We start from the raw sequence: 144179 nt of genomic DNA on the forward strand, positions 1-144179 counted from the left end.
TAAGAGCACAAATCTGCAACAAACATATTGAACTTCATTTATCCAATTTGGCAATGTTGTAATGATTTGTTCGTCTTTTCCATGCTCTGTAGCGCTGCTTGAAGCCTTGTGGAAAACAAAGCAGTGCCGGGCAACCCAAAAATCAAGTTGAGACGACAAAATAAAAAAAAAATAGAGGAGCCATTTTCAGTCCTACACTTCTGTTGAAGCCTGCTGTTTTTGCCTGGGGGAACGTAAAAGTGCATGCCTCCATCCCCAATGCATTTTATTACGTAAAGAGAAGGAATACACGAGGACCCGTCATGCAAAAACACACCAGCCCGCTTTTTACCAAAGCACACCAGCCCGAGTCTTGTTAAAAGACAGCAGTCGATATCACACCAGAAAATGGCCGTATACATCCGACCGGCCGTATACGCCAGAAACCGTGTCTGAATTCCCGCTCTGGTGTGAACGGGAAAAACACGCCAAACACAGCCTGGTGGACTTTTCCATGGGACCTTCCTACTACATCACCGAAATAGTGGCGCATATTCTCAATCATCATATCAGCACAGATCTTACTATTTTTCCCGCATGCTTATTCATGAAACGAACGCCGGTATTTAGTACTTTTGGAGGTTTTCTCAGAAAGCTCTACAGGTTTTTCCGCTGAATTTATTCCAAGCGCCAGCCAAGTTATTCTAGGCGCCAGTCAATTTAATCCAACCGCCACTCAACTTAATCCAGGTGCCATTCATTTTAATCCAAATGCCACTAATATAATTCTACTGCCACCTTATTTAATCCAGACGCCAGCGAATTTAATCCTCACGACATTGTGACTTAAAGGCGACCCAGAATTTTCAGGAACGCGTGGAGTGAATAGCGTCGGAAGAAATTTAACAGTAATAATTATCAAAATGTGTAGAATAAACAATGAGTGATCACTAGTGACACCTTGTGACTCGCGCGACTTCATCACGCCCATCACCCGCGTACGCACTATTCACACCTTCAACTTGCATATCAAAGGAAACACCGTTCACACTGTAATAACTTGATACCTATTGCCCAGGCCAATGATGTGATCACTAGTGAATCAGGTGACGTCATCAAGCCTAACACTCACGCAAGCACCCTCGAACGCACCTTCATGCATACCAAACGCAATATCTTTGAGAGGGTAATAACTTAAACGTGGTCACTCGTCCTAGTGACCTAATCATTAGTGACTCACATTACTTCATTACGCCTAACACCCACGTATGCGTTCTCCTACCCTGTCTTCATGCACATAAAACGAGACGTCTTTGAGAGGGTCATAATTTGAACGCTGTCATTCGGCCTAGTGACGTCATCCCTAGTGACTCGCGTGACGTCATCATGCCTAACACTCACGCAATCACTTCTAACGGGCGTTGATGCATATTGAACGAAACGTCTTTGAGAGAGTAAAACTTGAGCGCTATGACTCAGCTAAATACGTTATGACTAGTGTTTCACGTGACGTCATCACGCCTAACATCCACGCACGCGCTGTCTTTACCTGTCTTCATGCATATCAAACGAAATGACTTCGAGAGGGTAATAACTGTAACGCTGTTATTCGGCCTATTGATGTGATCCCTAGTGACTGGCGTGACGTCATCACGCCTAACACCCACGCAAGCATTCTTTAACCTGTCTTCATGCATATCAAACGAAACGACTTCGAAGGGGTAATGACTTTAACGCTGGCACTTGCCCTAGGGACGTAATCACTAGTGACACACGTGGCATCATCACGCCAAACACACACGCAGGAACTCTCTAACCTGCGTTCATGCATATCGAACGAAACGCCTTTAAGAGGGTAATAACTTGAACGCTGTTGCTCGGCCTAGGGACGTGATCGCTATTGACTCACGTGAGGTCACCACGCCTAACACTCACACAAGCACTCTCTAACGTGTCTTCATGCATATCAAACATAACGTCTTTGAGAGGGCCATAACTTGAACGCCGTTACTCAGCCTAGTGACCTGATCACTAGTGACTCACCTGACGTCATCTCGCCTATCACACACGCACGTGCTGTCCTAACCTGCCTTCATGCATATCAAAGGAAACGTTTTTGAGAGAGTAATGACTTGAAAGCCGTCGCAGGCAGTGTCTGCTAGTAAAAAACTGACTGCTCGCGCTGCACAGCTCTCACCGCCCAACCCGTGTATAAAGCAACCGTATCACGCGTTTCGAATTTTTCAAGGGCGTGTTGACATGGCATTCGCTTCTCTTGATACTTTTCGTGACTCGAGTAGATGCAATGGACGCAACTGCACAATTAACCAGTTTTGCGGTACAACCCAACGTCAGTGTCCCACCACCCGTTGAAGGCAACGCTTCGCCGTCGTTCAAAAAATAATTATATAGGAGAAATAACAATAAGCCATACCTAAATACGCCGGGTCCGCCATGGGCATGGCGGATCCTGCGCGATTATGGCCCTTACTTCTATGTTCTGCTTCTTGCAGGGAATTCCTAGATTTTTCATATCTCCGACAGCCAACCGTCTGCGAATCAGCAAACTGCGTATCAGCAATGCGGACCTGCGAATATGCGTCATCGTATGGAGCCATTGTCACTAAATGATATGGCAAGCACAACAGCGCAACTTACTGCGCACAGCACAGGAGGCCGCCTATGGGTAGTTACCTGTGCGCAGCATAGAGCCACATAACGAGTATGTTAACCATGCAAAAGTATAAACTCCAGAATCGTACAAAATACAGAAAATTAGTAAGAAAACATTATACACTTTTAGGCGTGAAATTACCGAGATTAGTTGGGATCCTGTCTATAAATCAGTTAACATTAATGAGACGTATAAAATATTCATGTGCCTGTTAACAAATACTTACCATAAGTGCGTTGAATATAAAACGGTCCTAACCCTCAAGAAATTTCGGAAACAATAGATGACGCGAGAATGGCTAGAAATGATCATGAAGAAAAATCTACTTTACACGAAATTTGTGAAAACAAGACACCATAACGATCTTTCGGAATTCAAGCGGTACAGAAATTTTGTAACGAAGCACCTGAGAAAAATTAAAGATGCGTGCTATGAAGCTCTCTTCAAGAGGGTCAGCACTCGTGGCGACGTTCTTTGGCGAGAAATAAATAAGCTTCTAAATAGTCGTTGCCCTCCAGACAACGCACTTGAGTTAAACATAGATAATAAGATAGTAAAAGGTGAAGAACTTGCTAATAAATTTAACGTGTACTTCACAACGCTGGTGTACTCTGATTTATCAAACCCTTCTCGAGCCTGTAATAGCAATTACAGGGACTTTCTAGGCGTGCCGAACATAAGAACTGCATCTTTTTTAAACACAACTCCCGAAGAATTATTATCTGTATTTATGTCACTAAAAACACTACTGCTCAGGACATAGATGATATACAAATTAAGCCTATTAAAGCAGCACTTGATCGTTTGTTACCTGTTCTTACCCATCTGTTTAATACCTTCTTTTCTACGGGAGTTTTCTCAGAAAGAATGAAGCATGCAAGAGTTAGTGTCTTATACAAATCTGGTGACCGGAATGTGTTTTCTAATTAGCTTACGATCTCCATAGTTCCTGTTATTTCGAAAGGGCTAGAGAAAATTATATATCAACGTGTCATGTCTTTTTGTGAAAAGTACTCTATATTATCACCGCATCAATGCGACTTCCGACGGGGCATGTCCACGGATCTTGCTCTCCTCACACAAAAAGAACTAATACTTAACTCATTTGAAAAGAAACCGATAACACTGGGTGTTTTTATTGGCTCTTCCAAAGCATTCGACAGAATCAACCACGAAATACTCTATGCAAAATTGCGTCAGAATGGTTTTCGCGGAATGCCACTTGACTTTCTGAAATCGTATTTATCACAAAGAAAGCAATCTGTAGTTATAAATGACAGTCAATCTTCCCTAATAATCATAACGTCAGGTGTACCCCAGGGCAGCATATTAGGGCCCCTACTGTTTAACATTTATATAAATGACATAACAAGTGTCAGCAAATATGTGGACTTTATAATTTACGCAGATGGCACTAGTGTATTTTTTCTCGGTAATGATTGGGGTAAGCTTGCAGACACAGCCAACAACATTCTTAACGACATCTTCATATGAAGTACTGCAAATTATTCAATGATCAGCACAAAAAAATCCAAAGCTGTGGTATTCGCACCGGTTCAGAAGGCTGTCTGTCGTGATTTGGATATACACCTACGGCCCGAAAAAATTGAGGTTGTCAAATAAGTTTCATTATTAGGAGTAATTTTTGATGAGAATCTTATTTGAACGAACACGTTAATAAAGTAACTAGAAATATAGCTAGGACGCGTGGTACGCTATCTAAACTTCTACAGATGCTTCCAGCAAACATTACTTTTGCTCTGTAATACGTTATTTTCATCTCACATGAACTATTATAGTCTAGTGTGGGCAGATACATCTAAAGATAATCGGAACAAAATATTTTTACTGCAGAAAAAAGCAATTCGTCACATTACAAAAGTACCATACGACGCACATACAAGTGATTTATTCCGAGAATATAAAATTTTACCGATCGATCACATACACAGTTTCAACCTTATTACGAAATACAAACAAAGCTTGCTATCAAAGATTGCTTGTATTTTTAAACTGTGTAACCCCAGGAAAACTACACAATCCCATTATAACATTCGGAAAAGGCCTTCCTGGTTCCTTCTTTATTCGTGAACTAATCATGGTTTGAGAAGTCTTGAACACTGTATTCCTGCTTGTTTTAACATGTTTGAAAATAAAAACATCACCATTTTAATATACATAAAAACAACTTAAGAAGCTACTCATCCAGAATTGTGGCGTGTAGTTTAGCTTCTTCTAATTGTTCGGCTAAAGCACTATACGTAAAAGAAACACCCTATAATAGTGCTCGTATGTAACATGGCCTCCTGTGATGTTTGCTTTTTTGCCTTTTTTTGTTGCTTTTTTGACAACTAACTTTTTTTAACGAGTAATTGACGAGTAACTGACGAGTAAAGCACAAATTTCGATGTACAAGGGAAACACTGACGAGTGAATTGTTACATGTTGAACATGTAACAATTCACTCGTCAGTGTTTCCCTTGTACACCGAAACTTGTGCTTTTCGCATACCCAGTGTTGTAAACGTTTAATAATCAATGTGTAATTAATGCTTTGTTAGCCATTTAGCAACGTGTGCATTGTGTCATGATTGACCGTTCGCTGTTTTCTAGTTTTATTTGTTGTTTTTCTCTCTTTGTGGTTTGCTTATTTCATGTAAACCTGAAACGGGTGTGATTTTGATGCCTTTTTCTTTTTATTTCCTAATTTCTTGAAGTTTGAAAATCGAGGTAAAATTCTTTTTTCATGTTTGTGCACTGCGGATTTGTAATGCCAAGTGAAAAGGAGTAGGAGCCTCTTCAAGCTGGTAACATAGCAGCTTTTTGCTCTCATCATTGTGTTTTCTTTCTGCAACTCTGTGGAGAAAATGCTCAATAAAACTGAAACTGAAAAATGAAACTCAAACTGAAATTTCATCGCTGGACATCGCTATAAAAGGATTATCACAAGCCTATGACCTTCGTGGGCACGGCGGACCCGGCGCGACCTTGGCACTCACGTCTATGTTCTGCCTCATGCAGGTTAGTTCCGACGCGGGTTGATTTCATAGTGATTGTTGCTGTATCTTGGTTTTGAGGTGTGCTCAGTGTTGTTGGAATATAGAATATGAGTGTTTTCTTGCTTGCCGGTTGATTTTGTGCGTTGATGTGAAAAAAAAATCCTGACCACATCCAGAAAGAACTATAAGCAGAAATACTAAACAGCCAAGCAAAAATTCACGAAGTAGTACTTGACCCAAAAAAAGTTTATTAAATTGAAAATTATGGTACAGAATTCATTACGGCACAAAAACACTTTCTTGAACGCAGCATTCGCGTTAAAAGTGAAAAGATCAAAAATATGTTAGAATACCTGAAAAACAATGTTAACTTTCAAAACAAAAAACTTATCGACCTCGGAGACCGTTCCAGACAGTCAAATTTGAGTAATAACGAGATTCCCGAATGCCTAATGAAACTAATGTAACCCTGAAGGAAAAAGGGGTTAAGGAAAGATTCACAGAAAACCTTCGTGTGAATTGTTATCCCGTCTGACGCATTTATCGACTAGAAAAACAAACTGGTAAAAGACCCATCATCCTCGATGTTCAAAGTTTGAATGAAAAAAAAGTAATATTAGAAAATGCCAAAAATTGAGAGGATCAATACTATACATTCAGAACGATTATTCACAGATGACACCTAAAAAATGCAAATTGTTGTGAGATAGTGCAATGAACGAAAAGCGACAAGGAAACAGAGTATTCTCAGTGCATGACTGGCTTATAGTATAAAGATACATTTCATTGGTATGAATTTCAAAACAGAGGAATAAAAGCAGGAGGCCATCAATCTGCCAAACTAAACTCGTGACCTATGCCAGCACCATGCAACAAACAGTTAAGGCTATAAATATTGACACCCGATGCATTGTGAATAAAACTGAAGCACTCGAAGTGCTTCTGCTGCAACATGATCCACATGTCACAGTTGTTACCGAGACTTGGCTACACGAGAATCTGCCTAGTGATGACGTCTTCCCCCCCCGTCCTACACTCTTTTCTGTAAAGACAGACGCGCTAGGGCAGGAGGAGTGGCTACATAAAAAAATATTGTATCGATGCTGTGTTGTTGAATGATCTTGTTGACATAGAATGCTTATGCACTGGGGCTGCATGCTGGGGTCATAGTCGTATTGTAATTTGGTTGTACAGACCTCTAGACGTTGCTACAAAATACTTTAGCACACTGAAACTTTATATGGCCTATTTGAAAGTAAAAAGGTATTACTGATTGGTGACTTGAATCTACCAGGAGTAGACTGGGAGTGCCATGACGCCGGCATTAACACTTCAAAACATGGTAACAGTGTTTGACATTGTGCCTTATCATGACCTATTGCAGGTAGTTCACGTACCTACGTGCTTACAGGGGGATTCCACCTCAATAATAAATGTTATGTTTCTGAACCGCGATTTCTCTTAGTAGAGGTACGACAAGGTCTTTCTGATCATACCTGTGTCTTCGCTTCCTTTCCTCTGGCTCCAGTAACTGGCCGTAAAACCCAGTATTTAGCTTCTTTAAAGACTTTTCAGGAGCTAATGTTGTAGACATAATCGAACACTTGAAAACATGCCTTTCCAATTTTGATGACGCCGAAGTTAGCATGCTGTGGAGACAATTAAAACAAATGTGTCATTTTGCTTAGATAATTTTGTGCCTTCAAAATTGTACAAAAAAACACCAGAAAAATGAACAAACATTCTGGATAACTCGAAACATCCTTCATATGAAGCGTAAAGTTAGGCGACTGAAAAAAAAAGCGGGCAGCGGCTGATTTGATACACGATGCGGCCAAACCTCGCTCAAGCTGTGAACAACTCTAGAGAGTATTACTTGATTGATTTGTAGTGTTTAACGTCCAAAACCACCATATGATTATGGGAGATGCCGTAGTGAAGGGCTCCGATAGGTTCGACCATCTGGGGTTCTTTAAAGTGCGCCCAAATCTGAGCACACGGGCCTACAACATTTTCACCTCCATTCGAGATGCAGCCGCCATAGCTGGGATTCGATCGCGCGACGTGCGGGTCAGCAACCAAGTACCTTAGCCACTAGACCACCACAGCGGGGCAGTCAGTATTACTTTAAAATCTTATTGCCTAACTTTATCGCAAACAACCCCAGTAAATTCTGGAATTTTATCACTGAGAAGACAAAACCGATATCGCAAATATCCGTTGATGGAACCAACATGACCGATCAGCGAGACATTGCTCGGCCATTTAATCAAGATTTTGAGATTGTTTTCAACACTTCGGATTTCAACTCTATATTTAATGCGACAGCCTTTCTCTATGCGAAAGCACTCTTATTATTTTATCCTGGCGTGGTGTCTATGCTGATAAATTTGGAAACTAAGGCATCTTCTGGCCCTGATAATATACCGAACGTATTCCTACGCTTTATTTCTAGAAAAGTTGTAGGTGACTAGTTGTTTTTTGTTGTCTTCCCAACTGCCCAGTGATTTGAAGACAGCCCCCGTTGTACCCATCTTTAAAAATGGAGGCTGCTTAGCACTAGGAAATTACCGTCCAAACTCACTAACTTCACAATGTTACAAAATTATCGAACATATCATATCTACTATAGTGTGATCAAATTTCTTGAAGAACACTCTACAATAAAAGGATACTGACACGAAAACTTTGGCCTCACGCTTTTCTGCTGCAATGCGTTGCTGCGGACCTGTTATTCATGACACGACACATCGTTTGCTGCAGCACGCAACAGATAATTATATACAGGCCTCTCATTATTAATCGGTGTATGTTTTGGTTTAAGAGAGTTCCAAAAACTGGGTACAACTGTCACCATCTATCGTGTGCAGTTCTTGAACACGTCCGCACACAGGACTGTGACGCACTTTGCATGGTCCGAATCAAGAATTTCTTTTGAATGGGAAACGAGAATAGAATGTCGCCAAACACAAAACTTTCTAAGCGTGCGCCACGGCCACGCACTCGCAACCTGCCGCCGAGAAATACAGACTTCGGGAACTAACGCGGCAAAAGAAAAGTTGATGATATGACCTAATCATAACTTGTTTGTTGACTGCAGCTTGGTGACGGGAAGGAAGTAGGGGGTCACCTCGGGGTCACCTCCGAGGTTGTCTATAGCGCTATGGGGTCAGTCGCTCACGCAAACTTAAAAATTACTTTATATTCCTGCCAAGCTATATTCCCTGTTGATATCTTGCAGATGATATATGCATGCTCCCGATAATCAACCCTGCAGGCTATCTCGGCGCTAAACTTTGTGTCAGTACTCTTTTAACCAAGTACGAACATGATTTTTGGAAAGGACTATCTAACGTTACTCAACTCGTCACACTATTTCACTCTCTTGCATTAGATATCGATAGACACGGTAGGATAGATATGCTCTTCTTAGACTTCTGCAAAGTCTTCAAAAAAGTTCCCCACAATAAACGCATTTCCAAACTTAGAACAATAAGTATCCCAGAAATATTTGTTCGTTAGATTTCTGTGTATTTAAATATTTGCGAACAGTAATTTGATGTAGGGGGCCTATATTCGGACTGTCTTCCAGTCACATCGGGCGTACCTCAGGACAGTGCGTTAGGCCTTTTGCTTTTTCTATTGTATATCAATGATGTCGTTGATGTTATTCACCCTAGTGTAGAAATTAGGATTATTTGCAGATGATTGTGTTTTGTTCAAAGAAATAGTTCCACTAATGATTACAAGGACCTTAAACTATTTTGTTACACTGCCTTTGTGCGACCGAAACTAGAGTACGCGAGCATAGTATGAGACTCTTATGCAAAACGTAATTTACACACTCTTGAGTGTATTCAGAGAAACGACTTTTTGGAAGGCACAGAAATTTGTTTACGTTGAGACACATTCCCTATTTGTTATACTATTCATATATATTGCAAAGACTAGTCCTAAGGTTCTTTTTTTGGAGAATTAGTAAAGCTCTTTATTCACTGTATTTTACTGAATAAAGAGCTTTACTAATTTTCAAAAAAAAAGGACCTTAGCACTAGTCTTTGCAATATATATGAATAGTATAACAAATAGGGAATGTGTCTCAACGTAAGCAAATTTGTGTGCCTTCCAGTGACTGGCAAAAATAATTAGGTCCTTATTAGGGTCCTTATCCCTGCAGCAAATTAACTACTACATATACCTTGGTGTGGCGCGCACTTCTAGCTCATCTTGGATTCTCCATATTGATAATATTCATTCATCTGCCTTTCGCAAACTATGTATTTTTAAACATAAACTTAAAAGTGATCCCACGACTGTTAAACTATTTTGTTACACTGCCTTTGTGCGACCGAAACTAGAGTACGCGAGCATAGTATGAGACTCTTATACAAAACGTAATATATACACTCTTGAGCGTATTCAGAGAAACGCTGTTAGATTTACATAAAAGAAGCACTCCAAGTTGAACTCAGCCTGAGATTTAATGCTAGCAGACAACATTACCTTATTGCATACGTGAAAACAAAAAGTTAGACTAGCATTTATTGATGAACTTTTGAACGAAAACAAGCTGTAGACCCATCCGCGTGTTTGACACCTCTAAGAAGCCGGCCCACCCGACACCACCACCCAAAAGCCTTGATCCCATTTTTTGCTCACATCGACCTACTTAATTTCTCGTATTTCCGAAGAATCAGTTGTGGATGAAACTGCCTTACTTGTGATGAATGAATCGCCTTACCACACGACCTTCTCCGCCTTTTATTGTTTCATTTTTACAATTGCTATTTTGTTCATATCTGTATTAATCACCCTGCTTAGACCTTGAACCCGCAGTATTGAATAAATAAATAAATAAATAAATAAATAAATAAATAGTAAACAAACAAACAAATAAAGAAGTAAAGAAAACATTCACCCGACACCCTCACCACTCTACGACACATTTACTCCAGCTCGTCACGAGTGGGAAGATGTGTGCGGCTTTTTGTTGCTTCTCGTGTTTCGAAGTGTGACCTGGAAACGCGGGCAGCCAGGCCGCACTACAGTGGACAGACAGGCGTTCACCACCAAACAGGCACGCTTATTCCTAGCACACTAACGTGTGTTTTATTGCCGCTACTGGCCGTGACACAGATAAAACACGTAGTGGTTCGTCGAAGAAGTTTGGATTGGACGTGGCGGACGCCCTGCAACAAATCGTACAGAAGAATTCATCCTTTATGCTGGAACAAACAAAGGGGGCTCTCAAGGAAGAGATGCCTAATAATTAAATGAGCACGTCGACGATTGATCGGCTTCTCGATAGACTAAGCTATTCGGTTAAGCTGCTGACCCAGAGGCCAGTAGATCGAAATCGCGCCGACGTGAAATAGCTGCGGTGCCTATATGCCCAGCGGATTCAGAGCTAGGAAACTACACTAACATGAAACTACATTGACGAGACCAACTTCAACGTATGACGGTCGAGCAGTTTCGGAAGGGCGAAACGAGGTGCTCCAGTGTGCCATTTGTCAACTAGCGTGAAATGGGCGAATGCAAATGTTATAGCCTGCATGTTGGTGAACGGCGTTCTCCATTTGACAAATGCGGACAAGGTCCACTGGGCTGTCTTCAACGACTTTCTCGCAGAAGTGTCCAGAAAAGTTTATCAGCAGGAACCGAGAATACAGGCAGTGTTCCTGCTTGACAACGCACCAGCGCACCGCCACGGCGAACAGCCTGTCCTCGCGGCAAGCGACCGCACCGTGAAGTGGCTACCACCATACAGCCCATTCTTCAATACAATTGAAGAGCTTTTCTCAAAGTTCAAGGCAGGTGTGAAAAGCTTTCTAAGCTTTTCACACTGCTCACGACACCGGGAGGGATGATCTGCTCACGACACCGGGAGGGATCTCCAAGAAAAAACATCGCCATGCTCTGCTGGTTGAGGCAGCGAGGCGCTCCATGCAGCCATTCAGCGTGTGTACTGTGCCGCTTATGATAGGCAGAATTACACTTTCGTACAAGCTGCCCTTGACTGCTTTGATATGCAAAACACTGCTCAGCAGCACTAGCAGGACTGCGTGTTTTTGAAAATTGCTTTGCCTATATAATAATAAATTTAGCTTTCCGCGCACTTGTCTTTCATCACCCATTTCATAACCAATTTAACAAGCCCGACGTTATAGGAACGATTGTTTCTTAAGGTCCGGTGGGTATTTTAACCGGGCATCTTCGCTTCGGCATTGCGATTACATGCAAGGTAAGTCATCACACTGTAAATACATACTCAAGCAAAAGACGCACGATCTGCCTGTTTCAAAACATGCTACGAAAATATTTCAACCACTCCTTCGGCTCAAATAATATTTGATCTGGTTATCCTGTGAAACAAATCCGTTGGCAGTCCCCGTAATTGAGATACATACAAATGCTATTTGCAAGTGACCAGTTGCTGATGCGCCGTTGAATGCTGTGCCTGACTCGTGCCTTTATTTTTACCTTCCGCGCCATGCCGTTTCTTATAGACTCGTGGGCTTGGAATAAGCGTGCCTGTTTGGTAGTGAGCGCCTGTCTGTTCTCTGTAGTGCGGCCTGGCTACCTGCGTTTTCAAGGCATACTTCGAAACACGAAAAGCAACAAAAAAAAACAACCACATCTTCCCACACGATGGGCTGCAGTGAATGCGTCGCAGAGTGGTGATGGTATCGGAAAAATGTAGAGTGATTGAGTATGGTTTGGAAATGCTTAATTGTTATTTCACCTTTATTATTCTTATTTATCAAATGAGGGAGAAGCGTTTCCTTCAACGACTGGTGGGACGCTAATGTTGGGTTGTACCACCCTATGGGGTGAAGGTACTGTTGCTTCCATCACGTCTACTCGAGTCAAGAAAAGCGTCAGGTCAAGCGAAAGCCATGTAAAAACGCCCTTGACTAAATTCGAAACGCGCGATTCGGTGCATACATGTACGTGTTCGCCGGTGAATGGCTGTGCAGCTCGAGCAGTCAGTTTTCTACTAGCAGACGCTGTTTGCGACAGCCTATAGGCTTTTACTTTCTCAACAACATTTCGTTTGATATGCATAAAGGCAGGTTAGAGTGTGCTTGCGTCGGTGTCAGGCGTGATGATGTCACGTGAGTCACTTGTGATCAGGTCACTGCGCCGAGTCATCATCATCATCATCATAATCATCATCATCAGCCTGACTACGTCCACTGCAGGACAAAGGCCTCCCATGTTCCGCCAGTTAACCCGGTCCTGTGCTTGCTGCTGTCAATTTATACCCGCAAACTTCTTAATCTCATCTGCCCACCTAATCTTCTGTCTCCCCCTAACCCGCTTCCCTTCTCTGGGAATCCAGTCAGTTACCCTTAATGACCAGCGGTTATCCTGTCTACGCGCTACATGCCCTGCCCATGTCCATTTCTTCTTCTTGATTTCAGCTATGATATCCTTAACCCCCGTTTGTTCCCTAATCCACTACGCCGAGTAACAGCATTCAATTTGCTACCCTCTCGAAGGCGTTTGGTTTAATATGCATGAAGGCACGTTAGACATTGCGTGCGTGGGGGGAAAGATGGGATGACGTCACCTGAGTCACTAGTGATCCAGTCCTAAGGCCGACTAATAAGCATCACGTGATTGCTCTCTGAAAGACGTTTCGTTTGATATATATGAAGGCAGGTTAGAGAGTGCTTGCGTGAGTGTCAGGCGCGATGACGTCACGCGAGTCACTAGTGATCCCGTCACTAGGCCAAGTGACAGCCTTCAAGTCATTACCCTCCTAAGGACATTTCGTTTCATGTGCATGAAGGCAGGTCTGAGAATGCCTGCGTGGGTGTTAGGCGTGAAGACGTCACGTGAATGACGTCTTCACGCCTAACACTGACAGCGTTCAAGTAAGAGTGACAGCGTTCAAGTTATTACCCTCTCAAAGTCACTTGATTTGACATGCATGCAGACAGATTAGGAGAGCGCGTTCGTGGGTGTTAGGCGTGATGATGTCGCGTGAGTCACTATTTATCGCGTCACTAGGCTGAGTGACGGCGTTCAAGTTATTACCCTCTCAAAGTCATTTCTTTTGATATGCATGAAGACAGGTAAGGACAGCGTCTGCGTGGGTGTTAGGCGTGAGGACGTCACGGGAGTCACTAGTGATCATGTAACTAGGCCGAGTGATGGCGTTCAAGATATTACCCTCTCAAAGACGTTTCGCTTGATATGCATGAAGGCAGGTTAGAGAGTGCTTGCGTGGTGGTTAGGCGGGGTGACGTTACGTTAGCCACTAGTGATCACGTCACTTGGCCGAGTGACGGCGTGCCAGTTATTACCCTTTCAAAGTCATTTCGTTTGATATGCATGAAGACAGGTAAGGAGTGCGCGTGCGTGGGTGTTAGGCGTGATGACGTCACGTGAAACACTAGTCATAACGTAATTAGCTGAGTCATAGCGCTCAAGTTTTACTCTCTCGAAGTTTCGTTCAATATGCAACAACGCACGTTAGAAGTGATTGCGTAAGTGTTAGGCATGATGACGTCACGGGAGTCACTAGGAATGACGTCACTAGGCCGAATGACAGAGTTCAAGTTATTACCCTCTCAAAGACATCTGGCTTCGTATGCATGAAGACAGGTTAGGAGAGCACGTGCGTGGGTGTTAGGCGTAATGACGTAATGCGAGTCACTAGTGTTCAGGCCACTTGGCCGAGTAACAGCGTTCAAGTTTTTAACCTCTGAAAGTTGTTTCATTTGATATGCATGAAGGCAGGTTAGAGAGTGCTTGCGTGGGTGTTAGGCGCGATGGTGTCACCTGAGTCGCTAGTGATCAGATCATTGTCCTGGGCAATAGGTATCAAGTTATTATTGTGTGGACAGCGTTTCCTTTGATATGCATGTTGAAGGTGTGAATAGTTCATACGTGGCTGATAGGCATGATAAAGTCGCGCAAGTCACAATGTGTCACTAGTGACTCACTTATTCTTTATTCTACACCTCTTGGTAATATTTCCTCTTAAATTCACTCCGAAGCTATTCACTCCACGCATTCCCGAAAATTCTGGGTCGCTTTGAAGTGAATATGTCGTGAGGAGTAAATTCGCTGGCGTCTGATTAATTCAGCTGGCGGTCTAATTAATTTTAATGACACTTGGATTTAAATGAATAGCACCTGGAATAATTTGAGTAGCGGCTGGATTAAATTGACTGACGCCTAGAATAATTTGGCTGGTGCTTGGAATAAATTGAGCAGGAAAACCTGTAGTTCCACTACATTTCTTTGGTGGTCTCACAGTCTCTGTACGTTTGTTATTATTTAAATAGGCTGCATGACCTGTCGTTGCTGCCCCGCCGCGGTGGTCTCGTGGCTAAGGTACTCGGCTGCTGACCCGAAGGTCGCGGGATCGAATCCCGGCTGCGGCGGCTGCATTTCCGATTGAGGCGGAAATGTTGTAGGCCCGTGTGCTCAGATTTGGTGCACGTTAAAGAACGCTAGGTGGTCGAAATCCCTGGAGCCCTCCACTACGGCGTCTCTCATAAGCATATGGTGGTTTTGGGACGTTAAACCCCACATATCAATCGACATGTCGTTGCTGTCATTCGATAGGATTAGTTATAACGCATACCTTTACCGAAGTTCTTTTTTATTATACAGTGCATCAACGCGAAGGCTCCAAGACCAAGTCCGCGAGCTTTTCCAGCTGGCAATCCCAACTGGCGGATCCCGCCTCAAGATGTTCTTCACGGCTGATTAACGCTCTTTGTAGCACCTGTTGGACAATATCAGCTATTGTAAAATCGCCAGCAAGATTTTTCTCTTGCTCACTTTGCACTTGGTGGCTTGTGAAGCGTAATGCAGTTCGGCTGCGGCGGCAGCATTTTTGATGGTGGTGAAAATGCAGTTAAAGCATTAAATGCACGTTAAAAAACCCAATATGGTGGAAATATCCGGAGCCCTCCACTACGGCATCTCTCATAATCATACACTTTAAGGAGGCAAAATTACCTTAAAAAGAAAATTGGCAGACCCCCCGTACAGCAGGAATAGATGATATGCGATGCATGAATGAGAAATGTTGATATGTCCCTTTAAAATGTGCACAACGTTACGAGGTGCAAGTAAATGATGCCGTACATGTTCCCCGTGTGATGAGCATCATGTTTTCATGTGTCTTTTAGCTTCGTCATCTATTTACGTGACGTGATACAAAATTTAATTTATGTGGAGCTAGCGAAACGGCAGCGAGCACGCTATGAGCGTGGTGTGTTGTCATGTGCTTACGTTACACGCGTGTCATGATTGTAATGTTTGCACCAGTCGTACATTTCGTCATGCATTGACGTCATGCAGCACCAAATTTGTTACATGTGGAACTAGCAAAATGGCCGCGAGCGTATCACGAAGGGCCCAATATACTCCCATGTAGCGTTGACGCACGCGAACGCTGGGCACAGCGGCGCTACGTTTGGGAAACGTGAACACTCTAAAGTCTGATGCCAGGCGCAACCAGCGTCCGTCTGTGGAGCCCAACGGCAACAGGCGCGAAATGCGACATGCTACATTTCGCGGTGATGCCATGATAGGGTTTTCTAAAATTAACTAGATGGGACTCTGGTGCTGCGATCGTTCAGCGACAATGGGAATGATGGGTAGTACACACATTTGCCTAGTCTTCATACCTGCGGGTGGCGAATCGTACTTGCGGCTTCGTTTATTGCTGATTATGGTTTCGTTTTAAAGAAAAGAAGAAACCCTCTTGAACTTCATGACCTGATTTCAAAAGGTAAGGTTTAAAAAAAGTAACGTGGTGAAGCACTACCAATGAACACTTGCTGATTTTTTTTTGTTTCGTGAGAAAACATCTCCAAGCCACACGAACACACACGGATCCAGAAGCAGGCCAGTAGTACGAAGATTAGACAAATGTATGTACTACCCATCATTCCCATGCTCGCTGAAGCGCCGTGCGTTGCAGTTTCCGTACACACTAGCTCTAGATCTCCCTCTAGTGTATATTAGAAAACCCTTTGGATGCCATAGAGTAACATTACTCTATGTCGATGCGTTACCCAGACAACACTGCGTCTCCCTCTTTTCTTGATGGAAGGACGGCGGACGTGTTGAAACGCGCATGCGTCAAAGCAACGCAGCGCGGCACGCGCCTTGGAGTTTATGGCAGGACCGGCGCCTGGCGTGGACACGCCGGCGCGGCACGACGATGTGAACGCCGGCGAACACGTGCACCGCGTCATGTAGAAATGTACTGGCGGTTTCACTGTAGAATGTATTCATGATCTCAGACGACACGCATCTCATGACTAATATGTTTTCACCAGTCATATACCTTCGTTGTGACTGGTGAAACTAGTTGGTTCAAATCAACCGGTTGAGACCTCGTCGCTGTGTTGGGAGTCCTCGAAAACACGTTGCCGGTTCTCGTAAAGAGCTTCGTTGTAGTATGTCGCGCACTGTAAGTGCACCAGCAAGGGTTGGCGGGGCTTTCGCCAGCGTCGGAACTCAGTGAAAATTGGTTGCCATTACAGTTCGCTTCCCCGTCAAGCGGTCACAAGCAGCTCGCCGCTGACCATCGGCGGCACCGGCCGTTGGCATGGTGGTTCGTGGCAGATCGGAGGTATGACTGCGGCCGCCGCACTTAGGCTGTCGCACTAAGGCGATCGAAATGCGTCTTTGACGATGTGTGACATCACAGTGAAAATATTCGCATGTCATATTTTATACGCATAGCTTTATTTCACCTCGCACGTATTTTCCACATGTATACATCATCATTCTCTGTCACGTTTGAATAACTATATACATTTGACATTGTTATTGTTCAGTCAGAGGCACACACCGTTTAGAAGTCTCTGTGCACTGGCCTCTGCAAAGCCTGTCATATATCGCTTTAGACAGAGCAGCTTCAGAAGGACTGTAAAAGATCTGAAGGTAAAGTTATTTGCGTGTCATAGTTTACACGTATGTTTTCATATCACCTTGAATGTACTTGTCACATCCGTGAATATTCATCTTCTGTCACGCGTCCCTATCTGTTTATCAGGTGGTGGTGGTGGATCACGCGTCCCTATCTGTTTATCAATATTATTGTACAGCCGTGGGCACACAATATCCAGAAGGCTGTGTCCGCTGGCGTCTGCAATTCCTTTCATCTATTGCTTTCGTTGGAAGAGCTTCACAAGGACTGTACAAGAGGTGACAACAATGCTGGACTTGTACATTCCACCATGAATTCACTGAAAAAATGAAGAAACGTGATGTCTATATGGAAAAATAAAAGATTTCAATCTCTCACTTTTCTATTTCGTTTTTTCATTGACTGCGAAAAAAGTGACACACAGACGGCTAAATAATTTTTTGCATGTTATTTTCTGTGCCATATGCTGCTCACTGCGCAGAAACACAGACGAAAATGTATTGGGCCTGGCTGCGAGTAAAAGAAAGAATCGATGTTGGAACTAGGCATAAACAGTTCATCCGTTTGGAGTATTTGAGTGGATAAACCGGTCGTCCAGCGAGGTGCAACTGTGAAGACTAATGCTTTCCCAGTAGGGTGTAAATGTTCGAAATAACAATTACCCCATAAGGTGTAAATGTTAGTTGTTTGAGGTGATTCGTGGAAATAACGGTTAACTGCGAAGGTGTATATTTGAAGACTGAATGTTAGTCCTTTGAGCTCGTCTGTGGGGCTAACTGTTAGAACCGGTGCCGTTAGTCCTTAAAGACATTTATGGTTGTGGCAGCCCCAATGGTCCCCAAAAGAAGGAACCACACCCCCTTTTAGCACCCTTACAGTGTACAATTTACTTCGAATACGCCCTCAATGAAAAGTTCCTTGTTTCAAATTATTTGAAAGGGTAATTGTTCTGGGTTCTTTATTTACTGCTGTACTGAACATTTGTACACATCTGAAGATTCCATAATTCTGCAAAAGTAAAGCGAATGCCACAGGTAGCATGCAGATGTCCCCTTGCTGTACTTTTTAAATTATATTGTAACCATTTCGTGAAACTTCCTGTATATGGGGCACAGGCTTAATACGGGCCAGACACAGGCTCGGGCCCTTCCAGAGCCCGAAGCTTATGGACCCGAGCCCGGCCTTAGCCTGATCCAAGAAAAACACACTCGGCCTGACCCAGGCTTTCGGGCTGGCCAAAGCCCGTGCCGTGCTCTAAGCGCCATGACCACCAGAAGCACTGGAGTAAGCCTGTTTGACAGAGACGTGTATATTAAAAAGGCATGTATTTAAGAATACCTGCTCACAATTTCTGCTCACAAAGAAAAATGAGCCCCTAATTTTACCCTTTTTCAAATAATTGTATATAAGGAGAAGTTTTTGCGAAAGCGTGGCGCCGGCTACTCCTCTTCTCTTGAACGAAAATCTACATCGCGTATTTTGTAGCAAAAACAAGGCTATACATTTGCACATAGCACAACGCTTACGCAATGAGTACGTGTTTTTCAATACTGAGTGTCTCCACCACACAGAAATGTGTCCACACTACATAGGTATGCGTCCACAACAGATGGGTTTGGAAAATCAAAGGTATTCACGCGAATGTTAGTGTTCACACAAAATATTAGTGTTCAATAAATGTCTAAAGTGATCTTGGCTCTTAAGCACTGAACTGTTTTTGTAAAGCTTTTACCAAAGATATTTTAGTGAGACACCAAAATATCGCTATGAAACATACCGGTTACCAATGACGATACATATTTTTTTGTTTAGTACTTTTGAGATACTTCTAATTTCTCCAGATAGTGAATGACTGCACGCACTGCAGTGGCTTGTAACTTTCAATTTGGCCATGGACCCAAAATTTTTGCGAAGGATTGAGGTCGCTTATTCAAATAATTTCGTTTTTGTGAAAGTTTCTTTCGAGGTGCGTCATAATTTTTATAATGTAGAAGAATGTGCTCCACGTCTTCTTGAGCTTCTTCAGATGAGCAGGTGGGACTGCTAGCTTTCCTTATACTATACAGGAAGGCCTTCATGTAGGCCTTACCTAGTCGAAACCTATGGATGACTGTTTCTACCGATCGGCTAACCTTTAACGGAATAATAAATTCTGTACCGGCGTAAAGGCTATATAACTGTAACTTTTGCGCACCATTATCGAAACACGTTTTCCGTAGACAGTTGACACCTTAGCTCATTTATCAGACAACGTATATCGCTCTTTGATAAAGGTAGTAGTGATATATTGTTCTCCTGATGCGCCGTTGGTGCCATGTGATCAGCTATGTCGTTTTTTGTGACTTCACAGTGGCTCGGTACCCACTGGCACATCATAGAGTGCTTTATATCTTTTGCTACATCGCACGTCCTCTGTATTTCATGTGACAGCTCAGTAGTTTTGTTGGCCAATCTCAATCTTTTTAAAGGAACTAATAAGAACTGTGAGTTACTGATAACTACCCATTGAAGTGGACCTGGCTGTAAACATATGAAGCCTAAAGCACAAATTATTGCATAAAGCTCTCCCATTGTCGATGTTGTGTAATGGCTGAGCTTAAAAGCTTCTTTCCTCCATTCATAACGATGGTCTCGTTCTGGCTCACCTATTGCGTTGAGCTGGTATGCGAAGGATTATTGGTGAGCTGCCAGCTCGTTTTGGTATCACTGGCTACGTGACATCCACAGGCAAATAATGAATATCTCACAGCAGCTTCAATGACAACAGGTGGCGCTGACTGGCGTTTAAATGCACACACATACCCCATGAAGTGGGAAGGAGGGAAGGGGTGAGCGGACACCTTATTTGAAGGCCGCAGGTCTGGTGCCTGGCCAGGGGAAGTTATGTTTTCGTTCAGCTTCGTTTCTTCACAATTTCAATAAATGACTTCAAATAACATTCCCCATACTTTTTTCGGCAGAACGATCTCTCAGTTCTCGTTTATATTAGCAATGCATACAGACGGTCACGATACGTAGCGGCCGGCGAGAGCAAAATCTCAGATGTGATCCGTTGAGTGGAGCCAGACGGGGTTCTCGTTTCTTACCAACTTTTATGCACGCGATAAAGCAACAGGATGTGATGCATGCCGCAGCGCACGAACAGAGCGGTGAAGGATGAGATAAGCCGTCATTCCCAGGACGGGTGACTCAAGAAGAAGTGGGTGGTGAAGCTCCGTATAGGCAAGCCTGTGACGCCGCCAATGAAGGTTTGCAGCACACATTTTGTCACCGAAGACTTCTTCTAGAGCAGCATTGGTAAGCCAAATACCAATTGTTGACGTTGTTCACGAAATCATAAGGATTACGCTCTAACAATATTGTTGAAATGAACGGCGCCGTCGATGCGGGACGATGAACGTAAACACCGCAACACTTGAGTGTTGCTTTTGGAGAGTTTAGGAAGCTAGTGCATGGGCGTCTGTTGCCAGCATAAAATGAAGGGAGCGTTAATTTTTACATTCTATCAATCTTTTTAACAGATCGTAATGCGCGACTGCATTTTGAAGCCTCTTTCCACGTTGGCTCTTTCATTGCGATACGTGCCGATCTGGATCACATTTCGTGATCAAGAATGATCGCTGTTACACGACGAAAACCTTTCCGGATCATTTTTGGTGCAGACGTCAACGAAACCGCGATCATATCAATCTCAATCACACTTATGGCAAGTAGCATTGTAGGGGCGATTGATCTGAACCGAGCCCGATGCAAATCGACCCTAATCACGAGAAAAATTCTCTTGTGACCACAGATTTGCTTTTCAGTACGATAGCTTTGCGACTGATTTTTTTATTTGTCATTAGTGTGCATTAGCCCTCTGTTTGAACCAACAAAAAAACCCAATTTTTCAATGGCAGCTGCATCGTTATGAATGCAGAATTACGTAAAATGCTTGGCTACCATGCATTCATTGAATGATCGTTTAACAGTAAGGTATTCGAAATGCGCTTTTCTGTAATGCACCATGTATTCTAAAGCTTCTGTAGCACGCATTTTTTTTACTGCATGTAAACTGTTTGGGTGTGCTTCATTTTGTGCATCAGCATGTTCTTGCATCGGAACTAAATGATAATAATCTATCAACTGTTGATATTTATCGCATTTGTTTAGCGAAGCATGTACATTTTGTCGTTACCTCATTATAGTTCGGTAGCTACGTATTGATGTTTGGTTTATTTGAGGAAGAATTGATCTTCTGTCTTAAACGGGAAGTATTCTTTAGCAAACTGCAGGCTATCTGTCTAGCCGCTGTTATGCCAGCGAGTCCTCGTCAAACGTCCGTGCCTCTGAAACAGGCAATCTGGGTCAAGGCCAGCCCGCAGCCCGCCGGGCGCGAACAACTCCACGGCGTGAACACGCGCGGCGCATCTGTGGCCCACGTGCATTGAGTCAGTTGCGCACGTGACAGCGAGCCGGCGTCCTCATGTCTGGTGGCCTGACGCATCGCGCGGCGAACCCCATTGGAGGAGCCTGCTCGGAAGACCAGCGGCGCTTCTGATTGGACATTTTAGTTGGGCCCGGTGTAAATAAAAGAAGCCCTGCGGCGTGTCGCGATCGGCAGTCCTAGAGAGAGGAGACCCCATGTCGGAGGGCGGACATGTATGCGAGTCAGCGGTCTTAGGCGAAAGGCTGAACTATGTGTTAGAGAGAAGAGCTCGGCTCTTCGAGTCTCTGTCGGCCCCAGTGCCGAAATTGTAACGCCTCTGTATATATGCTGTACATAAACCTTGTTTAACTCACCGTCGTCTCGTCCGCTCGTCTTATCAGCTCTGCGCAGAAGCAGTCGCGAGCTGATAAACATACGCTACCAAACGGCTGGTGACCTTCCCGGCGGAGTTGAAAGCAGTGGCGCCTCCGGGGCCGTGTTGGCGTCGCCGTCTTTCGCAACAGTGGTGGCTTCGGCGGGATCGGTCCGGCGCTACGCAACAGTGGTGGCAGCGGTGGGATCGGTCCGGCGCTACGCAACAGTGGTGGCTTCGGCGGGATCGGTCCGCCGTTTCTCAACAGTGGTTGGCAGCTGCGGGATCGGCCGGCGTCAGCGACATCGATGCGGTGAGTGCCTGACGTTTTCCCCTCAGTTCACCAGACTACTCTAGCTCAGGTTGTAGTAGTTTAGAGAAGGGCTGTGTGAAGCATTCGAGTGAGCTTTGATCGTTTCAAGGCAAGTTGAAGTGCTTTGAAACCAAAGTTAATGCGGAGGTGGTAAACACGGCAGTGTTAAAATTGCTTGCGCGTCTTGCTAGTAGGCTTATAGTGGGTACGGCAAGTAGATTCTTAACAGGGGCAAACAGCAAGAGGCTAGTGTGAACGATGGAGAACCTTAAAGTGAAGGAACTCATCGAAATTTGTGAGGAACTCGGCATTACTTTGGGCCGTGCGAAACGAAAGCAAGCGATCCTTGAGATCATGAAGGATGAGGGAGTGTCGGCTGAGGAAGTCGATGAGGCCTGGGTGGATATTAAAGCACGCCGTGAGGAGGCTGAAAGGCGAGAAGTAGAAGCTCGCGAACGTGAGGAGGCTGAAAGGCGAGAAGCTCGTGAAGAGGCTGAAAGGCGCGAAGCTCGCGAACGTGAAGAAAGGCGCGAAGCTCGCGAACGTGAAGAAAGGCGAGAAGCTCGCGAACGTGAAGAGGCTGAAAGGCGAGAAGCTCGCGAACGTGAAGAAGCTGAAAGGCGCGAACGTCGCGAGCGCGAGGAGGCCGAGAGACAGGAGCGCCTCGAGATGAAACGAATAGAATTGGCAATCCTACAGTGTTCGCAGGCGCCTAGCGCAGCTTCTCCGACGATTCAGGTCAGCGGTATTAGAATTCGGGATCAACTGCCACCGTTCGTAGTGGGCGAGGACATGGCGAAGTATCTCGTCAAGTTTGAACACGTCTGTGAGCGAAATGCTTTGGAGCAGTCTCTTTGGGCGCGGAACCTGCTAGCTCTTCTTCCCGGCGAAGTGTCCGACGCGATAACTTGCTTGTCGAGGGAAGCGTTTGAGAGCTATGACGAGGTTAAGGAAGTGCTCTTGAGACGTTATAAGTTGTCACCCGAGGCTTTCAGGCAAAGGTTCCGGTATGCTGAAAAGGGGAATGAGTCACACGTTGACTTCGCGTTTCGTCTTAAAGCCGATTTGATTGAATGGCTCAAGGGCGAAGGTGTTTATGACGACCGCGATAAAGTGGTGGAATGCGTTGCATTGGAGCAATTCTACCGCTGCATCGAGGAGGATGTCAAACTTTGGCTGCAGGACAGACTTGGAGACGTACAGTTAAACAAGGCAGCTGAGTTAGCTGAGGAGTATTATACTCGCCGAAAGTTGCATAGCAGGGCAGCGCGCGTTGAAAAGGATGAAAAGAAAGAGGGCTTTTCAAGGAAACCTGATCAACAGAAACCCGTTCCGCACCGTAATTTCAAAAAGGACCCGTCTTTTACGAAGGACAGTGTAGGGGAAGGGCAAACAGAAGCGGAGAGATCGAGTGAGGTTTCTACCACACAGGCATTAGAACCGGAAAACAAACGGAAGCCGCTAATCTGCTACAACTGTAAAAAGGAAGGGCACATCGCGAGAAACTGTCAGGAAAAGTTTGCCTTCGCAACGATCCGAGAATCAGAAAAAAACATTCGGTTGTTGGAGCCGTATCTCCAAGAAATTAGGGTCAATGAGAAAACGTGCCGAGCACTTAGAGACTCAGCGGCAACCATGGACGTTGTCCATCCTTCATTGGTGTCTCCGGATGACTTCACAGGAGAATGCGCGTGGATTAGGCAAGTCGCCGAGGTGCAGAGTGTTCGCTTACCAATCGCCACGGTTGTCATTGAAGGCCCGTTCGGTAAGCTTTGCACCGAAGCAGCTGTGTCTGCCGCGCTAAATGATCGTTTTCCTTATCTATTCTCCAACAACTCAGAGCAGCTTCTCAAAGATCAGGGCAAATCGTTCTTCCCCAACTTAGCGTGCATGGCTCTCACGCGATCGCAAGCGCGAAAGCTTTCGCGGAAGCTGGACTTGGTTCCATGCGGTGAACTCTCAAGTGACCTTGTCGGCGGGTCGACGGAACCCCAAAAAGGAAATTTTCCGCATGAGTCATGTGAGCAGTCACGCGAGCGGCCCGTCGCGGGAGCGGCCGGCGCGGTATGCGCTGGGGGAGACGACGTGGCGCCATTGAGTCAGAGCGAGAGGGTTGCAACGCTCTCGCCTGTAGCGGAAAGTTGGAGCGAGCTGCCGAGAGTTGATCGAGAGACGCTCATTCGAGGGCAGAGTGAGGATCTCTCGATTGAAGCGCTAGTGGAAAGCCAAATTGAAGCGCTCGTGGAAAGCCAGAAAAACGCGGCAAAAGTGCTGTCGAAGGAGCACTACGAGAAATCGGGGAAGAAGCGCGCTTTTGAAGTTGATAATCAGGTAATGCGGCTGCAGCCACCCAAAAGGAACAAGCTTGAGGTTGATTGGGAAGGGCCCGCCAAAGTATTATCGAAGCCTTGCGATACAAATTATGAGGTGCAAGTAGGAGGGCGGCAGCACAAAATTTACAACTTGATGAAACCCAATGTTCAACATCAAGCGGTCGTAAATCAGCTGTTGAAGGCTTCGGAGGAAGAGGAAGCAGAAAATTTGAGTTCTAGTGAAGTAATCGAAGGGGGATCGAAAGTAATCCGGGAGCAGATAAACCTAGAGCCTAGCTTAAGTGAAGGAGGACCTGAGAAAGAGGACCTGAGAAAGATTGTTTCCGAGTTTGGGTATGTGTTGTCGGACCGCCCCGGAAACACGAGTGTGATCGAACACGATATCGAGCTAAGCGGTGAGGAGTCAATCCGTAGCAAGCCGTATCGTTGTTCCCATGTGCAACGTCGAAAGTGTGAGCCGCTCTTGGTGCCGCATAGGTATCGTCGCCTAAAAGTGGCCGGTTACTGAAGTGGAGCATGTTGCTCCACAGCGCAACTTTGACGTTCGCTATAAAAGAAAAAAAAATAAAGGAAAGGTAAACGCTAATGCAGGTGCATTGAGCAGTGCGTTCTAGCTAGTACTTTCTCAACCTTTCGGTTTCTCGCTGGCGATTCGGGGCAAAATTTTGACCTCATCATGACCTGGGCTGAGCGCTCTCGTTCAGAGTGATCTCAAGGGGCCAACTTTATGTGGTATTCTAATCCGTTACGTTGTTGTACGTGGAAAAAAAAATTGAGTTGTCATTTTAGGGGTCTTTTGTCCCACATGTGCCTCTTGATGTAGAGGGAACAAAATTCCGATAAACACGTAGATAGGTATATGTTGTACTATACTTTGTCTGGTGTTCTGTCGGGTGACCGAGGGCACTTGCTTGTGTCGTGTGTTGTCTGTTGTCGAACCGTTCTTAGCAAGTTGCAGAACCATCGACAAGTGCTGAAACCGAAGATGGTCAGAAGAGACGAGTGAAGCTGGTCAGCAAGTTGTGGCGACAAGCCAGTGGAGCTGGGATCCGTCGTCAAAATGGGATGTGTTCCCGGAACAGTCTGGAGCTGTATTCTCCCCATGGCCCTGGAGGCGAACCTGGAGGGACCTGGCGAACGAGCGCACCTGACATCCGAGCCCCGTGGAAGCAGCTCGTCTTTCCGGTGCATTGTCTGGCGGCGGGGGTGCTGTTATGCCAGCGAGTCCTCGTCAAACGTCCGTGCCTCTGAAACAGGCAATCTGGGTCAAGGCCAGCCCGCAGCCCGCCGGGCGCGAACAACTCCACGGCGTGAACACGCGCGGCGCATCTGTGGCCCACGTGCATTGAGTCAGTTGCGCACGTGACAGCGTCCTCATGTCTGGTGGCCTGACGCATCGCGCGGCGAACCCCATTGGAGGAGCCTGCTCGGAAGACCAGCGGCGCTTCTGATTGGACATTTTAGTTGGGCCCGGTGTAAATAAAAGAAGCCCTGCGGCGTGTCGCGATCGGCAGTCCTAGAGAGAGGAGACCCCATGTCGGAGGGCGGACATGTATGCGAGTCAGCGGTCTTAGGCGAAAGGCTGAACTATGTGTTAGAGAGAGGAGCTCGGCTCTTCGAGTCTCTGTCGGCCCCAGTGCCGAAATTGTAACGCCTCTGTATATATGCTGTACATAAACCTTGTTTAACTCACCGTCGTCTCGTCCGCTCGTCTTATCAGCTCTGCGCAGAAGCAGTCGCGAGCTGATAAACATACGCTACCAAACGGCTGGTGACCTTCCCGGCGGAGTTGAAAGCAGTGGCGCCTCCGGGGCCGTGTTGGCGTCGCCGTCTTTCGCAACAGTGGTGGCTTCGGCGGGATCGGTCCGGCGCTACGCAACAGTGGTGGCAGCGGTGGGATCGGTCCGGCGCTACGCAACACCGCTTAAGCCTGCATGCTATGCCTCATTATGGCCTCCTTGACTTGGGGTAGTCCAAAATTAGTATGGAAGGGTAAGAGGGCTTTGAGAATATATGTGGCTGATCATGATATGAATAATGAGACAATCATGTCACTTACATCGTCTAAACCTTTCTTCAAGACATGTGTGGCCCATACCTGTTATCATGGGTCGCGGTAGGCAGGTAATGCGAGAAAGGTGATTGTCAGTTTTTTTCTGTCTAGGAATGTCGAGAACAAACATTGGTGATTCTGTGGGGCATTCAAACATTCTAATACAGTACAACACCAGGTCTCAAAACAGTTTTGAAGAAAGGCCCTGTGTAGCCATAATGCCAGTACAGTGTTACTTGTGGTGCTTCCTACCTAATTATATAAATCTAAATATTACCCATGTACTCCAAATATGTCGGCGTCATGTCGAGTTAAAATCCGGTGGAGTTAGGCGCCATCCTCTAAAGTTAGTTTAGGTTGCACTAGCCAGGACTACTGTCCTCGAAAGCACAAGGGATACATATCAGTTAACCACTTCTGGTGTTGGTAATATGGAGGTTGCTGTTGGCATTGTTACGGAACTCATAACAACTGGTTATATAAAACACATGTGACTGTGTGTGCGTACAACATTTCTGCATAACTTTAGCATAATGTTTCAAATGTTTTGCTGAATGAATCACTCACAGCACAGTCACTTCCCTTCCGCATGTTTCGGATAACAAAAGATTCTCATGGTATGTCGGATATGCCAAGTTTATTAGGTTGCTCTGATAATTGGTCAAAGGTAACAAAAATTGCTTCGACATATAGATAGCTAAAGTGAAAAAAAAGTTCATTTTATGTTTTGTTCGAATAGATCATCTGCCATGAAATCATGACATGAATCATCATCTCCCTTTCTTCTTTCCTGGTTTGCTTTGGTGTAACCTCCGTCTCTATTGGCCGAATACTGATAATGCTGTCAATCGCACCAAATCATATCACAGCGTTATGCCTAAACTTCCTTGATAGTGTTTACTGCGGCCATGCAGGCCTTTTAAATAGTCAGAACAGTTTCAAAGGTGCCAGTTTTGGGTGCTTTTCATTTAAAAAAACATGATGCATTGTGCTCTCTATTTGATGCATGGTTCCTTTGCATTCTGTGCAGTTACAATTACGCGAAATCATGGTTTCTGGAAGCTCCACATCCATAAAGGAAGAATATCGTTTTCCACCGCAACAAAATCAACAATAGTGCAACTAAACTGAAAATAGATGCACAGAACAGCGCCTACATGCACGTCCTGGACACGCAAGGCAATAGGCATGGGTGAAATGCAACACATGTTAAATGTTAAAAAAAGCAGCATCAAGTACCTTTAAGTAGCCATAATACTTTTCTAAAAACCTGTTACGCTAATAATAACTACTTATTAGAATTTTAAAAACCATTCACTTGATTTTAAGGTATTGCACACCGCTTAGACGACAAAGACTGAACCACACAAACACAAGCGCAAACTTTCGACTGAGTTTTATAGACGGACACATGATGTTTTTGTACAATCGTGTTTAATGGTTAGAAAAAATTGTTGACAAGGATTGATTTACAAAATGTAAACAGTACACTGCTGATAACCACACATGTTGAGAAACCACATACCTATCACACAACCCGGACTGATGATTGATATGTGGGGTCTAACGTCCCAAAACCACCATTTGATTATGAGAGATGCCGTAGTGGAGGGTTCCGGAAATTTTGACCCCCTGGGGTTCTTTAACGTGCACCCAAATCTGAGCACACGGGCCTACAACATTTCGGCCTGCATCGGAAATGCAGCTGCCGCAGCCGGGATTTGATCCCGCGACGTGCGGGTCAGCAGCCGAGTACCTTAACCACTAGACCACCGCGGCGGGGCTATCACACAACCCTACATTACGAATACAGATACATTACATCCTTCTGCGTTAGTCCCACAGATAGCTTACTGACGCGGTCATTCCGCAGTCGAATAATCTCTGACAGCTCAATGATTTCGTGCCTCATCTAATAATTGTGTATAGCGACCACTTTGGTTTCATGGAACTTTGGCTGACATCCGCAATCTTGACAATGCAAGCCTAGGGGTTCTGGCACGGATTTACGCAAATTGTTGTTCTGCTTCAGGAGTCATTCATTAAGGCACTTTCCTTTCTGGCCTACGTAATTATTTCCGCACGAGAGCGGTATCACATCATCACTTTTTTGACACAATCTATAAACTTGTTCGTGTGGTTAGTTGTGGAAGCATTTGTTCCCGTCACATTTTCTTTGTTACCATGAAAAGTGATGAGAACTTATAGGGTGCGATAACAACCGCTTGCTTTCGGACACGGCTCCCAATCTTCTTCAGACTATGGGAAACATCGTGAAAGTATGGTATCACAGGGGTTCTAAAAAAGTCTTCGCCATCTAAGTTGTGCGTGATAACGTAACAATGAATAGATACTAACTTGCTGAAGCAAGTACCCTTATATTCACTTGATCCAGAAAGCCCAGATTTTGCACGCTCTGAGAAAAAAAAGGGACTTGGCTGCTCATCAGTTGGTCTTCAAAAGCCAGGTCGTTCAGCTTAATCAAAACACACCAAATTTGTGTGGAGCATTGAATATTTTCAAGGAAGGCTCTATCATCACAAACAAGCAAAAAATCTAAATCTGATTTTATCAAACTTACCCTACCCTCAGTCCTTAAAAACTTAACATGGCAGAACAGGTAAACGAGGCCAAATGTTACTGAACAGAAATACATAGCCTGCTCATGCTTAAGCAAGCTCAGCAAGTTTTGGCAAAATATGCTTAAAATACACAAATTGCAGTTTGTGGGCAAGTTTGTCGATGTGGTCATCATTACTATGCACAGTTAATATTATTGACTCCAGTTCTGAATGCACTACGAAGTGTGTAACAGTCAAGTTCAAAAGAAACATGCCAAGCTGCACCTGCGAGAAGTATGCATGCCTAGGGTTCACAGTAAAGTTTTCGCCGTTCTTCTTTGTGTAGGCAAGCTTCTTTGACGTAGCAAGTTGGGCAACAGTTGAAGTTTTGCATGTTTGCAAATAGCAGGGTTGGAATTCTCGAAAACAACACCGTATGGGCTGTGTCCAAGCCATGGAACCTTGGGGTGAACAACGAAAGCGATCTTTGAAAGATTGTTTCTGGTTATGCTACTGTATTTCTCAATGAAAAATTGTTCGCAGTGTTTACCATAACGAATAGCGTCATTTCCCCAGAAACTTTCGGAGAGCATTTTGGACCCCTAGCTATCCAAAGATGTTGCATCTTTTGGAATGTACGTGAAATAAGAATGACATATGCTCCCTTTTATCGTCACTTTTCAAGCTCTTCGCCACTCTGTGTTGCTCTGATGCCTGGTCACACTGCACAATATAAGTGCCTCCTCTTCAGTAAGTTGAATGTGTGTTCTGGAATTGAAGCTCGTTTTTCGCAAGGTCATTTTTGGAAAACTTACAAATTCTCATTGATGTTGGATCACTGCATGCCACGTCATGGAACACTAGTTCACTGCATTGTTCCATTCCATTCTTCATGATGTGCTTGATTAAAATTCGCTCCTGAATAGTGACACATTCGCGAACTGGATTGCTTTCAATACGGTGCATTCTGTTACGCTGATGCAGCGCTATTGCACTCTGGTGTGCTGTCGCAATCAGTCGCTGGCGTATTTCCTCTTGTTGTTCCGTGCCCAGAACTGGCAGTGGTTTGGACTGTATATGGCATAGTTCTTTGAGTGTAGAGGCCTCATGTAGTACATTGGTCTCTGACTTGCCCCAGGCTTGTGTAACATCAGTAGACGTCAGCAGGTCCAAGTTCTGGATGCCAGTCCTATGAAAGAAGCCACAAGTAACACTCAAGATAGCTTCTGCTACTTTGCAGTGCTGCGAAAAAAATTACTTGGGGAAAATTTGTCGAGCATGTTTTGCAAAGTCAAACCAAAGGTTTACTGATTAGTAACCTGTGATGTTGGTTCATTCTTTGAGGCATGCCTATTACACAGTTATCTTGAACATTTTGGTGTGCATGTCAATGTTCTCGGTATTGACAAATTATTTTGCTCTGTAGCAATGAGTTTTTAGCAGTGATTCTGGCATAAACCAAACGGCATGAAGAGACCATAGTGAACCATAAAATTACTTTTCCACTCATTTGTAACTATATCAACTTATACAAAATATTCATGTGCAGTCAGTTTTGAGCTGCTTGAGTGAGGAGAGGCATATTGAAAAAAAAATGCCGCAAAAGGCTTTCGCACAAATATTTTTGGTGGTGCAGCTTGTGGTATTACCATCAGAGTTTACGAAGAAATTTTGATGTGACAGCAGCCCCATTGAATTACACTAGAGGCACCAGAAGCATCAGAGCATTTGAATGCTGGCTGCCGCAGGATTAAAAGTCGTAAGTGGCGAAGGAAAAATTAGAACCACCTCTAATGTTTGTTTGTTTCTGAGTTTTGGACACCATAGATTCGAATGGTGTCTATGCTATGCCTGAGAGTGGGAGTAGGCCAGTTGCTGTAAGTGGCAATGCTTGTGATAGCGACAGATCAGTATCATTATTTCATAGTGGGTGCAAATTTTCGCGCGCCTTCTTTGTAACCTAGTTGACTATGACCATGTCACTACGTGCACTTGCAAATGTCTGTATAATGAATATGTATTGTAGGGTGATGATAAATAAAAGCTTAAAGTTGGAGCCTGTTCATGTGTTTTCTTTTTATGTCCCTGCCGAGTTTATAAGCACATACCAGTTTCACCTTCAAGTGTGAACCAAAGCGCCCAGCTACAATTGTTATCTCTGTAGAAAACATTAGTGGAAGTTTAGATTGCTTTGTTTTGCTATCTGTATGCTTGGTTGGTGTTTTATGCAATTGAATAAAATGAGAAAACTGATCCTTGCCTGTTAACATGTAGCAACATGGCAATGATATGTTTGCAACGCTCAGATTTTCCGGCCTTACAGGAGCAGTGGCCCTGCAGAAGAAAGTAGGTTATGCACATAAGCCACCTTTGAGAACTTGGTAACACTTATTCTGAATGACTATTGCACTACTGCGTTAATCACCTAGGCTCAGAAAGGAAAGCTGCTTCCAGACGGCAGCTGGCAACTGCAAAACTTGTTCAACCATATCCACACATGCACCATAACCGCACAAAGTTTAACTGAAAATGATTTATTTGGGTCAGTTAGAAAAGCATAAATAGTGCAAACTGATTTTAGGTATTCCTACTACTGCAGTTTTACACTGCTGGATCACTTGCATGATACACACAGTTCATCGCTGCTGTGCATGAATTTTGAGTATTTGATAGTCTGGCAAAAATACAATAAAATTTTGTAGTACAGAAGTGCAGCAAGCAATGCAAGAAAATTGGCAAGGTACAGCCTGTTTCATACTTAACGGAATACCAGGAGCGCATTGCAATAAGTTTTCACCGTAACGTACACCGATTAATGCTTCGGTTTCAGCTGTTCGCGCCGCTTTTTTTTCTAACCCGCGTAGGTTGTACGATAGTGCTTTCAACCTCACCTCGAGCATCTTGCTTTGTTTTTGTTGCTGAGGCAGGCGAAACGAAATAAGCAAATTTCATGTGCGGCTTGCTGAAGCGCACGTCCTTCATATCGCCAGGCTCATTGCATACGAATGTAACAGGGTCCGCAACTCTGCGCCGTCACTAGCTATCTAATATCTATCTTATATCGTGCAGTAACTATCTTCGATCATAATTCAATTTGCAAAAGAGACCAACGTACTTTTTCTGGCCTGCTCCAAAAACGCCCACAGCCATATTGTCATTCTTGTATACTGTGTGGTAAGGTAAGCGTGTACGCACTTCTTGTTCGTGACGGCACGATGTCGAGCACGTACGCATTACTCATTGAGCACGCTAGTCATCGATATTTACATGGGGTATGTGACGGTTCGGTGTAGACATACACGCAGTCACTGTGACCGCATAAAGCTCACGTAGTACGCACCTTGATGCGACTGTTCACGTCGAAAACGAGCTCCAGCTCATGAGGCTTCCCTCTAACATAGGGCGTATGCAGGCAGAGTCGTTGAATGGTAATGGCGTCAATGATGTATGCTTTGACGCCACAACAAATAAGGTGGCCGCCAATCAAAACCTCTTCTCCCTCGATGAGACACCGAATACTTTTGTCAGAAGCTTCGAGGTGTGCCATAATAATCGCTAGTGCTAGCTGCTTTGTAAAAGGTAGCGGCCTTTTACAGCCGTTCAGAATCAACTCTGACAGAGACTACAAAAGGCCGGCCTGATACGACACGCTACGTGCAGTGAAAAAAATGATCATCTGTCGGTCCTTCATCTGGAATCACCACGCGCTTCACCTATAGTTCATGTGCATTGCGAATTGCGTTGAACATAAAAAAAACTATCCCTTAAGTTTACCATTGTTTCTTTTGCTTTCTTCATTCAATACTATAGGCTTTATACAGGTCCAAGCAGGGTAGATAAAAACTACAACAAAACGAAGCAAACACAAATATAGTCAATACAATTAGCAATGATGCCAATGTGTATAAATGCTACAATGAATCATTCCAGTCTGTTCTGTTGCGTGGCAAAAAGAAAATTTGGATAGGTCTGTTCTCGTAAAATAAGGTGTCAAATAATTAGGATGACGTTGGCAAGTAAGTCTTAATGTAGAAGATGAAAGATAGGGTGAGATGTTGCTTGCTGGTTTACGATTTCAAAGTAGGGAAAGAAAACTAGACGTGCAGCTTTCCATCTCAGTGCAAGGTATGGAATGCTGTTAGCCTGCATTAGTTCAGTGGGTGAGTCACACAGAGAAAACTTGGAATGAATAAACTTGACTGCTTTTCTTTGCGCATTTTCAAGGTGAGTAATGCTGGCTGTAACTGTAAAGAGGTCCCACACTACACATGTATATCATAGTTTCGGCCTAATTAGTGTTTTATGAGCAAGAAATTTTACAGCTGTAGGAGGCTGTTTGTGCTCATGTCATAAAACTATAATTTGCGGTATGCAGAAGAACAAATACTACTTATTTGTCTATTCAACAATGAGGTATTAGTAATAGTTACGCCTAAGTACTTGTATACCGTTTCCTCATGCAATGGTAGTGAGCATAGACTGTATTCAAAGGAAATGGGAGCTTTTCGGCGAGAGAAACGAAGACAGGATGTCTTGTCAATATTAAGTTTCATGACCTATGTTTTACACCATTTGGAGATGTTAGCAAGAGCTGAGTTAAGGTGGTGCTGATCATTAGGTGAAGTGATTTCATGGAACAACACGCAGTCATCTGCAAACAATCTAACTTCAATGCCATGATGAATGACAGTTACAGTATCACTAATGCACATTAGAAACAACAATGACCCGAACACACTTCTTTTAGGAACCCCGGAACCAACCGGAAGGTAGCCAGCCGGAAGGTAACTTCGGCACACTGGGATTGATCAGTCAAATAACTCCTCATTCATGTAAATAACCCTTCTGGAAGTTCAATTTTTCTGAGTTGGAGGATTAGTTTGTCATGCGGAACCCTATCAAAGGCTTTGCTAAAGTCTAGAAATATTGGATCAATGTGACTATTTTTATCGAAACATGAAGCGAGTGAATAGATAACAGTAACTAATAGTGCAACTGTCGAGTATTCTTTTTCCAAATCCATGTTGGTGATTAAAGAGGACTGAATTTTTATCTAAAATTGTTTATTTGATTGGAAATATTGTGCTCTATAAGTTTACAACAGACTGATGTAAGTGATATTGGTCGATCATTTTCTAATAAAGATCGATCACCTTTCTTGTTAATGGGAACGACTGTGGCTGCCCCACAGTTGTCCGGTAGTTTACCATGAAGCAAGAAATTACGGTAAACTTTAACAAGAAACTTTGTAATGGACTCATCATATCGCTTCAAAAACATGTTAGGAAAGTTGTCAGGACCACATGAAGATTCAGTTTTCTAGTTAAATAGCATAGAAACCACGCCCGCGTAAGAAATAAAACTGGCATCGGAGGGATAAAATGTTGTGCCACTGGCTAGACAAATACCAGACTTGGTTAAAACACTCTGAAAGTACTCATTCAGATGGCATGCGATTTCATCAAGATCAGTAACAATTGAACAATAAATAGAAAGTTGAGATACTGGCTTTTTTTCGCTTATACATTTCTCAAACTTTTTAAGATCTTCTGAAACAAAGTTTTGTAGCACAGTCTTAAAATAGTGATCTTTCGAAGAGTGTACCGCGCGTTCAAGGTTTTCTTTTAGTTCTTTTAGAATACGAATAGATATGCACAAGAGATATACGCATAAAAATAAAAACATTCGGTGTCATTTGTTCATGCCCTTTTTGCCCGATTGGCTTCCGAAATTTGAAATTCATGCTCGCTGTGCGAAACCATGGTCTTTTCTAATTGAACAGCTTGGTATGTTTTGATAGATGGCACAATCACCTCGCAACTGTGGATGTCCGTTGCTTTAATTTTTATCGTGGAGTTATGTGCGCCATCGCTGTTATCTATCAAGAGATCGTTGTCACTTCACTTGTCCGCTCACATCAGGCTTCTATGACTAAGAGAAGCTCATGTGGTTTCCTCTCTTTTGACATACCGCTCAAAGATATCAAACAATTGAAGCACAAGACACATGGAGACCAATTAAGTTGCGATCGGCGTCGTGAACTGATATACCCTGCGGCGTCTGTGCATCTTCACTTCAAAGCAGCTCGTTGGGGCCATGACATTTGCCTGATGAAGTGCCTTCTCTTACGACTATTCATAGGTATTTACGCATTTATGTATACCTGCGTCCTGAAGAATACTGCACCTCGCTCTTCATATTGTCTTTGTAAAGCTTTCTTTCACTGGTCCACTAGCAGGTGTTGTAATGCGGATTGTAATGCATTCTAATGGCCATTCATCATCATACACTAACTCCCGAAGTTATACAATGTTCTCGCTAGAGTGCATCTGATGGGATTTTTTTCGAAATACATACTGAGCGCACTGTTTCAATTGGTGTTTTTCAGGCCCTTATTTATTCTGTAAAGAATTTGAACGCCGATATAATAACTTGCTCAAGTGGAAAAATACTCTTGGCACAAAAAAAAAAAAAAAAACATTCTGCAGATCGCACCTACCTGGGAATCGACGTTATGCGAAGCATGCAGAGGGAAGGTGACCGGGTTGCATTTTTAATTGAGTGAGACGTCATGAACTGACGCTAAATATATGTGCAAATGTTGCACACACATGCATATGTTTAAGAGTTGGAGGTGATTTTATAACCAGTTGTTTGCACTTGCGCAATGATGTCAACTGGAACATGCGTATTAACAACACGAGAAGCTAATATGAAGCGCTGATGCTCGGGAAGATGTTGGCCCTGGGCACTGCTACATAAATATGCTTCAGCGCAAGGCACCCTACCAATATTGAAGTTAACTTGACGTGACGGCTGTATCAAAAGGGTAAATATGTAATGCTTATAAAATTGGAAGGGCACTCCAACCACTAACGATGTTTCATGAAGGTTAGCGTCTTTTTGAAAAGTAGTTCTGACCCCTGGCGCAGCTCTGTGGTAGAATTCTTGAAAGCCACGCAGAAGATTGGGTTCGATTCCTGCTGGGACCTTGAAAATTATTGCGTTCGTTGGGAGGTCAACACTGCCCATGTGAGGTTTTTCTTACCGCGAAAATTTATTCTATGCTTTTGTTGGGTTGAGGCTACCGATGTCGTGTATTGCGTAACGATGATGCTTCAAAATCGTCCATGTGTGTTCTTGTTGTTCCTGGGTATATACTAAGTGTCGATCGCCTGTGGCGCATACCCACATACCAGCGGTACAATCCTACCCATTGGTATGAGCCACTGTATGGCAGGAAGTGTTTGACGACGTACGTGACGGGATCGTGACAATGTTCTTGTCTTGACCAGCGCGTCATATTCGTCAAACAATCTTAATCTCCCATGCTAATTTCGATTCACGCCAAGTTAAGGTTGTCACCACAAGAGCACCTAAATGTAAGCGGCTAGATAGATAGATAGATATATAGATATATAGATAGATAGATAGATGGATAGATAGATAGATAGATAGATAAATAGATAGTTATGCTCAAAGCCACCGAAGTTCGCAAAGAAATGCTTCGCATTTAAAAGCCTTTATCATCTACTAATTTTAGATTGGTGGAGCGAGCTTCAAATTTTGAGTTTAAATCTCTTGCCTTAATCATCAGTTCTAACACAAACTATCAGGTACCCGATGCGTAGATGCAGCTTCATCTGTTCAACATTTATTTGCAAAATCGTTCCGGAGTTAACGAAGCTATTGTATGGCATCATCATCATCATCATCATCATCATCATCATCATCATCATCATCATCATCATCATCATCATCATCATCATCATCATCATCATCATCATCAGCCTGACTACGTCCACTGCAGGACAAAGGCCTCTCCCATGTTCCACCAATTAACCCGGTCCTGTGCTTGCTGCTGTCAATTTATACCCGCAAACTTCTTAATCTCATCTGCCCACCTAACCTTCTTTCTCGCCCTAACCCGCTTCCCTCCTCTGGGAATCAAGTTAGCTACCCTTAATGACTAGCGGTTATCCTGTCTACGCGCTACATGCCCGGTCCATGTCCATTTCCGCTTCTTTATTTCAACTACGATATCCTTAACCCCCGTTTGTCGCCTAATCCACTCTGCTCTCTTCTTGTCTCTTAAGCTTACACCTACCATTTTTCTTTCCATTGCTCGCTGCGTCGTCCTCAATTTAAGCTGAACCCTCTTTGTAAGTCTCCAGGTTTCTGCTCCGTAGCTAAGTACCGGCAAGATACAGCTGTTATATACCTTCCTCTTGAGGGATAGTGGCAATCTACCTCTCATAATTTGAGAGTGCTTACCGAATGAGCTCCACCCCATTCTTATTCTTCTAGTTACTTCAATCTTGTGGTTCGGCTCTGCGGTTATTACCTGCCCTAAGTAGACATAGTCTTTTACAACTTCAAGTGCACTATTGCCTATCTCGAAGCGCTGCTCCTTTCTGAGGTTGTTTTACATTACTTTCGTTTTCTGCAGATTAATTTTAAGAACCACCTTTCTCCTCTCCTTGTCTAACTCCGTAATCATGAGTTGCAATTCGTCCCCTGAGTTACTCAGTAATGCAATGTCATTGGCGAAGCGCAGGTTACTAAGGTATTCTCCATTAACTCTTGTCCCTAACTGTTCCCATTCTAGGCTTCTGAAAACCTCCTGTAAGCACGCGGTAAATAGTATTGGGGAGATTGTGTCCTCCTGCCTTACATCCTTCTTGATTGGTATTCTGTTGCTTTCTTTATGAAGCACTATGGTAGCAGTTGATCCCCTGTTGATTTCTTCCAGAGTGTTTATATATATTTCATCTACGCCCTGATTCCGCAGTGTCTGCATAACGGCTGATATTTCTACAGAATCAAACGCCTTCTCGTAATCTATGAAGGCTATGTATAGTAGATGGTTATACTCTGAGCATTTCTCTATTACCTGATTGATAGTATGAATGTGGTCAATTGTTGAGTAGCCTGTTCGAAATCCTGCTTGTTCCTTTGGTTGATTGAATTCTAATGTTTTCTTTACTCTGTTAGCAATTACCTTTGTAAATAGCTTGTATACTACAGAGAGCAAGCTGATTGGCCTGTAATTCTTCAAGTCCTTGTCATCTCCTTTCTTATGTATTAAGATGATGTCAGCGTTCTTCCAAGACTCTGGTACTCTTCCCGTCAGGAGACACCTCGTAAACAGGATGGCTAGTTTTTCTAACACAATCTGTCCTCCATCTTTCAGCATATCTGTTGTTAACTGATCTTCACCAGCAGCTTTGCCTCTTTGCATGTTCTCCAAAGCTTTTCTGACTTCTTCTATCATTACTGGTGGGATGTCATCTGGGTTACTGCTAGTTCTTATAGTATTAAGGTCGTGGTTGTCTTGGCTACTGTAGAGATCTCTGTAAAACTCCTCCGCTATTTGAACTATCCTATCCATATTGGTAGTTATTTTTCCTTCTTTGTCCCTTAGTTCCTTAGAAGGGACATTCGATTTTTGCCTATCCCAAGTTTCCTCTTCACTGCTTTGACGCTTCCTCCGTTTTTCAGAGCGTGTTCTACTCTCTCCATGTTATACTTTCTTACGTCGGATACCTTACGCCTATTAATCAGCTTCGAAAGCTCTGCCAGTTCTATTTTGTCTGTTGTACTTGACACTTTCATGATTTGACGCTTCTTAATTAGGTTCTTCGTTTCCTGGGAAAGCTTGCCAGTGTCCTGTCTAGCTACCCTGCCTCCAACTTCCACTGCACACTCCGTAATAATACTCGTCAGATTATCATTCATTGTACCTACGCTAAGGTTGGTTTCCTCACTAAGAGCCGAGTACCTGTTCTGCAGCGCCACTCTGAATTCCTGTACTTTCCCTCTCAGTGCTAGCTCATTGACTGGCTTCTTGCGTATCAGTTTCTGTCGTTCGTTCTTCAAGTCTGGGCGAATTCGAGACCGTACCCTTCTATGGTCACTGCATCGTACCTTGCCAACCACTTCCACATCCTGCACGATTCTTGGGTGTGCACTTATTATAAGGCCTATTTAATTCTTATTTTCATCATTAGGGCTCCTCTATGTCCACTTGCGGTTTTCTTGTTTTCGTTAGAAGGTATTCAAAATCCGTAAATTATTGCGTTCTGCGATTTCTACTAGTAGCTCTCCTCTGGCGTTTCTAGTGCCGATGCCTTAATCACTACTGCCTGGTCTCTAGCCTGCTTCTTCCCTACCTTTGCATTAAAGTCGCCCATCACTATAGTATACTGTGTTTTTACCTTACTCATTGCCGATTCCACGTCTTTATAGAAGCTTTCAACTGAAGCGTCATCATGGCTGGATGTAGGCGCGTAAACCTGCACTACCTTCATCTTGTATGTTTGATTCAGTATAATTACGATACCTACCACCCTTTCATTAATGCTATAGTATTCCTCTATGTTGCCAGCTATGTTTCTGTGAATTAGGAACCCCACTCCCAGTTCTCTTCTGTTTGCCAAGCCCCGATAGCAAAGGACGTGCCCATTCTGTAGCACCATATAGGCCTCATCATTCCTCCTAACATCACTGAGCCCTATTATATCCCATTTAACACCCTCTATCTCCTCGAAAAGTACAGCTAGATTTTCCTCACTAGATAAGGTTCTAGCGTTAAACGTTGCCAAGTGCAGGTTCCAATGGCGGCATGTCCGGATCCAGAGATTCTTAGCACCCTCTGCTGCGTTGCAGATCTGGCCGCCGCCGTGGTCAGTTGCTTCGCAGCTGCTGGGTACTGAGGACCGTGAGTTATTTGACGTATGCAAGTGGGAGGTAGTGGCCAGATACGGCACCAGTGTGGCCAATCCTTCTCTGGTGGACGAGTGCGTTCCCGGTGGTGGTTTCCGGTGAGGCCGCACCCCAGGCCTCTTAATGCAGTTCCATCAACACGCGGATTTTTTCAATCTGGTTGAGACTGCGCGGCACCGCGATTTGAACCACGGTCCTCTTGCATGCGAGGCGGATGCTCTAACCACTACGCCATCGCCGCACCCATTGTATGGCATTGTATTGCATATATGTTGCTAAATGTCTGGATTTTGTCAGGTTTGTACAAGTGCTGCGTGAGACTGACTTTCCTTATCACTTATTCAAAACCTGTCTAGCATCACTTAATTTCGAGTGCAGGGAACCCCGGTCAACCTCGCGCTTAAAAAAAAAACTTAACAATAGATGCTCTATTAAGCCTGATGACTACCTTCAAGTGTATATAGCAACCACTCCTGCTTACTTGTGTGATGTCTCAGTTATTGCAATTTTATAAAGCACTGTTCTGGAATTACACATGTTTGTTATGACAAACACTACGTTCAGAACCTAAATATGCTTCTCTTTAATTGTCCGATTGAAAACAAGTTGACAATTCAAAGCGAATAGCTTCTGACTTGCGCAAGCAAATTTACATGAGCGAATCCTTCAGTGTCAATCTTTATTTCTTGAAATCAATACTAGCAGACAATCCCGACACTTCTCCCACCATGAAAATATTTTTGAAAACACTGCTATTGTAAAATGTACAAGTTTTTATTACCCCTTTAACACCACTTAAGTTGTACTGTCAAAACATGTGTCATATTCACGCTACATAATTCTACAGCATGTCTTATTACAAATCAAGAAGGTAAATAAGGCAATATAGTGCTGTGTGCAACTTTCCGTTATGTAGGTGAATCAGCGCCGAGCTATACCCAGCTATCAAGCAGTCAGTCAGCTTCAGGGCTGGGTAGTATCGAAGAATAATGTATCTGATATACTATTTTCGATACTCTCTGGGTATCACGTGTCAGTATCGCGATACTGCTCACAAAACGAGTATCTGTTTATTTACTTCCACTACATTCAATAATTTATCGTGTAGCTTAACATACAGGATACCGCGATATCAGCGCTACAATCCGAAACAAATATTGCTGACCAAACTCCGCTTCTCAGACACGTACTGGTGACACTAGGTCACCTCAATGAAACTAACAGCAGTGACCTAATTTCATTCTTCCACCAAATTTCATTAGTGAGTGGCGGCGATGAGGTGTCAATGTTTCTTTTTCGTGGAGCAGGGCGACTTGACAGAGCTCGTACAGTCTCGACAGAAACTACCTTCGCGCACTGGTCCACGTGTGTTTTTTTCTACATTTTTTTTTCGTTTTTTAGTTATGTCAGTGCTATGACACTTGCGCCGCGTACTCAATGCGTGCGACGATGACGGCACAATTTCTGACGTCACTCTCCAGCCAAGACCACTGGTGCTGCTTTTGAATTTAGTAGAACAAGCGCTTATCTATCTACGATGATATCTTGGTGCACAATGCCCCTTTCTTCCTGTCGTTTCTTTCAAAAAGCTCCTGAACGTATATTATGACTTTTTGCACAACTGCTTTCTTAGTTGTCCTCCTGTTACATCCTACTCATCATCTTGCTCTAAGCTTCTTTTTTTTCTCCCTCTCGTGCATGCAGTATGCTTTCTGTAACGTGGAGCCGAATTTGGCTATGTATACCTTTGATTGTTTGCTTTATTTTTGCTACTATATACTTACACAAACAAAATCACTTCGCTTTACTCTTCTGCATCAAGGATGCTTGTAACAGAACGGCTTTTCAATTTAAGTTGTGATTTTTTCCCTTGTTCAGTCTTCCCTAATGTTTAACTATTACTAGTTTTCAGGTAATCGTTGCTATATAACCATCAATGGCGTCAATAGCGACGTTGCCCCACGATAACTTGTGCAAGCATGCTGCAACGCACTCTTATTTTTTTATTTTGGTATGACCGGGTCTATGTCAAAAAATACGTTGACCGCTTGACGTAAGTCACCCGCCATGTTTTGTAAACTCCGAAATTGTCTCAGATTTCGCTACAACAATACGCGCAAATACTGCGGCAGCAGCTTCAAGTCGATGGAGGCAAAATGCTGATGACGCATCTACTTTGATTTATAGACCGTTAAGGAATACCACAAATTGAAAATTACCAGGGCGCTCCACTTCTGCGTTCATGATAATCTGATCGTAGCTTTAGGAGTAAAAAAAGTCCACAAATAATATTTAGCTTACGCAAGCTCTGCGTACTCCTGTTCATTCGCCAGCTTGGGTGGGTAGCAGAAATAACACTAGAAGGTGCGATCAGTGCTGTATAAATAAAAGACATACTTTGCCAATGACCACCTAACCGAAGACAGACTGTACCTGTAGCTGCTCACATAGTAGAGTGTGCTTTGTTTTTACTTTGAATTACTTAGTTTTCTGGGTACAACTTATCTCTCTAGCGAGATTAATTTCTGCTGGAGTGACTGCCGCTTTCTTCATAGTCATCACAAAGTCACGTGCTATAGGTCATAGGTATCTTTGATGTGTACATGTTCTTTCGCTCGAGAAAATTGATTGCAAGTAAATGAGAATATATATAAGGAATGCTCTCCTCCGCCAGATAAGAAGAATAAGAAAAGTGATGGCAGCTTTATGCATTTTACGCATAAGTCTGCCTTTTTATGCACAATGTTGCACAAAAATGCCGATGGCAGCGTTGTAGGTCTTGTACACTGGAGATTTGGTGTAGCAAAATAGACACGCTGAAAGTGCACAGTGGTATTCATGCCATCATGCGAAGGCTTAAGTAGCCACTCGTGATGAGTTCGAAGGCTTTTTATTGAAGCTCGTCTGATCGTATGACAATACGCGAGCTGGTCGGCAAGATAAACAAGGACTCCCACCAATCACAGAGATGACGAGCAACAAGCCCTGTCAGCAAAGTGTCTACAAAGCTGTCATGTTAAGAAGCTATAACGAACCCTTATAAGGTCTACGAAAGCAAACTAATTTACGTTGGGACTAAACTTTTAGATATCAAACACATTTTTTCAAAATGAAACTAGGCATATTCCAGAAATTTTCAAGCCACCGTTCTCGCGCCTACGTTTTCGCTGTAAGAATAATGGGGTTTATAATAACAGTTTTGCGAGTGTATCAAACTATCTTAGGATAAAACTGACAGGTATCGTACCGGATACAATCTTTGCGGCAGTATCTTGTATCTGTATTTCCCATACATTTTGCCTGAGTATCTTGTATTGCGATACAATATCAAAGTATCTTTGTTTAGCCCTGGTCAGCTTGAATTCTTATATGGGAAGAATGAAATATTAGGTCTAGAAGTCAAGGTAATATTTCCTTTTGTTTATTCATTAAGGCAAAAAAATATCTTGCCATTGGTCTTGAAATGTGTCACGTCGACGCGTCTAACATGGTAATGTCTCCTGAAACGTGATGATCAGCAGCAATAAGCAACCTAATAAAAATAAATACGTGTTAGCTCTCCTCTCACGAAGGCTGCATAAATATTATGCGTTTCAAGCCATTTCAAAACACGTGGTGCGTGACACATCTCCGTAGTTCATGTGTACAATTGTATACATCTTCCTTAAAAAAATATATTGCGTCTCCTCATGTGACAGCAACTCAAATTTCATTTATGATGGTGAATATGTTTGATAGCACCAAGCACACTCATTTGTCCACCTCGATGCTGTCGTGCTGTACAAGCAGAGACACTTACACATTGCCACTCACTGAAATCCGCCTTCTCAGGGTAGAGAGAAGTTCTTGCGTGTTCTGCATCATTGGTTATAACGTCACCTCAACCAGTGGACCACCTGGTGGAACGTAGACCGACATGGGCTGGGACAGTGAAAAAGATGGACGCTAAGCTGGAGAGGGCAGATGAATCCCCATTCAACTGCCCATTTCAAAAAAGGCATTTCTTAATGTAATGGTGGTTTTTGGACGTTAGACCTCACATACCAAACAAAAAAGACATTTCTTACGAAAAGTCGTATTTATGTCATTTATAAAGTGTCCTTGGCGTCAGTGTTCAACCAACATGTCTATCGCAATCCACAAAACTTCAAAATGGCTGAAATCTGGACACCCTTTAGTAACTGAAACGCTTTTAAATCCATTTTTATGTTTATAATATTATTCGTCGAAGAGACGCCGTTGTAGAGGGCTCCGGAAGTTTTAGACACGAGGTGTTTTCTAACGTGCTCCTAAGTCTAAGCACACGGGCCTCAAGCAGTCTTGCCTCTATTGAAACTGCAGCCGCCGCTCCTACGATAGGCTTCAACCCATAGTGGCTGCCTAAGGGGTTTTAAAGAAAGAATGCTTCTGACTGTAGTGGCGTCTTGGACTTCCCCAAAGAAAGTATCATGAGTAATTAACAGACAGTATTCCTAATGCAGTTATAGAGAATGCTATTTGCAGCAATGGCGATAAAAATATGAAGAAAATTAAGTGGAAAAAAGTTTAGCATACCACTGTCTAGGATTGAACTTGCTACCTTCAAGCTAGGCGTCCGTTGCTCAAGACGTTGTTCATTGGAGCAACAGAGAAAATAGGGCAAGTGACATTTCTGGTGGCACAAAATATTTCAAGTAGCACGTTCCTTCCTCGCATGAAAGATAGGCTGGTTGTTTCACTTCTGCTTGAGAAGCTATCAACGGCCGGCTTGGCACGTGGGATAATCTTATCGCACGGGCCTTTCGCGCGATAGCGGTGACTGGCTCGTGTTTTGTAAGCTTCAGTCGCATTTCTTTCCATCACTTGTGCGCTTAGATACAGTGCATGTGTCATTCTTTTCTTGTTCCGTCCTCATCGGTACACGCTGTTTTAGCATCAACATAAAAAAGCAACCAGCCCAACATGTGTTATTTCATAATGAAGCAAAACCCTCAGAAAGGATGCCGGACGAGCGCTTCGTATACAGCAACTCACAAGTTTTATTGCAAAACAAAGACCTATATAAGCATGACACACATGTACATCAAATTAAACCACTCCTGTTATCAACAACAGCGTGGTGTAACAAAATGAGCTCTCCCATAATCGATGGCACTTAACCGAAAAAAAAACATGCGTCAAGCCCTCCCCCCTCCCCCAAAAAAGCAAGGAAATAAAACAGAAAAGGCAAGCGCACTGAGTCAGTGCCCACTTAGGTGACCATTTAATAAAGGCAGTTGTTATGAGAAATAATATATCAATTATTTAGTAGTGCACTTGGCATAAGTGTTTAAGGCAACATGTCAATCGCAATCCACAGAATGACTGATATATGAATGCCCGTAATTTAATAAAACGTTTTTTTACTCCACAGTCATACTTGAAATGTTAATCTTTATTTCTGTTTAATAGTGCGTGGAGCATACCACGGGAAAAGGGATGTTATCTATTTGGGCTTTAACAACACATGTTAGGGTAACGGCAACGACACAAACCAGCCAAGAGTGCCTAAATAATTAATACCCATGCCGGACTACGGCAGCCAATTGTAGACCGGGCCACAGTCGAAATGTCTAGCAGCGAAATATTTCAGAACTCTGTTCCAGACAGTTGTCGTGTATAATGAGTGCCTCACAAAGTTATTTTCTCACGAAATTGATGTATCGACGTGAGTGCGAGTCACAATGCCGAAATAGACGACAGGGTAACTTTAATAGGCCTAACGTATCACCAATTTTCACCTCGCCAATTCTCAGCCAAGCTCATTTTCTACTTTGCGTTTCTTCATTTCATTTCGCTCCTATTCCCAATAAACAACTTAGGAAATCTTAGTGCACCAAAATGCTGAGTAGCTAGAATTCCTTCAATTGCGAGCAGCAGCATAAATACAATATTGATATATTAGAAGTATTTCTACTTAAAAGAAGGTGTCTGACTTTCAGCATATTTAGACTTGGCTTAGTGGATGCCTTTTTGTGAGAGAGAATTGATAACTGGTGAGTGCAAGCGTGAGTAACAACCGCAGCCAGTCATCGCCATGTTTATGCATGCCAACAAAGAATCGCTAATAATTCTTATGAGTGCGGTACAAGAAGTTGAGAGCAATTAATGCAGTGTCTTATAATCACGAAACGTGGCTTACCTTACAACGTAAAAAAATTGAGTATTTGGGGAGTGTTTCAGCTGCTCAACAATAGGTTGAGCACCAAAATGCTGTGTATCTACCACGTGCACATATGGCCAGCTACCAACGTTCATTTTTCTTGCATACTGCCGGAGAATGAAATGCCCTACCACCCGATATCACCCTCATCACCGACATTGCTCAATTCAAAGCCGCCATTGAAGACCATCTTTCAAGTCATGAAACCTAACCGGACCCGCCAGTTTTTTCGTTCACCCCCCCCCTCATGTAATGTCCCACCAGGGACCTTTGAGGTATTATGCATAAATTGTTATCTACTTCGAGTACTTTCCTCGCGCTGCCAGCTTGGTTCCGGTACTGCGCGGTCGCAAACTGCGCGCGCGTTATCAGTGTGTCATGGCATTCCTGACAGCAAAGTGGCTAGTTCCGGGTTTGAAGAAAGTAAATGCGAGCAAGTCAATTGACTACTATTGTTGCGTAGCGGAACTACTCATAGAATACTCAAACTTTTCTTAGAGTGTAACACACCAAAGTTTTTATTATTCTTCCGTGTTTGTTTTGATAATTGTACGAGCAATGCACTCAAGCATCTAACAAGATAAGGCTAGATACACAAGGGCAAATGAAATTCAAGGTGATGGTTTTGACAACAACAAAAAAGAAAACGTAAGGTGCTCCTGAAGTTGTGATATTGAACTGCATGTAGACCTTATTTTATGGAGGATCACGTGGCCCAGCAAAGGAGTTGCATGATTTCCCTGAAGAGAAGGGAGTCACACACGTGACTATTTCCGTAACCTTCAGCTGTGCTGATATACTCAAGAGCGTTTCTCGACTGTCTAAAGTCCATATATCGCTGCAGCCGCCAGCGATGGCGTGAAGAGCGCTGTTATCAATGCGCTCCTGCCACTTGTGCTGTGCTTGCTTCCTTCATTTTTGTTCATCTCCTGCGCCATTTTCATCGCCCTTCCATTCAACTGTGGCGGAACGTTTATTCAGCCTGAGTAAGTTAACTCACCTTTCGAGAATGTGGCTTTCTGTTATCTCTCCACAGCAGTGCATGTAACGCGGCTGGTTGCTACATGCTTAGACGGGAAAAATAGTGCTAGACTGGGCACAGTGAAAGAGCGGCACACAGGCGCGTCCCGGCAGTGTTCCTTCTGGCTCAATTTATCTGTCGATTGCACTGAAATCTCTTGTGAGGTTAGTGTCCAGCGCGTGGCATTGCTACTTATCAATAAAATCACCTCAATAACAAGTTCTTCGGGCAATGTTGCAGTTATATTTTGCTGGCGAAGGATTAAGCAATGGGCGGATGATTGCGCCTTGGGTAGAGGGCCAGAAGTTCACACAAACTTTCTCAATCGTAATTGAATATGGCGCTTAGTCAGCTGCGTTTACTTTAGGTAGGTGTTTCAAGGCGGTTACCAAATGAGCTACAGCGGCTGTAATCCCTCCGTCTACTTTGGTCACCTTTAAAACTTTAAAATGGTGGGCGGGACGACCACCACTGGTAGAACTTTGGATGCTTTTTTTCGCAGGCAGCATGTATTCGTGCCTTCCAGTGAAAACTTTCCTTTTGTCTTTTTTCTTTTTTGCATTTACATTACAATTACTTCTACTAACGAACGGCATCTCCTATGGTTTCCTCGGCATCAATGGCCTAGTTTTCGCTAGTACAGTTGTGGAAAGAAGTCCACTTCACGGAGTGATAGTTCGTGGGAAAAAGAAAAGTTTCTCACCACTAAAGCACAATGCATGACGTTTGTGTGCAGTTATCATGTGGTCATAATTTTGTATTTTGATCCGTTGTGTGACCACTTTATTCGTCACGAGGAATTCAAGTGCTAAAAAGCAATATGTCCAGTAATACGTTGAGTGAGAGGCCTTTGTGCCGCAGCGGGTGTAATCAGGTTGATGATGATGACGATTGTTATGCCGATGACCTTTAGTCAGAATGGCAAGTTTTGTGAGCTTTAGAAATTTTTATTTATTATTCTTTAAATGAGTTGCAGGAAACAGTTCGTCGCAAATGGCCCATTAGGCTCATATGTTGCCACAATAGACTGAGTTTTTCCCTAATTTATTTCTTGAAGACTGTCGAGGGTTCAACACACAACACGTGTATTGAGGTACTGATCCTACTCAAGGTTTTGTATGATTTCGGGTATTGTTACGCATTACCTGGTTTGTTAATGAAATGCACGTGGTTTACTAACGTCAGTGGCTTCTTTCACGTGGAATATACTAATGTATTGTGAAATACACGTTGAATATGCAAGCAGAGTTTGTATGCAGAGAAAATTCAGTCGCGAAGCCCCTGTATCGCCTTCCTCTCATGAAGCTGAAGCAGCGGTAAATGGTCGTGCTACGCAGCTCGAACCTACGAGGACAACCGTAGGCCCTTGAACAAGCCCGTGAGGCAGCGAGAAGGCACCGTGCCCGAGCATTCTCGGGTCCACGAATGAGCACGTGTGTTTTTAGCAAGGTCTTTACTACCACCAGCACAGCAACGTGAACTGTTTTCTTCCCCCAGCATTCACAAGGGCATGCGTTTGCGGACAGCATGGCTTTCCGAGAGCTTTGGAGCAAGATACCTCGCTTTGCTACTCTTTACGGTTAAGCAGAATCTGTAGAAATTAGATCATGACGCACGCAGTTGCATTAACACGGTAATAAGAGTTCCATTACAACAGGTGGCTCCACTCAAGCAAGGTTTCTCAAGAAATTTGTCTGATAGCGGGCAGAAAGTTTATTCACGCAACTATTTTTACTGTAGTTTAGCTTCCGACCCGCCATAGTGGCCTAGTGGCTATAAGAAACTCTGCTGCTGATCCGCAGGTCGCGGTATCGAATCCCTACAGTGGTAGTCACACTTCCAATGGAAGGGAGATTCGTTGAAACCCGTGTGCCTAAATTTACGACACCTGAAAGAAACCAGGGAGTCCAAATTTCCCCAGAACTCTGCTACAGCGTCTCTCATATTCATATATATGCACCGTCCACTGACCAGAAGGGACTGCGCTGCTCACACTGCCCAGTCTGAAAGTTGCCAACATTGGCCGTTAGGGCCAATGTTAGCAACACGTTTCATTTTCTACGACAACTGCCAGGTGGCGCTTATGTCTCACGTGTGACGTGATTTGATGCACTCGTTCACCTCCGCTGCACGCTTTAGGCACTCTAACGCAGCTCCTCCAGAATACCATTCACCGATTTTCTTGCGCAGAACATCAAATAAATGTCTTGTTCATTCTCTCCACGCGCAAGACTGTCGTCTTTCGATGACGTTTGCAGATTACATGCAAATACGGGGCCAATTTTTTTCATCCACTTGGCTATGCTTTTCGGCACTGTAGTCAGATTAGAAAACTCTACTGCTTGGTGCCTATAACAATTTCGGAAGGAAAACTACCAAGAGCGGTATAACATAATATTTCTACTTCTACAGGTCTGTACGACTCAAAGGCGAGTTTCCAAGTTGATTAGACGTGGAAGAGTGAGAAGCCTAAAATGACCTATCTACCAATGGTGAGATAATTTTTTATTTTTTGATTGTGGAATGATTTCCTTAATTAAAGTTGATTTTCACGAAGGGCAATTTTTTTCACTCCCAGGAATCAAAGCCAAATGGCATGAACTTGCCAGACGGCATTCATAAGAAGAAGCACGAAGAGCAGAAACCGATGTGCGATGTGTACTTGGTAGTATGGAGACCTCCACCAAGCCGAAAATGGAAGTCTTGGTTCTCAATTAGATCGGACTGCTGCGACACGTCTTCACGCGCAATGCAGCATTGGGGGCTGCGATTTCACTGGAAAAATGGCGCTTCGTTTCTGCTTGAAGCTGTGGAGAAAGGCGGCAAACTCGTTGGACAGATGCAAAACAACGACATAGAGTGTGAACCACTGCAACAGGTAAACATTCCAAATAGGACTACCTTCAAAAACTCAGTTTTTTATTTGCATGATTGCGTTTACCTAAGGGCTCCGCGAAACGTTCTCGTTCAAAAAAAGTAGCCCGCAAACAGTGACGCGGGTTCTTCAAGGTAATTGCCACTGCATCAAGGTGTGGCTTGCCTATTCTTCGTTTTCGCTCGTTCCTCTACACTACGCATTATTATGTGGTGCTGATGGGGATATGTCACGTGTCTAGCTCTTGCGGGGTATTCAATAATATGACCAGAGGTGTATTTATATGCCGGGGTCCACCAAGACCTCAGTGACCTATTGACGTCGCAAGTATGGTGATGTAAAATTACCACTAGGAAACGAGGAAGCAAAGTTCTTCAAGATGACTTTCTCCCGCCGGGTGTCGAACCTCTGGCTTCTTCGGAAAATACGAAATGCGACCGACGCTCTGCCCATTGAGATATAGATGCATTTGCTGCGATTGGCACGGAGGCGCCCTACATCTTTCGCACTTCTTTCTGGCTCCGTGCTATCTGTCGGCGAAGCAGGGCGGTGCCGCCGTCTGTGAGCGCTCAAAACAAGTATTGCGGTATGACTATGGCCTCCTGGAGGGCTAGTATGGGGCGTGTTTCTCTCCACCTATTCTAATTGCCGCACTTTGCAGCAAAACCAACGTAAATCGCCTCATGTTCCCGGCTACCATGAGAGGGTGCATTCTATGTGGATTCGGCCTAGGTTGAGAATGAAGGGGTGCTGGGAGAACTACAAAATGGTTTCCGTAAACAAAGGAGGTTAGAAAACGATCTGTTTTCATTAATGCAGTGTATTGAAATTGCGGAAAGAGAACATGAGCCCCTGTGAATGGCACTTATATATATCAAGGGAGTGTGATCTAAGAAGACTGGTGGAAGATGCTGGACACACTAGATGTGAAAGATCAAACAACTGATCTTCTAACAGATATTTTTAAAAGTAACAAGGTAGTTATAAAAGGGAAAGAACAGGTATCTGAATCTTTAGAAATACAAGGCGGGCTTCGACAGGAATGTTCGTTGTCACCTTTGTTATTTATTCTGTATCTACTGGAATAGAAGGCAAATTACAGGGGAGTCGACTCGGCTTCAGCTTCTCTCTTGATGACATGCTTTGACCGCAAATAACACACACACAAAGTAAGAGAACACTCAACGACAACCACAAGCGGCACTTTCCTTTACTTGTGTGAGTGTGCCTTTACTTTGTGTGTGTGTTACATGCGGCCAAAGCGTGTCATTAAGCAAGTATCAACTAGGCCAACAATCAGTATTGTTACAGCTTCTCTTTTTCTAAACAAGAAAAACACGTCGAACAGCCATGCCAGCATTGATTTATGCATATGATACAGTAATAATAGCCGAGAAAAACAAAGATATACAGGAATTTATATACATCTAATGTAGTGAGAGATTGGTTAAATTTGATGTTCAGAAAAGAAAAATTGGCAGTTATGATTTTAGTGATAATGAAGGCAGTGAGCATAAAATACAGGAAGTCGTGCTAGAAATAGTGAACCAATGCAAATATTTGGGCGTATGGATAAAACATAGCGGGGCCGAGTACCTAAAAAGCACGAAAGATACGTAATGACTAAGGGTAAGAGAAATGCAACTGTAAAAAAAATAGGGCACCATGGAACTACAATAGGTGTGACGTTGTGAGAGGGATTTGGACCAGTCGAGCAAGATTGTCGGCAATAATGTTGACACGTTCAATCCGTAACATGTTTTCTGACAAATTACGCCCAAACTTATGTCCGATGGTACTACTTCTCCCACGGAAGTTCCTATTCAAAGGCCTTCATGAAACATTTGTTTTTTTGTTCTCTGATTGAAAAAGCACACCTTTAACGCCTTCTGTGCTGGTTGCATTTATAGTTAGGGAGTTCAATAAACCTTAGCTGTATGTCTGTTCTGGAGTATCAATGACAGTACGTATTGACTCTGTAACGTTTCTAAAAGTCAGAAATAAACTGGTGTCGTCTGCGTATAAGCATATTGCGCTCTAGTGCTGATGTTCGTTAAAACGTTTATATAAATGTTAAACTATACCGGTCCTAGTATGCTTCCTTGCATAACCTCAGAACGTACTGATAATTCGTGTAATAGTATGTGCCTATAACAGCAGTTTTATACCTATACTTCAGATAACGTCACATGAAACTCAGACAAGTTTCCAGAAAACTGTGTATATCACACTTTGTCAGTAAAGTTTTATTACTTACGGCACCGAAAGCCTTTGAAAATCTATTAATATGCCAAGGTCAAGATAATTTCTTCAAAGCCTCGCAGAAATATTTCTGTTTGGATCAGTATATGCAAATTCAGTTGGGCGACCTTTTCCCAATTCAAATTAAAAATCTCTAAGCAGATCGTGAATGTTAGACAACGTGGTTACAATTAAATTTACCACCTGTTAGGACATCGCTGAGGAGATTGATATCAGCCTATTGTTAGAGACCTTACATTGTTCAATGTATCTTCTTATATTAGTCCCAATAAGGGTGGCGCAAATATACAGCAAAAAAAGCCCGTTCTAGAATATATACACACCATCATAGGCTTTGCCTGTCGCACAATTTGAGCCCACATTTCCAAATGAACGCGAGATTATATAAAACATAAAATTGTTCTTTCTCATCACATGCAAGCTGCGCCAACAGCGCGGCAGCCCTTTGGGTCCTCTGTGGCAGCTCTGCGGTGAGGAGAACAGAGCGTGCCATGCCCACCTCTCATAACACGCTCTCCCCGTGCGATCAGGGCAGCCACAGATAAACACGCCGCGTGCCCGCTATATTGAAGACCAAAGCAGGATGCAGTTGAAGCATGGCGTCTGAGATGGCGTGGCAATGAGCACTCTTAGGTGTTATTGTTAAAGCTTCTCGACAGCAGTGAAAAACGCTGACACAGCGAGCATCGGAAAATTGCCGATGCGTTCATCTTGACTTTCGCTCCATGTTAGCTTAAGCCAAGGAGGATTAAAACAAAGTTGGTGGAGTGGAAGCTCCCGCTACGCCTTACCAGAGGAAGTGAAGCCAGCTTTTGCCACTGCCAAGATGGCGGAAACATGTTCTTTGTGATAGTGCCCACTTAGAGATCAAGTGGCCTTCATACGTTAGGGTAAATGCTACGTTAGTTCTATATTAAAACATAGTTGTTTCCGACGAAATAACACACAAAAACGAGTATGAGAGACGGAACTTCCCAATAACTTTACCTCCGAAAAGAGGCTAAATAAGGAAAAGTTGTAACACTAAGACGCACTTGGAGCGCTGCGTGACCCGAAAAGTTTCCACATTGCAGCCGTTGGGCGTGCGAGGGATACGCTCTGTTCTTAATCGTTTAATGGTGGCACTTTACCATGCTCCTAGTAAAATGGCCGCCACAGCCGCCATCTTGACAGAGGCGCGGCTTCACTCCTAGGCAATGATTTCCACTCCAGCAATTTTTTTTACCCTCCTTGGCTTAGGCCGTGCAGCTTCCACATGCACTAACGATGTTTAACCACTGACTACATCGAGTGTGATGATACCGGCCTATTGATTGAAACTTGCTGCAGCATGCAATGCAGCAAGGCAACGATATCGACAGGTGAATGTCTTGCTTGCTTTGGTAAAGCAAATCATAATCCAGTAGAATGTAGAACGCCGGCATGCATCCGCCGCTTAAGCTACGCGCCTCTGCGTACCGCGTTGCTGAAGCACAGTATGCATGAGCGCTCGCGTTTCAGGAGCGCACGCCGAGCTGTTTTTCTGCAAAAGTGATGTTCTTTGAAGATGTCATATCGAGTAGTGGTGTTAAGTGTCTCCTTGTTTATGTCATTAACAATGCACTGCTTTCAGGTATATGTGAATGACTTTTATCAGAAGAAGTAAATCTTCATCATGGGTGGTAGTGATGACGACGGAGACGTGCCGCTAGGCATCAATGTGGCTGTGTCTACACAAAAGGTGCTATAGCAGCGAACCGCCAATAAAAATGTACAATCTCTCGTACTTCACAGTACGATAATTACTATTCATAAGACGACATGTTTTACGATCGTGTTATACCGATTATTATGGTGGAGGCATATGCCATGTTATGTTTTTTCATGTGCTGAGTTGTTACGTGATGTGATGCGGTTTTAGTTGCGTCAGTAAATGTTTCTTGACCTTTTGTCACCTTAAATCACATGGCTTGCATTTGCGCGTTGGAATCTTGTTTTAGTAAAGTGACTAGTTGTTGCGTCATGTGTGATTTATACCACTTGAAACAAGGCTTTATTCACGTGACAAGGCACGTGTTGGTACCTATCTTGGACACGCTATTTTGTGTTGTCCTGGTATTATTCAATGAATTTGAATGTTACGAGAGATTAGTTACGGGGTTTGCGTCACGTGGCCAGATGTTACGTGATGCAATGTATTGTAGCTCTGTGACTAGTTACGCGATGCTCAGTGATTTAGGTCTCGTGGGGAAGTGTTAGGTGATATTAGCTGATCGACTCACGTAGCTAGTTTCGTGAAGGCACAGGATTTTATTCTCTGCGTTTTATGTCTCTGCAGCGCTAGATAAGAATGAGTGATCGACTCACGTGACTAAGTTACATAAATAGACAGGATTTCGGCCGCTTGACGTTACTGTGAAGTGCTGTTAGATGATCGACTCACGTCGATAAATAATGAAGTCACAGGACTTTAGCGATGCACCTTGATTTTACGCGACTTTAATCATGCGACTACATATCAAGGTAATAATAGCCAGGTGACTATGCGGTACTTAACGTTTGGTAATTGTAGCTCACTGACTAGATGTTACGTAAATTTGCTCACGTCACTAGACCTGTGGTATAAAGAGATTTTATTTTCGGCTTCTCATGACGGCCTTCTTCTGAGAAAACTAAACACCTATATTTTCAATGCTGGCTACCTTTTTTCCCTTTAACTAATATTGTTGAACAGATGGCACCGTATGCCCTGAACGCAAATCCACACACTCCGAATATGTGAAAAGGATGAAGGGCGACAATAGAAATTTATGTGACTGCTGTTTCACTTTAAAAGAGACAGGGCATGCAAACACGAACACAAAAGGTCAGAACCCCACGAACACTAAGATGGCGTTGTGAAACCCTGAATTCGTTATTGTGTCCGTTTTGGCACGTTGCGTTTTTTAGAAATAATACGCACCAACCTTCTCAGATCTGCGTTATCCTATTTTCTTTCAGATTCCACTCGGATCTCATGAGCTTGACTATGGCGACATAGCAAATGCTTACGGAGAGATGTCAAAGCCAGAGAAGTACGATGTTGTAAAGAACAACTGCCAAGAATGGATAGTGAAATTGTGCAATTTGATGAAGATCTCTGTGCCAAACAAAGTATACACGTTGCGAGAGCTTCTGTCACTTCCTTCTGACACCAAGGTGAGAAATCAGCTATGATATGCTTGCTTCAGTGTGCACAAACATCCTGCTTTGCGATAGTGAAGGCGCTTTGGGCTCCTTTCGTTTTTTCCCGCCAGTTTTCTTCAAATCACGAAAACTCTGAAGTCATGAGGCCCTTTCATGGTATAAAATATGCAAAACTGCAATCACGAGAAGTAAGCTGTCGTTATTGCATGCTAAATCTTTATCATGGCCACAAAGATCATCTTCTTCATTAGCCTGACTACGGCCACTGCTGAACAAAGGCCTCTCCCATGTTCCTCCACTCAACTTGGTCCTGTGCTTGCTGCTGCTAGTTTATACCCGCAAGCTTCTTAATCTCATCTGCCCACCTAACCTTCTGTCTCCCCATAACCCGCTTGTCTTTTCCAGGAATTCATTTGGTTAACCTCATTGAGCAGCGGTTATCCTCTCTACATGCTACATGCCCACAAAGATACTATAATGCAGAACGACACTTCATTTCGTTGTTTTATTCACACAGTGATGTCCCGACAAGGAGAGAGATAGAAAATTAGAGTACAATAAATGCAGCAAGGTTAACCAGGGCTCACCTGATAGGCTAGCTTGCTCTGGGGAAGAGAGAGAGGGAGCGAACATACGTAAAGTGGCATAAGAAAACGAGAAGCTTAGAGACGGCAAAGACCTTTTGTTCTCTTTGACTGCGCCCACCACATTTAACATCGGGTACAGAAATAGCCCGAAAGAGGAGGTAACGAAGAGACGATGCACTCACTTCCAACATAATATTAGGTGAGCTGAAGCGAAACATACATGTTCCCAGTGCGCACAGGCTAAGACACCAGCCTGAACCGAAGAAGCAAATCAAATGAAACTATAACTGGAGGGCGGGTGTACCTTGATGTTGACGAATGAAATACTACACACAAACGTGTTAAGCGGCGTGACACTGTGAGTAGTTCATAAAAACAAAAATTTCCTTCATTGCCACTCCCATTACTCCCCTAAAATAAGTAACTGCAGAGGGACGAACCATTGCTCTCCTATCAGTTGCTTTTTGCGGACCAACAGTTACTCCCTCCAGTTGCTCCCTGTGCACCAACCATTACTCCTACCTTTTGCTCCCTGCGAACCAACCATTACTCCGACAAGTTGCTCCCATAAGACCAACGGTTACTCTTTACCGTTCCTCCGGCGTGTTCGCAGTTACTCTGTGAGCACCAACTGCACATGCTTCCAGTTACTCCTTGTGAAAATGAATATTTATCTCGAGCATGCTTGTCCCACGCTTAACACGTGGCAAGAGCTCCTTGGAAAAGCACTGCTTGTGTGCTGCTTCTAGCACAAAAAGTGGACAATATTGAAAGAAAAAGAAATGTTTAATTGTTTTTCTTTCCTTTTTTTGAAGTGACGTGTGAGCATACGTAGAAGTAGACTTCGCCACACTACAGTCAGATATAACCAAGCGCCATAATACATAAAAGGTTTTCTGCGTCTTCCGAGGAAAAACATTTTTCAATTTCTAGCATAGGGCTGTCTGTCTCATCATTGGAGAGAGAAGGACAACTTCTCCAATTTTGAAAGACTCGAGGTTCGCAAGACTGATGTTTCCATCAGACTAGCGCAGCGGAATGTCTCCGCAGGCATATGTGAAGCATTCACTGCTGCAAGAAAAAATACAAGTGTGAGGTTTAACATGCCAGAATCAATACATAACCATGCATCACACACACTGCAGCAGCGCTTACATTCTAAGATGTCTACTGCAAAACGAAATGTGAAAAAAAGTGGTAGGTTCGGCCAAACGTTACTTGGCAAGCCATAGAAATGCTGATGTGGTAGATGCTCTTCACATGATGTCAAAGATAGCAATATTCTTGAAGAAAATGCGCAGCACCTCAAGAAGGCATATTTGTATCAATTAAAGATGCCCTTAGGTTCAGTTAACTTGTTTCGTATACACAGCTGAGTGACATTTTCACGAGCCCAACCACCAATGGGAATTCTAGGCCAGATCATGTGTGTAGCAAATAACACGTACCGTCAGCTTGAGTTAAAATACATATTTAGCTCGTGGACATAGTTGCTCTCAATTCTACTGTTCGATCATACGCAGCTGGGTAATGTATTGTACAGAACCTGTAGGCACAAGTCAAGCATGCAAAATCTGCTTGAAAGCAACCATTTACAGAGGCTACATGATTTTCTTCAGTATATTTCCTTGAACCTGATGTAAACGGCTGGGCAAAACTATGGACACAAATAAATATAGATCATGCTACTTTCAAAAATGCTTTAAATTCAAGAAACTAGGGTGCACTTGTTCACTCGGTTGACGAGTCACAGCCGCGAGATCTGTGAACGAAGCAATATAGCTTGAGGCATGCACAGATATTCTGATTTTTTGTTAACAGTGTCACAGATAGCTTGCCGATACACATATATCTGAGTGCAAACAATACATGAAGCTTTTATCAGTTCAACGTCTTGTTGGTTCACAGCCAAACAGGTTACTGCTGTGTCGGACAAACTGGAATAAGCACACCGTGGTTTCTTAAAAAAAGCCTTATTAGAAGTTAGCGCCTGGTGTGAATGTCTGCCTATCTATTTTGCACTGCCCTCTACATGTGCCACAAAGACATTTGTCAAGGATGTGCTACCATTCAAGACAACATCGCATACATGGTCAGCGTGATAGAAATAAAAACATTAGTGACACTGCCACCTGTAGAAAGACCATAATACTTCAGGATCTTAGAACAGCAAGGAGGTGCACAAGAAAGTTAAGCCCACTCTTGCAGGACTTTGAACGAGAATTTTTCAGAGTGGGAGAGTTCAATATGCTTTGGCACTTTTAATTCCACGAAACATCTGCAGAAAATAGGGTAAAGGTGAGTCAGGAAACGCTGTTATGAAGGCCTGAGCACGGACAGATTTGTGAATCTAGGCCCAAGTGTTATGCTAGGCGCAAGCCAAAACCCGTGTAAATAGAGGAAACGTACCATTAGTAGCACCAGCGTAAACAAATTTTGGCAGTTAGCTTTCTAGTACAAACAACAATCCCTGCAATGAAAACATAAACATTTAGCTTAACGGTAACAGTGTAAGCACACACACGGGCCAGCGGAGTCATGTCAAATTGTCAGTGCCAGTGTGCCATGATAAAATATTCGCTGGCCAACACATGTGCAGTTTGTCCACCAAAAAGCGATGCTTTCATGTACGTAGTACAAAAAGTCGGCACTTACCGAAATTCACTTGCTTTCTGTACTTTAGCATCCTTGAAGGCATCAATATCTGCAGTATAACCAAATTTCTGTCATGCACCTCAAAAAAGTAGTAAAGGACATGCATCAAATATTGTTTCATTTGGTAGCAGTGAAGTCTGGTTAAGAACAGCCAAGTGGGAATCAGCCTAATTATGTGCATGCGGCAAATCCCAAACGGCGTTATTGAGGTTGTCGAAATTTTCGTCGATTGTTATTGACGTCAAATTGTGACTTCAACGGCTCGCAAAGTTTTCACAGCTCATAAAGATTTCATGATGCAGAATAATGACAACGCTAATGTGAAGCTTCAGCATTGATGATTTTCTTTCATGATATTCAGTTTTGTAAAGGTTTTGCATCACTAAAGAAATCTGAAAGATTTGGGTAATTCCTCCTTCCATTGTTCTGTCCAAAGGCAAAATGCTCGCTTAATGGTGCGCTTATAAAACAATACGTTCAGCGTAGAGGTGAAGCAACTGACGCAGTGATGTAGGCAGACTTTTTCTTTGAGGCGTGCGGGGAGGGGGAGGGGTCGGCTTATCTGAATCGGAGACCGGGCAAGCAATGATGGTCGTCATATTGGGCTCGCTATGCCCGGCCTTCAAAAAATTCCGTGCGCCACCGCCTGGCTATGCCGGTGATGTCATGCGAAAATGATTTGTACACATTCTGGTCTACATACACTTTGCAGCTCTAAAATGTGGGCCCGAAGGCCCCAAATTCCAGCTGTTAACGTTACATAAAGCCAATGAGAGACAAGTACCATTATGAAGGCAGCTACAACCCCGCCCCAATGTTTTTTCAAGCGAGGTATTGTTCCGGAAAGAAACTTTTAACTGCAAAATTACACTGGCACTGCAGGGGTGACTGAGGAAGCAGGAGGGTATGCAGGCAATAATAATACAGGTAATTTAGTTCGATACGGCTAGCAATAGATACGGTGAATAAGCAAGAGCAAATCATTTCTCTTTTGATAGCGCAACCACTCAACAATATATTTGGAGAAAAAACAATGAGCTGGCTGTTCGAGAACTCAATATTTTACACAGCTGTGAACAAGAATAAATTTGGTGTTGAAAACACCGCAACCAATGCTAGACTCTAATTACCCACACTGTGAGAGCAATAAATGTTGCTGGAAATGCAGCTCACCTGCACACTGATGCATGCACAGTCTTTTGTCCAACGACCGAACAGGTTTGCAGATAGCTGAAGACGTGTTTACGTTGTGTTTGTTTTAACCAGCAGCAAAATCCACAACATTGTGCTTTCTAAAGATGAATGCATACTAACCTTCATCACAAATAAGTAGAAACGTAAATCTACGACACACACGCACAATCAAAATATAGCACAAAAGCTCCATGTCCATGTGCTCGCTGACCACAAACCATATGAATATGAGTAGTGCGAACGCGAACCTAGTTGCGCCTAAAAACAAACGTCAAGCAGTGGCAGCACAGGCGTCAGCGCAATGCTTTCAGCGTGTTCTCCTAATACACTTATAAAAAAAAACTTCGGAAAACAAAAAGTGATATTTATTTTTTAAAAATTCATTTTAGTTGTTATTTAGTGCTAGTACTCCTAAACATTGAATAATAATTACTTTGTAAATTACATCGCTTGCTATACTAGCGCCACACTTGTGCGGGCGCAGATAGCGCAGATTTGTCATTCTGCCCTCAAACTGCACGTTGAAGCGTGCTACTAAGTTTCACGGCTGATGAAAAGCGCGTCTAGGTATGCTTTTTTTTTCTCTATGATATATTGGGGGGGGGGGGTCCTTTTTTATGTGTTACGGTGCTTGATCCGCTATTACACCCTTCCCTAGCAGACGAACGGCGTGTCCAGGCTTTTTTATATCCTTATTTTGCACGTGTTTTGCACGTGGTCTGCTCGGAGAGTAACAGTTGGTCTGAAGGACTAAAAACAGCCGTTGCTCCCATTTCGGCCGTTTTTTACTTGAAGTGCATCAAAGGGTTAAACTGGGCTGGCACGCAACAGACCCAGGTTCGATCCCCTCTGTGTGTTTGGTACTAGGTTTTATTCTTGCAATAGCATTTACGGGCACCGGCAGCGGACAACTGCGGCGCCACGCATGACCCGAGCTTCGATCTCACAACAGCTTTTGCTGTAATATAGATCTAGCGAGGTCTGGGTTGAACATGGCATTTATCAGTCGTGATTCTTCCGATTACACGCTAGAAGTCGAGCCAGGGCTCTCTGACCACACTCTCGTAAACATATTGTCACAATTATTAGCCGTAAGCACAACAGAGGAGGAAAAAGCCAGCATTACGAGTGGCACTTTCTGGCGTTCTTCGAGGAAGACGACGTTGCGCGTCTGCTCTTACACTTTTGTGCTTGTGTGTGAATAGAGCCTTGCTGTTCTCGTCGAAACAAAGCCTTGTGTCCTGTTCTTTCCACGTTGCGACAATATGGTTACCGCTTTAACCGCTACAAAAGTATAAGCACGTCTTTGTGGATTCCTTCGAAAACATTTCTCAAGCCATTGGCCCAAGCTTCAACGATTACATGCAAATTTGTTCAATTTATTTTGATGGCAGCAATGCTTAATTACTTTGAAGTGAGTTAAAATATATGTGCCATTATTGCCTAGTACATTTCGACCTAATAAACAGATGAGTGCTAAAAGGCAAACATCTTCGATGAATCACAAAATTATTCAACTAAAACACAGGACAACGAGGAATAAAAAGAAAAGGCAGCGCACTACGACAAAACAAGGCAGATGCAAGACGAGCTCGCAAATGCATCTCATGCAAAGAAGTAATATTATTTCAAAATATCGTCTCTTAACATCATGACAATAACCCTGATAAATTTTGACAGTTTATGAAAGACGGCAAGAAATCAGTTACGCAAATATCAGTTCACGGGAAGCCGATGACAGATAAGAGGGATATAGCTCAACACTTGCACGAGCATTTTCAAGGAATATTTTCCGGGGAAACTGTTGCGCATGTGTCAGCACCATCATCCGAGCCATGACAAGCGAGATCGGTATCGTATGCTGGAGCTTTAATATGCTACCTAACTTGAAAACTAGGCTTCTTGTGCTCCCTCTGAAATCTCTATAATATTCCTCAAGCGATATGCTGAACTGCCTGCCAAATTTCTTGTTTTTACTTCATGTTGCACTCATCACAGGACAATTGCGGAATAAGTGGAAAACCGCTTCGGTTGTCTCTGTGTTCAAGTAAGATGACTGGTAACTTATACAAAGTTATTGTTCATTTACACTAAAATCCAAACTTATGCAAACTTGTTTAGCATCCCCATTGAAAATCCTGCTTTGCTGGATGCTGGAATGGTTGGTTCATATGGTGGAAAGAATAGTGCATATGGTGGAAATATTAGTGGATATGGTGGAAAGTGTAGTGGGCGTAATGGCTGATGATGGCGAGAGTGCGAAAAATGATGACAGATGGTGGCGGTGGCGAGCCACTGGTGTGGACGGTGGAAAATGCCGGCTGATGACGGCTAGATTGGAAAAAATGATGGCAGACGGTGGTGAGGTGAAATGTGTTTGGTGGAAGTCTTGGTCAGCTATGTGGCTAACGGTGGCGTGATGTAAGCTTGGTGGATATTGGTGGCATGATGAAAAAGCACATGACAGTATGTGAAATCATTTATTTGTAGTGTTTCATTCCTAAATGCGCAAAGATGTATAGGTCTACGGTCAAAAGAAACCAAAGCTGCTCATTACGCTTTCTAGCACGTTTACTTTTTTATTCCTTTGGTGTGAACAACGTTTCAATTTTTGTGGAGCGTTGAATATGTGGTTGTGAATAAGTTTACATTTCGCGCACGCACATATATCAGTTTGACACCCGCGATGTGTTTCTTAGTTGTGGTGTTTGAAGTTTAGAAGATTCATTGTGACTATAAACAGCGATAATGAATGTTTCACATCGGCGTGTAGCTGTCGAGAAATGAATGTGCTCCAGTTTGCAATTGCTCCTTTCAATGTTAGAGCAGAATACAGCCGTCACTTGATGTCGCCACGCTAGAAACGCAACTCTGGCAATTCTCGCAAACACTATTGCTTGTGCCGTACTTTTGGGTTAACGAAGTGCGCTCGAATATGCAGAAACTTTCACTTTCGACATACGTCGAGACGAGCCCCAGCGAATTTGATTTTCACCCTACTGTTTTTCCACTATGATCTCCCCCAAAGGTTAGTCGTACCGACCGAGCCCATACAAGTGTTATCGGCGCTTCTGGGTTTCAAAATTCACAATTTTGACGAGTAAAAAATGATAAAATAGCACAGTTGTGGCATCATTTAACCCAAATGAAGCCTTTTACATTGTGTACAATGTCCGCACAAGAGCCCCGCCGCGGTGGTCTAGTGGCTAAGGTACTCGGCTGCTGACCCACACGTCGCGGGTTCGACTCCCGGCTGCGGTGGCTGCATTTCCGATGGAGGCAGAAATGTTGTAGGCCCGTGTGCTCAGATTTGGGCGCACGTTAAAGAACCCCAGGTGGTCCAAATTTCCGGAGCCCTCCACTACGGCGTCTCTCATAATCAAATGGTGGTTTTGGGACGTTACACCCCACAAATCAATCAATGTCCGCACAAGAAGCGACAAACATCGATGCGATGCGCTTGCAGCGCTTCATCAAATGTACGCCTCCCCTCACCGATAACCGCCTGTCACACTCACCCGCCCTTCTATGGCTCCTATGCAGAATACAGACTCGACAATTCGTATGCTTACTGAACCGATATAATAGCATAATGTTTCTGGCGCACTGCATTCGCTTCGGCCAAGCCGTCATGTAGTTGTTCCCAACAATGGAGCAACAGCGATGCGCTGGCACGACTGCGCTCTGTGTTGCGCTAAAACACCACAATCAACTGTGTGGTCGTATCTATTGAATGAAAATAGAATCGTCATAAATCCTGAACAGATATCGTCCTTCGGAAGGAGCGAGAAACGAATATTAAACTTGGCAGTAACCACGAATATACACTATTTGCTCCTCAGTCCACTTAAGGTGTTTTTTTTCTTCCAGTGGTAAATTGTAACAAAAACCTAGCGCTGTTACACTTATTGCAGTGGTAATTGTTACAGGCATCAGTTGTTCGTGTTAAATAAATGTGCAAATTTTAGCAGCAGGTGCAGATCCCATCGATCTTGTATAAGCGACAAACAGAAGTGAAGCTGAACAGTGAGTTTGTGAGTTGACTATTTTCTTAACACCGAAGGTGCCAACTAGCAGCGTGGCGCAGTGGTTAGAGTGTGCAGCTGTGAATCCGAAGGTGGCAGGTTCGTTTCCATGCCGTCGGAACTTTTTTTCAAAGGTGTTTTTTACATTGTTTATATACTATTTTTATTATCTCTTTATTGGCAGCTCGTCAAGGTGGTTCTGGTGCTGCTTCGCGCTCCAGCATTGCCGGTCTGAGCACGCCATCCACCTTCCGCTCCACCATACGCCAGCACACACCATGTGCCACCAACATTTCCATCACCATAATCCACCAACATGGTGGATGATTGAATCCACTATGGTGGAAGTTTTTTCAATAGGGATCTCATTGAATTTCTGGAAAATAACGCTGCAGTATCAAAGCTTAAGCATGGCTCTCGCAAGGGGTATTCAACGAAAACCCAACTAATAATGATATTTTACTCATTCGATTTATTTCTAGGTTCTAACGGCCAAGTATGCGTAATATATTTTTTTATTATAGCAAAGCTTCTGAGAAGGTTCCGCATTATAAACAATTCGTAAAGCTTGAAATTCTGGGCATCCGTGAACACTTCACGAAATGAATTTCTGGTTACTCAACTAACAGCAAGCAACATATTTACATTGGAGGTCAGCTTTCTAAAACCTTGTCAGTCACTTCGTGGGTGCCACAAAGCAGTGTCGTGGGCCCTCTGCTTTTCTTGGCTTATACTAATGATATGGTTAACGTAGTAAGCCCTGGTGTTCAAATCCAGTTGTTGGCAGACGACTGTGCATAGCGCAAGAATTTTTCATTTCGATGACAAAGTGGAGTTCATTGATTGTTTAAAGAGCTTGTTGGAGTTCTGCGAAAAATGGGAAATTTTGTGAACGCTGATGAAACTGTAGCCCTCCCTAAAAAGGGCAAAAAAGCACCCTTGCCTTTAAAATACTGCCTAGGTTCTTCGCCACTTACGAGAGTCTATCGCTTTAAATGCTTAGGTGTTACACTAACTAGTACATGTTAGCGAACAAAGATATCAATATCAGTACTTTCTTTGCATTTAGATAGCTGAAACTGAAATTATTATCAAGTGTCTGGAAAGAATATGGAGTAAAGAACTACGGTTAATTTTCAACAAGTTCTTACGAGTTGACTCTTATGATATAATCAAAGCGAATATCATTTCTCTGCATAGCACACGTAACAAACTGATAATATTTGACCCTTTTCTCTTTTCAACCACACACTTGCGACTGAACCATATCTATACCGGGCATCCACATCAACCAGACCAAAAAGACATCATCCCACTAAAACTTCAATACCTTATTTCAGCGAAACAGACGCTTATAGGTACTCATATTTTTGACGCAGTCTCAGGGTACAACAAATAACTCGGGCATTTTCTTAGTATGTATTTCTATTAAATGCGAAGGCAGTTTTTAGGCGGCCTAGTTGAGGCGTCCGTCGGGATTCTTTCACTGCCCTCTCCAATAAGAAGAGCTGTGGGCTCGCGCGTTTCTAGAAAACGGAGAAACTACCATGTCGTTAACCGTTCGCTCTCTCCTCACTTTGCGCCCTACTTTCCCGTCTACCTGCACCACGATTACGACCATTCACTGGCTAGGTGCCTCTCAAGAACATTGGGAAATTTGTGCCCGAGACGCTGCTGTGAAACGCCAACGTGGACCAGAGAACGCTGTTTGATTTGTTCATTTCATAGTAGTATATGCGAAGCAATTCTTAGCGAACTTTGGTTACTTTGAGCATATCTATCTATCTATCTATCTATCTATCTATCTATCTATCTATCTATCTATCTATCTATCTATCTATCTATCTATCTATCTATCTATCTATCTATCTATCTATCTATCTATCTATCTATCTATCTATCTATCTATCTATCTATCTATCTATCTATCTATCTATCTATCTATCTATCTATCTATCTATCTATCTATCTATCTATCTATCTATCTATCTATCTATCTATCTATCTATCTATCTATCTATCTATCTGTCTATCTATCTATCTATCTATCTATCTATCTATCTATCTATCTATCTATCTATCTATCTATCTATCTATCTATCTATCTATCTATCTATCTATCTATCTATCTATCTATCTATCTATCTATCTATCTGTCTGTCTGTCTGTCTGTCTGTCTGTCTGTCTGTCTGTCTGTCTATCTATCTATCTATCTATCTATCTATCTATCTATCTATCTATCTGTCTATATATCTGTCTGTCTGTCTGTCTGTCTGTCTGTCTGTCTGTATGTCTGTCTGTCTGTCTGTCTGTCTGTCTGTCTATCTATCTATCTATCTATCTATCTATCTATCTATCTATCTATCTATCTATCTATCTATCTATCTATCTATCTATCTATCTATCTATCTATCTATCTATCTATCTATCTATCTATCTATCTATCTATCTATCTATCTATCTATCTATCTATCTATCTATCTGTGTATTTATCTATCTATCTATCTATCTATCTATCTATCTATCTATCTATCTATCTATCTATCTATCTATCTATCTATGTATCTATCTATGTATCTATCTATCTATCTATCTATTTTGCCGCCTACCATTTTTAGCTCTCCTGACTGTCTGGATAGTAGTATCAATAAGAAACTTGGTATGGCATAGCATGACTGTATGAAGAGCATATATGACTAGTCATATATGCTCTTCATACTTATAATCATTATATTAACCATTGTTAATGATTTTTCATCCCCACTTTCATACGTTTGTTCTGGTGTGCCGCAAGAGAGTGTTCTCGGTCCACTGCTTTTTCTTATTTATATTAACGACTTACCAAGTAATTTATCCTCACAAGTGCGCATTTTCGCTGACGACTGTATAATTTACCGAGCAATAACTAGTACTTGTGATCACATAACAATCCAAAATGACCTCGACCTCATCAGCGATTGTTGTAATAGTAGGCTAATGTCCCTTAATTTATGTTAATGTAAAGTATTGTCCTTCTCTCGCAAACATTCAAACTCTGAGTTTTCTTGCTTTATTAATGGCAATCCCGTATCTAGTGCTGACTCTTTTAAATATTTAGGTGTAACCTTCACATCTAACCTTTCTTGGACTACCCACAACACCAACATCTGCAGTGACGCCTCACAATCATTAGGCCATATACGCCGCAATCTACGTAAGACGCCCACAAATATACGTGCTCTAGCTTACATAACATTTGTTCGCCCACAGCTGGAATTCGCTTCTGCTGTTTGGTCCCCTCATTACAGCAATTTAACTAACATGATGAAATCGATCCAGAATAGAGCCGCTAGATTCCTCTCACAAAACTACGATCATAGCGCAAGCATAACACAAATTAAAAAAAAAAAACTTATCACTTTCCCTTTTGAGCAGCCGACGTGATCTAAACCTCCTTTCATTATTTCATAAATACGTACATGAGACAAGGCCATTATATATGACATTGCAAACATTTGCATTGACATCAAAGAGACGAAATAATCATCGTTCATTCACGCGCATATACGGTAAAACATACATTTTTAACTCATCTGCACTCCCCCGTGTCTTCCGCATGTGGAACAGCCTTCCAGATGAAATTGTAGCTGAACCCAATCGGGAAAAATTCCGGCACCTTCTACTCACCCATTTGCTGAATTAACTGCTCGTTTTATTCATATCGAAATCGGCACCTACGCGTTTATTCACTACTAGTGTCTCGTTTTTTTCTCTTACTTTAATATTATTTTGTTTGGTGGTTTGAATACTAACATGCCATTCAGTTCCGTTGTGTTTTATCCAGTGATGTCTTATTTTGAATAATGAAAAGTCTTTTCACATTTTGTGCTTGTTTTTTTAAAACTTGTTTTACGTTATTATCTCGCGCGCATACTCATGTGATGGTCATTGCCGTCCTATTCCTATTAAAATTATTATTAATTTCTCATTTTATTCCTGTTAGGACTTGTATAATAACTGACAATTAGTTCATGTATTGTTTGTATGGAAATTGTACGAATTCGTGTATGTAATTTTTTATGCTCCCCTTACACAATGCCCTGTTGGGTCCGTAAGGTATAATGAATAAATAACTAAATAAATAAATATATAAATAAATAAATAAATAACATAGAAAAAACTTGGCGGATCCCACGTACAGTGGTGAACGACAATATGCGAAGCACGAATAAGAGAGGTTGATATGCCACCTCAAAATCAGTACAACGTTATGAGGTGTAGGTAAATGATGCCGTACATGACTTCCGTGTCTTAATTATCTTCTTTGGATGTGACGTTTATCTTCGTCATGTATTGACGTTTCACGACAAGAAATTTAGTATATGTTGAGTTAGTGAAACAACCGCGAGCACGCTATCAGCGTGGTATGTTGTCATGTGCTTACATGACTCGCGTATCAGAATTATCATGTTTGCACCAGTCATTTAATTTTGTCGTGCATTGACGTCACGTAACACCGAATTTGGTATATGTGGAGCTAGCAAAATGGCCGTGAGCGCATCATGAAGGCCCCCATATACTCCAATGTAGCGTTGACGTGCGTGCACGCTGGGGACAGCGACGCTACATTAGCAAAACGGGAGCACTCTATAGTCTGACCCCAGGCGCGACCGGCGCAACCAGCGTGCGTCAGTGTGGCCCGATGGCAACCGGCGCGAAATGCGACATACTGGATTTCGCGCTGATGCATTACCCAGACAACACTGCGTCTCCTTGTTTTCATGATGGAGGGACACCAGACGCACTGAAACGCGCATGCGTGAAAGCAACGCAGTGTGGCGCGCACATGCGAGCATTCACCTTTTCATAAACGACTCCCTGGGCGCCGCAATAGCCCTCCTTGGGCTGAGCAAATTGGCGCATTCCCTCGAAAATACAATGACAACGCAGCGACCTGAGCCTTTGTACTCCCGCGCACAGCCCATCAGGGCGATGTTTTTTCCTTCCTGTGAAAAGGTGTATAGGGCAGGACCGGTGCCTGGTGTGGCAACGCCAGCGTGACCCGACCAAAGAACGCCGGAGAGCATGCGCACCACGTCACGTTGAAATGTATTGGCGCCTTGACTGAGGCGTGTAGGCATTTTCTCGCATGACACGCATCTCATGATTATCAAGTTTTCACCAGTAACATACCTTCGTCGTCCATTGACTTCACGTAATACCAAATTTGGCTTAGGTAAATCTAGCGAAACGGCCACGAGTGCATAATCAGTGTGGCATGTAGTAATGTTGTTAAATGACACGCATGTCATGATTATGATGTTTGTATGTGTCATTTACCTATGTCGTCTGTTCGGGTCGCATAATACAGAGTTGGTTGCATGTTAAGCTATCAAAGCGGCTGCGAGCGCATCATAAGGGTAGCATGTATTCATGTTATATGACACGCAGCTCATGTTTATTATGTTTGAACCAGTATTATACCTTTGTCATCCATTCACGTCCCGTAATACTTTTGGTATAAGTGAAGCTAGTGAAAAGATCACCAGCGAATCATGTAGCGTGACGTGTAGTAATATTGTTACATGACACGCATCTCATGATTATCATGTTTGCACAGGTTACATAGCTTCATCATCCATTTGCGTACCATAATACCAAATTTCGTATATGTGACGCTAGCGAAACGCCGGCGAGTGTATCCTGAGCTTGACATGTAGTCATGTTGTTACATGACACGCATGTAATGATTTTCATGCTAGGGTCTGTCGCTTGTGTTCGCCTTGCAGTGATGTCATACAATACCAGTTTTCCAACATGACATGTAAACTAAACCACCGAAAGAACTGCAGGACCATGAATAGTAAATCATGACATTAAATCATGACATTTATGAGATCGATCTCATGATTTTTATGTTATGACTAGTCAAATATGTTCTTCATACAGTCATGTTATGCCATACCAAGTTTGGAATTGATACCATTATTGGAACGGTCAAGAGAGCTAAAAGTCGTAGGCGGCTAGATAGATAGATAGATAGATGGATAGATAGATAGATAGATAGATAGACAAATAGATAGATACATAAATAGATAGATAGATAGATACGCGCAATGTCGCCGAAGTTTGCTAAGAAATGCTTTGCATTCAAAATCATGACAAGTATGTAATGAATGTCATTATTTACGTTTGATGGTCTTGCTGCTCTTGCGGTGGTCTCGTTCACATGACATGTGGAAAAAGTGGTATGGTATGACAGGATCGCATGGCGAAACTAAGCAACAAAACCTAACATGAAAATTGTGACACGCATGTCGTGTAACAACATGACTATATGCCACGCTCATGATGCGCTTGCGGTCATTTAGCTAGTTTCACTTATACCAAATTTGGTATTATGGGACGTGAATGGAGGAGGAAGGTATGAGACTGCCGCAAACGTGATAAACACGAGATGCGTGTCATGTAACAGCATAACTACATGCTACGCTCATAAAGTTATCGTGGTCATTTCTACAGCTTCACTTTAACCAAATTTGTTATTACGTGAAGTCAATAGACGACGAATGTATTTGACTGGTGCAAGCATGATAATCATAAGATGCGTGTCATGTGACAACATGACTCCCTGCCACAGTCAAGGCGCCATTACACTTTGACGTGACATGGCGCGCGAACGCGCCGGTGGTCGTCTCGTCTCGTCATGCCGGCGTTGCCACGCTATGTGCTGGTCCTGCCGTATACTCGCAGGCGCGCGCCGCGCTGCTTTGCTTGGACGCATGCGTGTTTCAGCGCGTTCAGCGTCCCTCCATCAGGAAAAAAGGCAGATGCGGTGCTGTCTGGGTAATGCATAGGCGCCAAATGCAAAATGACGCATTTCGCGCCAGTTGCCATTAGGCCGCACCGTTGGCCGCTGGCCGCGCTGGTCGCGCCTGGCATGAGACTATAGAGTTCTCGTGTTTTTTTTTCAGGTGTAGCGTTGCTTTGCCTAGCGTGCTCGAGCGTCAACGTCACGTTGGACTCTATTCGGCCCTTCATAACGCACGTGCGACCGTTTCGCTAGCTCTACATATACCATATTTGGTGTTACGTGACGTCCATGAATGATGAAGGTATATCACTGCTGCGAACATGATAATCAAGGCACGCGTGTCATACAAGAAGACGACAACATACCCCGTTAATAGTGTGCTCGCGGCCGTTTCGCTAGCTTCACATATATAGATTCGGCATCACGTGACGTGGATAAAAAACGAAGGTAAACGACACATCCAAACATTTTAATCATGACTCGGAAGTCGTGTACGGCATAATTTGCCTTCTCCTCATAACGTTGTGCTGATTTTAAAGTGACATATCTACCTTCCTCAATCGTGCTTCGCATATCATTGATTCCCACTTTATGTGGGACCTGCCAAATTTTTAAACAGTGCGCACTAGCTGCTAGAGCTGTAAATGCATGTCACGTTTGCAGCTATTGGCTGCATGGTGAAAGAAAAAGAACCGTAAACATCATAAAGTGGTTTTGGGACGTTACACCCTGTCACAGAACGAGCGCTAAACAAGAGCGCGCCGCCAAATACTTGCGACAACGGGCGGCAGAAACGCCGCGAGGTAAAAAGAAAAAAAAAGAAAGCAAACATCCAGGGCTCCCGGGCGCGCGCTCTCCCCGCAGAAGCACGGCTTCGCAGACGATCCTCCTCACCCTACATCGGCGGCCCAGCAAGACCGCGATTTTTCTCGAACGAAGGAGGCGGGGTCAGACCGAGTGAATCATCCTCGGGAGAGGGCAGTCGAACCGTCTCGTGCCTCTCCCCAGCTTTCGCTGCGTATCGCGCCGACGAAATGACGAGAAACATCTGGAAAGTCGCGCGCAAGGTATTTAACCGAGCAGCCGAGACGAGAAATCAGGAGGAGACGGAAGTTAACGCCAGAGCGCGTAGGGATTCCGCCGTGGAGTCGGCGAAGGTTCTGCCCGTAGTGACAGAACAGGAGGAGACGGAAGTGAGCGCCAGAGTGCGTAGAGAGTCCGCCGTGTAGTCGGCGAAGTTTTTGGTCCGTAGGGACGGCTCGAGCTACAGGCAAGAGCGTGGGTTTACCGCTATCGAGCGAAGACGCGGGCAACACCTGCGTGTGTGAAGCCGACGGATTTCCGGCGAAGAAGTTTGAAGCTTGGAGAGTGGCCATTTGAGGACGCGAGGTTTCCTGGAAGAGAAACTTCGAGAACTACGGAACGACAACAACGCTGGACTTTGAGTGAGTGATTCTCGGAAGAGTATCATTCAGACTTTTGTTCCAAGGACTTTGGACTGAATAGGTTTTCTATCTCTTTAGTCCTTAAGTGTCTTGGTTGTTCAATGCATGCGACTGCATTGTAGTGCGTATTGTTGTCTGTGTCCGTTGTTTTAAATGTGGCTGATTGTATTGTGCAGCACGTAGATTGATTGATTTGATTGTTGACATATTGTATGCAACTATTGTGGAGTGTGTATTTTTGTGTATTGTTTTCGATCTGCCCTTATTGAGAATATAATTTGTTTGTTTATCAACTCTCGGCTCTGACTTGTTCTTTGGGCCACAGCCGGCGTCCGCTGGCGCACCAAAAAGGACCACTTCTAAATTGTCCACGCTTTCGTGGTGCGGTTCGGGGGGCCGATACTTCGGCTCTTGGAATTAGCCCGGCGATCGCCTCCCTAATAAACGGGACAGGTGTGACAATTAATCTGGCGTCCGCGACAGGACCTTTTGGTGCACAGTGTGTCCAAAGTAGTGAGAAAGAGCCTCGAGTTGTTGATATTGCTATCGGAACGATTTTGTGTGTTGTTCAGTGTTCTCGTTAACGAGTGCAGGGGAGTGTTCCGATAGACTGATTTAGGCAGATACTTTTTGCACGCGGCAAGGTTTTAGTTGCGAGTAGCGAGACACAATGGATCTCGAAAAGTTAGTTGCTCTTGGTGAAAAGATGGGTCTTTCTGGCGCCGAACTACGGAAGTGGGTAAGCCAGAAGGAGAAAGAGGCGGTGGAGCGAGAGAGGTTGGCAGCTGAAAGGGCGAAAGAAGAAAGAGAGGCAAGGGAGCGACAGCTGAAGGAAGAACGAGAGCAGCAATTGAAGTTGGAGCTGGAGCGAGAAAAGTTGGCAGCCGAAAGGGCGAGAGAAGAAAGAGAGGCAAAAGAGCGCCAGCTGAAAGAAGAAAGAGAGGAAAGGGAGCGGCAGCGGCAGCACGAGATGGAACTCGAGCGGCTCCGTTTGCAACAGCGAAGTGAAACTCCCGTCCAAGCTAGAACCCAAGCAAGCTGCTCGTAGCGTTTGATGAAAGGAAGGACGACCTAGACGCGTACCTCCACAGATTTGAGACGGTTGCGAGGAGCCAGAATTGGCCGGAACAGCAATGGGCAACTGCTTTGAGCACCTGCTTGAGTGGTGAAGCGCTCAGTGTGTACGGTAGGCTGACGCCGACCGATGCAGCCAACTATGCAAAGGTGAAAGCCGCTTTGTTGAAGCGATTTAGATTTACCGTGGAAGGATTCCGGGACAGATTTAGGACAGGAAAGCCAGCTGATGGGGAGACGGCTACGCAGTATGCCGCCCGACTTTGTCATTATTTCGACAGATGGATTGAACTTTCAGGGACAGCACAGGAGTACGATGAGCTTAGAGAGCTCCTAATTAGAGAACAATTTCTTACTAGTTGCCACCCAAGCCTGTCGCTGTATTTGAAAGAGAGGAAGGCTGAGTCACTTGAAGGAATGCTTGAATTGGCTGATCAATTCTTGGAAGCGCAAGGGGGCACTAATTTGGCCAAAGTCAAGAAGGAGTGTCCCGACGATTCGAAGAAATTGGCTCCCGAAGAAAAGAAGCGTACACCAGAGAACATTCCGCGATGTTTTCTGTGCAACCGAGTGGGTCATCGCGCGAAAAACTGTCGAACGATCTTTACGAACCCTTCGGTTGTAAAATGTTTTAAGTGTGGTCAGACTGGGCACAAAGCAGATGCTTGTCGGAACGGAGTGAGTCAAACTCACCAGGTATCCTGTGTTCAAGCGGCACCGAAATCTGATAATAATGCCGTCACTGATGGATTCGTAGAATTGAAAAACGGGGAGAAAATTCCTATTGTCGGTGCTGTAATGTCAAAACAGCCAACCGGTGTTACGAAAGGAATGCCAGCGCGGCCTGGAAAAGTTGCGGGCAAAAAGGTTACGGTGTTAAGAGATACCGGCAGCTCCACTGTTATCGTGAGGAGAAATTTGGTACGGGAAAGAGAGTTGACAGGCAGAACGAAACCGCTTTGCCTAATTGACCGTACGGTCCGGATGCTTCCCGAAGCAGAAATTGAGGTTGAAACCCCGTACTTCAGCGGGAAGGTTACTGCGTTAAGCATGACGACCCCCCTTTACGACCTTGTCATCGGAAACATCGACGGGGCGCGAGGGCCGAATGATCCAGAATGTTTGGGAGAAGACCCGATGATAGAGCCCTCGCCAACACAGCGGCCGCGAGATACAGTGGAGGAGCATCCCGTGACGGATCTCACTAGAGCCCAAGGTGAAGCTGCGGCGCAAGAGACAGCGAAGGAGAAGACGATCGTGTCGAATAAGTTCACGGGCCGAGCAACCGGACTTACGTCGGCACGACCTCAACCGACAGACAGTGTAAAGGAGACGGTGTTGGCCAGCCGGGCAAAATGTAGAGGCATTATCAAGCGGGTAAATAAACAGACAGGACCCGTCGAATGTAATGACGCGTTAACGGTGTCGGAAGAGACAACGATGGCTGAGACGACGCCTCAGATATCGTCGTTGGAAAAGGCTCGCCGAAAAAGAACGTGGAAGCACAAGAAGAGATCGAGCGAGCACCGCAAAAAGGGGCGCAAGCGCTGTTCGAAGTATTCAGGATAAGTGCTGAGGTCGAATCAGAATGTGTTGGGCAGTGCTGAGTGCCATATGTTGTGTTATTGTTCTTGTTATCCTGTGTCTCAAGTGGATGTCGAGCGAGTCAGTGTTCTGTGCGATGGTGTGATGTATAGTGTTGTATAATTGTTGGATAGACAGAACTTTGTACGTTTGTATTGTTTAGAATGTGTGATGAAGTGTTGTAGGCATGTACCTGTGGCTATATTTCATGTGTTGTGGAATTGAACTACATTGTACGATTGTATTGAGTGATATATTGTGAATGTGAAGTGTCATGAGCGACGGATTGTGTTACAGTCTGTGAGAATGTGTGGTGACTGTTCACGCTCGTTTGTGTGGTTTTGAATATTATGAGATAATATTCTTTAAGTGGGGGGCAGTGTCACAGAACGAGCGCTAAACAAGAGCGCGCCGCCAAATACTTGCGACAACGGGCGGCAGAAACGCCGCGAGGTAAAAAGAAAAAAAAAGAAAGCAAACATCCAGGGCTCCCGGGCGCGCGCTCTCCCCGCAGAAGCACGGCTTCGCAGACGATCCTCCTCACCCCACATCGGCGGCCCAGCAAGACCGCGATTTTTCTCGAACGAAGGAGGCGGGGTCAGACCGAGTGAATCATCCTCGGGAGAGGGCAGTCGAACCGTCTCGTGCCTCTCCCCAGCCTTCGCTGCGTATCGCGCCGACGAAATGACGAGAAACATCTGGAAAGTCGCGCGCAAGGTATTTAACCGAGCAGCCGAGACGAGAAATCAGGAGGAGACGGAAGTTAACGCCAGAGCGCGTAGGGATTCCGCCGTGGAGTCGGCGAAGGTTCTGCCCGTAGTGACAGAACAGGAGGAGACGGAAGTGAGCGCAGAGTGCGTAGAGAGTCCGCCGTGTAGTCGGCGAAGTTTTTGGTCCGTAGGGACGGCTCGAGCTACAGGCAAGAGCGTGGGTTTACCGCTATCGAGCGAAGACGCGGGCAACACCTGCGTGTGTGAAGCCGACGGATTTCCGGCGAAGAAGTTTGAAGCTTGGAGAGTGGCCATTTGAGGACGCGAGGTTTCCTGGAAGAGAAACTTCGAGAACTACGGAACGACAACAACGCTGGACTTTGAGTGAGTGATTCTCGGAAGAGTATCATTCAGACTTTTGTTCCAAGGACTTTGGACTGAATAGGTTTTCTATCTCTTTAGTCCTTAAGTGTCTTGGTTGTTCAATGCATGCGACTGCATTGTAGTGCGTATTGTTGTCTGTGTCCGTTGTTTTAAGTGTGGCTGATTGTATTGTGCAGCACGTAGATTGATTGGTTTGATTGGTGACATATTGTATGCAACTATTGTGGAGTGTGCATTTTTGTGTATTGTTTTCGATCTGCCATTATTGAGAATATAAGTTGTTTGTTTATCAACTCTCGGCTCTGACTTGTTCTTTGGGCCACAGCCGGCGTCCGCTGGCGCACCAAAAAGGACCACTTCTAAATTGTCCACGCTTTCGTGGTGCGGTTCGGGGGGCCGATACTTCGGCTCTTGGAATTAGCCCGGCGATCACCTCCCTAATAAACGGGACAGGTGTGACACACCCCACATATCAATCAAAGAACCGTAAACATTATTCTTCTAGCACTGGGTTATGACGTGGGAAACAGCAGTATGTACACTATACAATGCCTTCGCACTTCCTCACGATTCCGTTCGGGGATGTGGGGGCATTTTTCACTAGAAAATAGCATCACCTTGCAAATCAAGGTTTTTATCTTTTATTGCAGTGTTAGTTTGAAATGGGCAGCTTTTTATTGTTGAACGTACTCGGAAATCCGGCGTCGGTGGTGGTGTGGACAGCCCCACTATAAATGCTCGTCAGGTGACGAGTTTCGCATTACCTTTCAGGGCGTGCTCACTCGACGCAGGCAGCGTCTCCTTGTCAAAATAAACTGCTCATGCTGCACAACCGTTCACTAACCGCTGGACCACGCGTTCGGCATTCAGTCAAGGCAATGCCTCCTAAAAACTAAGCCTCGCACGTGAGCTGCGAATGTGCTGACCTACCCTCGGATGTTACTCTTCTTCTGGGGTATGAAGGCCAACGTCTCTGGAAGCCGCCTTCTGCAAACACAGCAATACAATGTTCTCACTGTTGCCTCCAAGCAGCTGTGATGTCACATGACAGAGCTGCACGCTAAAGTCACGTGACTGAGCGGTACGGAGGTCAGCGTTACACGCGTGAAACGGTGACAACACGCCGCTCGAGGGATGGCCTCCGAGATTGTGTGGTGGTAGGAAGCTCCCAATTGAAAAGAGAGCGGCGTTCTAGGTATACTTGTTCTAGGAGGCGACGGTCAAGGCTGGTTCTACTTGGCTTTCGCTTACCTTGACGCTTTGCAGGACTCGAGTAGATTCGATAGGAGCAACAGTACCTTCAACAAGTAGTGGTCAAAACTCAACATCAGCGTCCCATCACTTGTTGAAGGCAACGCTTGTCCTTTATTCAATAAACAAAAATAATGAAGACGAAATAACAAATAAACACACCCAAACAAAACCCAATCACGAAAAATTCACGCGATAACCCCACCACTTTGTGACCTATTTATTAGGAGAGAGATATATAGATATATATTGAAGCACGGCTCAGCTCCAGCAGGGGGGGGCAGCAATAAAGATGGGAAGAAGATGGAAGAAGAAGAGAAATGGCACCCATGACAAAAGATGGGGCAGGTGGCTTCGATACCTGGTAGTCTAGTTCAGTGTACTCAGGGAAGCGAAGAACCGCCTTGAAGACTTGCGTGTGGTGCCGTGCAAGAAAGAAAAGGTCCCTCTGTGCAGCCGTGGGCAGACCGTGGCGACGGAGTGCGGCGAGCAAGACGCCATGCTGTGTGCGAAGCGCTGGGCAAACACACAACAGGTTCTCGTTTGTTTCATGTGCCCCGCACACAGTGCACGCAGGGGACGAGGCTCTGCCAAGTGGATGACGCCGGGCCGCAGGGAAGGAGCACCAGATGTGTAAGCGAAGTAGCAGGGACCACTCCCTCCTGACGCAACCCCGGTCAGGCAGCCGGGTTGGTGGTTTTATTCTTGCTACACGTTCGTCAGGGTGGCAGCGTGGCATAAGTTTTCTCAATGTGAGCCTCGAAAAGTCTGAGGCGACCACGGTATGGCACACAGTGACTGCGGAGTGATGTGATCCTTTCGATAGGGTGTCAGCCTGCTCGTTTTCCTGGATTCCCACATGAAATAGGACCCAGTGCAGAGTAACATCACCGCCACTGTCAAGGAGAGCATGCAGTTTGGTGACGAACGCCTGCGTTGCGAAGTCTGTCCGTTCCGGCTTTGCCAAGGCCATTACCGCAGCTCTTGAATCGCACGCGACAGCCACGGGGCACGTGGGGGGGGGGGAGGTTTGCTGCCAGAAAGTCAACTGCCAGGTGAAGACCGGCCATACCTGCAGCGGTAGAGCTGGCTGCCAAAAGCAGACGGCAGAAGGCCGTCCAACCAATTTAGCGCTGGCATAACGCAAGAAGCTGTGGCTGAGCCTGGTCTGGGATGACGGAGCCGTGCGTATACGCAATAAGCGTTCCAGCCGGCTCTTGCTCTTTCTCTCGGAGGCAGATGCCTGCCTGAGTGCGCAAATGGGTGAGCGACGCTTGGAGAGCCCTCCCAGACGAGTGTTCATAACCAGTCGTTTTTCTGTTGGCGATGGAAGAGGGACGGCTTGAGGCACAAGTACCACAGCTGCTTGATAGATCTGCAGCAGCTCGCCCATCCGAGATCCTGGTCGACTTTGCAGCCGGGCAAGCAAGGGGCACCCATCAGGTTGATGGGCTAGCTGATCAATGTGTAGAAGCTCACGTTGCTTGAGGAGCTGGGAGAGAGGCCAGACACCCGCCCCTGCCACGGTGGCTGCGACTTGAGAGGACTGCGGCAGGCCGAGGACACAGCAAATTAAGCCCCTTTGGATAACTCGAGGCTCACCAAAAGCCCCCGAAAAAGTGCTACCACAGAATATGCGTATAGCAGCCGTGATGGTGCTGCTGCTGTGTAAAGGCAAAGAGCCCAGGATGGTGAGAAGCCATGGCCACTAAGGAAGATGCCCTTCACAGCCTTCTCGGTTTTCTTCACCATGCACATGGCTTCCCGGACTGCGGGGGCCAAGGACAGTTGATGGTCCATGCAAAGCCTGAGATAGGTCACTGCACTCTCCCAGAGTATTGTGGTGCCCTCGATGGTTAGATGGACCACTCTGCTGCGTGTTCTTGGTCTGGGGTGCACAACAAGTACCTTCGTTTTAGCTGGAGAGACAGCCAGACCAATAAATGTAACATGGTCGACACAGCATTCAGTGCACTCTGCAGGCAAGATCGGACAGTTTGCAGATTTCTAGTAGGGCCCCAGTTCTACAAGCCGACGTCGTCAGTAGCGAAGCTGTTTAAGGCGTAGGTTTGTACATCCTCTTATGTATGTAGCAGTATTAGATACCGACATCTAGTTTACTTCTTAGAGTGTTCGCTAGATGGTGGTCTGTTCGTATTCTACCACTGCCACCAATTGATGTGACTGAAGAGCGTGGCAGAATCTTTCACCCTGATGCCACCCTATTAGAACCCTTAAGAGGCTTCTTCATGACACACACGGTTATTTACATATTTACAGGTTATCAAACTAGGCGTCGAGACGCGCCTTTGCATAAAACACGACTGGGGTGCTATACGGAATGGCTCGAGCTTCTTAGGCTGACGAATTTCTCCGAGATAGCTCTGCGGCGGCGATGGGATGAAGACAGGGTAGAGCACGTGATGGCAGCGTTAATATTAATGGCTACAGGATTGCGCGTGGCGGTGGAAACGCATGTTGGACATTTGCGGGTGTGATCAAAGAAACACCACGTGGGAACATGTCAGCGCCACCACTCAGTCAATATTTCAAAAGTGCAGCACGTCAGTGTGTTATCACCTTAAGATTTTTGCCTACTCAACACGCACCTCCCACAGGCACGTTCGTGGGCGCATGTTCTCTTTCAGACAGGTTCTTTTGTTCTACCTGCATCATGGCAATTTCCACTCCCGAAGACAGCGAGGGTGCACAATCAGCACTCTGGGGCTGCTCGTATAGCTTGTATCAAGTTTTGCAGAGAAATATAAGGACAGGTGATCACTATGAGCGCTTGCATCATGGCGGCAATGCGGCTGCAAGCGGGTAGGTCGAGAGCACGGTGAGATAGAATGCGAGGCATCGTGGCCGCGTGGTGATGTCCCTTTTACTTTTGTGTGCGTGTATGCATAGTCTGCGGAATAAAGCTGATAGACGAATCTTGTTGCTCGACGTGAGTACTGCTCCTCGGCTAAAGCAAACGCGGTGGGCCTGCCCGATATTCACCGTAGGCGTCTGTCAATGAAAGTAATGGACGCGTGAATTCGGCTACAAACTTGTTGATTCTGAGAAGGCCCTAGTTCAACTCGTGACTGTGATGGGGCCGGTGCGACTGTCAAGCGCTGGAAGCGGTGAACGCTACGCAGCATCTTCTTTACATATAAGTATTTAGGTCACCTTCACCACTTGTGGAAGGCTTGAGCCATAGAGGAACTTGTGGTATTCCAGCTCCTTGCAGCTTTTTAAGTTATTCATCTACTCTTGTGCGTGGTCAGCTTCGAAGGCCGCATCATCTTTTTTCTAATTTGATTGTTCTAATTGCTTGAGGTTTAACGATGAATACACTGAGGCTGTTTTGTTTTCATTAATAAGGCTTAAATAAAAAGGCTTCAACCAATTATCTCGGATGCAATGAGTAAGGCCATGATCAGTGTGGAGCTAATAAACGCAATCCTAATTAGCATGACATAGGTTGAAAACATATTAGTAAGGGCTATTTAGCATTGCTGTACTTGGCGTGCTCTTGATTAACGTCGCCTTAATCAGCGTTGTTTAGTTAGCTCATTATTATCCTGATTTAGTTAGTTCGGTTCTAACTGTACATAGCTTGATTACCTTGGCCTTCTTAAGATATGGCGTAATTTCCTCGGCCTTACCTCGGCGTGACTTCCTCAGCCTTAACACAGCGTAATTACCTTGGCCTTACTTGGCGCAATTAGCTTGTTTATAGCATGTCCTAATCAAAGCAGTCAAGTATTCCGTCCCGTCCCGCCCAAAAAATCACAGCATATCCACGGAGTGAATAATGATGAGTGGTGAGAAGCTTTGGGGCGTTTTATCGGTAAACCATGAATCGTCCGCCCGTTTGTTAGTCTGTCTTTCTGTCGGCCTGCCTGCCTGCCTAAATGCCTGTCTGCCTGCCTGCCTGCCTGCCTGTCTGCCTGTCTGTCTGCCTGCCTGCCTGTCTGTCTGTCTGTCTGTCTGTCTGTCTGTCTGTCTGTCAGTCTGTCTGTCTGTCTGTCTGTCTGTCCGTCTGTCTGTCTGTCTGTCTGTCTGTTCGCCGGTTCATGTGTCTTTCCGCAACTGCTGAGGGAGTCATCGTTCTAGGTGGTCATGTACCACGACCTAGAAAAAACAGACCCACGGCTTTAGGAGCTTCGCCCCTAATAGCTAATTAGCCAGCTACAAGTGTTCAGGTGCTAGCAGGCCATGACAACAAAGACGACGCGCACCAGCCGAGCACCGCGCTAAAGTATACAGGCTTACTATAATTAATAACACGTAACCTTGAAATTAGCTTTTGTAAGACGCTCGGCCGGTGCTAATCTCAAGGGCCACCATGATGATTATGCTAAAACGCACTTTTATCAGGTTATAAAAGCTTCAAAATAATTTTAAACTTCCTATATTTCTAAAAAATATCATCACAAGAAGTTTCGGACACTTGTATTGCATGGGTGCATTTCGGCACTCAGTGGAACGACAAAAAATGAAAGAAGATGCCTCTAGATAGAAAGCACCACCTTACTTACACTGGTTTCCCACCAGCGTTGGGAAGGCCATTGAAGTGATAGTCTATCGACTCAGCTGACAATGATGACTTGCCACACGAGTGGTTTCGAAGGCCATCGAGTCAACGGTCTACCAAATTTTCTATGAAATTTCGATCACTATTGTGCGACGGAAGCGTAAACAGCGCAAACGCACACTTTCGTTCGCAGTGTGCTCGAATCCCCGACAAGAGAAAAGTTGCATCATTATGTTTCAAAAGTAGCATGCGGGGGCGTTACAAATTATTCAACGAAGTATTTGTGCCGTTTGGAATGTAGGAACAGCTCATACTCTCGACACCAGCAACGTGCCGTCTCACCGTGCCCGTTGTCGCGAGTGTGTTTCCGTCGCCATATTGCGCGCAGCGTTGTTAAGTTGTGCCCTGCTTTTTAAATGTGTCTGTGAGAAGCTGTGTGTTCTGCGACGCGTTCCTTTTAAATGCGAAGCATTTCTTAGAGAAAATCCACGACTTTGAGCATTTCTATCTATCTATCTATCTATCTATCTATCTATCTATCTATCTATCTATCTATCTATCTATCTATCTATCTATCTATCTATCTATCTATCTATCTATCTATCTATCTATCTATCTATCTATCTATCTATCTATCTATCTATCTATCTATCTATCTATCTATCTATCTATCTATCTATCTATCTATCTATCTATCTATCTATCTATCTGTCTATCTATCTATCTATCTATCTATCTATCTAACCTGTCTACCTAGCCACCTACAGCTTTTAGCTCTCCTAGCCATCTGGGTAACGGTATTAATTCCAAACTTGGTATGGCATAACATGACTATAATATGACGAGCATATTTGATTCGTCATAACAGGGAAATCATGATATGTATGTCATGACTGTCATAATTTACAATTCATCGTCTTGTTGCTGTAGCGGTGGTTTCGTTCACACGACATGTCGCAAAACTGGTATGGTATGACATGATTGCATGGCAAACACTAGCGGCAGACCCTAACATGAAAATCATGACATGTGTGACTACATGTCACGCTGATGATGCGCTCTCGGTCATTTCGCTTACGTCACATATAACAAATTTGGTAATATGGTACGTGAATGGATGATGAAGGTACCTGACTGGTGCAAACATGATAATCATGAGATCGTGTCATGTGTGGCGAAGCCTTCGCACTGTGGGTCGTCCTCTCCAGCGCCTTCTAGTGGGTCACCCTTTTCGCAAAAAGAAGAGCAGTTCGTGCAGAGAGTCGGTCCCCGCTTTGACTGTCGCTGTCAAGCATCATCGACAAGTGTCCGCCAATAAACGTCATAACAATTTGGCGGAGAGTGCTGTGCCCTTTACACACCTTCAGTTAGCATTCGATGCCCTTGGAGCTTCAATCCCGTACCGTGCCTTCTACCATGCACCAAGACGCCGCTCAGCCAACGCTTCCTCCTGTGCCGACGCCATGTTCCGGGGTTCCCCGCCTACGAGACCCTCCTGTTTTCATTGGCGCGGATGGCACCGACGTCGAGGACTGGCTCGCCATGTATGAACGCGTCAGCGTCCCCAATCATTGGTACGATGCAGGTAAACTCGGCAACCTGGTTTTCTACCTCGCGGGTGTGGCCGGCATGTGGTACAAAAACCACGCACCTGATTTCCCCACTTGGTACGCTTTTAAAACTTCCGTCGTCGACGTGTTCCACCGTCCTTCCGTTCGTAAGCTGCAAGTCGAACAGCGGTTACGTGAACGAGCACAGCAGACTGGTGAGTCCTTCACAAGTTACATAGAAGACATGCTTGACTTGTGCAAGGAAGTGGACGCGAGCATATCAGCGGCTGACAAAATCACCCCTGTTCTAAAAGGCATCGCCGACGATGCCTTCACCATGCTCCTGGCCAAGAACCCTCGCACTGTGGTCGAGATCATTACACTATGCCAAAGGTACAATGAGTTGCGGCGGCAGCGCTCGATGACCCGTCGACCACTCTCACGTGACGCTGATCTCTCATCCTTGTAAACACTTCCTGACCACACCACCTCGCTCGCTGAAATCAAGTCATTCGTGCGTGTGAAAGTTGCCTGCCAGGTCTCTTTAGTGGCTTTTGCTTCCCCAAAGGTGTCCAACAGCCGTCAAGCACCATTCTGCCTCCCCTCCGCCGAGCCATTCAGCAGGAAATCGAGGAGGTCGTTCCTGAATACCACCGGCCGCTTCCCGTATCTACAACACTCAGTTACGCCCAAGTTGTCGCCAGGCCACCCCCACCGATTCCTGTGACTGGCCCCCTTGATTACACCGAAACCATCGCCATGCGCAACCCTTCGGAGAAAATACATATGCCGACGTCATTCATGTCCCCCGTGTGCCGCCCACTTTGCCGTTATATCAGCAGCCGGCTCGCCCATCGCGTTCTGCGACATGGATGGGACCCGCGAACATGGCGCACTGCTGACAATCTCCCCATCTGCTTTGCTTGTGGTTGCGTCGGTGACGTAGCACGCTATTGCAAGCGTGTGCAGCAACCGCAGGTCGCCTCCAATTTTCCCAGTCAATCGAGCCGCTTTTATGACCAACCACCACCTTCGTCAGCGTCGTCCCGCCCCGATCCATCTACCCGCTGTTCACCTTCTCCGCGACTACGCTCACTGTCGCCGATGCGGCCATATCCACTCGAGGGTGACCAAGAAAACTAGTCGTCGCAGTCCACCAGGCAAGGGCTGCGACGCTGTAGAACTGCTGAAGACCTCAGGTAAGCCCATCGAACGTGATAGACGTGCTTGTGGATGGTGTTCGTGCATCTGCCCTTGTAGATACTGGAGCCGCTGTATCCGTCATGGACGCAAAACAGCCGATTACTGCGCAAAGGGACCACGCCACTTTCTCGGCTCTCCCTGCGTACAGCCAGTGCCCAAAGCATTCACCCTACAGCGGTGTGCACAGCCCACCTCATGATTCAGGACGTGATGTATGCCGTCGAATTCACCATAATTCCTTCATGCTCTCACGACTTCATCCTAGGATGGGATCTTCTCTCCCGCCACGACGCCGTCATTCATTGCGCAACAGCAGAAATAGAGCTCACAAAACACTCTTTTTTTGTCGCCTACCGACCGCCCATCTGCTGCAAGCAAGTTACTCGTCAGGGACGACACGCAAGTGCCTGCAAACTCGTCCGCGACGGTGTCGGTCTACTGCGCAAGTTTTTCCGACACCGCTGCACTCCTCTCGCCGTCTCATCGTGTTTTCACCAGAAAATGCTTGCTGGTTCCTTTCGTGACCGTTCAAGTCACTCAAAGCAGCACCACTATTTTTGTTCTGAACTCATCCCCGTACAGTGTTACGTTGGTGCGAGGGGAATGTCTAGGCAGCATGGAACCCATCGAAGACGCTCTAGTCATGAATCAACCCAATGACACGCACTGCCCAAGCTCCAATACGCTTAGTACTGCCTCTGCAACTGTTTCATCATCCGCTGATGTATTCGGTCCTTCAATTCCCGAGAACCTTACGCCGGTCCAGCGTTCCCAGCTTCTGGGTCTGTTGGAAAAATTCTCCTCTTCTTTCGATGTCGCTCAACGTTCTCTCGGCCGCACATCCACTGTTACGCATCGCATCGACACAAGCGCACGACCACCACTACGGCGATGTTCATATCGCGTATCTCCCATAGAACAATGTGTAATCAACGAGCAAGTGGACGACATGCTTCGCCGCGATGTTATTCGACCCTCTAACAGCCCCTGGGTGTCTCCTGTCGTTCTCGTCGCGAAGAAGGACGGTTCTGTGCGGTTCTGTGTGGACTACCAACCCCTCAACAAGATCAGTCGTAAGGACGTGTACCCACTACCGCGCGTAGATGACGCGATTGAAAGCCTGCAAGGAGCCGAATTCTGTCATCCCTTGATTTGCGCTCAGGGTACTGGAGAATACCTATGGCTGAGGACGCTCTATCAATGACCGCTTTTGTCACTCCCGACGGCTTGTACAAATTCAGCGTCATGCCGTTTGGGCTGTGCAATGTGCCCGCAACCTTAGAGCGCATGATGGATATCGTTGTGCGTGACCTGAAATGGCACACGTGCTTGTTCTACCTCGATGACGTCGTCGTCGTTCTCACTCCAGACTTCTCCACGCATCTTCAACGCCTACAGCATGTTTTAACGCGTCTGAGTGACGCCAGTCTGCAACTGAACCTAAAGAAGTACCGACTTGCAGCTTGACAGTTGACAATACTCGGCTACGTCGTCTCCAAGGACGGAATTCTCCCCGATCCAGCCAAGCTTCAGGCCGTAACCGAGTTACCCAAGCTGACATCCGTCAAGGAACTGCACAGTTTCGTAGGACTGTGTTCCTACTTTCGGCGCTTCTTCCAAACTTCACGTCTATCGCATCGCCGCTGACGAAGATCCTCGGAAGTGACGGGCCTCTCCATTCGTGGTCATCACAGTGTGACGACGCATTCACAAAGCTCCGTCGTTTGTTGACTTCACCTCCCATACTCCACCACAACGACCCTACGGCCCCTAGAGAGGTACACACGGACGCCAGTGGTGTCGGCCTTGGCGCTGTCCTTGCGCAGCGCGAACCAGGATTCCAGGAATATGTCGTGGCGTATGCAAGCCGTACGCTTACAAAAGCCGAGAATAATTACACCGTCGCTGAGAAAGAATGTCTGGCAAACGTCTGGGCCCTTACAAAGGTCCGACCTCATTTGTATGGTCGCCCATGTGATGTAGTCACTGACCATCACGCACTATGCTGGTTGTCGTCATTGAAAGATACCTCAGGTCGTCTCGCCCGGTGGGCACTTCCCCTGCAAGACTACGACATTTGCGTGCTGTACCGCAACAGAAGTCAACATGCTGACGCAGACGCTCTGTCACGCTCTCCCTTTCCTGACGACAATGCCCATGACTCAGCGTCTCACCTTGCCATTTCTTCCATTAGCATTCATGCCGTTGCTACTGAACAGGGCAAAGATCAATGGATTGCCTCACTGATAGACTTGCTGACTGATCCATCCACTTCATCCACTCGCGTGTTGCGTCGTTAAGCCCACCATTTCGCCGTCCGCGACGACTTCCTCCACCGACGCAATCACAACGGTGACGGCCGCCAGTGCCTACTAGTCATACCCCACAGTCTGCGCTCTGACATATGCGAATTCTTTCATTCTGGTCTGCAATGTGCGCACTCCGGGGTATCGAAGACTTACCACCGCATTCGCCAACGGTACTTTTGGCGCGGCATGTACCGCTACGTCCAGAAATTCGTTTGCCGTTGCGTAGAATGTCAGCGCCGCGAAACGTCAACGCACCTGTCGCCGGCAGGTCTGCAACCTCTACCTTGCCCTGCGAGGCCGATTGGGCGCGTTGGCATCAATTTGTATGAACCGCTGCCACTAACGTCTGCTGGTAACCACTGGGCTGTTGTTGCTGTGGACCAGATCACGCAAAACGCCGAAACTACCACTCTTCCCACGGCTACAGCGAGTGATGTGGCCTCCTTCCTGCTCCAACGATTCATGCTGCGACATGGTCCACCTTAGGAACTGCTCAGTGATCGAGGTCGCGTCTTCCTGTCTGAAGTCGTCGAAGCCATTCTCAAAGAGTGCAACGTTGTTCACCGCAAAACTGCTGCTTACCACCCGCAGACGAATGGCCTCACTGAATGCTTCAACCGTACGCTCGGCGACATGCTCTCCAAGTACGTCGCCAGCGATCACACAAATCGGTATGCCATTCTACCCTTCGTCTCCTACGCATATAACACCGCCCCTCCAAGCACTACTGGCTTTTCACTTTTCTTTTTATTATATGGAAGGCACCCGTCGCACAAAATTTACATTATACTTCCGTACAAGCCAGATCCGTCCGAGTGGGCGCCTACTTCTGCTACAGCCAAGCTTGCTGAAGAGTGTCGAGAGTTTGCAAAGACCTTTACAGCGCATGATCAAGAGCGACAAAAAGGAATTCGCGCTGACACTAGCACTACTGCGCCCACGTTCTTCCCTGGAGTGCTCATCTGGTTCTCAATCCTTACCGCTGCAACTGGCCTATCTTCAAAACTATTGCCCAAATACGAAGGTCCCTACCGTGTCGTCAAACGCAGTTCCCCTGTAAATTACTTGATCGAACCCATCGAACCATCTTCGGACATGCACCGTCGAGGGCGCGACATTGTCAACGTGGAGCGCCCCAAGACCTACCATGACAGCTCATAGAAACCAGCTGTTAGGTCGCCAAGCGGCTCCCTCTTCGTACCCGCGGTAGTTGTGGCGAAGCCTTCGCACAGTGGATCGTCCTCTCCAGCGCCTTTTAGTGGGTCGCCCTTTTCGCAAAAAGAAGAGCAGCTCGTGCAGAGAGCCGGTCCCCGCATTGACTGTCGCTGTCAAGCACTATCGACAAGTGTTCGCCAATAAACGTCTTAACACATGTAACAACATGACTACATGCCACGTTCATGAAGCGCTCGCGGCCGTTTCACTGGCGTCACAAGTACGAAGTTCGGTATTACGGGGCGTGAATGGAGATATTTGGCTGGTGCAAACATGATAACAACCAGTGTAGGTGCGTGTCATGTAACATGGCTATATTCCACGCTAATCATGAGCTCGCGGCCGTTTCGCTAGCTTCACATTTACCAAATTAGGTATTACGTAATGTCAGTGAATGGCGAAGGTATGCTGCAAACATGTAATCATGAGATGCGTGCTATGTGAGAACACGCTTACATGCCACAGTAGAGGTGTCACAACACTTCAACGTGACCCGGCGCGCGTGCGCACCGGCGTTGGTTTCGTCGCGTCACGCCACCGTTGCCATGCAGGCGCCGTTCCTGCCATGCACTGGCAGGCGCGTGCAGCGTTGCTTTGACGAATTCCCGTTTCAGCACATCCAGCGTTCCTCCGTCTCGGAAATAGCCAGATGCAGTGCTGTTAAGGTAACACCTTAGCACCAAATGCAGCAGGTCGGACTTAGCGCCGGTTGCCGTCGGGCCGCGACGACGGACGCTGGTCGCACCAGTCGCGCTTGGCGACAGACTGTAGAGTGCTGGCGTTTTGCTAACGTAGCGTCGCTGTGCCCAGCGTGCACGTGCGTCAACGTTACGTTGGAATATATTGGGTCCTTCATGATGCCCTCGAGGCCATTTCGCTAGCTCCTCCCATAAGAAATTGGGTGTTACTTGAAGTCAATACGCGACGAATCTATTACTGGTGCAAACATGATAATCATGAGATGCGTGTCATGTATCGACCTCTTAACGTTGTGGTGATGGGGAAGTGGCATATCAGCCTTTCTCAGTCATGCTTCGCATATCATCGATTCCCACTGTACGTGGGATCAGCCAATTATTTTTTAGGGGCGAAGCTTCCTAAAGCGGCACCCGTTGGTCCGTCGTAGTCGTAGTCATAGTGTGTAAGAAGTGTTACATTTTGACCTGCAAGGTGGTGCCAGTGTGAGATTTCTCCTGTGATTTGTTGAACAATAAAAAGTTCGCGGCGTGCGCGTTAACTAAAAGCCGAATGCTTTTGTCTCTCATTCTCCATTAGGATCCATTGGCATGTTCCAGTCATAACAATCTGCGTGACTATGCACTGGCTTGTAAATGACACAGTCGTCTGCAAACAAACGTATCTGTACATCCGGATGGACACACTCTTGTATATCGGTTATATCATATTGGAAATAACATGAGTTCTAACGCCAATCCATGGGGTACACCAGAAGACACACTCAGGTTTGCTAATGATGTGAAATTCGCCGTTGGTTGGTTGGTTGCGAAACTTTATTGGTGAAATTTGCAGTGACACATTGTTTTCTATTCGTTAGTTAGCATGAAACCCAAGACACAGCGGCTCTGTCAATACCATCTGAATAATGTTTGGTAATGAGGTCAACATGAGGAACAAAATTAAACGCTTTCGATAAATAAATAAAATCACATAGATTTGGCCACCTATATAACGTTCGTCAGCATTGCCATGCGTTAATAGTGTTATTGCGCCACGGTTCACCATGCAGACCTGAAACCATGTCGGCGTTGACAAAGGGCTGTTTTATTCAGGGTGGGTAACAATGGCTTTGTAAATAATGTGCCCCAAAGCCTTGCAACACGTGCTCGTGAGTGACACTGGTCTGTAATTAGATTTGTGGAATGGCACAATATTTGCACAGCTCCAGTCATCAGGGATAGATGATGATTTCAAACTTACTGCGTAAATTTCGCGCAGAAATTTTGAGAACCAACCCGCGTATATCTGCCGAGAAATGTTTGCGATATGGCCAGGACCAAAATGCTTCTCTGTATATAACTTGCGCAGTACACGTAAGAAGTTTTTTGTTCACTTACCAATATTTCTTTCATCGCCACTTTGACGCCTTGTGATGGAAATGAAGAGAAAGATCCGGTTCTCGTAAATACTGCTTGAATGAACCCACTGAGCTTATTTGCTATGGATGTAGGCCCAATGAAGGTGTGATCACGTAATTTATTTTGTGAAAGCGTGTGTTGATTGTTTGAAAAGTAGCGCCAGAACTTCTTTGGTTCACTCGTCATGAACGAGGGTGGTGTTCGTATTCCGGCTGCGGCGGCTGCATTTCTGATGGAGGCAGAAATGTTGTAGACCCGTGTGCTCAGTATTGGGGCAGGTTAAAGAACCCCATGTGGTCGAAATTTCCGGAGCCCTCGACTACGGCGTCTCTCATTATCATATGGTGGTTTTGGGACGGTAAACCCCACATTTCATATCTGGGTAGTGTTGTATTGAATAAACAATTTTTTGCATCATTCACTTTTGCTCGCAACACGTTCGTCAAAGCGGAAGCATCATGTCGGGGTCCACTTTTACTCCATCTTTTATTATTTAGTTTCAATTGAATTATATGACCTGTTACCCAAGGGTTCTGCCTGTCTTTACGTGTCTTCTTTTACGAAATAATATGGCACTCACAGAAAGTTATTATCTCATGAAATTTCGATCAAAGCCTCTCAACATTATATATTTCATCGAACACCGAATAACTAGATTCTAAAAAAATTGAGAATAACAGCATCACATGCGCTTGCGTATTATTTAGCAAAAATAGAGGCAGGTGAAATGTATTTTTTCTATTCGAACAGGGCAAGTCATAGCTACTAACGTGTGATCTGATATTTGTTCGTCAAAGCTGCCTGCTAAGTTATCGAGTGAATTAGTTACAAATATGAGGTCAATTAGGGAGGATGACATATATTTGAATATGGTAGCAAATCTAACAATCTGGTTTAATGAGTAACCGAGAACTGGGAACAAAAGGGATTCAGTGCTTTTGGATTTTCTGAAATGTTGACACATTAAACCAAATTTGTCCCTGATAGATTTAAATCTCCGGTTACAATGAGGTTAGTTCGGACATAGGTGTGTTTGGCAAGGTAGTAATTAGGTATTTCTAGTTAAGTTCATGAAAAGTTCTTTAGTCGGTCGGTTTGTCGTTTTTGTACTGTCACGCAGCTTTACATAAGGCCTCCAGCAGATGCTGTGCGATGCCTGTGAACCACAGCTTGCGGGTAGTAATTTTAACAGACAATTTGAAAAGTGGGATAATTCATGGCTGCATGGCTTCGTTTGTAGATTAGTTTGAGCGCTACGCTATTTTAACAAAGTGCTTACACAAGAAATAGTGAAAGCTCGAGACTACTTGTAATACGTGAAGCGGGCTCACTTAGAGACGAGGTGGCTTCATTGTGACAAAGCACGCCATGATAAGCATTTTGGGGGCTTTGTTGATAGTGACATACATCGTCCAGTACTACACAAGCGGGATTAGTGCGAGAGAAGTGACCGGTGAAAGTACGTACAAGTTTTAAAATAGCATTGCTGTAGTAGGACGAGTACTGCCTCTCAGGAACGCTTGAGAAAAAAAAATGGAGCAAGTTTTCAGCATCTTGCGTAACTTGGTACCCGATGCAGCAGTCATCCCCGAGTCATCAGCTCCTGTATCGATGAGTCCGGTTATCGGATGATAGTCGATGAAAACGGTGATACAAGTAGACGTTCCTGCATCAGTTGTGCGCCATTAAAGGGCAACTCACGAGGTTTGAGAAATTCGAGCTGACAAGCGCAGTCTGTAGATGAGGCGTTAATGATCACGTGTGCCCAAATTCGCAACGCTACGTGCTTCTGAAATGGGTCAAAATTAAAGATGAACACTGCTCCTCCTTCCTTTCGCGGTCGCGCACCAAGAGAATGAGGGCATGACGTGCACGTGTGAAAGGCTCTACATACACGGCAATGCAGTGACGTTGGTCCTCTACCTAGACGAATATGCTTTGACGTTTCCAACAGTGGCACGTTACATGGCGAAAATCGTTTAACACAGCATGCGTATACTTTATGTATTTGGTGCCTGAATAGTTTAATAAAATGTCTACATAAATATTGAGACGTAATAAGAGAATGTGAGCGTTCTTTTTTCTTCAGTTTTTCACCGTGAATTGCAACGAGATGCGGGGCTAATGTGCTGGCATTTCGTATGCGTTCGTGTCTTCGCAGCCGCATTCCGCGCATCGAGCAGACGACAGCCGTGGAACGCTCCTACACGTTCGCGCACTCATTGTGCTCGTCTATTCTACCACGTTTATTCCACCGTTTTCAAACCAACCCGCAGAAGCAGGCAGTAGACTTCGAAACAATGCTCGTCAACAAAAAATAAAAAAGAAACGCCGCTCGTGTGCACGAGGGTTGGGCTTGTTCCGGCACGTCATGTGCACGTGACCGGTAGCATAGGAGCATATTTGTCAGTTCGCGTCACAGCGGCCTCAGCCACAAAGGTCGGCGTCCTCATTTTTCCTGGCGTGGACTTGAGGCACTGGCACAAGTAAACTCAAAGGCTGCTCGGACGTTGTTTGTTGGTGTTAGCCGACAGATTAATTGAACATGGTTTTCATCACTGACGACCAGGAGGGTGATTACTATCTACTAAGTGTATTTAACTTCGTGTGGGCACTCACCATAGCGTGGACAACGCGCATACGAGCAGAATAAGCGCAAACATATTCTTCGGTAGTAGCAGTCGAGGTACGTGTCCAGCTTCACCGCAGTGGTAGCAGAAATGTCGATTATCGGGAGCACGCCATGCAGTGAATTTCTGCGGCCCAGGATGATAGTTGGTCTGCAAAGATGGGTGGTAGATTAAGCTTCGAAACGTCAAGAAGTCTCACCAGGTGGATGCAATCAACAGGCCATTGACGGCGTAGAGACCCCTAGGGTTTCTGCGTAGAATAGCGTGGGATGTTCGGCTCGGGATAGTGGTCAGAGATAGATTATTTTCTGACTTCAGGGCGATTGAGGTCGTTGATAGCTAGGACTCTCGGAGGTGCCACTGCATGACACTTCTATAACTCCTCTCGGACAACTTGCCGTAATAGCTCTGTAAGGATCTCCCTGTCATCACGTTCAGGCACAAGCGAGCTCGCAGCGGACAAGGCAGTCTATCGCTCATACTGAGATAACCGCTGCGGAAGCATGCGTCCTATGATTGTTGCCTCACGGACGAACTCACACACTGCTCTTGGTGGGTTGTGCACAATGCCTGTGAAAAAATGTTCGTTTACGCCTCAGACTAGCAGTCATACTGCTAACGTGAGGAGTAAATGACTGTTCCTACAGGCAGGTCAGCCCGTCGGAACAGTCGCGTAATTTCAAACATGAACTCTTGTTGGGCATTTAAAATCATGCAGAGAGTGCCTGCTCCACTATTTTTCCGCTCGGGGTTGCTGCAAGCCACAAGCAGTAGCGGATGGAACTCCTGCCAACTGACAGATGCAGCCTTGCGATTTTCGTACCACACTCTTGCCTCATCAAGGAGGGAGATGTGGACGTTTTTAAAGATAAGGTGAGTGTCCCAGTCATTGATGGTCGCAGTGGTCCAACCAGTAATCCACATTCTCACGGGGATCGCCATGGGTTCGACGTGCAAGGCATGTTGACGATGCAAGGTATGGCAGCGAATGGGTCATTGTCATGCTAAGTTTGGGTTGCGGTCACTGAAAACAGTTTCCTCGCTGAACTTGCCAGGGAACTGTATTGAGGTGGTAGACCTTAAAGGCGGTGGCTGCGTCAACAGATTTGAGTGAACCCTGTTGTACTGGCGTCAGTTGTTTTGGTGTGGAACTAGAAGGCATAAGATGTCGGATTAACTTTTGTTGTGAGAAAAAATGACAAAAAAGAACAGAGAGAGAGCAAACGATGGTTCACTTTTAGCCACATCAGTGACCAACTCTTCCGTATCAGTCTGTACCACCACAAGGGCGTGGGAATAAGCTTTGATTATAACTTCGCAAACAAGTGGTCTCTAAACGAACCACGCTCCAGTGAGCGTGCACTCCCGATGACCTAAGAGAACTTTCCTGGCACCTGCGCAAGTCACACAAGTTTTCTACTTTATAGTTTTTGCTTGCATATTTTTCCCTCTCTAAATTGTAATTTTGGGCGTCTATGCATGAGACGACGAATAATCTATAATAATGCAAGTGGGGGGCAGCCTATATTTCAGCATTTTGTTGAATTTTTTTCGTGATGCTAACAACACCACTTTAGGTGTATTTCAGAGCTCGCCATTGATGTGTGAATGAGGTGTTCACTTTTATGTTGAAGTGTTGCGAAATTCCTGTACGTTGTGACTGCTGTTATTCTCTGATTTATAGGAAGTTTTTAACTCTCAAGTTACATTGTGAAACCCAATAACTTTCATTTTTCGTCATAAAATGTGAGCGTTTCTGGTAAAATCATGTTCACCTTAGGAACAGCTGTAGTAAAAATTTGAAGGGACATAGAAGTAAACACAAACAGCTTAGAAGGACACCATTAGCTTAGTTTACCACAACTGCTTATATGTGTGTGTGAGTGCGATGCTGTGTCCACAAATTACAGTGCTGAAAGATGAATTCAAGGCTAACTATTATAAAGAATATGTGCAGCGCGGTAACATCACAATGTCACATGAATACTCATCATGTATTCAAATTGATGAACTCCAATTAATAAAATTCTATTTCAGAAAAATGCATAATATGACGGAGGAACCCAGGAGTCTACGAGCAACGCATCTAGACTATGGATAGCCTCCAGTGATGAAGAATAACCCTCGTCAGACATGTACATCGGACGACAGAGTAGAATACTAATAAGTGCCTTGCATGTTTATATAAAATATAAGAACTTATGCTAGTGTCTGAGTTTGTTTATTTAAAGTAATAAATGTTCAGCTTGGTAGTGCACCAACCATGAAATGATGAAGCCTACTCTTCTGGTGTGACAGGCTAGTCATTGGTTACCGTGTGTCAGGTATCAAATCTTCCATAATGTGAAAACCGCCGTCCCCAGCGTGATACCAGTACGTTTTTGGCACTGGTACACAATGTTAAACTGGTATCACAGTGGGAAGTATATGGGTAGCACTAATAGGGTCGCTGACTTCACCACTCTGACGCGGGTGCCTACTGGACGCTGGTATTGCTCATCATCATCTACTTGGGTGGTGCGGCAATACTCTGGTATGAGACGCATCGAAAGGCGTTGACTAGCTGGGACTTCAGCAGCAGAAATTATTCTCTTTATTTGGGAAACCCATCGGAAGACAAGTGGCCGCAAAGATGGAGCTCACGACTCGTGCCCAGACATCCACAGAGCCGTACATTGCGTATATGCAGGCCGGGTTGGCTTTGTGCCACAAATTTGACAAGTATATGCTTGAGGAGGACAAAGTCGGAGACATCGTGAAAGAAATTGCCAATTGTGTCTTCAATTCGTGGCTGCGTAAGAACTGCTTCGCAGTCGAGTCGGTCCTAGACGAATGTTCTCGCTTCGAACAGGCAAAAAGTAGGCACATTGTTCACCAATTTGACCTCCTTCCCAACACAATGGCTACGTCTTCCTACGTCCTTTGCAAGATTTGCCCACACTAGAACAACTAACAGTAATCAACTAACCCTCATTCAGTTCCTGGTTCTTACTCGTTAAACTTCTTGGAAAGAAGGACTATAGCTCGATATTCTGTCTTGACTACCACCATCTGAATAAAATTAACAAAAAAGATGTGTATTGTCCACCACACATAAATGATGCACTCGATTGCTTCCACGGCACTAAACATATATGTTCGATAAACCTCCACTAAGGCTACTGGCAGATGGCTGTAGATGACCGACACACAGAAAAGGTAGCCTGGATGACTCTTCAAGGACTTTATTAGTTTCAAGTGATGCCGTTTGAATTATGTTCGCTCCCGCGATTTTCGAGCGCAAGTAGGACCCACTCCTTTGAGAAATGAAGTGGTCCATCTCTCTCTGATATCTTGACGGTGTTATTGTTTGTTCTACTACAATCAAAAGCTTTTTTCCCATCTGTCAACACAGATTCAGGTTTTCTGGCATGCCAAACTGCAACTTAACTCGTCCAAATGACACTTTGTACAACGGCAAATCAGCATAATTGGCCATTTTGGTAATGCGGCGAGCGTACAAACAAATCCTACAAATTTTTGAGCAGTTCGCGACTTCCTCACACCCTTCTTAGCCAAAGAAGTTCGAAGTGTTGTGGGACTGTGCTCATAGTTTCGTCGTTTTGTTGAGAGTTTAGCTGAAGTAGCCTGTCCTCCAACCTGCTTACTGAAAAATGATGTCGAAATCACGTGGCGCCAACAACAAAAATCGCCTTCTCGTGACTAGTTGCCATTCTTACCAATGCACCAGTCCTGGCACACTTCGACCCAACTGTTACCACGGAGCTTCATACTGATGCTAATGGCCCCGGCATAGGCACAGTGCTGGCGAAACAGCAACAAAGAATACGCAGCGTCGTCGCGTACGCAAGCTGACTATTGTCGCACTCGGAACAAAATAACGCAATCACAGGATGCAAGTACTTAGCGCATCTGGGGCTTGCGAAATTTCTACCATATCTGTATGGTAGACACTTTTCACTTATAATGGACCATAATTCTCGTTGCTAACCATCCTCGCTCAAGGACCCTATAGGATGTCTTCCTCGCTAGGTGCTGCCCTTACAAGAGTGCACTTTTTTGCGTATTCTATTGATCCGGGAAACTTCACAAGGATTCCGACTGCTTGTCCCGTCACGCAGTTGATCCCCCCTAAAATGCTGAAAGGTCGGCACGAAGCCCCTGTTCTCTTATATACATCCTTTACCAACATTGCTTCTGAACAACGCCACGGCTCCTCTTTGCGCCATATTATTGATGGTCTGGAATCTCCGCATCCCGACCCCTTCTTACAGGTGTTCGTATTCACAACATCTTGCACTGCTACAACGCCCTTCCTGATGATGCTGTGCTTTTGCTTGTTGTTCCTGCACATCTTCACTCAGAAGTTTTGGCTCAGCGTCATGATGCACCCGCCGCGGGATATCTAAGGGTGTCACGCAAGTATGACCACGTTTGCCGACGATTCTTTTGACATGGCTTCCAACGTTCTCGGTGACAGCACGTTGCGCCATGCGACCTCTACCAGCGTCATAAAACACCCGCGCTGGAGCCTGTTGGTACCCTTTAGCCCATTGAAATACCAGATGAGCTATTTTTTCAAGTTGCCCTCGATCTTTTAGGACGTTTTCTCGAGTTAGTCATCGGTAATTAGTAGATTGCCATCGCTACCGACTACGCAATGTGGTATACTGTTGCACGAGCCCTCCCCACCAGCTGGGCTACTGATGCAGCCCAAATGATTTTTCATCGCTCATTCTGTGTTATGGTGCTCCTCGTCACTTGATCACTGACCATGGCCACTCTTTTCTATCTAAAGTAGTTGACGACCTCCTGCGATCCTGCACCACCCACCAAAAGTTCACTGCAGCACACCACCCACAAGCCAACGGCCTCAACGAACGTCCCAACCATACACTGATGAATGTGATAGCGATGTACGTCTTTAAGGATAACAAAAATAGAGTCATCTACTTACCTTTCATTACCTTCGCATACAACGCTTTATGTCATGGCACAGCTAGATTTTCATTTTTTACCTAGTGTTTGGCTATGACCCGCCTTTACCCATGGACATTATGCTTCATTCTGACGCCATCTCATCGACTGCCTGTGATGGTAATGCTCTGGCCCGTGCTAACAACAACCGCCAAGTCGCGCCAGGTCGTTTCTCTGCCTCACAGGTTGACCAAAAGTGTGCTGTTGCCGGCACCACTACGTGCAATATTTCACGTGGTCTTGATGTGCATGTCGTGTCGGTCTCTGCGAAAAAATCAAGTCCCGTTACGTCGGCCTCTACAGAGTCATACGGAAGGTGATGAGCGTTACCTATGAGATTACTCCCATTCGTCCCACGTCAGCAGGAGCTTCAGTCCCTACCAATATAGGGCACATCTCAAAACCTAAACGATACTACTCACTCCCACGGAATAAATCACTCCTGAACGGTGCTTCTGGCAGCGGCTAGTAATGCCAGGGGCTGAATACACACCTGAAAGTGACAAGCAGCGTTGCACAAACTTGCTCGCAAATATATTTGACGCATGTCTTTTCTTCCCTGTTACAATATTTATAAGTTCATACATTCACCAGTATGACCAGGAAGAAGCTGATATTCTTTAAAACTTGTAGTGTACATGTACCCCAAAGGGCATGGCAACTAGCATGGGTTCCATCTTAGTGAGCGATAGGGTCACGTTCTCCATCACCTCGCGTGACTTACGTCATTGTACACGCGCGTTCACAGAACTAAGACACTCAGAGCAGCATTGCAAGTACACAGTACTGCTCCCAAACAAGACGCAACGCTTCATTGCCTGCGGCAGCACCAAATACTTAGTACATTGGCCGCTGCAAAAAGGGCGGGAAAGTGAGAGAGCCTTATCCACGCGACGGGTGAAAGTACAACACAAGGGGGGCCGTGAGCAGGTCTTAGTCGGCAAAAGAGTTTACGGTGACAAACCGCTGACAAAAACTTGCCCTCGTGACTAGCTGTGTACTCTCACAATCGGTGACCACAGGGCCCGATCGCTCGAGCGAGCGCAAACTCCGCTTGCGTTGGCTTCGAGGCGTCCGAGTCGGCGTAGTACGACCACATGCGAACACACTGTACAACTCTTCGGCATAGCTTTCGAAAAAGGCAACAAAGGTAAGCGTTCGCAGTCGGTGCAAGGCATTGTTGGCTAGTCCAAGCGAGATCTAAGAGCAAAGGGAGCAACATTGGTAGGTAAAGCGTAGCAGCATCCCCCCATTAAACAGTGTTTTCAATGAAAACCGACTACAAATCATTTTCCAGTGATGCCAACAAGCTGGTGGTTCAAGTAGAAGGTGCATATCATATCCCTTCCTACTACACCACCGAGATAGTGGCACAAATTCTCAATCTTCATGTCCACACAGATCCTACTATTTTTTCCACATGCTCATTTATAAAACAAAAACCAGTAGTGAAAGAATGTGGAGGTTTTTTCAGAAAGATCTGGTTCTACTAGTTTTCATTGGTGGTAATACAGTCTCAAACGTCTGTCACAAGTTCTGTATGATGCATGACGTTTCGTTGCTGTCGTTCGATGAGATTAGTGATATCACTCACCTCTATCGAAGTTTGTTTTTGTGTGTGTGTGGTGCGTCGCAGTGAAGGCTTCAAGACCACATCTGTGAGATTTTCTAGTTGCAAATTCAGACTGCCGGATCCCGTCCTGAGAAGTTCTACACGACTGATTGGCGCTACTTGCAGCACCTTACAGCACCTATAGAAGAAAGCTTCTCATTGTACAAGAAATTTACACGCTTCCCGCGCCTCTGAGAAGCTTTCTGGCCTGTGCAACTCGGCCTCTTGAATGACAGAAAAAAGAGGCTTTAATAGAGACCATTAGCGAAAGTTAGTTCAATTGATTCTGTGCACCATGTCCTTCATTTCACTGACGTGTGACAGAATGCATGTGGGCCAGACGGGACGCTGTGTGAATGACAGACTCTGTGAGCACTATTATAGAGTGTACACCGGTGTGTCGGGGCACTTTGACATTCACGTGTGGGACTGCAAATGTCGCCCCATCTTTGAAAAAACCACGGTCCTTGCACACAATCAGGACCCTTTGTATTGCGAAGTGTTTGAACTTCGCAATACAAAGCAAACTACTTAACAAATTATTGCGAAGTATTTTAACTTCACAATACGACGCGAAGTATTTTGACCTCGCTGTTAAAATACTTCGAATTTTAACTAAACAACATTTATGAAACCATAGCGCCCTTGTAATTTTTTAGCTCGACCATCGAACAAAATAAATTGGGCTGTGCACGGGTGTACTTCTTTCAGCCTTCATTGAAGCGCTTTCTAGAGCTAAAACTTGACCAAGAAAACAAAAAAAAAGGCATTCGTAGCAAAGAATGACAGCGACGTAAAATGACTGCCTTTATTTGTAAAATAATGTTTTATTAAATGCTTCAACGTTCCCTAAATGTAGATCACCGTGCACGGTCTACTTTTGGTGTTGTTGATGGCGCAGTCGCTCCCTGATTCATTGCTGTAGAGGTTGGGTTACGAGCGTTTGATTTTCAAACAGCCATGTGTACTCTTCGGGCTGGGCTTCAGCGGTTCTTGCCAGCTGGTCCCGCCACTGGTCCGACTAAGCATCTTATTCTTAGAGGAAAGTACGTTCTCACAAGAGAACGCCTGAATACTTACGTAATTAATACAGACAGAAGTTAGATCATCACCTATTGCGTACAGAATTATTTTGTTTTTATGGCTTTGTTTCAGCGAACACTGAGATGCTCGGGAAGCAATGGCAGGAGCTCCCGAACGTCCAGTGTTGTCCTGTTTTAGTGTCTCACCCACCGAAATATTTGAAGGGTCTGCACAAGGCACCTGCTGAAAAGCATGACCCACAAAACTTCCAATGTGACCACATCTGCACCACTCATAATCAACGGACGGGTCTCGCACTTGGGGCGACCTTATCCCAAGTACTCCCGACATGTATGAGAACTCCAAAAATAAGGGAGTGTAGAATTCGGAGGTGATGGTGGCAGCATTGTAGAGCAGGGGCAACATTTTGACCTAACTTTTGGAGAAGATATGCGATGTTTCGATGAGAACCTCTCCATGAGCGCCGTCCCAGGATGATGCGGGCATCTATCTTGCCTAATTATTATTGTCACAGATGCAAGCACCTTCCCAGAGGAATATGGGTTTCAGTACTCCCATATAGGCGTCAATCCCTTGGAAAGTTTTTGTCTGACAGCTCCTGGCCCATTGGCGTCCACAGTGATGAATTTTATTATCATTTGCACTGACAAGTGCAAGCAAAACGGCGTAACCATGATGAATCCTGAGGCCAGGCATAACTAGACGCTTTCGATTACGATGCACTTTATGTTCTGCCTTTCTAGCACTACTTTTCGGCGACAACGGGCTGGAGGTAACGCTTTTGCAATAAGATCTCCCAGACCTAATGTAAACCATAAGCACTGTTTAACGGGCAAGCCATGGTATAGTTCCTTTCAATTTTAGCAAAATGAAGTTATTGCTTACGCAAATCAAATTTTCAAGGTAACAATTGCAAAGTAATCGATAACGTTTATGTGATCACTCGGTTGATTTTCCTAGGATTTAAAAATCACAATTATCAATACTACAAAAATAAATAAAACTTCTCATCGGTTACTTATATTTTTTGAGGCGTACAAGTCTCCTTCACAAGGGTTACAAGGAAAATGACTATTGCTCTCAGAAACACTCTCTCTTTTCACTGTTCTAGTCTAAGCAAAAGAAATAAAAAAGCTTGCTTCGAAAAATGCCGCAGTCACATTTCGGTACGCCAATGTTTTGATCAAGAGACCAGAATTTTATAGCAGTTAGCTGCCAGCATCCTTTCGTGTAATTGTCGAATCGGTCGCTGTCACATTTATCAATCCATCCTCGCGGCAAAAGTGGTATTCTCTGAAAATCGCTTCATGTGTTTTCAAGCAAGAATTTCCGTGGATTGTATAAATGTACCACTGCACAGTGGATTCACAATCGTCGTGTTATTGCGAGGAAGCGCTACAATAATTTCTCGGCAACTTTCAAAAGTTTAAACATTTTTGCTACCTGATTATGAAAGGTTACGTCACCTCTACACATAAGCACAAGAAGCACTTTCACAAAAAGTTTGGGTCAAATTCTATGCGCTAAGATTCGTCGCGTTCTATTTGTTTTTCTTTTTAGGTCTGTGTAAATTACATCGAAAGAAATAAATCTTTAGGTTGCATCCTAGGCTACAAAGATGGTGATTTGGCAGATGTATGTTTCTCTGCAACTACTATGGTAGCTTGTAGCAAATTTCGGCTTCGCTCGTTCGTATGTTTAAGGTGTTTGAGAAATTATATGCCCAGAAATGAAAATAGAAAAATGTTTAACTGGTTCAGTGTGCATTTCAGAGTGATATTACGGGAATCGTTTTTCTTAAGAAAGTAAAAAAGCACGCTTATGGCAGCATATTACATATTGAATGCAACATTTTTTAGGTGGGTGAGCTGATAAAGTGGCGTTATATCAGAAATAGAAAAAAATGAATGTATCCTATCAAAGGAAACAGTACCTGTATTTTACATGTGACCTCTTCGCAACGGCTTATGTGTAATAATTAAAACGTTATTTTTCAGCAATTCAAGAGAAAAAATTATTAGTAAACATAAACACAAATTTTAGCATTGTTGTACGCATGTTGTTCGATTTCTAGCTTTGACAGACATGTCAAAAATGTCACCTAGGACAGCATGTCAGCATGTCATGTTGAGCTCAGTACATCGCGTTTGTCTCGCTAATTGTAGAGTGGTGATATCTTTACCCTCCTGCTGAAAAACACCGCCTCTCGTATCATTATTGTCATGACCTGAGGATCTATTTCCGCACTAGTGTTTCGTAGTGACAAAGAAGTGGTCTGTTGCTGTTAGTATATCGACGTAGCTGTGAGACACATCGAGCAATTGAAGCATGCGTGATGTCGCGTGAATCCACATATGCCATCAGTCACACCGCATCATCGCTTAAGTGCAGCTGGTTGATGTCGTGATTCCTGTCTCTCGAAGCCCTTGCTTTTGATGTATTCACAGGTGTTTCATGCACTAATGAATGCTTTCGATCTATCTGCTGTAATTAGTCTGTGCAAGTTTTTCTTGATTGCGCTACGTTTGGTAGAAGTTACCTTATTTCGGAACGTAATGAATCTTGAATGTTTTACAAAGTCTCTTGTTTATGTGTTTCCACCGTGCGCACCTTTTGGTTAGTCTCTGAAAAGCTGTGCTGATGGCTAATTATTAGATTGTCTTAGGATAGTTGCTAGAGAAAAAATGAACCATTTTACCACAAATTCAAATTATGAATGACACGTTCATTGTTCATTTCTTGAATACACAATGCCTTTTGATGTAGAGCTTTTACGGAACGTGTAAGCTCTAACAAAATTTTCTTCCGTCCACAGAATCATTATAGCTGCAGTATTTGCTCCATATTCACTTCAAAAGAGCAGCAGCTCAGGTGCACTTCGGTGAATGTGCTGCCGAAGTGATGAACACATGCAAGCTGTTTGTTACATGGTGCCGATGAATCACCACTTAATTCGTGCATGATACAAACTTTCCACCAAGAGGAAATAAAGAAGCTTAATAATGCTCAGGGCCTCACTTCTCAAATGCTGCCCGTCTGCCTGCGCGAGGGTGGTCGCTTTTAACCTGACCACCCCCGAATGGGCCTAGCCGGGTGATTCTAAGTAACATCACATCTACTGTAAACACAATAAATTTGTTACGTTCCCTCCTTTACTCAACAAGAGCTGCTACATTAGGCTTGTGAGAGGCTTAAGACAATTAGGAAAGCGCTGCTACAATTACTGTAGTAAGGTATTTAAATAAACATGCATACTAATGCCTGCCTTCTTGGACTCGCGAAAATATATATCTCTTTTAGGAGCAAAAGGTTCCTCCGTTAAAAAGGTTTTTCGTGAAGCAGTACAACATGAACGAATGTTTACAATAACTGCAATACGCAACGTGTGTAAGCTCTGTAACCTCGAATTTGTTCTCCTTTTTTCTTTCATAAAAGAAGTGTATACTGGGAGTATTATAATAACGTAGCATGAGAGCTGTTTCAGCAAAATTGGCTGCGTATCTACTTGCTTCGCAGCAAATGTCGTCGAAAGAGAGTAGTCTTCTGTCGGGAGACGTTGCGTGAGAGATGGACATTATCTGGCGGTAATGTCAGGAAACAGTAACTGTAGAACAGAACGGCCACTGGCAAGTGGCACAACTATGAACTCAGTAAAGCACATTTTCGTGCGTTAGGTCGCATTTTCATCGAAGCATTTCTTCATGGAAATGCATGAGCAAGTCTTCTGCATGAGCAAGTTTTAAGAAAACATTACATTCCTGATATTCCGACATTAGGCCTAAACTGTTGAACTGATTCCTTAACCTCTACTGATACATACACTCTTGCGGGAAATTTGATCGTGGCGTATATGAAGTTAAACACCTATAAAATGTGTAGTTGAGTAAAAAGTATCAAGAGGTGGTCTCATTCAAAAAGGTTTCACCTCGACATTCATAGAGCAACTGACGACACGGTTATTCAAGACATTTAATTCATGTCCGCTCAGGTCTGAAGCTACAGAACTCTTTTTCATGGCTGCTTAGTTGAACTGTTTCGTTCAAGCACCTCTAGCACCGAATGGCTACAAGCTCATGATGTTCATCGAAATTATCCGTCGAACATCTCCTTTAGACAACAAAAAATGTCTGCTTTATTTGAACAATGCGGGATATTTGTGTGGGCAAATAAGCTTGACAAAGCTTTATGTCTTTCTTCCCGGAATTCAGGTTGGATAGCATAAAGTTGCCTAACGCTAGTTGTGCAACACAACATGAATAGACGAAATCCAAATCCAAAATTCAGTTGGTGTTCTGGAGACGTCCCTCCAGCTGGTAGCCATGGTTCTCAGCCAGCAAGGCGTATATCTGCGATGAGCTAAGGCGTGCAGTCTCACATTGCGGGGTGCTCAGTAGCCTTGCCAATAGCATTTTATTGATACCTGAAACCGTAGAGAAGAACGGTGTTCTCTAGGACACGTGAAACATGGCGATGCTAAATGTGAACCAATCCAAAAGATATGCATGTCGAACAGCAGTGATTTATTTACAAACCTGAAAATCGTGCAGGTATACTCACCAAAGAATTCTGCACAGGTTGAAAAACAGAGAACGACTGATACAGAGACGAAACGCAAGTGTACATCAATTTGCGAGTCTTTGCCTTGTTTACGTGTGCTTGCGATTTGTTCATGTGTATATTCCTCACAGTGGCTTCAAAACAGCGTTGCAAATATTAACCATCTGTTAGATCTTGACGACGCAATCAAGGTGTAGCTCATAATCACGTCAGCTTTTGCATTGTTGTTGATGGCGACTGCACCGAGAGTCACTTTCAAAGACTGGTCAAGCATGTAAGCATTTCGCCTTAAGATATAACATTCCAGTGGAGTCGCAACTCTCATTTTCGTACATGCTTGCCTTGGCCTTTACGCTAATTGTTTTCTCTACCAGTTTTCATGGCTTACGTAAAACAAATATTAATTGATGAGGTGCCTTATTGTACATTCACTATAGCAAACATTCTTTTAAACCACTTCCTAACAAATACATGTGTATTTTATATTTTTTCTGACAACTTACGCCGGCGATTGAGAATGTTGTATTGAAATTGACAAAGAGCGCTAATTGGTACTGCTGACACTCAATGCAACCTTTTCAAATTGTCTGTAAGATTGTGGTAGGGCTGAGAAAACATTGCTGCAATGATGAAATAATTATGCGGCCAAAATCAAAACGTTATACGAAAATTGCCCATTGCTCACTCCTTGAACAAACGCGGCCACTGTCACAAGCGAAGTCACATTCCGGCTATTTTATGTGATCGAAAACCCTGTGACAATTGCTCAATGAGTAAATAACTACGAACCATTAGCAGAAGCTCTTCTAGATATAAGAGCTCGGGCACAGGTGACAGGCCCTATGATTCACAGCACAAACACAATTCAACTCCTATATGCATGCGCCTAGATAATAAGCTCAAGTTCTCGTAATAAGTTCACGTGCTACATGACGCCACACAGGATCATAAATGGGTGTTTAAATTCCTTTATATTTAAAAAATTCAAATTAAAAAAATTAAAAACGTTTAAATTCACAATAAAGGAGTCGGGGGCATAGCCACCGTGAAAGCTCAGTGGTTAGAGCATCGAACGCGTGATTCAAAGGTTGTAGGTTTGATTCCTGCTCACGGCTAGTTGTTTTTTTACCCACTTTTCTTTCTCCCTATTTACAATATAACGGTTCTAATAACTTCCTCTATACATTGCTTGACATTATTGTCATAAGATCTCATTAATATTGTGCCAAAACACGGGAAAACGAGCCCTTAGGTATACACCTCTTTCTCTTATTCATCAACGTGGGTCTCGTACTGGCAGGCTTGATGCCGTTAGGTTGTATACGAAAGACTATTGGTCAGCTGCCCGCTCGTAATAAGTTCACGTGCTACGTGACGTCACACAAGCCCATAAAAGGGTTTTCCACAATCGCCGCCATGGCTACAGATCACGCTGACTTACACTCCCACGTTTGAATTCACATATAAACACAATAAAGTGGCTGGGGACATAGCTGCCATGATATCTCTATCTCTCTCTCTCTCCCTCTCTCTTTCTCTTTCTCTTTATATATATATATATATTCTGTTATTTGATTTCTTATTTTTGTTTTCGTCAGAACCATACTTGTTCCCTGCTTAACAAACACAGTTGACCCGGTCATCTTTAGTATGTATACCGCTCGTTCATGCGCTTCAATCTGCACGCATGGTTGTCATAGTGCTTTCCACACCATGCACCATATTTATTTTTTAAACCTCTTTCACTCGTACTGATGTCGCTATAACTATAAGAGGTGACCGCTGTGCCCATGTTACTTTACGCATTGCATCTTCACACTAAACGTATTTTGCCTTTTTGTATAATCATGTCGAATCACTTCCGATTGCTATCGCGCATGTCCCAAAACATTTCAGAAATGTATATAATGGCTACGAAAGCTGCATTACATGTAACACTGACGCAGGCTGGCCCACCAGCCGAAACGTATGTGATTATTAAAAGTGTTTCGTCGTACGTCGTGCTTTCTCGCTTCCGTTGCAACGTGGTACACACACACACACACACACACACACACACACACACACACACACACACACACACACACACACACACACACACGCCCACACACACACACACACACACACACCAACCTTGTATGGCACAACATGACTGTATGAAGAACGTATTGGCTAGTCCTAACATGAAAGTCATGATATGTATGTCATGAATGTCATGATGTACATTTCATGGTTCTGCAGCTCTTGCGGTAGTTTCATTCCCATGGCATGTTGATAAAGTGTGATGATAGCATGATGGCATGGTGATCTGGCGAACACAAGCGACAGACCTTAACATGAAAATCATGATGTGCGTGTGATGTAACAACATGACTACATGCCACGCTCATGATGCCCTCGTGGGCGTTTGGCTAGCGTCACATTACCAAATTCGGTGTTACAGTACGCGAACGGATCAAGAAGGTATGTGACGGGTGCAAATATGATAAACACGAGATGCGTGTCATGTAACAACATGACTACATGCCACGCTCATGATGCGCTCGCGGCCAATTCGCTAGCTTCATATGTACCAAACTTGGTAAGAAAGACGCAAACGGATGACAGCGGTAAATTACTCTTCCTAACATGATAATCATGACATGCGTGTCATGTAACAACATGCCTACATGCCACACTGATGATGCGCTCGCGGCCGTTTCGCTAGCTTCACATATGCCAATTTTTTAATACGTACGCCAATGAATGACAAAGATATGTGACTGGTGCAAATTGATAATTATGGGATGCGTGTCATGTGTCATGTGTCTCGAGCGCAGGCACCCTGGAACGCGCATAGAGCGGTTCTTCGCGGGACCTATAAAGTTGGACCCCCTGCCAGCAGCGTTCAGTGGGCACGGCAGCACTGCGAAAGCAATGTCGCCTAATCTGCGGCTTCTGTTGCTCGAACAGGTTTTCTTCGTCTGCGGATCACTACGAGCTGGGGCATACAGCGCATGCGTGGCCGTACCAGCTGCTGACACCACTGTTATCGACCACGAACACATCGTCGACGCTACCCTCGAGTGCAGGCACCCTGGAACGCGCATAGAGCGGTTCTTCGCGGGACCTATAAAAAAGAGTTTTAGCAGAGCGGGCCAGCGGCCAGCGAACCGGAGCGGACGAGCGCAGCGCCAGCGGAACGACGCGCGAAAAAAAGTTTTAGCTGAGCGATCGGCTGCTGCCCCCAGCGAAGCGTTGTACTGCGCCATCTGTACATTCAAATTTGAACTACCCTGATAGGAAAAAAAAGTAAAGGTTTATTTTTAGATGCTAAAACCACCATACAAACACGAACTTTATGTTTCAGTACATATTATTTTACTTTAACGGTGATTTGTATCTTTTAGTGAAGTCGTTAAACTGAGGAAAGTACGTCACCAAGCCAACTGAAGTCGAAGCTCCAAGCCAGCTGTTTGTTGCCGCGCTTTTTAACAGACAGTGTGTGGCTGGCCGCTGCAAATTGCCGCTGATAACTGCTTTGAACAATGCCCCAGAGCATACTGCAGGACCCCCTGCTCCTGACTCGGTTGAAATGGTCCGAAATAGTCGACGTCTTGTGCTTAGAAGTTCTGGGCGAGACACGGCGTGACCCACTCTCCATGCGAGGTCTTTTGGACATTAATGCGATCGACAGTGGCGTGTTCAGAACGTACTTTCGGTTGGAAAAGGACGATGTACCCAGGCTACAGAGAGCCTTGTGCATACCTGACAAGGTAACAACTCCGCAGAGGGTGTCAGTTCCCGCCGACGAGGCCCTTTGCATCACGCTAAGAAGACTAGCCTGCCCAAACCGGCTGCGCGATCTGGAACACCTTTTCGCCCGACACAGCTCGACCATATCGTCATTGACGAACGAAGTGCTCAGGCACATTGAGGACAACTTCTTCCACCTTTTGGACGACGTTAATAACCACACGTGGCTGAACCTGGACACCCTGGAAGAGTTCTCAAAGGCAAGCGAGAATAATTAGAGTTGTACATTCGCAATTACAACTTTCTGACATATTCGTTCGGTATTTTTTCAGGCCGTTCACGCGAAAGGTGCCCCGCTGACAAATTGCTGGGCCTTCATCGATGGCACGGCGCAGCCAGTATGCCGACCAACAAGGAACCAGAAAGTGTACTTCAGCGGCCACAAGAGAGTCCACGCCCTGAAGTACCAAGCTATAATGTGCCCAAATGGCATAATCTGCCAGTTGGACAGATCATACCCCGGCAGCAAACACGATTCAGGCGAGTAAATGACAAGCACAGCTGGTGGATCAAACCGCTGCTGAACGTCACTCGCCTCCTCCTTCCCTGCTAGGAACGGGCGCAGCTCCAGCTAATCCTAATTTATTCTTTCAGGTAACTTTGGAAAAAGCGCCGCGTATACGAAGCTACAAAACCTCGTTCAAGGTCACGACTGCTGCATCTACGGGGACCCTGCCTACCCGTTGCGGCCCCTTCTGCTCAAGCCCTATGGCGGAGCTCTCCTGAATCCTGAACAATTAGCTTTCAACAAAGCCATCAGTAGTGTGAGGCAGGCTGTGGAGTGGGGTTTCGGAAAAATTGTCGGACTGTTTGCCTTCGTGGACTTCAAAAAAAAAAAAAACCAGAAACTCTACCTTCAGAACCTTCCACGCATATACAAAGCGAGCGCACTCCTCGCAAACTGTCACACTTGCTTGTATGGTGCCCAGGTATCGCAGTACTTCGGCCTTGAACCACCACAGCTTGAAGTTTACCTTGCCCACAAATAGTGTTGTACAACCAACCACAGTTATCGAAACAAAGTTCGTTGGCGAGCCATGCTTTAAAATGATCTTGTGGCTGTCGTTTGCTGTACTAAACGTACGCTACTTGTTATGACACTCTAGTGAATGAAATCTGCTGAGCGAAAAGTGCAAAAAACTGACATTCCTGTGTTTCTTCGTATGGAGAAATTGATTTCGTATTGTTACAAGCGTTTCCGCTATACTGTGTTAAATGCCACAACATTACTGGCAGTGTCATGTAATTTCCCATGCATGTAAGTCCCCTCTGTACAGTGCGAAATGTGTGTACAGTGTCGACGTATCCCTACACTTGGGCCTTGAACCACCAGTTCTCGAGGTTCGCTTTGCCCCACGGTAATGTTCCATGACAAGCAGCTTCGAAAACAAAAACTTTATTGAAGAATTGCATACCGTATGGTGTTGTCAGGTTTACACTTGACGCTGGATCCTTTCACACTTAAAAAAAAACATGACAGATGCAATGAAGCCGACAATTTATCAAAGAATTAAGATTCTATAACCTGAGGACTTCTAGGTACAACACGACAGTATCTCATTTTCAATGAAATTACCCGTATTGTTCCGGCAAGACATACACTTACATTTGAAAAGCAGTTTTCAAAATTGTTAACCAGCCGAACGTGTTTTCGCTGGAACTACCCGTTTTAGACCCCTCGTCGCAGGAAAAATGCTGGTGCGCAGTGATGTCTTGCCGTTACCTCCTAATAAATAAATAATCTACAACCTTAGGCGTCCTCGAGTCTGAACCATTGTATTTTAAATAAAGTTGTATTTGAGTTTACGTGTAGGAAATGTGATCCCACTGGAGATGTTTCTCTACTTACGTGTTGTGGTGGTGTTGTCTTATGTGTTGTGGTGCTGCGCCAATTTGGTGGTTTGGAGTTCTGCAGCTTCCAGTATCCCAGCAAAATGTCTACACGATCTTTTATACCTCTTATGGTGAGCTCCCGGCCCACCACCCGATTCACCGCAGCGAGAACTTGCACCCACTTGATGTCATCGCCAAACGGCTTCGCCGCGGCCACCTCCCGAAGAAGACAGAGGTCCTCGTGAGCACTGAAGCACCTCCGGGGCTTTTTAGCTGGTTGCTTTTTTTTTCAGAAGCATTCGACGCGACCACGGCCGGCGACGCGACACCGCGACCGTTGTAGGCAGCCATTTTGAATAACTACTCACTACAAAACTGCGCGAAAAATCGACAAGAAACAGAGAAGGCACACACACAAGCGCAGACTAGCAACTGACAGTTTATTGAAAGAAAACACTTATATACCTAAAGAAAAACTATGACGTGAAAGATTAGAAGTTGGCAGTGAGATAATCAATCTCTAGTTGGTGCAAAGTCACCGAAGGCCTCGCAACACACGTGTCGCCATACTTGTGTATATAAAAAGCCTCCGCAACTTCTCTCGCTGTCCTATCCCTGTGCCGTGACAACACCCTTGTTTCGTGAAATAAAGGGGAACACTTGCAATCCCTGCAATGTAGGCACAGATTCGACGAAGGGTGGGCCTTCAGCGATGCCCTGTGATCCATTAGTCGGTTGTTCAAACATCTTCCAGTTTGCCCAATATAGCACCTACCACATGATAAGGGGATAAGATACACCGCACCAATTCCACACTCTACAAACGTTTCCCGGTGTTTGACCACACAAACATACCACTTTTTTTCTTTTCCTTCAGCTTTCCTATCCACCATTGCGCACACTCGGCCCAACTTATTCCTGGACGAAAAAACGACATTAACACCGAATCTATGTCCCACCTTTTTCATGCGGTGGGAGAAGGCATGAAGATAAGGAATGCACGTGTAAGGCAAACGTTTATCTATGCCCGCTCTGTCATTACCTTCCCGTTTTAGTTTCTTCAATAATCTTTCACTTAGAAGACCCAGCCTTCCTTCTGGGAAGTTCGATAACCTAAGCCTAGTAACGGGTGCTGAACGGGTGCCTGAAGCTGAACGGGTGCCTGAAGGTGAAAGGGGAAGGTGCGTGGCCGAAGGAGCTGGTGTGGTGACTACGCTCAGTGGAAGCACTGGAAGGAAGTGCAAGTTGAATTCCTTGGTGGATTACATGGGTTCAAGCAGCATCAGGCCATTAGTTGCTGACAAGGAAGGGAGTTTCGTCCTCATGTATGAGAGGACTTTTTCTGAGAAGGGCATGCAAGCTGTTCACAAGAACCTCAAGCGGGTTGAAGAAAAACCAAAGGAGGTGAAGAAAAAGGCCGTCGCCTTACTGGAACAACTGAGGCTTGAAGGGTTGGCTGCGGCGGTGCGAGGTACGAAAGGCAATTTGCTGAACCTTTTCTTCACCGTCAAAACACACAAGGAGGGCCATCCCTTTAGGGTGGTTGTTTCAGAACGCGGAACTTGGCAATGTTTGGTATCAGCATTTCTGCAAAAGCACCTATCATCTCTAAAGGTGCAGGATCCTTTTCGGGTGAAGAATTCCGAGGAAGTCGTTCAGTTCCTGAGGACGGTACCCCCCGGGCCTATGTCAGTGTTTAGCATAGATGTAGAGGACCTTTTTTACTCGTTGGAGCATGAAACCTTGATGAAAAGTGTGAGAGACTGCATACAGGACCACAACGACGCCCTACAGTTCCAAAATGAGTGCGGAGTTTCTGTTGCGTCCTTCCTGGAACTGTTGTCGATGTATCTTCGCTCGACTTTGGTAGAATGGAAAGGTGGTGTGTATAGGCAGAAATCGGGTGTGTGCATAGGTTCCCGTGTTGCCCCTAAACTGAGTGAGGTATACTTGGGGAGGATAGATCGAGACCTTGAGGGAGGCTTAGAAAGTTTAGCGCTTAAGACAATGAGATACGTTGATGATTATCTGGTGTTTGTTGAAATGGACAACTGTGTCAGGTCCAGGGTCAATGTGCTGAAAATGTTTAATGAGAAAGGACGGGGTTTGAAATTTACCTTTGAGGTCCCGAAAGATGGCTGCATTCAGTTTCTTGATTTGAAAATTAGGATTGGGCAGGAGCACACGTGCTGGCGGTATTCGCCGAGGTCGATTAAGCCCATTCTTGATTTTCATTCCTGTAACTCAAAGCTGGTCAAGAATGGTGTCGCCACTTCGTGTCTCGAATCTGCTTTGTGCAAATCGTGCCCGCATCAGATGTCGGAGGCTTTTCATGACCAGCTTACTAGGCTTAGGTTATCGAACTTCCCAGAAGGAAGGCTGGGTCTTCTAAGTGAAAGATTATTGAAGAAACTAAAACGGGAAGGTAATGACAGAGCGGGCATAGATAAACGTTTGCCTTACACGTGCATTCCTTATCTTCATGCCTTCTCCCACCGCATGAAAAAGGTGGGACATAGATTCGGTGTTAATGTCGTTTTTTCGTCCAGGAATAAGTTGGGCCGAGTGTGCGCAATGGTGGATAGGAAAGCTGAAGGAAAAGAAAAAAAGTGGTATGTTTGTGTGGTCAAACACCGGGAAACGTTTGTAGAGTGTGGAATTGGTGCGGTGTATCTTATCCCCTTATCATGTGGTAGGTGCTATATTGGGCAAACTGGAAGATGTTTGAACAACCGACTAATGGATCACAGGGCATCGCTGAAGGCCCACCCTTCGTCGAATCTGTGCCTACATTGCAGGGATTGCAAGTGTTCCCCTTTATTTCACGAAACAAGGGTGTTGTCACGGCACAGGGATAGGACAGCGAGAGAAGTTGCGGAGGCTTTTTATATACACAAGTATGGCGACACGTGTGTTGCGAGGCCTTCGGTGACTTTGCACCAACTAGAGATTGATTATCTCACTGCCAACTTCTAATCTTTCACGTCATAGTTTTTCTTTAGGTATATAAGTGTTTTCTTTCAATAAACTGTCAGTTGCTAGTCTGCGCTTGTGTGTGTGCCTTCTCTGTTTCTTGTCGATTTTTCGCGCAGTTTTGTAGTGATGATTTACCAACTCGCCCAGCGTTCAGTACTCTTTGAATAACTACGCTCGCTCGCCCGGCCGCCGCTGCGCGCTGCGCTGGGATGACGAAACGAGCGGGCGAGCGCGCAGCGCCGTAAAGCCGCTCGCCGCCTCAGCGTACTGGCGCATGCGCAGTGGCGTTTCCGCTGGTCCGCTCCGTTCCGCTGGCCGCTGGCCCGCTCTGCTAAAACTCTCTAAAGTTGGACCCCCTGCCAGCAGCGTTCAGTGGACACGGCAGCACTGCGAAAGCAATGTTGCCTAATCTGCGGCTTCTGTTGCTCGAACAGGTCAGTTTCTACTCAAAATACTGTTACAAAACTGACAACAAATTTGTTGTTGTGCTGCCGTGCCCAAGTGTACTGTTCTCTGGATTTTCCTCTTTGTGCCTGCTATTGTCTGGCGATGTTGAACTCAACCCAGGTCCTGATTTGAAAGTCCTCCTAAAGGAACTGCCTGAAGGCCAGAAGTCAATTAAGGCAGATCTCAGCGCTGTAGGAGAAAGAATGTCTAAAATAGAAGACGCCATTCAAAAAATCAAAGATCAGTGTAAACAAATAGGCCAGCTAACGAAAACCGTCATCAACCTTAATGTGACACTATCAAGACAAGAACAAAGGCTAATAAGCTTAGAGGATAGGAGTATACGGAATAATCTTTTGGTCTTTGGGGTTGAAGAGGGCGAGGCAGAAACCACAGAAGACCTGGAACAAGCGGTACTGCAGGACATTTTTGTTCGGAGGCTTGGCGTCGAACTAAAAACAGTTGAACGGATCCACAGAATAGGCCGAAAAGGGGGCCGTTCGCCGCGTCCTGTCATTATGAAGTTATACGACTCCCGAGAGAAGTTAACAGTTTACAAAAATTGCAAAAAGCTAAAAGGCAGCAGTATATCAGTTGGGGACGACTTTTGCAAGGAAACTCTAGCCAAGCGTAAGCTATTATGGGAATCAGGAAAAAAAGAAAGAGATGCAGGAAGATGCATGCGTTTGAATTACGACAAGTTGGTCATAGACAAAGACGTGTATTCCTGGGACTACGACAAAAACTGCACAGTTAAGCTTAAGCATATAAAGAAAAAACCACATCACTCTGACGACGATGACTGATGCCATTCGCAGTCAAGTGCATGCAGCCTTCGCTTAATTAATCTAAATGCTCGGAGCCTTATCAATAAAGTTAGTGATCTAGAATATATATTAGCAAGCTATAACCCACACGTAATCACCATCACAGAAACGTGGCTGCGACCGGAAATAGCGGATAGCGAAATCGTACCACCCGGCTACAAAATGTTTAGGAAAGACCGCGATACACGAGGTGGTGGTGTGGCGATCCTACTTTCAGAAGTTGTTGAAGCAATTGTCATGGAAGGAATACCCCACCATGAAAGTGTATGGGTAGAAATAAAATTACCCAAAACTTCCCTTGTTTTGGGTGCTGTCTACAAACCTCCAGGCGCCCCTACTTCATACCAAGAAAGCTTGCAGCAATACCTTGATGGTATTGCTACCCGGAATTGTAGAATGGTTTTTGCGGGAGATTTCAATCATTCTGGAAAAAATTGGACCACATTCTCAACTAAATCGAAGGAAGCAGTAGACTGCCAACGGCTTTTAGACGTGGCTTTCAGCCATGACCTCACGCAGGTCGTCACTGACAGTACACGTGAAACAGGGTATCCGCATTCCATACTGGATCTAGTTTTTATTGACGGGTGAATCGACACATACAACGTTGCAATTGAACATGGATTGTCGGACTACAAACTTGTTTCAGTTGAGATAAGCATTCATGGTGCCTTGCCATGCAAAAAAGAAAGCTTCAGGCATGTGCGCAACTTCAACAAGGCCGATGATACAAGCATAATTGATTACTTGGTAATTGATTACTTGTCGTTTTCTTTGGATGCGTTCAGTGAAGAAAGTGACGTCAATAAGATGTGGATAAGGTTTAAAGAAATTGCACGCTATGTATCAACAAATTTGTGCCCTTGCAAAAAAGGAAACAAAATAAACAGAATTCTTGGATGAATAGGAAGATAATACACTTGAAGCGTGCCACTCACCGCCACAGGCAAAAAGTAAACAAACATCAATCCAAGATACGCAATTTATTAAGGCTTCTGCGTGCTGAACTGAAAGAATAAAAAACAAAGTATTACGAAGAAATATTGCCGACATTTATGAAATCTTACCCCCCCCCCATCGTTTTTGGCGTCACTTATCTCGGAAGGAAGACCATTCAAGACCCGTGCATTCTCTTGTTGTCAATGATGAATTACAGACTGCTCTTCCATCGCTTACCCACACAACAGATTTTTCCAGTCAGTGTTTACTGCTTGTTCTGATAATGTTGATGCATCCACGCCACTTCCTTCTCAGTTGTCAGTTATGCCTGACGTTCAGATCACTTATGAAGGCATTGTATCATTATTACTGAACATGAACGTGAAAAAGTTGATCGGACCAGATGGCATACCAAATGATATACTGCGAAGGTATGCGGAACGGGTTGCGCACTATTTATACATAATATATAATGCCTCAATAGAGCAAAAGCGTGTCCCAGACGACTGGCTTGTGGCGAAGGTCGTGCCAACGCATAAGGGTGGAGACCAACTAAAGGTGGAAAATTACCACCCCGCCACGGTGGTCTAGTGGCTAAGGTACTCGGCTGCTGACCCGCAGGTCGCGGGATTTAATACCGGCTGCGGCGGCTGCATTTCCGATGGAGGCGGAAATGTTGTAGGCCCGTGTGCTCAGATTTGGGTGCACGTTAAAGAACCCCAGGTGGTCGAAATTTCCGGAGCCCTCCACTACGGCGTCTCTCATAATCATGTAGTGGTTTTGGGACGTTAAATTCCACATATCAATCAATCAAAATTACCGTCCAATTTCCCTCACCTGTGTACGCTGCAAGCTTTTAGAGCATATTATATCCAAAGCTATGTATACATATCTTGAGGGCACAAAAACATTTTTTCCTAATCAGCATGGTTTTCGGCAGAATTTATCCACTGTAACCCAATTAATAGAAACAGTCGATGACTTCACGCGTGCCTTAAATAATAGTGTTCAGATTGACGCAGTATGTCTCGACTTCTCCAAAGCCTTTGACAAGGTTCCCCACAGGGAGTTAATTAATAAGTTAGCACACCTAGGCATAAATTATAACATAATACAGTGTATAAGTGCGTACCTGACAGGCAGAACACAATATGTAGAAATAAACGGCTTCAAATCTGAGTTATTAAGCGTTACCTCAGGTTTACCGCAAGGTTCAGTTTTAGGACCGATACTATTCTTAACTTACCTAAATGACATTTCATGCGGCATAGATAGAAGTACTACAGTGCGACTTTTTGCAGACGACTGCCTAATTTATAAAGAAATACACAGTGAAGCTGACCAAAAAACGTTTAATGATATTCTTGATGCTGTCAGTAATTGGTGCACTGAATGTAAAATGGAAATAAATCAAACTAAAACAGTTGCTTTGCACGTCACAAACAAAAGTAAGCGTGTCTTCTATTGCAATTACACTCTATGTTCTACCCGCCTGTCTACCGTCAATGAAATAAATTATTTAGGTGTAACAATATCCAGTAATCTAAAGTGAAGGACCCATTCGGAAAACATTTTGTGGTGGCGGAGAGAAAACTATGGTAATTGCGAAGAAAATTAGGACTTGCTACGACTCCCGTTAAGCTAGCAGCATATCTCACGTATATTCGGCCAACATTGGAATATGCCAGCATTGTGTGGGATCCCTCGGAAATCGGCCTCATTAATATGCTAGAAAGAGTACAAAGGCGAGCTGCCAGGTTTATTCTTTCAAAGTACTCCTCGACTGAGTCAGTAACAGAAATGCTACGCTCTCTTCAACTGCCCACTTTAACCAAACGACGGCAATAGGCAAAGATGAAGTTCTTGTTTTTATTGTCAAAAAATAAATTAAACATAAACTCAACAAAATACTTAACGTCACGCCGCCGAAAAAACCTAAGAAGTGTAAGCGATTACACATACGAAGTGCCACAACAGCGTCTCAATGTATATGCGAACTCATTTTTTCTCAAAACAAATCGTCAGGGGAATGCTTTGCCATTACCACTGATTCACTGTGATTCGCTGGAAAAGTTTGAGGAAGGGCTCAAAGATACTTTTCTGTAAGCACGGTCTACTAAGTTAATTTATTGCAATTCATTTGTATGCTTACTACGACTGCACTGTTTTTCCTTCAGCCTCAATGCCAGTGTTTCCAATCATATATCATGTAACATTTACAAGTTCAAGTGTTGATGTTTAAATTGCTGTATGATTTGAATGTATTGATATTTGTCATTCTTGTATGTCCCACCCCTGTAACAGCCGAAAGGCTAACAGTATTTGAAAAATAATAAATGAATGTGAGAACATGACTACATACTACTGTCAAGGAGCCCATACGATTCGACGTGACATGGTGCGTGTGCTCACCGGCGTTCATTTCGTCGCGTCACGCTTGCGTTGCCACGCCAAGCACCAGTCCTGCCATATATTCGAAGGCGCGTGCCACGCTACGTTGCTTTGACGCATGAGCGTTCCGGCACGTCCGGCGTCCCTTAGTCACGAAAAGAGGGGGACACAGTGTTGTCTGGGTAACGCTACGGCGCGAAGTGCAGCGTGTCACATTTCCCTCTGGTTGCTGTCGGGTAGTGCTGACGGACGCTGGTCGCGTCTGGCGTCAGACAGTAGAGTGCTCATTTTTTGCTAACGACGCGTTGCTCCGCCCAGCATGCGTGCGCGTCAATTGGTGCATATTGGGCCCTTCATGATGCGCCCGTGGCCGTTTTGCTAGCTCCACATGTACCAATTTTGATGTTACGTTACGAAAATGAATGACAAAATGTATGTCTGGTGCAAACATGATAATGCTGACACGCGTCTCATGTAAGAACGTGACAACATATCGCGCTCATAGTGTGCTCGTGGCCGTTTCGCTAGTTCCACATATACTAAATTTGGTATCACGTGATGGGAATAGATGACGAAGGTAAACCACACATACAAACACGATAATCATAACACAGAAATCATGTACGGCATCAATTACCTCGGCCTCGTGACGTTGTGCTGATTTTAAAATTACATCTCAACATTTCTTTTCCACGCTTCGCATATCATCGATTGATAGATTGATTTGTGGGGTTTAACGTCCCAAAACCACCATATGATTATGAGAGAAGCCGTAGTGGAGGGCTCCGAAAATTTTGACCACCTGGGGTTCTATATTGTCACGGGGTCGTGACGTGGCCGAAGACAGGAGACTTCTTGTTGGAATTTAACTGTTTATTTGGGCGAACCTGTGCCCGGTAAACAGAAAGTCCAATTACAGCAGCAGTCTCGCACAGATAGCAGTCTCGGACTGATAGCGGCGAACGGAGCGTCGGCCTTCGATCAACAACTGACAAGCGGCGAAGCGCGTCGGCATTTATACTCCCGCCGTCGAATGTTCTAGCGCTACCGCTGGCGGCGGCGTACGTTCCAGAACAATCTGTACCATTCGCACAGTGGGCGTGATCTTATCGAAATGATCTACTACAGTCCGGAACCTTCTCGAAAACTGCAGGCGCGGTTTGCGCTGAGAATCGTGTGGTGTTTTGGGACGATAACAAAAGCTTGGGAAATGGAACGTGGCATTGCCCCCCTCTGAAAAAGGCATCGTCTCGATGCTTTAACTAAAAATGAAGGTACAATAATAATGCAAGAAAGTACAATGAATAAATTACAATACAACAATAACACACAAAAAAAACACTGTTTCAGTTTGTTAACGCGCATGAAACGGCTTTAGGCGTGCGACATGGACAACTTCAGGTCGCGATCGGCGTCGTTGAGAGTTCGTGATGCCGTCGGGGACAACCTCGTAATCAAGTGGGCCGAGACGTCGAACCACCCTGTACGGTCCGAAGTACCGTCGCAGAAGCTTTTCACTTTGTCCACGTCGGCGTATCGGCGTCCACACCCAAACACGTTCACCGGGCTGGTATTCCACGAAGCGTCGTCGAAGGTTGTAACGGTGGCTGTCGGTCGTCTGTTGATTCTTGATACGGAGCCGCGCAAGTTGTCGGGCTTCTTCGGCGCGATGAAGGTACTCGCTCACATCGAGGTTTTCTTCGTCGGTGACGTTGGGTAACATGGCATCGAGCGTCGTTGCCGGGCTCCTTCCGTAGACCAATTTGTATGGAGATATCTGCGTCGTCTCCTGCACCGCCGTGTTGTATGCGAAGGTCACATACGGAAGAATGGCATCCCACGTCTTGTGTTCGACATCGACGTACATTGACAGCATGTCGGCGATCGTCTTGTTAAGCCGCTCGGTGAGGCCGTTGGTCTGTGGGTGGTACGCTGTCGTCCGGCGGTGGTTTGTTTGGCTGTATGCCAAGATCGCTTGAGTTAAGTCGGCAGTGAATGCCGTTCCTCTGTCGGTGATAAGGACCTCCGGGGCGCCGTGACGTAGGACGATATTTTCGACGAAGAACTTAGCTACCTCGGATGCACTGCCTTTTGGCAGGGCTTTTGTCTCGGCGTAGCGGGTGAGGTAGTCGGTGGCTACCACGATCCACTTGTTTCCGAAAGCCGACGTCGGGAACGGCCCCAATAGGTCCATACCAATCTGCACCTCCACCAAATGTCACGGGGTCGTGACGTGGCCGAAGACAGGAGACTTCTTGTTGGAATTTAACTGTTTATTTGGGCGAACTTGTGCCCGGTAAACAGAAAGTCCAATTACAGCAGCAGTCTCGCACAGATAGCAGTCTCGGACTGATAGCGGCGAACGGAGCGTCGGCCTTCGATCAACAACTGACAAGCGGCGAAGCGCGTCGGCATTTATACTCCCGCCGTCGAATGTTCTAGCGCTACCGCTGGCGGCGGCTTACGTTCCAGAACAATCTGTACCATTCGCACAGTGGGCGTGATCTTATCGAAATGATCTACTACAGTCCGGAACCCTCTCGAAAACTGCAGGCGCGGTTTGCGCTGAGAATCGTGTGGTGTTTTGGGACGATAACAAAAGCTTGGGAAATGGAACGTGGCAATATCATCGATTCCTACTGTACGAGGGATCTGCGAATTTTTAAATGCGAAGGTATCTATCTTTAAATGCGAAGGTATTTGAGGGTATCTATCTATCTATCTATCTATCTATCTATCTATCTATCTATCTATCTATCTATCTATCTATCTATCTATCTATCTATCTATCTATCTATCCGCTTACGTTTGGGTGCTCTCATGGTCACTTCCCAACTTGGCTTGAAACAAAGTTAGCATGGGAGGGTAAGATGGTTTGACGAATATGACGCGCTTGTCAAGACATGAATAATGTTACAATCCTGTCACGTACGTGGTCAAACACTTCCCGCCCACCGGCGGCTATGTGTCGCTGGTATGCGGGTACGGGCCGCAAGTGATTGACACTTAGCATCTGCCCAAGAACGACGAGAACACACATGGGCAATTTTAACGCGTGAGCGTGGAGAAAGCCCTGACATCAGTGTATATAGCGTTGACCCGACAGACAGACACAGAACTTTATTCAGGCCCTGAGCAACACTACCTCAAGGAGGTAGAGCAGTGAGCCGCTCCCATGTCAGAACGGGTAGGCTGAGCCTTACCATGGCGTCGTGGGCCTCTGGACAGCCGATATTTAATTTACAAGTTCTGAGCTCCTGAGCACAGAGCTCCATTCCTCTTCGGTCATGTGCCGAGAATCGCGTGATGAGGGGCACTGCCAGAGCATGTGTTATAACGTAGATATGGCGCCACTATAAGGGCATGTTGCATTATTGCTTTCAATAAACTGGCTTTGGGAACGAGGGTAGATGCCTGGGCCCTACAAAGTTGCATATGACGAAAGGGGAAAATATTCTGTCCAGCTGGTAATGTTTGATCACCTCGTTGAAAGTGAGGGGAACATCCATAAAACCATTAGGTTGGAGTCTGAAGGTCCCGCAGGCTGCCCAGCACGGTGAGCAAGTTCGCGTGCTAGGGCGTGGGCGATGTCGTTTAGGTTTGCCATGGAGGCCAGATGTGATCCGAGGTGAACTAGAAACCAAATTATGGCGTGTTCTGAAATATCCCTATTACCTTAGATGCGAGCTAGTTCAGCCGATACTGATTGAGATACAAAGGCTCGCACCGCTTATCGTGAGTCTGCATAGACGTGTTGCCGGGAGTTGTCAACGAGAGCGAGAGCTATGGCTATCGGTTCAGCTTTAGCGGGAGTGGTGTTCCTGATAGACGCGGAGTGAATAACACAACCTGCGTGGTCCACTGCAACGACAGAGGAGTTGACCGTTCGACCGTATTGCGCCGCGTCTACGAAGCATGAAGACTCTGGGTTTACATGAACACTCTTGAGCAGTGCTTCACTTCTGGCCTTTCGCCCGTTCGCGTAGTGCTGCGGATGTACGTTGCGGGGGAACGGAGCGACCATAATGTTGGCCCTTTGCTTCTGAGTGAGATACTGACTACGCTCCTCTTCTACCGCACTATACTCTAGAATTGTCAAGATGCTCCTTCCTGTAGCCGAGGAGAAGAGCCTGGCGATCTGAGCCATATGCTGTGCCTCGATGATCTTTTCCAACGTGTTGTGTATACCCAACTGCATGAGGCGTTCCGTACTGGTGCTCGAAGAGACCCCTAGCACTTTTTTGATGCTCTTGCGGATCAGAATATTAATCTTGACCTTTTCATGACTTGGCCAACAGTGCATGGTAGCAACGTAGATAATGTGGCTTATTAGGAAAGCGTCGAATAGCCTTAGCAAATTGTCCGCTCTCAAGCAGCCTCTAGAGTTGTAGACGCTATAGATAAACCGAACAATGCTTGCCGCTTTAGCTGTGAGCTTGTTTATGGTCTGTCCATTTGTGCCATTCACTTCTATAAGCATTCCAAGTACTCTGATTACCTCTACCCTAGGGATGGTATGTTCAGTGCTGGTGCGAAGCAATATAATGATGTTTGGAAGGGGAACCCATCCTCGAAGATTCACACCCCTTTATTAAGTCTGTAAAGCAAAAGTGCCGACTTGGTTGGAGAGAGCCGTAGTCCAAAGCCACTAAGAAAAGCTTCGGTGTATTCTACAGTCTGTTGGAGTGCCTCTTCTACTCTGCCCTCACTGCCACCCGTGCACCAGACAGTGATGTCATCGGTGTAAAGCGTATGAAATATGCCATTTATTTACGAGAGCCTCTTGGAAAGCTCGCAGATAGCAATATTGAACAGAAATGGTGAGACCACCGAACCCTGTGGCGTACCTTTCGACCCAAGAACGAACAGTTCTGATTTCAGATCTCCTACCTTATTCATGGCCTTTCTGAGTTTCAGGAAAGAGCTGATGAATGCGTGGAATCTATGCCCCAAGAGTAGAAATAGAGTTGAGAAAATTAGTATGGAAGAGATTGTCAAAAACTTTCTCTAAATCCAGACTTGAGATTGCCTTGACATCTCTCGTTTGAACGTCGATAATCTGGCGTTTACTCAACTTCATGGCATCTTGGGTCGATAATGCCGGTCGGAAGCCAGTCACGTTGTACATAAATAAGCCATGGTCTTCAGCATGTTGAGTAATGCAGCTATTAATGACATGTTCAGCCACCTTTCCTCTGCAGGGTGTAACTGATATGGGCCTTAGATTACAAAGGTTCAGTGGACGTCCCGGTTTTGGGAAAGATGACTGACGCCAGCTTCCACAATTCTGCGACAGTGCCCTGTTTTGTTACCTTGTTAATCCCGTCCGTGAGTATTTGTATGGAAGCATCGTCGAGATTTCGCAGAATTCTATTTGAGATGCCGTCCGGGCCTGTCCAAGCCTGGGGCTGATCCACTATTCAGTTTCATTAGAACCTTCCTGACATCAGCCGTGCTCAAAGGTTCGTCCAAAGACTCCACGTGTAAACCCTCATAAGGTGGGTGTCGGCATCACATGAGAGATCAACTGGCAGATAACTTTTTGCAAGGCGCTCGAAAACTTTTTGTTTTGAGTAGTCTTGCTTGGCCATATGGAGGATTTTGTCCATTGCCCCCCTCTGGTTGAATTGGAGTTCGATTCTTTTAACAGGTGCTTCAGCAAAATCCACTTGCCCCCAGTGCGCATTTGGCAATCGACCAAGTTGCAAACTTCATCCCATTGTTGTTTAGAGAGCGTCTGACTGTGTTCCTCAGTCTGGTGATTGAGCTCAGCGATTTTTTTTTTGTGTAACCAACGGTTCAGTTTCTGTCCCTTCTATCTGCAAAGAAGGCCGTTTTTAGCTTTGAGCAAATGCGCTAGACGCTGTCCATTCTGTTAACCCTTAGATCAGTAACTATGGACTTAGTAGCTGCAGCTACATCCTCTTTTGCGCTGTGCCACCCAGTGATTGAAAGAATCTGGTGACTCCCGGTTCTCACATTTCTGCGCCCTAATTTCATTCATTGTTCTGTGGGGTTTAACATCTCAAAACCACCTTATGAACATTGGAGACACCGTAGTAGAGGGCTCCGGAAATTTCGACCACCTGGGGTTTTTTAACATGCACCCAAATCTGGTGCCCTGATTTCGCGGAAACAATGCCAATCCGTGACCTGAAATTCCCTTGGAGGGCTGCTCTGTATTTCCATCGAAGTGACGAGAATGTAATGATCACTACCGAAACTTTCGTTGAGATTGTACCAGGTTACTGACCCCAAATATGCCACGAAGGTTAGGTCCGGGGTGTTGTCCCCGTATCATGAATTTCCTATTCTAGTAGAGAATGAATGATCCGTAAGTAGAGTTAGATTGTAGTCTGAAGCAGCCTGCCAGAGATCTCAGCCCTAAGCATCAGTGTGGTGATATCCCCAGTAATAATGAGTCCCCAGTAATAATGAGTGGGGCCCCAGCTGCCTTTCCTACTGCCCTGGATAATAGCGTCGTGAAGCGCTGTCTCATGTCCTTAGGAGTACTGAAAATGTTCAGGATGAAGAGCCTGTTTCGAAGATGCCCGCTTGGTATAACCTCGACAAAAAAGTGCTCAGTCTTACTATGGCTCATGGAAAGATCGTGAACTACGGTGGTGAACTTCGTCGAGACAAGGGTGCAGATACCCCTTGTATCTTGCCCGAATAAGAAGTGGGACCTATAGCCCGATAGGGTAAATAAGTCCGTCGATGTTTCTTGGAGTAGGACAATCTCCGGCTTGTTAGAGTGAGACCGAATGAATTGCTGAAGGACCACCTTCTTACGCAGGGATCAGCAACAGTTCCACTGCCAAACTACGATGTTACTATGACTAGTCGGACCCGCCATGATTGCAACTTTATTTTGATTTGCCTTGTGGGAAATTACGTATTGCCGCCTGCTTTCCCCCCCTTTGGAGTTGCCCTAGCTTTGAATTAACCGATGAAAATGAAGGACTTACCACTGTCGAACCTGATGACCCACTATTACTCTTGGATTCGAATATTGCAACGTCGTGGGCACCTTCCCTTCCCATATTTCGCATAACGTCGATTCCCAGGTTGGCTGCATCGTTGTGGTCGTTCTTGGATGTTGAGTGTTGGAACGGCCTGGGCCACGCAGAGATATCGTGGAGGGCGGCGTTCACTGCACTAGGGTGATCGAACTTGTGTATGCCGTGAATCGTCGCATCGAGTTGCTGAATATTCAGGGGAGTGACACTGGCTGTACTAGGTTGTCCTAATGGCAGTTTAAGCTTTTCCTGTCTATGTGCAATCATAAGTATCTGCTGGCTGGTTGGGGACAAAGATGGCCTGCGAAAAGTACGAAGCCGTCTGCTGAATGATTTGTTGCGCATCTACATTAGTGTGCGCGTCTTCCAAACGCCGTAATTAGAGACGGCCTTTAATAGGTTCGTACGTTTGTACTTTTCCTTTCTTTTAGAATTTTCATCTATGAGGCCCAAGAGGTGGACGTGCGCACACTCGGCGAACGACTGTCATGCGTGTGGCGTCCGGGGTTGTGGTTCCAATGTGGGATGGCTCTTCTTGTTGGCAATGTCTCTGTGGTGTAGTTTATGAAGAACTGGAATGTCCTGTACGGTAGTAGTCACGGTGTTCGTGTGTTAAGGTGATAAAGTTGGTGAAAGCAACCTGTACGACGGATGTTGGTGGCAAATTTTCTTAATGTCTGGCTGTATATTGGTCACATCACACACCGACGCACACTTAGAGAGCTCTAATGGTGCACAGCACTTGGCGTGAGTTTCACCAACAGGGAAATCGACGGTTTCTTCTGCCAAAGAGCCACATGGCGCAGCTGTAGCGCCGGCATGCACCCTTGACAATCTCCGCCTTCGAAAGAGGGCACAATGATGGAAGCCCAAGCTGCGTAATTAAGGTTGCGTGCCTCACAGATCTCCTGAGGGATAAAGAGTTTGTGGGCGTCAGAGGAGTTGCAGGTATCAAAAAGAGGGCGGAAAAGATTCGTCAATAATGACACCACTGAGATCAGGATTGCTGCTGCACACCTTCATAATTCTGGCAGGCCTTCCAAACTGCACGCTGCTTGTTTAAAACTTGGCCAGTTTGTATATTGAACGTACAAATTTTATTACAAAAACATTTTGTCTGCGTTTTAAATAATTTTCGACATTTGATGAGCGCCAAGTCAGCAGAAAAAAGTTCATTTTGGTATTGAAAACTCTGCTCATGTCCTGTGAAACTACGTCTGCTGTGAATTGCACTTTCAGGTGTAGTAACATATTGTGACCATATTTACTGAGACATAACTACATCCAATGCGATTCGAGGTGTTCGGAACAGGAGCCTCTCTGCAGTCAGAAGTGCAAATTTAGGCAATGAGTGAAGTACGTGCATAAGTCGGCAAACGCATTTCAGAGTCGACGAGGTTTAGATCAAACCATCAGTTTGAGTCCCGGTGAATAGTATTCTGGATGAGTATGAGCCCTAGTCAGACGGCTGAAAAAAATCACACCATATCCACGGATTGAATGATGACGACTGGATCGAAGCAACCGTCCGTCCATGTGTCCATCCGTCCATTCGTTCGCCCGTGCGCCCGGACAGATGCACGGAAGCGTAGGCGCAAAAACGTTGGTTGGTTTCAGTAGCAAACAGTTGTGTGCATCCTATAGCTGTCGTATAGGGCCGGTCGTTATGCGCTACTGCAGCTTCAAGACAGTCTTTCCATCTGTCGGGGAAATTTGTATTCATACGTAATGAAATGTATTTTGACGAGTTTGCGCCTGTGTCAGTGCGCTTGAAACACGTTTCATGAGTGTGAGTTCAAAGCGCAAAACATATTTCTTGAGTTAGTTTCAGTGAGTTCCACTGCTTTTTTGGCCACCCCTATCTACTGATCCTCAGCACAACTACCAGCTTTGCGTGAATCAAAGTTTACACACACGTCTACTAAGCAGTATTAATGACTAAAACTCGTATTCGATGGTACTGAATCAAAAGGCGTCAAGAAGGGCAAGTATCGTGAGATATTTATGTTAAAGAGCATTGACGTCATGATGAACTCATCAGTTAGTAAATTCACTCAGATTCAGATCAAGCCGTGAGTGTGAGTCTGATAGAGTCCGGCTGAGCAATACATGAGTGAGTTTCTGTCCGAATGAGTCCGGTTTAAGAAAGTTTCTGTGAGTGTGAGCCCAGGTCCGGAGAATTTTGTTGAGTCCGAGTAATGAGCCCTAAGCACGAGAAATAATTCTGGAGTGAGTGAGAGCAAGCTTTACAATTTTCGCCGACTTAAGGTGAGGTAAATGCCATACCGCAGAAGATCACACAGAACACGGCACGAGCGGCGCGCAATTTGGGTGAAGTTTGATCGCCAACCTCTTCATTATCATAAGTCCTGCACAATCTGGTTTTCAAAAAAACAGGCGAACTTAATTAGCCCTATTGACCCCAAAATGTTTATGTCGCAAAATTTACAGAAAAAGAAAATGATTCTTGGTATTTTTCAATTTTTCCAAGGCCTGTGACAGTATGAGTCTTGTGGCTTTTCTTAAAAAACGCCGCCCGCTAAGGTATTCGGTGCGTAGCTCACTCTCTAGTTGCACCTTGCCTTCAACACATATTCCAGTTTGTAGCTATAGCTGGGGACCATTCGAAGCTAAGTTTTGTACCAGCAGGCGTGCCGCAGGGGAGCGTGTTGACCCATCGGCAAAGTACGTCACCTATACAGATGATACAAGCATGTTTTTTGAAGGTGACTTAGGTTTTAAAATTTCAAATAGGTCAATAAGACCCTTGCGAGTACACACAAGTAGATGACAAGGAATTATCTTAGGACTATTGTAGGAGAATCAGAGAGTACTGTTTCGTCCGCGTAATAAAAAATTTCAACTAAGCCCCAATAAATTAAACAACACTGAACGACATATACTACCTTATTTCAAATAACTTGGCGTATATTTCTCTGCAACAATGTGATGGCATTGCCAAGTAAATCACAGTAAATGATCTGAAGCAATGGGTACTGTGCGTCACCAGTCAAGTTATCTTCTAACTTCATAAATGAGATTTTATATATTTCAATATTTCTTTCTTTGGTTGAGTATGGAACTATTGTCTGGGGAACACTACAGCCGAAAATTCACACCGCCTCGTGGTACTACAACAAATAGTCAAACGCCTTGTTTTTAAGATGCTTATCTTTGGCATACTGCTGTTTATTCACAAAGCTTAGTACCATAAAAAATGAATCAATGTACACATATAGGCCTTGTCGCATCTATAGGCTAGGGAAATTCAGAATGAATGAATGAATAATTTTATTTAAAGTACAGCAGTTTTACTGGGTCAGGCGGGGGAGAGGGAACTAACTCCTGTCCCTCCCACTCTATGATGGTTCTTTTTTACAACAGGCATCCTTACAGCAACATAATTATTTTTCTAGATATCGTCATTTAGGACCATGCATTGTCAACAAAAACGGAACTGTATACGGAGACCAAATGCTACAGTTTTGTTTACCAAATATTTTGAATCGGTTATACAAAGAAAACGGTCTCGAGTTACCCACTCTGTCGCAGAAAAGCCTACGTGTAATATTTGTATGATTGCTTGTCCTGTCATAGTTCTACCTGTTGTTTTTTGTTTTTTGCTGTGTTTGTCACTCCGGTTTTTTTCCTTCTCTCGGTTTTTATTTGTTTAGACAATGCGCTTGTTCATTATTTTTTACCAAGTTTGCTTGCTATTTTGCTGTTATATTTATGCAATATGTATATGAAATGCTTTCAACCACTATCCCCGCTGTCTGTGCGGCGGCCAGGTTCCATCAAGTTGCTTAATGCCACTTTCTCACCTAGTCTCCTTGCCAAGTTGTTGCACAATAAACTCAGTAAATTCAATCAGGCGAATTCCGCACAATGAATCGAAGACTTGCACAATAAATCGCTACGTCTACTTTAACCTGCTAAACAAGTCTCACTAAGTCTTATAATTCTTCTGTGGACATTTTAGTGCGTACACTTCGGTGCTGTTGTGTATTTGTCTATTCGGTTTCGTTTCCACGATCACTGCCGCAGGTGGCGCCCGTGTTGTTGATGTACATAAGCATGCGCAAGTTGGTACAAAGATGCTTTTGTTCTAATGGGCACTCAAGTTGTCTAGTCGTTCGTTCATCGGCGGCACACGTCTTTACTAAATTAGCGACGAGGGTGCTCGTTTAGGAGGGGGTGTGATTTTCGTCATTTTCACCGACTATTTCCGGCGCCATGAGTGTTTCCGGACTAGCACCGCTGCCGCTGTTTCTGCCCACGCCTGACCACCCTGATGTTGCCTGGCGGCAATGGATCCGCCTCTTCGAGAATTTTCTGGTCGCATCTGGTGTTTCGGACTGTGCGCCGAACCGTCGCAAGGTTCTCCTTATCCCCAGCCTCGGCTTACAAGGCCAGTGCATATTTCACACACTGCTGCTTCAATCTTCGGCCAACGCAAAGTCCGGTGAGCCAACTACTGATACGGATTCAGGAGCTGTTAAGGACACTTCTCAGACACAGCACGAAGCGCCGTCGTACGATAACGCTGTCGCAGTGCTGCATGCGCACTCACGACAACAACCAATGTTGTGGTCGAACGGCACCGGTTCGGTAGAAGCGTGCAGCAAGTCGGTGAAGCAATCAATGTGTACATTACCGCGTTACGTGAGCTTTCTGCTACGTGCTCTTTTTCTTCTCAGGAACATCCTTTGCGTGACCAGTTCGTTGCGGGCGTAATATCTCGGAACTTAAGCCAGTGGTTGCTGCTTGAAGGGACTTCTCTTTCGTTCACTCGAGTTGTACTAATAGGGACGCAGTTTGAGCAGGCAGCCAATCAGCCCCGCCGCGGTGGTCTAGTGGCTAAGGTACTCGGCTGCTGACCCGCAGGGCGCGGGTTCGAATCCCGGCTGCGGCGGCTGCATTTCCGATGGAGGCGGAAATGTTGTAGGCCCGTGTGCTCAGATTTGGGTACACGTTAAAGAACCCCAGGTGGTCTAAATTTCCGGAGCCCTCCACTACGGCGTCTCTCATAATCATATAGTGGTTTTGGGACGTTAAACCCCACATATCAATCAATCAATCAGGCAGCGAATCATTGTAAATAATTTGCTACTGCAGATGCCTAGAGCATAAATGCTCGTGGAAACACCCCTTCGCCCGCATCTTCTTCCGGCAGAACCTCAAAGCAGTCGCGCAGCCAACAGGGCCAGGGTTACCACTGCGGTTCACCTCGGCACAACGCAGCTTCGTTCCGCTGCCCCGCCAAAAACAAGCGGTGTCGTGGTTGCGGTATTATGGGTCATTTTCGCTCGGTCTGCTACAGAAACGCCACTTCTGTTCGTGAACAAGACGATGAAAATTCGACAACTGAAAAAGTATTGAGTGTTCTTGCCGTGACGACATCCACTCATCCCGCAATCTACTTACCGGTAGCAGTTGGTGAAACGAAGTTAACTTTTCTCGTGGATTCAGGGTCATCAGTATCGATTTTGACGCATGATCTATTAGGCAGCATTCTGAAGGTCAGCAGCTTTCAGCTGCTCGAATTAGACTACTGAACTATTCGAAGAAACCCATGCTAGTGTGCGATTGCTTCTTTGCTGATGTCACGTACAATACCTGCACAACAATTCTTCTTTTTTATTTCGTTGAACAGGGCACCTCGCTTTTGGGTATATGCAATTAGGGCACTCAGTCTGCAGATTGATGGGTCGTCACTACAGAGCCTTGAAGCGACAGCGGTGCGTACTAGTGCTCGAACGGAGCACAGCGCAGTCAAGACAGAGGTGGAGGAGTCCGTTAACCTTTCATGAGAATTAGTCGAAGACTTTGGTGCTATTTTCAATTCAGGACTTGGCATCGCGAAGGGTTTTGTTCATCGCGTCAAAACACGGTCGACAGTTTAGCCAGTTGTTTCAAAACTCGGGTGCCTTACGCTCTCACTGAGGCCACGAGTCTCGCAAGAACTGCGCCGCTTAGAAAAAATGGACGTGATAGAGCGATTAGAGGCATCCGAGTGGGTGTCCCGAATTGTTGTGGTTGAAAAGAAAGCTGGATCTTTTCGCCTTTGTGTAGATCTTCGACAGGTAAACAAAGCCGTCGTAGCAGATAGGTTTTCCTTCTCTCATACAGAAGAGCTATTGCATAGTCTAGTAGGGGCAACCCACATTTCCAAGCTTGACCTTGCATCAGCTTACCGTGAGGTCAGCCTTCACCCCGAGAGCCGCGATTTAACAGCATTTATAACACACGATGGCCTCTTTCGTTTTAAGCGCGTGTGTTTTGGGCTTGAGTCGGCACCATCTGCTTTTCAGAGTATGATGTCGAAAATTCTGCAGGACTGCAGCGACGTCCTGTTGTATATCGATGACATAAATGTGTTTGGGGAGGGCAGAGAGCAGCACATGGCGAATCTTACCGCAGTACTGCGGTGCATAAAAGAGGCTGGACTCAAATTAAACACGAAATGCGTCATCGATACGTCGGAGTTGGCGTTCTTGGGCCACAGGATCACCGCAAACGGTATTATGCCATCGAAGGAAAAGATTGCTTTTATCCGACACACTCCAGCGCCTTCGAATCCAGCCAGCTTTCGATCATTTCTGCGATTGGTCGAATATTTTCTAGGTTTATTCCCAATTTCGCTGACATGAATGAACCAACGCGTGTCCTGCTAAGAAAGGGGGAGCGATTCATCTGGTTTGACGAGATAGACGCTAGTGACCAAAGACGCGCTGGCACCAAGCTCTATACTGAGAATCTTTGATGAATCTCGCCGAGACTTAGTGTAGACGGACGCATTAGTGTGTAGAGTTGGAGCGGTCCTACAGCAGGTGGACGGGCATAAACTGCCCACTGACGCGTTCGTGTCTCGAGTTCCTTCGCCAGCTGAGAGGAAATATTCGATAGGAGAACGAGAAGCGTTTGCCTGTGTTTGGGCGTGCGAGCAGTGGCACGTGTATATGTGGGGACGCCACTTCACGTTCCTCACTGGTCATCAAGCCTTGGTGGCATTGCTTTCAACCCAAAAAACAGGAAGGCACCCCTTGCGGGTAGTGCGATGAACAGAGTGCCTACTACGGTACAACTATACCGTCGAGTACCGCAATGGGTCGCAAAACCAAGTGGCGGATGTACTCTCACCCCTGCCCGCGTCGTCTTTCCAGGAAGAAGAACCGCTGTTTGACGAGGTTGTATCAGTTCTCAAAATTCCTTCCTGCCTTACCAGAGAACAGTTTGAGCAGTCCCAATCGCAAGATAGAGCACTGTAACAAAGCGAAATCTAGGTGCAATTGTCGTGGCCTGCACACAAATTGTTATCGGCCGAGCTTCAGCCATTCTTCAAAGTACGTGACGAACTTTCTGTGGTAGATAATCTGATCTTGCATGGCGAACGGCTTGTGGTTTTCACGTCACTCACGCAGCAGGTAATCGCTGCAGCGCATGAGTCGCATCCTGGAGAGGTGCGAACAAAAGCGCGGCTGCGAGAAAAGCATTGGTGGCCGGGCATGCACGGCCAAGTCAAGCTAGCTATCCAGATGTATAGCATATGCCAGGAAGCAGACAAGAGCGTCAAGGTGCGAGCTACACTCTTGCAACCGGTCCCCTTTCCAGAGCAGCCGTGGCTCAAACTAGGCAATGATATTGTAGGCCCATTTGAGAGGGCGCCCTACGATTGCAGATATGCAATCATGCTTGTAGATTATTATTTCAAATGGCCCAAAGTGCATTTCTGTAGTGAGACGGCAACCAGCACAGTAATACGCTTCTTAGTCTCTGTGTTCGCGCGCGAAGGCTACCCAGAAGAGGTTATTTGCGATAACGCCCACAGTTTGCTTCTCGGGAGTTGGAGGCATTTCTTCAAGATCGCGGCATCCAGGTGAAACATTGGTCAGTTTACTATCCACAGCAAACGGCCAAGTGGAGCGCTTTAACAGAGTATTAAAAAGCTTAATGCAAGTAGCGGTTCTTGAGCAGCGACCCATGCACCAGGCGGCAACAGAGTACCTGGGTGTTTACCGATGCACACCGCATGCTACAACGGCAAGGGCTCCAGCTCTTCTGCTACACGGGCGGCTGCTAAGAACTTGGTTGGATGTCGTCGGGCATCCGTCGGTAACCTTCTTTGATGACCCTAACTCGGAACTCCGGCGCTTACGTGAGCGGGTAAAGCAAAAGCAACAGAGCAGCGAACTATACACGGATGCTCAAAGGGCTGCAAAAGAAACCAGAGTTGACGTTGGTGACTTCGTCAGAGTGAAGAAACCCACTACTAGATTTAAAGGCGACCTGGAATTCAGCCGCCCAAGAGAAGTGATCAGCAGGAAGAGACCATCTTCCTTTCGCCTGGCTGACGGCAAAACGTGGAATGCATCCAAGTATTCAACGGTGCCACGAGCCTCTGCCGCCCTTTACACGTAGGAAGGAAATGGTACAGCTAGGGAAGGAGGATCTCTGCCTACATGTGGGGGCCCCACCCCAGAGATAACTGCGACTTCAGTTCTGCTCTGGGTGGGGAGCAGAGCTCAAGGAATTCAGCTGCTGCTCCTTCGGCTGCGCAGGCACCTACGTCTCCTTCGGCTGCGCAGGCGCACAGGTCACTTGCTGCGACGCAGTCAGCCAAGTCTACAGGAGCCGTCACACAGCAGCGCAGGGTGCAACCACCAAGAAAGAGACTACCACCAAAGTGTTATGGCTACAAGGTGTAGCAAGAGAAGTTGTGCTAAAGCGAATGAAACGGACGTATCCACTGTGGTGCACTCTTTGTGTAAGTTATGTGATTTTGTAGTACGAAAATAGTTACGTTAATTGTACAGTTAGTATTTTTGTATATTGTTTTTGCATATGTGTTAACATACTAACCTAATAAATCACTATACCGTATAGCTGTTTTTAAGGAAGGGAATGTGTTGTATATTTGTCTATTTGGTTTTGGTTCCGCGATCACTGCCGCAGGTGTTGCCAGTGTTGTTTACGTGTATAAGCATGCGCAAGTTTGAATAAAGGGGCTTTTGTTCCGATGGGCACTCAAGTTGTCTAGTCGTTCATTCACCGGCAGCACACGCCGCCAATAAAGGCCCTCTGCAAACAGATTTTTTTCACTTTTTTATGTTTCCGTAATGGCCTTTCTTGGTGATGTGGACAAAGTCCTGTGACGCTAAAACCACCCTGAAAATGAAGTCAGATCGAAACTGAACAGCATATAATTTGGACTTCAGCTCGCTATCATCATCAAACAGAGTAGTATCAACGATCTTATTTTTGCGTGTTCCCACTCTACATTCTCGGTCAAATGCGTCAAGTTAAGGTGACCTAGTCAAGTGTGGAGCCGTTCAAGTGTTACGGATAACGACAAGCACTAGTGGGAAAAAGCATAGTGTCTTACAAGCATCAGCTAAGCATCATCAGGGACCTCCTTGAATGTGGATCTTCCAAAGTAAAATAATGTCTACAGCAGAAACATCTGAGCGCATGGTAGGCAATTTGCGGCGGGTGAACTGAATGTTGTCCACACAGCAATTTCAGCTTTTTTTTGCCGTTGCAAGTAAGGAAACTGCCTCTATATGAAGGAAAGTTACCTTCCGACCTTCGATAGCCGGCGCACCTGCTGCCCTTACTTACAACAGTTGAGATTTTGGTCCTCCAAATAAAGCGACTCCACAACCAAAAAGAGACATTTTTATTGTACAGCAGACGCTTCATGCACAATTTACGCCAACACGCAACAAAGCGTATACCCACCACCCTCTTCGCTGCTTAAAGCAGCAAGCAAATAACGTATCGCCTGTTCCCCCACTGCTTCGATCCTAGAAGTGCATAAATGTACCGACGAGCAGCAGCCCGACAAGATAATCAGACAGCAGACCTACCCAGGTACAATCACCATTTGTGCGAGCCAGCGACAATGGTGACCGATTGTCATGCACAGAGCTCACCAAGTTCACATAGCAGTGGCAGCTCACACATGAATTCCAGCGCAAATCACCTTCAGTATAGTTGAATAGTTGACAGTTTTTAGTAAATGAAGGTAAGCCTTCAATCAAAGAGCATCGGAAGTTGCTAAAGCTGCAGTTATGATTTCAAGACCACAGATATACACTATGCTGTAACAGAAAGGGAAGCACGGCCAACCGCTCACAGGTTACCATACCTACTCAGTCGATAAAAAAACATGTTGTTTAAATTACCTACCATGTACTAGCACACTCATTAGTAGAAAAAATATGGAATGAATGAAGGATATACTACAGAAATTGACCATGGGAGCTGCCCCTGCTGAAGAAAGAAGACTCCGTTAAGAGTACAACCGTTCGCGCCTTGAGTGCCACAGGAAAAATATGATGTTGTGGGGCCAGTAATGACTAGATCTTATAGCATTGAAGTGCATGGTGGCAAGGTTTGGAGAAAAGAGCACACATGTGACGTGTGCCTTGGCCGTTTGTGTTGCCACAACCTAGAAAAACATTGTAGTTGACCAAATGCATCAGTGTCCCAGACAGCTGCGTAAACGTAACGCTACTTCATGAACTACATAAAAAGCCGCATGAAACCATGTGAACAAAGAATGGCATCTCATTAGTTGTGTGTTGCTATCTCTTTGGTTGTGTGGTCTTAGTTGTGTGTGTTGTCGCTTGACCTACTCGAGCGAAAAAATCCCCATTGGTAGGTGCACTTGCTAAAGTTGCCATGAGCGTAACAGTCAAAGTGAAGATAGAGAGATGCCTTAGACAAATAGCAAGAAGACTGCAGTGGTCTGGTGTTATTTGTGTGCTGCATAATGTGTTGTGTAGGCTTGGCATCTCCTTGTTCGTGTCTCTCGTACTTGCTGTGGGTGATAGTGCATGCTGATGCTAATGCTAATGACCTCAGATCGATGGCGCTCCCCCCCAGAGGAAGATGGGCCAAGAACTGGGTGGCAGGACACCTAAAAGAAACAAAAATATAAAAATGCAATCTGAAAAAGTAGTTTAGAGATAGTACTGCCAATAAACAAAAACCTTCGCTGAGCAACGGTCAAACCATCTCTTTTTCCTGACAGACATTGCTACGAGCTCTAAAGTAAGGATCTGAAAAGGTAAGGGTTCTCAAGCACGGTAATCTTTTAGTTGCATTAATTTAACCAAACACAGTGGGGAATACATCTCTGTGGAAGTAACCAAATGAAGAGCCGCCAAGTAATAAAAGTACCGGTAATTTACTTGTATTCCTAGCTTTTGTAATGGAGCTACTAAAAATCTTTATTTTGATAAGAGTAACGAAAACATAAAACATACTAAAAAGAAATGTTCAATAGTTTTAATTTTGTTGCAAAAAATGCACAGCGGTGATGCCTTGAGTCGAGCTTTGTTGAGATAATAATTTGGTGGTGAAACTGTACAGCGCAATCTGGCATACGTGACCTCTAACTGGCGACATACACACCGCTGTTTACTCCAGCAATACCTTAAATGCTCAAAATCTTTAAATTTATCGAAATTACCCATTTCTTATTGCAAACTAGCATTTTTGAACCTTAGCGCTGTCACGTAAACCTATCTGAAAACTAGGATGGTGGGCCCTTTCAGGCAAACTGCTGCGAAAGAGTCCGCCGTTCCGTTCTAATAAACCACGGTGGCCTGGTACCCATAACAAATGCAGTTTTTTTATGTTTTTTGGTACTAAAAGCTGAAACGTATTCATCAGCTCTGCATTTGCTGCCGCAGAAAGGGCATTATATACTGATAACGAATCTGTAATGATAACTGCTGATGCTTCGCTTGAGGGCTATTTGCGTAGGGCAAGTACAATAGCCAATAATTCTGCAATAAATACAGGAAATTATTCTGGGAGTTGAATCGAATAGGATCAGTCAAAAGAAGGAGCGAAGATGCCAACTCCAGTGTTTTTTTTTGACACAGATGCATCCATGGTAATGATAGTGCATGCGTGGAGGTTACTACGCTCTTTCCTGGTAGTGGAAATTGTGGTTTAGGCTTTTTACCAACAACACAGTGTGTTCAGCAGGCCCGCTTTCTCCACGTTAGTGACTCCAGTGTGTGCTGTCAGTGATGGTCCATCTGCGTTGGGGTGTCGCTTTATGATGGTGTGATTTGATGTTTACACTTGTTTCCAGACAGTGTATTCTGCTGACCTGGTAGTTGCTGTGTGTGTCAGAAATTAACAGATCAATGCGCTTTTTAATATTTGCCTATTTTCGTCCGACGTCTACTAACATGCCGGTGTAGTAAACATGAAATGCTTTCTCGAAGATGCTCCCAACAGAGGTGTAAGTGCAGGTGACCTGAAATAGCTGCTCTATCGCAGTTTCATCAGTCATTGATGCTGCTAGACACTTGAGTACTGCAAACAGTTGTCAAGGAAGCTTCGAGCCGGAGTGGGCATTCATTATGTCCGATAGCTCAGCATCTCTATTGTAGTATGTGCGTGGAACGCGACGCTCAGAGAACAGATGACACGGCACTGAACCGCCGCTTAACAAGAAGTACGCAGCAGCGAAGGGCGAGAAGGAGCACGCAGGAGAAGTCCCGCCGACGCCATCTTGCGGAAAAGCTTGGGGTGGACGGCCGCCATTTGGCATGGCATCTTGAATAGTTTGGCGAGCAGAGCCGCCATCTTGCGTCGGACGCGATGTCACGGCGTCGACTTGTGCTCCCGATAACTGTTGCAACGCGTGCTCGACACGCTCCCCTTCACTCGCTACGCCAAGTGCCTTCTGTAGAAAGTCCTTGCCCATCCTAAAGAAAGTTCTTTGGAGGTGTGGTGACGTTATGCCAGAGACGATCTGGTCGAAGGCGAGGACATCACCCGCCATGCCGAATTCACAAAGCTCGGCTACTCGGCGTACTTTCTCAATACCTTCGACCACCAACTGGTCTAGTCCCTGACACAGGGCTTTGTAGTGGGCGCGCAGACATGCCGCGTCCGGTTGAGGGTCAAATAGTTCATTATTCAGTGCACGAGCTGCGTCATACACACTCAGCGTCTTCTTCTTAGTTTGCCGGTCAGCTCCCGGCTGCTGCTCATCTTCGGCAGCACGCAGGTAGGCGTTAAGTATCCCGACGCCCAAAGTGTCCAGGAGCAGCGGCTTCTTGTGCTTCAGCGTGGCGTCCTTAGCTAGTGGCGTCGATGTAGACCTGTAACACAGGACGCCACTGCCTCATTGAAACAGGCGGTACACCAGGGCACTGAAGAAACTGTGGCGGAGGGATAGCTGCATTCATGATTGCCGAAGAGAGCGTTGAGAAGGCAGTTCAGGAGAGACGCACACGTCGTTAGGTCTCATGATCGGACCGGTACGGAAAGTGTAGAAAAGTTGAAATGAATGCGGGAAATACATTTGTGGTGGAACAGCTTGCACGGGTGCTTAGTCGAGAGCACGAGGAAGAAGGCTGGATGCCCACGTTATCGCCTGATACTCGTGTATTGCAGAGCCTAGTGTCCAAAATGCAGTAGCGTGCGTCGGATGCTACGCACGGAGAACACAGGGCACGGCGCTGGGGCACCGGCCGACAAGAACTACGCAGCACCCAGTAGCCAAGCAGGAACCGTTTTATTAAATACAATGCCGCGCATATATACACATAGTGCCCCCTAAGGGTAAAAATACTATACATAAATCGAAACTAGCTTTGCATAAAAGCCAAACCAAAATACACCACATCTGTATATTCATTCTGAGTTCGACGATGACTTTACTTTATTACAATATATATTCGCACATTTTTTAGTCTGTATGTTTTTTTGAAAGCATTTGGTTGCCGTTTATGTTCCCCAAGAATACGGGCTCTGTGAAACTAGAGCTTTTATAGCTCCATGGTTTTTAATAATTCCACTTCTATGGTTCTTGCTAATCGTAGTGTTGATTGTGGCTGTTTTTTTTGCGTGGCGCAAGCGTGTACGTCCCGTGTTTGTAGATCTCTCTTTAAAACATAAGTGCAGTGATGCACCATAATTCAGGCAGTTTCATATCACAATTGCTTGCTTACTTCATGATGTAATGACTTCCATGCATTGCGTTATCATTATTCATAATAGTATAGAGCCGACATGAAAAGTACGTAGAAGAGTAAAAACATGATAGCACTTTGTCATGTTTGTTACATTTCTACGCCTTATACTTTTCATGCTCTCTTAGTTTTATGCATGTACAGCTAACTATTGATACAGAGAGAAACTTTAAATATTGATACAGAGAGAAAAGAGACTTGACACACACGAGCGATGTGTGTCCAGCCTCTTCTCGGTCTTTGCCATCTCCACTTTCACCCTTCACCATGTCAAGCCAAGCTAAAGCTACCCTTCTGAAGTTATCATTTAATGTAAATTTCACCCTATTTTACTCTTACAGTTATATTTTAAGCAGTGAGAATCTCTTTTGTACTACATTATTCTCAGTATTTTATGTTTGTGCACTACTTGACGTTGACATTGTTTTTTTTTTCAAAACGATTTCAGGCAATAGGGTGGTTTTGCGGTTGAGTACCTACCTCCCACCTAGACAGCCTGTATCGGAATTTCACTCGAACTGAAGGCTTTTCTTACTTTAGTTTATTTGCACTTTTTACAATTTTTAGTAAGACAAAATGAGTTTTTGCTCATAAACGAATGCAGCGACGTGCAAGTTTCCGCGGAACAAACTCTTTAACGCTGTCATGTTCATAAATATTTCCCTTGTGTGTTAACTTCCTGCTTCGTCTATCGAAATATGAAATACAGTAGTGTTGCGGCATCGGCTTCCTTCGCATGAGTTGGGGTCTGCATTTTTTCGATTGTTTCAGAGTACTGTTCGTCACGTAACACTGTTACTGTCTTTATTGAATAGTTGCTCACAGTCTCGTGCAGTGTGTCTGGTGCTGTCTCTGATATGATGTAAACGATCTCTATACCAGTAGTTGGCTATTGCATGGCTGTAGAGTTTTCTCTTGGGCTTAACATCTGGGCATGTTTCTCTTGCCATGAATGTTGGTATGGTAAGCAGACCTTGGTGCCAGAGGCTCTGCGGTGTATCTCGCCATTATATGTAGGAGTTAACAAGGAATGTGTAGGCATTTGGGAAATTCAAGTTCATTTGCATCTTGTAGAACAAATAGAGCTTAGTAGAATGAAAGCATAATTTGAGTGTTTCGGACAGCAGTCAATCATGGGAGGAAGCCCGTGACACATAGACGAACCATTTCTTCAGGTTGATGGGCTTATAATAGAGAGTTTTAGTATACCGGGCTTACCGGGTTACCGGGTGTAACGTGATATTGGAATCGAAGTGCGCATGCGCAGATACGAACGTCACCCGTGTCGCTTCCCGTACGCGCGGTATTTTCCAGATTTCACGTTACCGTGATTGATATGTGGGGTTTAACGTCTCAAAGCCACCATATGATTATGAGAGACGCCGTAGTGGAGGGCTCCGGAAATTTCGACCACCTGGGGTTCTTTAACGTGCACCCAAATCTGAGCACACGGGCCTACAACATTTCCGCCTCCATCGGAAATGCAGCCGCCGCAGCCGGGATTCGAACCTGCGACCTGCGGGTCAGCAGTCGAGTGCCTTAGCCACTAGACCACCGCGGCGGGGCCACGTTACCGTGGTAGCGTAGGCATACGTAGTGTACGTAAACATGGCGGTGCTCTCGGACGCCCACTTCGAAGTGATTTTGGCGTAGTTGTTGAAAGATTCACCTCGTTCGTAGCAAACGACTGGTCAAAGTGGCTTCGTTTGCCTTCCGTCAGCTTCGATGACCGAGTATTACGGATAAGTTAGCGTAGTTTTTGAGATAGCTTCCCAATTCGAACACATCTAGGCCTAGTTACAAGATCGATGTAAACAAATTGGCAACATTATTGTTTTGCGTTTGGTGCGTGGTTCATATTTATTTACTTTTATTATCCCTAAAATAAACTTCTAACAATGCTTCGCGCGGTGGCATAGGCAAACATTGTCGTTTTCTTTTCATTTTCACTGTTTAACTTATTACCCATATAATAGGTGGCGCCACCATCCCAGCTGGGGCACGCAAATCACGTAAACGCTATCCCGCTAAACTGGAAGATGCTGCCCACAACGAACGTTGTTGCAAGGTAACGCCATTCCCTTAACGTATGCTATCACTCTAACGCTAAACTATAACTGTGTAATGTTTCATCACACATCTCTTTCTGTGAATCACGTACTCGGGCACATGAAGTCGTGTTTGTGCAATCGGTGCTTTAGCACAGGTGCCGTTATTCTTTACTTTTATAGGACTCTATGGCCATTTTTAGGTGATTGGGCTTCTTGAATTGAGTAATAATGTGAAGGTGCATGGCTGGAGGCAGCGATTTATTCCTGCATGGTAAGGACAACCTTTCTTTGTTTGCAAACAGGGAAGTTGAACATCTTTTGATCCAGTGCCAAGACATCATTACGAAACAAATGGATGAAGTTTCTGTGCCTCTCTGCCACAACTAGGCACTAGAGATCTGTATATTCAAATGAATGAACAGTCCATAGCTAACAGACTATAATTTTTTTCATTTTTATGGGGTTGATTGTAGTATAATGAAGTATTCTTTCTGCATTGTTGGGAGGACTATCGATGACTTGTAGTAGATTTTCTTTTGTCTTGTCTTCCATTTCATTAAGGTAATTTGCTTAACATGCCTGACTTTAAAAGTTCAAAGTTAGGGGAAAGCATGAACTAAGTAGTAGCAGTAGTAGTACTTTTATTTACAGTAACCCGGATACAGAGCTCACTGCAGGGGCAAAGGGCTAAAGGCGAACAGCCTGACAAAAGCCCTTGTCCCTCCGCAGTCCGTGACAGTGCAAAGCTTAGACATCAGCACTGGCAAACAATATAAACATCAATACATTGGTTTCAAGCAACCTGCAATTGTACACACAAAATTCAAACATACATAGCATAAGAAGTGTACATAACACATTTTAAGAATTAGAGGTCACTCTCGTAAAAATTCACAACTAAACGATATCAATGAAACAACTCAAAAACAGACACAAAATGCATGCGGATACAATGAATTGCGCTGTATACATTCGTATAATCGACATAGGAATTTATGAGCAATTTAAGCATTTGCAGAGGCATGAGACTCCATTACGTAGTTTCGATAGTGTAGACCGGTGGTTATGAATAAGTTCTTTATTTGTTTCTTGAAAGTCGCTCTACTAGCCCTAAAGTTCAATTGATCTGCAAGGGTATTTAAAACCTGAGGTGCCTGGTAAGCAACACTTTGTTTTCCATACTTGGTTCTTGTTCTAGGAGCTTCTTTCTTTTGTTCTCGCAGACTGTAGTGTGGTCTTTCGGTGCAACTTTCTTCATATAGCTTAGTCTTTTGTATCACCTGAAGCAATTTAAAATGATATAATTGATCAATTCTGAGTATGGAATGTTTAATGAATAGTGGACCAGTGCGCAAGTCTTGTAGATTCCCCCTGTATTTTTCAAAGCAGCGCAATATTTTCTTTTGTATAGTTATTAACTTATGGTAATTCCCTTGTTATGTCGTTCCCCAGACTAACATCACATAAGTTACTTTAGAATGGAAGAGTGCTTAGTACATACTTATTTTTAACCTTAATGGGATTAAGTGCATTGTTCTAAAAAAACAACCAACTATTCGCGCTAATGCGGTGATCAGATGATTTACATGTGTGTTCCAGTTTAATTCCTCCTGAAACCATACACCAAGAAACTTTTGTTCCCTAACATGTGCGATGCAATTTCCTTCCAATTTTACAGCTATGTTACTAATAGGTTTGTTTATAGGTTGGAATATCATATAGGTTGTTTTTTTGAATTCAAGCGCAGTCCATTTTGCCTTAACCAATTTGAAAGATTGTTTAGATAATTATTTACACTGACCTCAAGTGATAATAGATTGTCTGATGAAAAGAAAACATTCGTATCGTCAGCGCACATTATAAGTTCAGGAGAATGAGGTATATCGACAATATCATTTATATAGGAGGGGAACAATATTGGCCCCAGTATAGGCCCTTGGGGGACTCCTTGGTTTAATTTTATCTTTGCAAAAATAGTGTTATTCAGTTGTACATATTGATAACGATCTTCAAGGTAACTTTTAAACAGTTGTAATGCAACTCCACGCACCCCATAACTTGATAATTTATGAATCACGAATTTGAATTGTATGGAGTCAATTGCCTTTTGAAGATCGAGGAAGAGCCCAAGAGTATATTTTTTGTTTTCCATATTTTCGATTATCTTATCTTTGATATACAGTAGAGCTTGTTCTGTTGATTTATTTTTTTGAAAACCATACTGACTTTTTGTTATTATTTGATGCTTATCAAAAAAGGATGCAAGTCTATCATAAATAACCCCTTCAAATATTTTGATATTGTTGGAAGCACGGATATAGGCCGATAGTTCGCTAAATTATTGATATCACCACCTTTATGTACTGCAGTGACTTTTGCCACTTTTAACTGCTCTGGAAATACACCGTTAGTGAGGGTGAGGTTGATAATATAGGCCAAGACATTAGATATCAATGGTGACACCATTTTTAACTCAACAGAACCTATCTCATCAATCCCTGATGCAACATTGTTTTTAAGTTTTCTGACTAATCTTTCTACTTCAACCGGATCTGTGGGTGCGAGAAAAATAGAATACGGCAAAGGAGACTTATCAGGAATTGGAGCATTATCTCGCTTTTCATCCGTTAAAATAAAGGAACC

The 144179-nt window shown here is 44.9% G+C and overlaps 1 protein-coding gene across 4 annotated transcripts; it reads left to right on the top strand.

Annotated features, from left to right (window-relative positions):
• The first annotated feature begins 20672 nt into the window (after nucleotides 1–20672).
• Nucleotides 20673–95264, top strand: LOC119184731 (uncharacterized). Of its 4 annotated transcripts, none has more exons than XM_075869829.1 (5): nucleotides 20673–20859; nucleotides 49943–50022; nucleotides 50109–50408; nucleotides 55647–55844; nucleotides 64478–65443. In XM_075869829.1, the coding sequence occupies exons 2-5, from the start codon at nucleotides 50005–50007 to the stop codon at nucleotides 64526–64528; spliced, it is 567 nt and encodes a 188-aa protein (XP_075725944.1). In that variant the 5' UTR covers nucleotides 20673–20859; nucleotides 49943–50004; the 3' UTR covers nucleotides 64529–65443. The 4 variants fall into 4 exon arrangements, with proteins under 4 accessions (XP_075725944.1, XP_037289923.2, XP_075725945.1 ...); XM_037434026.2 differs by lacking the exon at nucleotides 64478–65443 and adding an exon at nucleotides 95100–95264 and having other exon boundaries at nucleotides 20691–20859; XM_075869830.1 differs by lacking the exon at nucleotides 20673–20859 and adding an exon at nucleotides 47264–47495.
• Nucleotides 95265–144179: the final 48915 nt, after the last annotated feature.

The sequence above is a fragment of the Rhipicephalus microplus genome, chromosome 7 (assembly GCF_043290135.1).
Source record: "Rhipicephalus microplus isolate Deutch F79 chromosome 7, USDA_Rmic, whole genome shotgun sequence".
Taxonomy (NCBI): Eukaryota; Metazoa; Arthropoda; class Arachnida; order Ixodida; family Ixodidae; genus Rhipicephalus; species Rhipicephalus microplus.

What these genes read in the sequence shown, in the direction of transcription:
- LOC119184731 (XM_075869829.1), top strand. An exon ending in AGTGTGAACCACTGCAACAG is followed by an intron (nt 50,409 to 55,646) that starts GTAAACATTCCA and finishes ATTTTCTTTCAG; the next exon opens with ATTCCACTCGGATCTCATGA. An exon ending in CACTTCCTTCTGACACCAAG is followed by an intron (nt 55,845 to 64,477) that starts GTGAGAAATCAG and finishes CTTTATTGGCAG; the next exon opens with CTCGTCAAGGTGGTTCTGGT.